This window comes from Nuphar pumila, chromosome 16, assembly GCF_984573655.1.
Source record: "Nuphar pumila chromosome 16, dmNupPumi1.hap1.1, whole genome shotgun sequence".
In the NCBI taxonomy this organism is placed as follows: Eukaryota; Viridiplantae; Streptophyta; class Magnoliopsida; order Nymphaeales; family Nymphaeaceae; genus Nuphar; species Nuphar pumila.
In genome coordinates this window covers 73,152,596-73,273,374 of record NC_143264.1, presented here as the reverse complement: position 1 = coordinate 73,273,374, position 120,779 = coordinate 73,152,596, and the positions used below count along the sequence as shown (strand labels likewise).

The 120,779-nt window shown below is 37.9% G+C and overlaps 2 protein-coding genes and 1 pseudogene across 2 annotated transcripts; 1 reads left to right on the top strand and 2 right to left on the bottom strand.

Moving 5' to 3' along the window:
* Positions 1-19,668: 19,668 nt before the first annotated feature.
* Positions 19,669-26,575, bottom strand: LOC149813567 (glycine-rich protein). The gene is made up of 3 exons (XM_089991146.1): positions 26,400-26,575; positions 24,481-24,689; positions 19,669-20,890 (listed from the first exon to the last, which is right to left on the bottom strand). The coding sequence occupies exons 1-3, from the start codon at positions 26,573-26,575 to the stop codon at positions 19,839-19,841; spliced, it is 1,437 nt and encodes a 478-aa protein (XP_089847272.1). The 3' UTR covers positions 19,669-19,838.
* Positions 26,576-44,068: 17,493 nt separating this feature from the next.
* On the top strand, positions 44,069-102,727 carry LOC149813566 (uncharacterized). Its single transcript, XM_089991979.1, has 7 exons — positions 44,069-44,451; positions 65,568-65,645; positions 65,759-65,834; positions 88,109-88,182; positions 88,309-88,379; positions 88,518-88,565; positions 102,426-102,727. Exons 1-6 carry the CDS (start codon positions 44,425-44,427, stop codon positions 88,555-88,557), a joined length of 366 nt encoding a protein of 121 aa, XP_089848105.1. The 5' UTR covers positions 44,069-44,424; the 3' UTR covers positions 88,558-88,565; positions 102,426-102,727.
* A 546-nt stretch (positions 102,728-103,273) lies between these two features.
* LOC149813565 (putative gamma-glutamylcyclotransferase At3g02910 pseudogene) lies at positions 103,274-104,271 on the bottom strand (annotated as a pseudogene).
* Between the last annotated feature and the right edge of the window lie 16,508 nt (positions 104,272-120,779).

The window sequence follows — 120,779 nt, the reverse complement described above, 5'->3', positions numbered from 1 at the left end:
CAAAGACCGATAATCCACACATGACCGTTTAGAGCCATCATGTTTCATCTGAAAAATGACCGGGGCACCAAATGGGGCTTTTGATGGACGAACAATGCCTGCGTCCAACATCTCATCTAACTGGCTGCGCAGTTCCTTCAGCTCAGCTGGCCCCATACGGTATGGAACCATAGCAGGAGGCTTCGCTCCCGGGGTCAACTCAATCTTGTGGTCGACCTCGCGTCTTGGCGGAAGACGCTTTGGCAACTCCGGTGGCATCACCCCCCGAAACTCCTCCAACAGTGGGGCTAGGGTCGGTGGCACTGCTGCTTCGACCTTCCCTTCCTCTGCGCGCACTGCCACTAAGAATGTCTGCTCCCCATGCTTGACACCCTTCTTCAGTTGCATTGCCGATAACACAGAAGACTTGTCTTTCTGCGTAAGGCACTGCACTGTGTGTGACAGGTCTGACCCCATGATCGTCAACGTGTTAAACTTTGGCAGCATCATAACATTCTGGCTTCGCAGAAACTCCATACCCAAAATCATCTTGAAATCGTCCAGGGGCACCACAGAGAAGTTGGCTTTACCGACCCAACTTCCCACTTGAATAGCCACATCCCTTGCTTCATCAAGGATGGGCTTGGCCTCAGAGTTTACCGTTTTAATGGTTCTCTGCTTTGGCCATGCTTCAAGCCCAACCGCTCTGCCTCTTCCCGCGAGACAAAGTTGTGTGTGGCCCCGGAGTCTATCATTGCTGAAGTAGACTTTCCATTCATAATAACTTCAGCGTCCATGAGTTCCTTACTGACCTGCATGTTTTTAGTTGCACAACTTCTAGCTGCATTAATCGATCGCATGACGCCCATCCTTGGTTGCATGGTCTCAGTGTCACTGCATTCAGTATCGCTGCATTCTTCCTATGCAGCATTGGCTTGCCCGTCGTCCTTTACAAGGCGCTTTGGGCATTGCCGGACGATAGGTCTATCACCACAGAACCAACATGTCACAACCGCACCCTTGTTGCTGCTGTTATGCTTTGTGTAGTTCTGTTTCTTTTCGGATTGATGGCGTGTCGACGCCTCACCTTTATCGTTGCGCTGCTCATCCTTCTTGCCTTCGTGGTCAGGCTTCTTCCCAACTTTGGTTGATGGGGTGAAAGGTTTGCGTTGAGTATCAACTAAGCGCTCAGCCGTCACATATGCATCTTCCAAAATACGGGGGTTGCTCCTTTCCACTTCAGACTGTGCCCATGGTTGAAGTCCCACAATGAGCCAGTTGAGCATGTCGTCTTCTGGCATGTTAGGTATCTCCAGCATAAGCTTCTGGAACGTTCTGACATAGTCTTGCAACGAACCAGTATATTTGAGTTCACGAACCATCCGGTAAGCCTGTCTCTGCGCATTTCTTGGCATGAAGTAGTTGCGCAACTCTACTTTGAAGTCGTCAAAGGTGTCTATCACACATTGACCCCTCTCCATGTCATTGCGCTTCCGCCTCCACCAAGCGATAGCATCACCATCAAGTAAGGCCGCTGCAGCCTTGATCCTCAGATCTTCGAGGGTCACATTTTGGATATCCAAGTAGTCTTCTACTTGGAACAAGAAGTTCTCAATGGCCTTGCTGTCGCGAGAACCATTGAATTTTGCGGGTCTAGGTACATCAATCCTTGATGGTCTCTCACCATTTCTGCCATTCAGGGTCACCGTCCGCTGCAACGTACGGTTCCTCAACTCAAGATCGGTCACTGTAGTCGTCAACGAAGTGACCTGCCCCATTAGTAAGTTCACCTGCTCTTGCAGGCTCGCCACCACATCATTCAATCCATTGAATGATTCACATGCGCGTTAAATCGCTTCATCATGCGAAGTCACATCTTTCACCAACTTGTTAACAGTTGCAGCCAACTCTTCTTGGCCCCGAGGTGAACCCATCTCCTCAGCTTCGGCAACTGCCTTGCCTCTGGTATTGCGCAAGTGTTGATAAGGCGCCACGATGTCTTGCTCATAAATCGCAGCCTGTCGGCGTGTCTGTCGACACCGACTCCGGAGTCCCTTCCCCAGCACGAGAACGGGCTCTGGTACCACTTGTCACGGGCCTATTTCCTTCAATGGGCCAGCGCGACGCGACGGTCCTTCCTTACCGCCGCAAGCCTACTCGTCAGCTTGCTTGCTGGTCGCGGAAGCTTGTAATCAGAGTGCAAGAGAGCAAAAGAGAATAGAGGGAGAGAAATTGCAATCACAAGAAGCAATCACAACGAGGGTGAACAAAAGAAAGCTCAACGCATTTAATTCATTCACAATTTTGTCCGCAGGCTATTACAGTTCAAGTATACGGGCTGCCCCTTCGGGGTATTGATTCACTTGAACCGGGCAGCTTACATCAGACTCAACAAAAGCAAAACAGACTCTAGCGCAACTGTACACTGTAAGTCGCAAGGGAACACACATAAACCATAACAAAATTCCCCTCAACAAAATTGATATTAAGATGACTCTTAACAACTCGAGACTTATACATGGCATAATTCTCCTCAAGAGTTTTCATAACTTGGGATGAACTTTCTACATATACTCTATGACACCTTGGGCCGTGGGCATGGGTTCCTTAACATGAAGAATAATGTCAAATCAATCACATGAACAAGAGAACAACCATAAACAGCCTGAAAAGGTGACTTTTCAACGGACCAATTCACTATTATAAGCAAGCTGAACTTTGGACAAAACTAAATCCCAAGTTTTGATATTGTTACCAATCAGATTCCCTAACAAATTTCTCAAAGTGCAATTGACCACCTTTGTTTGACCATCAGTTTGAGGGTGATATACAGTTAGTATACACTACTAAATTAGAGTTTGGTTTTCAACAATAACCAAAGAGACTTAAAAAAATGATCAATGCAATCAAAAGTGATAGAATGAGAAATCCCATGATAATGCACTACATTCTTAAAATAATAAGAGAGTACAAGTGAGGCATAGTAATGTGTTTACATGAGAATTGACCAACAACCAAGATATAATCAAAACTATAAGCCATATGAGGCCGCCCTGACACAAAATCCATTAAGATTTGTTCTCTAAGGATAATTTGAAATAGTTAAAGGGTATAAAGACATGCATTTTGCTTGTGCCACTTAGAAACTTGACAAACACGACCTTCGCGAACAAACCTATCAATGTTGCATCTCATTCTAGGCTAGTAATAACACTCACTCATAAGAGCATAATGTCTTGTCCTAACTTAGATGACCTGAAAGACCTATCATGATTGTACACACGATCCCCCTCTAAACAAGAAACCATTATGAATATGGAACAAAAAATCTGATGGGCACTTGCTAGAGACACACTTATCCCAAATGTCCTTAAAATAAGTCTGAAGGATATAACTCCCTACGCACTTTAAATTCTACGACTTGAACAAACATGGACAACAAAAGACTATTCTTTTTTTGGCTAAGTGTATCGGCTACTTTATTAAGAGTATTAAATTAATGTCATCTGGTGAACGTGTACTCCTATAGGTAGCTGACCCACTTAGTGTGTCTAACACTTAACTTATTTTGACTATTGAGAAAGTGTCACATGATCAATATGCAACACAAACTCTTTATAAACAAGATAATGATGCTAATATTGAAGGGTTTGTACCACTGCATAAAACTTTGGCATCCGATATCTTTTCACTAAAAAAGGCTATAGGATGCTAGTTATGATTCTGAACACCACCAATATCTATATTCAAGGCATTACACTGAACCTCAAACACTTGCAAAAAAATCAAGAAATGCTAGCATAAGAGCATGACTCATTTTGTCCTTTCAGCCACTTGGTTCCACTAGAACTTAGAACCCTTAAGACATTCTGTGATGGGTGCCGTAATAATACAAAAATATGAACCTACGATAAAAAGTGACCAATTTGTGAAAATTATGCACCTTGTCAGATTTGGCAGGGCCGACTAGTCAACTATTGCTTTGACTTTTGAAGGGTCTACTTGGATACCCTGAGATGATATAACAAAACCTAAAAAGACTATATTGGATATAAAAAAGGAATGCTACTTGGCATTCACAAAAAAACTTTCCTCTATGAAAAATCTCTAAGACATGCTTAAGATGGGAAACATGAACAAACTCACTAGGGCTATACACCAATATGTCATTAGAATAAATGACTACAATTTTTTCTAAAAAATGGCTGAAGCACCTAAGTCATAACATTTTTTAATATACTAGGTGTATTCAACATACCAAAATGCATCACTAACCACTCATATAGGCTATCTCGAGTTTTGAAAGCTTTTTTTCATGCATCTCCTTCACGAATGCGAATTTGATGGTAGCCACTCTTCAAAATCTTTGAGAAAACCTTTGAATCCGCTAGTAGATCATGCATGTCATCTAGTCGAGGAATCTTAAATCGATATTTGACAATTATTTTGTTGATCGCTCAACTATCAACACACATACAAAAACTCTCATCCTTCTTTAGAGTAAGCAATGCAAGCACTGCACATGAGCTTACACTCTTATGAATAAAACTCGTGCATGAGCTCTCCCACTTGCCATTGTGGTTCATTATTCTCAGCTAGATTCATAGGCAAATTAGGGAGACTAGACCGTGAGATCAGATCAATTGCATGTTGGATTGATCTTATAGGAGGTAACCCATCATGCAATTCATCAGGCATAATGTCCTGAAATTCAGTAATTAAGGGTATGTTTAATGGCTTGTCTAGGGTTGGACGAAATGAACAAAAAAGATGAAATAGAACATTGGTTCTATTCGATCCGTAACAACAGTTCTAAGTCCAACGTTTGTTTGGACCGTACCCAGATGCTATGTTGCAAATGTCCATTGTTTGGTGATGATGTGTAGACAACTTAGACAGTCTTAGATAATAGGTCGAATTACTTTGTTTTAGATCGTATGATCGGAACCGTCCACAATTTTACATGTTTTAACAAGTTTATTATGGTTTTTTGCCAGGATAAGGATCCAATTAAGAAATTATATCTAAAATCATGATTTTTTTCCTTTTAGACAGTCATGAAAAATGGAGGTTGCGTCAAAGAAGCATAATGGTAACAACTTTGATTTTTAAATGTAGCATTTCAAAGGAGCAACATGGTAACAACTTTGATTTTCAAATATAACATTTACAAATTCAAAAGGCACATACACACATTCCCAAAACATACATTTCCGCTAATGAACCACAGTATGGCCCTACCATCTAATGAGAAAAATTTGTTCTTCCACATACAGGACTTACAATAAATTTGAGCACAATCAATAGTCGAGTTACAGTGAAGAACATGACTAGAAAGTGCCTACACATATGAGCATTAGCAACCTTGAACGAGAGCTTTCATTTTCCACAAGACAACCCTTCCAGTTCTACTGTTTTAAAAATTTTCTTTCTCTTTTTCCTTTTCTTGGATGGGAGCTTTATTTAAGGTAGGCAAAACAAAGTAGAGGCAGAACAAGGAACAAAAGAGATACTCCACAAACAAAGCAAAAAAAAACAGAAATGAATAGCAAAAAAAAAAATCATTTCAATGGTACTATTCATTCAGAGTTTCAAGTTTCAACTCCCCCTGAGAGCTATGAAAAATATATACCTCAATGAAGTGAAAAATGACTCAACCATAAAATTTTCCTCTTGTAAGAGCCTCTATCCAGAATTTCAGGTAATGTTCAATAACTATTGAGCCCATCAATCATATTACTCATATGTACAGAGTTCACATTACAACCATCATTAACATATAACGTACAAGAATCCATCAGAATGAATGCTACAAGAATGCATAAATTACAAACCAAAATCATCAATCCAAATCAGTCACAATAGCCCCCCTCCCAACATGCATTAACTAAAGCCAAATACATACTGCAACATGAAACAAAGTGAACCCCACTTTTCCCTTCAAGCTCAATGCCAAAAAATGAATTAAAGACACCAAAAGAAGTTACAAATTTCCCAGAATTTCGCTCCTCCCATAACTCAAATCAGTAAATCCCTGCAACCTCAAAAACAATCCTGCAACAATAAACAACAGAAAAGAAATTATTCAAACTCTTGAGAACACAATTAAAAACACAAAATTTGATCAAGCTATCGAACAAAATCACAAAAACACAAACATAGGTCATAAAAATGAATCGATAACTTTCTTGTCCTCTCCCCACTTAAAACAACAAAGGGGCCACACATTGAAACTCGCAAAAGAATAAACCTTCCACTCAATCAAAAGCATGCCCAATTCACCCCCTAGAAATTTAACAACCCCACGATGAGAAATCCAATGAAGGCAAAGACCAAGAAACAAGAAGCAGAAGTAGAACCCAAGAAATCAAGAGGGGGAGTAGATGAAAAAGGGATCAGAAAACTGAAAAGAGAATTAATGGATACCATCAAACTACAAAGACACCAGGATCCACATGAAGCGTTGAGCCCCATCCACGAGTCCACGACGGGATCAAGCCCGGAGGCGCCAGGTCTCTCCTCATCGTCCTCGGTGATGAAGATAATGCTGGGGAGGACGATGGCACGGGGGGGTGTTGGGGTTGTCGAAAGAGGGGTGTGCGGCGCAACAGATGTAGGAGGAGAGAGAGAGAGAGATCGTCCTCGCTTTTTCTTCTCCCCCAAACACAAGGGAGAGAGAGAGACTCATCGACGGCCACACCACACCCGTCGATGCTTTTTTTTTAAACGTTCCCCGTCCATGTTATTTTTGTAACAAGGGGTACGTGGAACATAAATTACACTAAATAATGGACGTGGCAGGAGGGCGTTTGGTGCATCCCACGTTTGTTAAAAAATGTGTACTTTTTTGTATTTTTTGTCCTGCACAACGCGTGGGATGTGCTGTCAAACAGGTTGCACAATAGAAAGGACATTAGGAACAATGATGCAAACCTCTTTAGTCACAATGGCTATGCAAGAATTATTCTCATGAGGTATAAACTCCTTGTAAGAGAGGCCATTTAACCCAGTTTTCTTGCCTGACTTAGGAATACTAGATTCTAAAATCTCTTTTAGAGGTAGGAGTATGGTGTTCTTATCATTGATTCTAAAGAAGTAAGGCATTCTTATCACCAAGATGTAATGTCTTCTTATCAAACTGTCATGGGAGGCCTAACAGGATATGACACACACCCTTGAGGGCGATGTCACACCACACCTCATCATGGTAATGAAGTCCCATATTAAACTGGATAATATGTGCACACCTCATCTCCTTTGTTTCATTTTTTGAACCCGTAAGTGTGAGCATGCATTTCAGTCATTAACTTTAGTAAGTCTATAACCACAAAATAAACACTACAAGAAAAATATGGATTAGCGACAGACGCTATCCATCGTTAATCTATCGCTAATACGTCGCTAATGTGTTTAGTGACAAAAATCGACTGTCACATAATTCTGGTCGCTAAAATATGACAAAATTTATCTGCTGCCAATCCGTCGCTAATTAGCGATGAATAATGTCTGTCGCTAATCCATCACTAAATAAGAACTGATTTGGTTTTGCAAAAGAATGTATTTCGTCGCTAAAATTTAACGATGAATATGTATCCGTCGTTAATGTCCGTCACTAATGTCTGTCACCAATTGTGCGAGGGATTAGTGATAGATAAAATTCTATCATAAAATATCGACCGATTTAAATTGGCGATGGATAATATCCGTCGCTAATTCGTCGCAATTTTTTTTTTTTTGAAATATAAATATCAAAAAAAAAATTTTCGTTATACAATTTATATAACCTGTGTATAAAAGATAAAGTACACATAAAAAATATATATACAAAGCAGGTGAAACAAATTTAACACAAGTTATAAGTTACAGTACAATCCTTGCCAAGTTCTAATTAGTTACAAGTACGTGAAACAAATTAAACAAATGAATCTAATCCTCGCCAAGATTCAAGGCATCATCCACTTTATTGTCTCGATCTGCCCCTCCATCCATGCCTCTATCAGCTCCTCTACGCTGATTATCTTCAGCATCCTACAAGAGAACCGAAATGTTAGTATTGATAAACAAAATATAATGAAATAAATTATATGCAATGCACCTAGTGTAATACAATCAAAGTAAATGGCTGAATGACACATAGACTAGCAATAAAGTGAAGGACAATAACAAAATTCAGATACGTGTTCTAAGACTGACAAAAAAAAATCATAGTGATTAAACCATGCATATATGTATTCTATGGTTGTCAAAAAAATGTCACAGTGATTCACGCCTGCATATAATGTTTATAAGACTGTCAAATAAATGTGTTTTGTATCACAATCATGCATATATGTGTTCTAAGGCAGTAAAACAATTTCATATTGATGAAATCATGCTTTTATGTGTTCTAAGATTGTCAAAAAACTTTCATAGTGATTCAATCATGCATATATGTGTTCTAAGGCAGTAAAAAAAATTCATAGTGATTCAATCATGCATGTATGTGTTCTAAGGCAGTAAAACAATTTCATAGTGATGAAATCATGCTTTTATGTGTTCTAAGATTATCAAAAAACTTTCATATTGATTCAATCATGCATATATGTGTTACAAGGCAGTCAAAAAACTTTTAGATATGCTAATATCATGCTCATATGTGTTCTAAAGTTGTCAAAAAACTTTCATAGTGATTCAATCATGCTCATATGTGTTCTAAGGCAGTAAAAAAACTTTCATAGTTATTCAATCATGCATATATGTATTTTAAGGTTGTCAAAAAAGTTTCATATTGATTCAATCAATCATATATGTGTTATAAAGCAGTAAAAAAACTTTCATATATGCTAAAAAAATGCTCATATGTGTTCTAAAGTTGTCATAGTGATGAAAGAATGCTTGTATGCGTTCTAAGGTTGTCAAAAAACTTTCATAGTGATTCAATCATGCACATATGTGTTATAAGACAGTGGAAAAATTTTATGGTGATGAAATCATGCTTATATGTGTTCAATCATGCATATACTAGCTTGAAATCTACCAACATGAAACAAATTACATGAATCTTTATACCTGACGGGCACCGGAGCTCATGTTGAATTCAGACGAAGTTCTCCTGTCCCAAAAAAAGTTGCACAACTCATTATGGATAAGGTTGGGAATGACTTCATGTAAAAAGTCACGCATTTTGTCTTTAAGACGCTGACATACACCATCCCAAGATATAGCAGGGTCAATCGGATGGTGAGAGTTGATGTTGGCGAGAGAACTCTGAGAGCCCTGGCTGCAGGAGGCAATGACTGATGTGGTGTTCATGTTACTCCCAAACCCGAACACACGACCCTTTTTGGGTTCACCAGTTGCAGTCACCCATGTTACATGATCAAAAGGCGGATGTTGAGTGGAGTCATCGCCATATCGCTCTACCATCTGCTGCTCGTATGACTCCTACAAAGTAATGATTACAATATGAATTAATAATTAATAATTACAATGTTTATGATAATGTAATTCATATTAATTTATATATTATAATATTTATTAATACAATAAATACATATCGATGTCACTCTCGCCTTCTCTGATACAAACTCTTCCGTGCTCTTACGTTTATGTGTTTCAACAAATAATCCTTATAAGGCACAATGCCTCATTTTTCAGCTTCCTGCAAGGTTAAATGATAAAAAAATAAATAAAAAAGTATGCAGGAATACTTATAAATTTGACAATATATATTGATGAATTATCATTTTCTTCTGGTAGCTCTTAAAAGTCCTAGATCCACCTAAGTGTGGATGGACATCGAGCATCTTTGCTTAGTTTTGTGCAACCTTTATTGAGTGGTTTCAAAATTCATTGCTTGCCCACTTGTCGCATATTCTCTCTCAATAATCTCTCTTGATAGTAGAAGGGTCATGGCCCTTCAGTTGCTTTTATTGCTGCAGTCTTTATATTGTGTAGTATGTCGGCAAATCGATTGACAACCACCTTCTGCCACACTACCCTCGTGTCCTCTTCGTTCGCAGTCGCGAAGTGATGCAATCCCTACAAATACTTTCAGAAAGTTAACACACATCACTATAACAAAAAATTAAATATGAATTACATTAGTTATGATAAACGATTACATACCATGAATGAAGACAATACTTCACGTACTCTTTTCATTGAGCGACCGGTCTTGCAAAATACTGCAGTAGTGACTTCTTAATTTCTCGTACTACTTCTTGTGACTCGAACCTCGTGCTGCACATGAATTGAAACATATTAACAATCGAATGTCGATATACACTATTTATAAGATAAGTATTGGATAAGTGACAATGAAATACTTACAGTCGACTATCGATATACACTATTTAAATGAGTCATCGTGTGTCAGACTAAGAAAACCCTACATCCGACTTTGTCTCGTGACGTGTATGAATAGATAGTGTAGGTGCGCCATGTGCAGGCAAACCATCACTTATAAAAAATTGAGTTAGAAATTCACACAATGCACATTTAAATTAATCAAGTATATAATTAGTTAAATGATATACCTATCGAAGCAGCCGTGAAGATGAAGGTTGAGATTGACTACCACTGGGTGCTCGACCACTGTGACCTCCATGAACCATATTCTAACAAATAAATTTTTTATTTAGATCAGTTACACAACTCTATATCTTCATGGATACATAATCAAATAAAAAATAACTTTATGCAATACATTTAAATATTGCAATACATTCAAATCATTGCAATATATTCAAATCATTCACATCAAATCTTTACAATATATTGCAAATCATTCAAATCATTCACATCAAATATTTCAATGCATTCAAATCATTCACATCAAACATTGCAATACATTCAAATCATTTCAATACATTCAAATCATTTAAATCATTCACATCAAATATAAGGTATGTATTACAAAATGTATTTCACTAGCTTGAGTATGCTTCATCATCACTTGTTTGACTTTCATATTCTTCTTCTTCCTCATCTTCCTCTTCGCCCACTTCTTCTTCATTGGACGCCCATCCACTTAGTATATCATTTAGATCACATTCTTCCATACGTGTGTCATCAGACAATAGAGATGTGACATGCAGACCATATGTGACATCATGACCATAAGAGAAGTCATACATATCATCTGATTGATAGTAATCACCCTCTTCAAAAATCTTGTCTTCCTGTAACTGATCATACTCGAGGTATAGTTTAGACTTCACATTTCAAACCTCCCACCATTCATTTCTATCTGACTTTCTTGTATTCATATATGAAGTATAGTAAACTTGTTGAGTTTGCGATGCTAATATGAATGATTCATATGTTCCAAACCTTGATTTATGATTCACCTCCATAATGCCTAAGGCTTTGTCGACTCTTGTTGCTGTGGGATCAAACCAATGACACTTGAATAAAGTTACCATGTTATTTATGCCTAAGTAAGTCAACTCAATTATTTTTTTCATAACAAAGTAGTAGTCAAGTTTATTTTCATCGTAACTACTACCCTTGACACACACACCACTATTCATCATTGACTTGTTTACACCATAGTCTTCTGTATGAAATCGATAACCATTTACGATATATTCGTTGTAACATTGCACAACTTTGGTCAGACCATTTTGTAAATCACATATTCCTTGGTCATTAACATCACCATGACGGACCTACAAGCATAAATGACTGTAAACACGTCTAATTAAGTAACATATTATTGTTTACACATAAATATTGCATATCATCACCTTTACCAACTCTTTCAACCATGCCACAAACTTATTTTCACATTCTTTTTGTAATTCTGAATCAGTGAGATGAAAAAGTTCTTTTCGCAACTCCAGATCAAATCACCTGCACTTAACAAATAATTATATTACCGAACCATGTACGTAGAGAACTCAGTGTAACATATTATATATACTTACTCGATATAGGGTCAATCTCTGAGCAATTAAAAAGGATATAGATTTGTGTTGCATCTTGCTCTCGATCTTGCAAGAGTCTTGACCTGCAACTGCCAAAGGCATTCCCAAGTGGTTTAAATATCGATAGTTTGTCAGCTACAATAACTTGTTCTTCATCATCATGACAAGGTGGGCAAGTGTAACATGTTGAAATATGTGGCTCAAGTACATAGATGAGAAATTTGAAATCTCTTCTAAAGTGTACTCCTCACAAATTGAACCTTTTTTTTAGGTCAAACATGCATCTGTCAACAATATACATCTCGTAATAAAAAAAATTTTAAATAGCATTAGAGAGAAAAATATATATAAAAAAATTATATTTCAAATGGGTACATCCACCGATATTGCACAGGACCACCAACCCTAAGTTTATATGGCAAGTGTATGATCACATGTTTCATAACGTCGAAAAATGCTGGAGGAAATATCTTCTTTAACTGACAAATAGTAGTGACGACAGAATCCTCTGGATTCTTTACTTCAATTACTATAACTTTCGATGACATAATGTTCTAAAAAATTGACTTAACTCAGATAATACCCCCCATATAGGTTTGTCTAACATATCATGGAATGCTAGGGAATGAACTGTTGCATGATAACATGACAATCATAGCCCTTCAATCCATATAATTGTCCATCGTCTATCTTCACAACCCGAACAATGTTAGAGATGTATCTATCTGGAGATCTCAACTGTCTCAACCACTGACATACCTGCTTTACTTGATCTGGTCTAAGCACGTACCTTGCCTTTGGTTTCAGTACTTTGCCATTATACTCTTTGAGTTCTAATTCTAGTCTTTTACATATTACTTTTAAATCCATACGGGCCTTCGAATTATCCTTCATTTTTCTTTTGACATTCATTACCGTATTGAACATATTATCAAACACATTTTTCTCCAAATGCATAACATCCAAATTATGTCGTATCAATAAGGTCGACCAATATGGTAGTTTTCAAAATATAGATTTCTTTGTCCAATTGTGATCCTTCTCAAATCCAAGGAAAAACCTTGCACTACGGGCATCTGTCAGTCCATATAGAAAGTATCACAATCGTCTTAAAATATCTATGCTAGACAACCGTATAGGTGAACCTTCTATTTCAGTTGTGCCTGCTTTGAATATATTTCTTTATCGTCGGAATGGATAGTCACTGGACAAAAATTGACGGTGATAATCAAACTAACACGGCTTCCTTCCATGCATCAATTTAAAAGATTTTATATCCTTCATGCAGTACGGATATGCCAACCTCTTATGTGTGTTCGAACCAGATAACATATCATATAGAGGGAAGTCACTAATTGTTCATAGAACATTAGCCTTCATATTGAAGTTTTGTTTTTTGTGGGCATCGTACGTGAGAACACCGTCATCCAACATAATTTTCAATTCATCAATCAATGACCTTAAATATACATCAAGATTTTAGCCCAGAGACGTCGGGCCAAGGATCAATAGAGACAAGAAAAGATTTTGACGCTTCATACACAAACTTGGAGGAAGGTTGTATGGGGTGACAAATACCGGTCAACATGAGTATGAGATTAATCTACCCCAAAATGGATTAAATTCATCTGTACATAAACTGAGCCTAACATTTCTCACTTCCATTGCGAAGGTCTGATTAGTACGATCAAAGTGCTTCTAAGCTTCCGCATCAACAGGATGCGTGATCTTGTCTTCATCATGCTGAACTTTATTTACATGTCATCTCATGTGTGTAGCTGTCCTCAAAGACATATGCAATTCTTGCAATCTAGGGGTGAGAGGGAAGTAGTGAAGTAACTTGTATGACACTTCTTTTGACCTCGTACTATCATTGCCTCTTGTCCTTGGCTTGAACCGAGGATGCCCACATGACGAACATGATCTGCTATTTTCTTGATCTTTGAAATACAATATTCAGTGATTTGGATAAGCATCTATCTTTTGATACCCCATACCTAAAGCGTTGACTATAACCTTCGCACGATAGAAATTTTATGACAATTTCTCATCGTTGGGCAACATATTCTTCACAATAGAGCACAAACGATCAAAAAATGATTGACTCAAATTATACCCGGACTTTAAATTCATTAGTTAAAGAACTGCAGACAAGATAGTAAGACTCTCACAACCATTTCAAAGTGGCTCATCAGCATCTCTAAGTAAATCATAAAATCTACTAGCTATATCATTTGCTGTTTCTTCCTCTACCCCAGTTGGTACATCACTAGGACCCATAGCAGAACCCAGTTCTAGTCCTGCAACATTAAATATCAAATCTATATATATGGATTATCATGCACCACATCCACTCGTGAGTCAAAATTGTTTCAAAATTCTTAAACCCTTCCTGTATAGGTGATGTCCTACGCCATGAGGTTCTACAAATCGATTGTTCTTACACATCGTGCATGGGCACCTGATCTGACCTGTGGGATCCACTGTATTGACACTTGTCATTGCAAATTCAATAAAACTATCAACACCATCCATATATTCAAGCAATACCTTATTGTCAACTATCCTACAGTACATCCATTCATGGTTTGCAACCATTTTGTTCTATGATGGTACAAATATTATCCTAACAAGTTAAAAGAGATTTATAAGAATGCTATGATGAAGAAAATATCTAATTTATCATGCATTCATGGTGAATGTAATGATTTGATATATATATCACACACACACACATATATATATATATATGATATCATTCAATCACAAGAACTATGATGCATGCATTGATAACTTAATATTTTCATGTGCAAAATCGTTCATTTGAAGCATATTTGAAGCATTGTTAACTTATCATTCATTTTCATGTGCAAACCCATTCATAACATGATACAATTATTTGAAGCATTTTTCATGATGCAATTTCACATGAAAGGCATAATCAAATTGAAAATAACTTCATACAAGCATGTATACAGTCACATCAAACATGACAATACATTCAAATCATTCATATCAAAACAATATCAAACATGTACATGCAGCAAACATACTTCAATATCCCGCTAATTACTACCATGACTAGCATGAAATCCAAACTCCAAAAATAAGAACACTTCTATTTTCATACATTAAAATCATGTTCAACATGATCTCTGAACTCCATCAAAGCAATCCTAGATATTCACAACTAAGTGAGTATGTGAACAAACAAGTGTTGCATCCAAGAAATTAAATAACCTGTGATGCGCTTGCATCACTTACTCACCATGGGTATTTACCCGATTTGCATTGCTTTTGCCTTTGCATTTTTTTTGAGTAACAAATTCAGGTACATTTAGTTGTAAGCAACACATCCAGATGAATTTCATACTTTGTATACAATATCAAGCCTAATTGAGTTCATAAATTTCATACATGTGTAGGCAATGCGGGGCTTAGGTCACGAAGACACTGCGTTAAAATAAAGTTTATTACCCAATGACAAGGGGGGTGACACCCTCTGTTGAAAATGAGCCCGGACATGGAGACACAAATCTCTGCTGAAAGCGAGACAGGCAGGAGTGCTGCCTCTGCCGGCAGTAAGGTCAAGACAGAGAGCGAAACCCCCTGCCGAAACATTCATAAGAGGCAGAGGGTGGGACCCCCCCAAAGGGAAGCATAGGGAGGCAAATACCGAGCTCCCTGCTGGGAATCAATCACGAGGCAAGTGGGTCTCGCCCCCTACCGAGGCAAAATAGCAGAGCAGAGGGTTCCGCCCCCTGTCGAGAAAACAAACAAGGGGCAAGGACTTCTCCCATTGTCGAATTTATTGAGGACAGGGGGGGCAGAGCCACCCCCTGCCAGGGAAAACAAAAGGGCAGAGGGCTTCTCCCCCTGTCGATCATAATGAGGACAGGGGGGCGACGCCTCACTACCAGAGAAGTCAAGAGGACAGAGGGCGAAGCTCTCTGTCGGCATTCAAAAGGATAGGAGCAAAGCCCTCAGTCCTGTTGGAGAAAACAAGAGGATAGGGACAGAGCCCCCTATTCTGCCGAAGAGATCAAGGGTAAGAGAAGGGCCTGGCATAGGCGATCGAGGCCTCTGCTAGCCCCGCTGACTACAGAGGGGTGGGGAGGGCTCTGCAGAGGCTGTCAGGCCTTTGCTAGTCCTCCGGCAACCATAGGGGGAAGGGAGAGGCTTCGATAGTGGTTGGCGGCCCTATGTCGAACCTCCGACGATGCTGATTTCAAGGAGAAACAACAAGGGGTAAAGGGGGAGGGTTACATGCGGGAGGCGTTGACGATCGTCACAGGCAGGGTCGACGCGAGGTGAGCAGGCTGGGGTCATCGGCTCGCCAGAAATCGCAGAGGAGGAGCAACGAGAGAGAGAATAAGAGAGGGAATGAGAGAGGAGGTCACAACCTGGGTCCCCTTCTGCGACCACTTGAAAGCTCAGGGGGGGGAGCCGTTTCAGGAAATCCCGAAGGGGTGAGGTCAGAAGGGGCTCGCCGACTGGAAAAATGATGAGAGCGAGAGAGAGTGGAGCAGAGGTGAGAGGGGGACTGAGTCGAAGGGGGAGGTCGATGGGCGGCATGCGACGAGCGAGGGATGAAACAAAAAGAGAAAGAAATGGGCTCGCATTAGGGTTTTACGGGAGAAATTAGCGACGAAATAATTCCGTCGCTACTTGGCGATGGAGTAGCGACAAAAAATTTCTGCCACTGATCTATCACTAAGTTGCGAAGGATCTTGAGACAAAATTTTTTCGTCGCTAATTAGCGATAAAATTAGCGACGAAAGTTTTTTTCGTCGCTAATTTTGTAAATAATCTGAATTTTAGCGACAGATAGTTTTCTCTAACTAATTCGTAGCAAATTTAGGACGGATTATTTCTGTAGCAAACTTCCATCGCTAATTAATGTTATTCTTGCAGTGAAACCAGTACACATCACGATCCATAATTAACATTGCATAAATATCCCTCACAAGTGCATCACATGTGAAAAATATTGTTTTGCAACCCTTTTCAGTTAAGAGAGATTTAAAAGCAATCATGGTATGCCAAATACTCAAGCATGTCCCATCATCTTCATGACTATTCTCAATAGTCTTGTCATCATTGTAAACATCCTTGTCTACCCCTTCTCTAGATGACTCTGTATGAACCAGACTCTTTAACCCCAGGATCAATATCTAGGAAATGCACACTCTTGCTGGGACACTGAGCTGCCAATTGTCCAAGACCCTAACAATGAAAACAATGAGTCACCTCTTTTGTTGCTCGAGTCTTTGACCTAGTTTGGGTTGCAGGCAACCACAAGACGTGCTTGGGACTTTGGGTTCGCTTTAGAGGACTTACTGCTTCCCATACTAGAAGAAGATGCTCACCTGACTGGAGGGCCACCCTTAGGCCAATCAGAAACATCCCGCACATGAAGTTGCCCTTCGCTTTTTTGTTTTAACTTTTCCTTAATGGTTAAAACATGTTGTATTGCCTAATCTACATTCAAAATCGATAAACAAGCCATTCATCATAAATATTATAGTGAAGGTCAGTAATATACCTAGTGACTTACTAATATTCGGTTTCCTGATGTCGACTTCGCAGATTCATGCGATGAAATTCTACCAATGTACTTTGCCATGGACTTTAAACCCTGTCGAAGTAAGAGGCATTGCCGCTATGCCTACTGAGAGTAACTGAGTGGGGTGAACTTGGTCTCCATGGTTCAAAAATCACATCCCACATCTCTATGAGTCCATGACCTTGGCCCTCATAAACCTGATACAGATCAGTCCACCGCAGCAACGCTAGTCCTCGTAGGTGGTCACTGCAATCTCTACCAGCTAGTGAACTGGAACATGCTGAGAAGAGAAGTATACATCTATTGTTATCTTTCAAACCCACCTCCACAAAGTTGTTGCACCACGTGGGATGATGCATTTAGTATTAATGTTGCAGTGATTAGTTACACTCTATTAACATCATTCATTGAGCCTTGTGTCGGCAACCCTAAGCTCATTGACATTGTATCACTGCTATGTTGATTCATGTTCTCTTTGGGTTTCTTCGAGACAAATCTATCTTCAATCAGCCATTTTTTCTGGCATCGCGAGAAGCCATCAAGTCGTCGTTCCAAAGCCACCATTCGTGTTCAGTTTTCATCATTCATCTCATTCATTGTTTTGTTCATGGACGCTATATCATCACCTAGAAGAAGAAAAATCTTTATCAAATATGTCATGTCCATTGGCAAATCCATCTATGCATCTTTGCATTCAACATCGATCGCTTCCACGTTTTTTCTGTATTCGCTTTCTTTAGTACATATCATTTAGCATATATATATATATATATATATATATATATATATATATATATATATATATATATATATATAGAGAGAGAGAGAGAGAGAGAGAGAGAGAGAGAGAGAGAGATATGCTCACAAGTTAGGTATTAAATGGGTTTTTTAGTCTTTTTCATTTTATGTATAATTTTTGACCGTACAAATGTGATCTATGTATTTGTTTTTATAAGGTTTGAAAAATCAATGGTCTAATTTTTTTTTTTAATTTTTGAGGTTCTAAATATCATTTTTTTCATCGAAAACACATGATCCGGGTGTGGATTGCTCATAAATTGACCATGCCCAACACATTTATGGGGTCAAAACTGCCAAAAAAACACAAGGGCAGAAAAACCTATTTAACATGTATCATTTAGCACTTAACGTGTGAGCGGCTACCAATTTCTCCATAGACAGATAGATGTTCGTATGTTTATGGCATACACGACCAAATTATTACTCAAGAGGAACCAGCATAACAGAAAAAAACATAAATTTTTTTGGATAGAGAAAGCTGGGTTAGGCAGATCCTTACTAACTACACAAACCGTACCATTGGGATTCCAACTTTGCAACGTTCTAACAAGGTAACGTGCATTAACTGCTCCTGCCAAACAAACGGAGCCCCATTGGTAAAAAAACAAAAGCAGTAGATGAAAAATTTCTTTGGATATTATTTGACCGTAGAAAGACCATAATGTTTCTTGTAACTTTCTCTAAGAAAATGGTGTACACTTTATGCATCGAAAGCATGATATTGAAATGTGACGTATTGTTTCATTTATTTTCTGACATGATATGGTTTTTTATGCTTTTCAAAAAGAAACAAACATGATATTGAAGTGGAGCAAAACGTGCATGGCTTTCCACTGGACGTCCACTCAAAAAATGTAATAAAAGAGAGTTCACACCACGAGGGAAATGAAAACCTGCTCAATAGAAAACCTCCCAAACCTATCCACTAAGAAACAATTATCTGATTTTTGATGTTTTTTCAAAATTTTGATCTTACAATGTATTCAACATGATAGATTTACTAGAAATAGATACTTGGATCATGCATTTTGGATTAAAAAAATGGTATTTAGAGCCTAAAAAAATTATGAAATTTTAGGCTTTTGATTTTTAAAATCTTATAAAAACATATCCATACGTCAAAATCAATGCTCCAACAACTGAATTCCTATAAAAACAAGCACATATATTACATCTGTAAAGTTAGAATTTCGAAAAAAATACCAAAAATCAGATAAATGTTTCTTAGTGGGTAGGTTTGGGAGGTTTTTTGTTAGGTAGGTACATTCCTCCACACCATAATATCATTTATACCGAACTTCACCTTGTGTTGGGACGTTGTATAACTGGTGGTGGTCTGCCTAACCCCATCCTATAAAAAAAAAGATATGTACCAAACTTCAAATACTTTTCATGGGAAAAAGTAACATCGATCACATGGAGCCCTAAGGCTCGCATTACAACATGGTACTTTGATCAATATGATTCCCAACACAAACTTATTTAAGAAACACACAGTATCACACTTAAAAACTTATAACGCAAGCACTTTGATAATTTAAAACTAGTCAAGCTTAATTAGGCACAGATGAAGCTGACCCTTCCTAATGATGGTAGCCACCATCACCTCCATATCCTCCACCACTGCCATGGCCACCTCCAGCACCATACCCACCACCACTGTCACCACCAGCACCTGCACCATAACCGGAACCGCCACCATAACCACCACCATGTGCACCGCCAGCACCATAGCCAGCACCACCTCCTGAGCCTCCTCCACTGCCGTATCCACCTCCATGCTCTCCTCCAGCACCATAGCCTTCACCACCTCCAGACCCTCCTCCACTGCCGTATCCACCTCCATGCTCTCCTCCAGCACCATAGCCTTCACCACCTCCTGACCCTCCTCCACTGCCGTATCCACCTCCATGCTCTCCTCCAGCACCATAGCCTTCACCACCTCCTGACCCTCCTCCACTGCCGTAACCACCTCCATGCACTCCTCCAGATCCATACCCGGCTCCACTGCCGCTACCACCACCGGAGCCATACCCACCACCATGTGCACCACCAGCACCATAACCAGCACCACTACCACCACCACCACCGATTCCATAACCAACTCCATGATCTCCTCCAGCACCATAACCACCACCACCACCACTACCATACCCTACTCCATGATCCCCTCCAGCACCATACCCACTACCACCACCACCACCACTACCATACCCAACTACGTGATCCCCTCCAGCACCATACCCACTACCACCACCACCACCACTACCATACCCAACTACGTGATCCCCTCCAACACCATACCCACTACCACCACCTCCACCGCTGCCATACCCTACTCCATGATCCCCTCCTGCACCATATCCACTACCACCACCTCCACCGCTGCCATACCCTACTCCATGATCCCCTCCAGCACCATACCCACTACCACCCCCTCCACCGCTGCCATACCCTACTCCATGATCTCCGCCAACACCATATCCACCCCCGCTACCACTACCACTACCATAACCAACTCCATGGTCTCCTCCTACACCAATACCAGGGCCAACTCCATTTCCACCAGCACCACCGTGACCATAGACAGTTGCTTCCCCTAGGGTCAAGAGAGCCCTAGAGGCAGCACATGTGCCTATGGCAAGCAGAAGAAGTAAGCAAACATACTTCACTCTATGGGTAGTCATTGTGAAGAATTTGTGACTCACTTATACTCTCACTAGGATGTGAGACAAATGGGAAGGCAATAAGGGGTATTTATAGCATTTAGAGACGCGTCTTGGATCATGAGAAGTGGTTGAGAGATACATGGACGGCCGCAAAGTTTAGAGCCTCTCATTTCTTTGAGGGCCTACATATCATCGAAAGCACACGTATTGCGCTTTATGATGTATAGTGCATGATCCTAGTGTACATTCAAAGTTAATTTTATCTGATCTAATGTGGGGTCCACGTGCCTCAGCATGGTATGGAGGTGAAGAATGTCTCTCATACACGAGCCCTTTTCACACGTCAAAACGAGAACTGGGTGAAAGGATTGAGAGAAGCTCCTATATGCCTACTATGAAAAGCTAAGAGGAAAAGCACCATCGATGTGACATGATGAGGACACTTAGAATTTGTGCAACCATTCTTGATTCTAGAGAATTCTTGTGTCTATCGATTAGCACCACTAGAATAACATGAAGAAGAGAAGTGGGAACATTTTTAACTAGTATTGTTAGTTTAACTTATTCAATTGGTAAACACTTGAGAATTTTGTGAGAATATTCCAAAATTTTCGGCTATTATTTAATGATATACCATGCAAAAGGAAAACAAAAACTTGCTTGTAATTTGATTGTGGAATTCATTGACAGAATTACATAGCGTAGTTCTAATCAATTACAAAATCGTATTGGCTGTTGCTATTTACTTGAACATTCATATTAAAAAAACTGGCCCTGCTTGCTGTTTGAAGTAGTAAGCTCAATGTTTGCATTATTCGACATTTTGAGATACGCTTTTGTTCTTTTAACTATTAAAGAATGGTTATCTTTAATTAGAAAAAGAGGAAGCTTCCGTCATTTGGTATATGAGAGAGAGAGAGGTTTCACATTGTTTTTTACCTACTGTTCAAAATCGGCAGTAAGAAATGGTCGGCACAAGGCGTCTGGACCAACCACCATGACGTATTGTTGTTTTTCTGAAAACGAAGATGGAAATTTCAAGTGTGTAGGGGGGAATTAAGCGTAGAAACAAAAATAGGAATAACTTTGAAAGAAGGATCCGAGTTTTGAACCCGACGTGAATCGAACACGCAACCTTCTGATCCATCATGTAGTGTAAATTCATGTGGAAAATATATAAAAGTAATGTCTTTTTTATGACAACGCATAAGGGACTTCAATGCAGAGTTGTTTATATAATGGGTAGGTGTTAAATGATACTTGCTAAATGAGTTTTTCAGGGGTTTTTCATTTTATTTTTAAATTCTGACCGTACAGATGTGATCTATATACTTGATTTTATAGGGATCAGCTCTTGAAGTGTTCTATTCCGACACATGGGTGGGTTTTTATAAGGTTAAAAAAATCAACAGTTTAAAAACTTTGTAAATTTTGAGGCTCCGAATATCATTTTTTTCATTAAAAACACGATCCAGGTGTGAATTCCTCATAAATCTACCACACCCAACACATTTATGGGGTAGGAACTGCGAAAAAAATGCCAAAAGGGCAGAAAAATCCATTTAGCACATATCCATTCCGCACCTACCCATTTGTCTCTCTATATAGATATATAGAGGAAGAGAGAGAACTGAACGTATTAGCGATTTTCATTATGCATGATTCTGAGTGTTAAAGAAAAAGAGAGATATTGTTCATATATTCTAGAAACACAGCAGGAGTCCGAGTGTAGGTTTAGCAAGGTTGACAGACTACTTCATCGTGCACGGATTTAGCAAAGTGCATTGATAATATCTTTTCTATTAGTCAATAAAGATAACCTAGAAGAATTTCTTCTAAATTAATTGCATAATATGGATTTTTTTTAAAAAGAAAATTGCACGATATGAATTTCATTAAGCATGATCTAGACCTATACACAATGATCAATGCATGCTTGGGAACTATATATATATATATATAAAGGGCCACTAGAATATGTTAATTGGAGCATGAAATGAGATTTTCATGGGATTCTTTTTGGGAAAATGACCATACTACGCCTGAGAATAACACTATTTCACAGCATAGCGGCAACATACCGCAATATTCTCCCAATAGCTGTCCACTTGATTTTCGTTGAATATGGGTATTTTTGATGATTTTATCCTTTGGTTGAAACATAAAAAAAAGTGATTTTCGCCCTCACCCCACTTTCGCAAAACATTTTACTTGCGAACCTCCAAATAAGAGCGCAACTAAAGATTCAACTAGGGATCTAAACAATGGAAGTCAATATTTGGAGTCATGATGACGATAACACCCTTTTGGCGGTGAAATATTAATTGTTTTTGCCATCACAGAACAACGACACTATGCTTTTAAGTGATGCGAGTTTCGCCTAAAAGTAGAAAAAGCAAAACTCTGTTTTGATAGTTGATACGGAACTATAACCTGCAGAAATGCGCAACAATTTGCAAAACTCTATTATGTGCAAAAAAACACAATTGAAACTTGTGGAAGTCGTTCAAAGAATAGTGAAACTCACTTCTTTGCAGAAAAATTAAAAACTATTTGTAACATATATAGTCATAACTGAAATGTACTTGCAACATGTATAGGATGAATTGAATAGTGAAACTCAGTCTTGTGCATAAAAACTAAAATTACTAGTAACAACAATTATGAACAAATATGAAAAATGTACGCACATGCATAACAAGCACATATTTATTGAAATATTTATATTAATTAATAATTTTTTTTGATAATGAAGTGAGATGTGTCTTATGAGTCTTCGAAGTCTTATGAGGCACTATTCAATTGTCACCCAATTGCCTTAGTTGAGTTTTGACATGTGATCTTCGAAGTCAATAGTCAATGATAAATATAGCATGTGATCTTCCACCTCATTGTCACCCAATTGCCTTAGTTGAGTTTTGACATTCTTTATCATTGATTTCAATCTTTTATATTTTCTTAAAGCTTGAAAATATTTTACAATTTAAAATTTGAGAAATATCACAGGAATTAACATAATAAACACAAATATATAAACTTAACTATGATATTAACACAAAAGTATTTCAAAACTTACAGTGCTGAGTTTTATTTGTGCATTATTGTCACAAAGGTTATCATGGAAAATGACTCCAAAAGACTGACCATGTACCCTAGTTCGAACCCTTGGCCATCTAAGACTTTGATGGCTTCACCTCCATCATCCTAAGTCAGAAACTTAAAGCCTAAATATGTTGTTAAATTGTGGCCCTGTTTTCTATTATTCAAACCTTGAGTTCTAGTTGTGCATGATGTCAGTCCTAATGCAATCAGTTGACACATTCTTAGTTGCCGCACTACTCAATTGACATCCTGACACTCAACCTCCATCATATTGTGCATCCACATATGTCACCTTGCTAACTTCACGATATCTAAGACTACCTCATGATCCATGTCCTTACTTTTGTTGTATGGTCTCCAAGCAACCTATTATATACAATATATCATATGATAATTATGCAATATAAAATTTTGACAAAGAAGAAAAATATATCATGTAAATAATAATTATTACTTATGTCATCCTCACATAATCGATCCATCACACAAGCAGTTTCATACCATTCCTCTTCCAAGAACATATGCTTCTCCCACACTCCTGAACGCTTTGGGTTAGACTGTTCGTCCTTGTTAGATGCGCTCCAAAATGCACAAACGAGAAAACTGATAGACTGTGGATTGTTGTTCATGTGAGTTGATGTCAATGTGCTTCCACCTCCAAATCTGTCAATATAGTAACATTGACAAATGCCATTTTTTCATACAATTCAAACAAAACAAAACACAAATAGTTGGTGAACATACCTCTATAAAAAAAATCATGTCGTAAAGATTCTTTAGACCTTTGTGTACTGCAACAAGTGATACATAGCAAGGGCAATGACACCCCATGCATACTCTTGAACCTTGCTCAAGTTAATAAGGAGATGTAAATATCCTGCAATGACGTGGCCACCAGTCACATCTCCAAATAAGTAGAACCCAAAAAAATACTTGAGAAATGATTGAAGCTCCTTGTTTGCATATGGTCTTGGAGCTTAAACTGGTTTTTTCTTCTCATGGTATGTACATCACAACCATCTTAGCGTGATTCTCTTTTTCTTCTCATGGCACATTCTCCCAAATACTGCTTTGCCAACTTCTTCACATCCACCAGCCTACTACCAGAGACAGGTCTATCCTGACACTTTAAACCCATAATGCGTGTCATATCCTCTAAAGTCATGGTTATCTCAAAATCTGAAAATTAGAATGTGTTTGTATTTATATTCCATCTATTGTCCATTACATCTACTTTAGTATTCTTGAATCTCCATGGCTTAACCTCTAAAAACTTTATAAAGTGCATCACATTGAGTCGTGTCTTCTGAAACATGATGAGTGATATGTACTACTCATGAATCGAATGCGACTCCAACTTATCTGAAAGAACCACATTAGTTGTAAAAAATAATAGCGTTTGGCATAATTAGTTAACTAATTATATAATGAGCTACTCACTAACATGTAGTAAGTTTTGTTAAGCTTATTGTTCTTTCCTCTCCTTGAATGCATTTCAGCCTAGGTGGTTTGAGGATAGGTATTGTGACATTCTTAACATATATCTTCTCTGTGTGCAGAGACACACTCTCCTCTCTAGTATCTTCCTCTCTTATATGCACTGCTGGTGATTCATCCCCCTCGGTGATTGGTGGATCACTACTTGCATGTACCCTTTTGTATGCACCACTTGCATGTTACTATATGAACCACCATAGGTGTTTTCGTAGGTTTTGAACCGAAAGAAATTGGTACTATACACCCTCAAACAACGAATCTTTCATAGACAATTCCTTTCTCGTACACATATGATTGTAACTCTATTATTACAACTCCTTCTAAATATGACCTTACAATTTTGTTATATCACATAATTTTCAGCCACTCTCGACAAATCTTCACATTATCAAAATGCAGATTAATATAAAGAGCGCTGCCTATTGATGACCAGATTGCAGATGAAAAACACATGCTTCCTCACATTCTTTCAAACATCCATTCATTTTCTTGATCAACACGCAGACTTACAAACAAAATGCTCTATAATTTGCTTCAAGCGAAATCCACATACCACATTTCTGCAAAGCATTAACCACGTTGAGAATTTTCATGATGTGTTATAATGCAAAATGTTTATACGTATCATATAATCATATTATGTTCTTTGAGCTTCTTGGTTTGCGTTTTTCATATTCCATTCATCTTTGTCAACATGAATATCTTTATTATCATCTTCGTCTTTATCTTCACATGCATTTGACATATCATAGTGTAACACATCATCAAAACTTTGGGAGGATGAATCTCCTCTAAATGATAATTTAACATGCATATTCTATATTCTGTTTTAACGAGAATGATATTGAATGTTCATTCCAATTATATAAGGCATACCTTAAGTTTGTAGGGTCATCAACGTCACTCGTTAGTTGACTTGCATCATAACCATGTGTTTCATCTTTTGTATTGTTTATGTGGACATCTATTTCATTTGCCACATTATCCATGTAATCAACTTCATCAAGTGTTGCATTAGGATAGTGTGACTTATTATGCAGTTGCATTGACATGTGGTGTCCTTCACAATTAAGCTCCTCATCTCATGCATCCCTTCAAAGTGTGTAGCTACATGCAATTGCATACCCTCTACTTGTGCATTGTTCATCAAATGTATACTATTCTCCTTATGTGCATCACTTTCTACATAGAATGGGTCTTTATCATGAGTACCATCATCAATTTAGTTTAATCAAAGCTTATGTACTTCATTGTGCTCTTATGCACAACTTTTCTTGAAACCACGTCACTATGAACGTGCATGCCAAATTAAGTTATGTTATACTTTCACATTTTTGTTAAATTCATATTTACAAACATGTCTTTATCATGTGTAGGCATTCTCTCCAATGATGGGTCTTCATTGACAACATCATCCCTTAATTCAAATCTTATGTGTTTTTAGGATGCCTTGTTGAGCTCTCCTATCCTTGGAGTGTGCAAGCTCTCTGGGTCACTATCTCTGTGCTTCTTCAACCTATCATCTCCATCACGAGAAATCACAAGATAAACATCAATATCACTCAACATAGAAGGCACATCTCCATCATCTTGAATGCACATCAACCTTATATTACCATCAAAATCCTTTTTTCGAAATCTAAAGCGAAACCTCAGCTCTCCTTCGACTAGCCCAATTTTTTGATTCCTCAATTCAACATCATTGAAGTTGTTGCTTCTCAATAGCAAAAATCCTCATCATCAACATAGCGATAGTAAAACCTTACGCTTTCTAGATCCATCGTAACTTAATTTTTTGCAAAGTACTTGACATTAAAATCTTAAGCAATGGCTACACTTATAATACAAAACATATATTGATGCCATGTTAACTTGAATAACATGCCAAAAACAATCAATAGTATAAGACTAAATAGAAAAATACACAACCATATAGCCAATAAATAAAAAAAATATAGAATACAAATGAAAACATGACAATGTTTGACAATCTTCTACATGATTGCATTGGATAATCCATATGCACACACACAAATGGTGATGTTATTGCACTGTGAGTGTACCTGTACATCACATTCATGTGGTATGAAATTTTCAACTTCATAGTCTGCAAAGCATCAACAATGTGTATAAATGAAATAATGAATATCTATAAATTCTATAAAATAAGGTCGACAATAAAAAACATATTTATAAGAAATGATACAACCACAGAAGGCCCATTAAAATCTCATAGGAATAGGCCAAAACATTTCATGAGAAAATATAAATGCATAGCTTACAAGAAAGGCCCTTCAAAATCTCACAAAAGTAGGTTGACAACATCACACAAAAGGAGGTTGACAACAATTAGATGAAACAATGCACAAAAATTTCAAACAAGAATATAAAAAATCATCGGGTGAAAGTGCAAAAGAACAACCAAAGGCAAATAGTAGCTGAAACAGTTGATGGCATTGTCACTAAAAAAATCTACTGGAAATCTTGTTGGGAAAAGTGCGAAGGGGCTTAGTGACATGAAACCAATAGAGAGCTCTTCCATGGAAACTGGTGCATAGTCAACCAATAAGCAATTTTGCAAATTAGGCTTTTATACAAAAAAGAGTTTTGCCAAGAACATAGTTTTGTAGAAAATGAGTTTCACTTGAATTATAAAGACATGAGAGTTCTGTTGAAGGTCTAAGAGTTTCATTGGCAAAAGAGTTATGCTGAAAACTTGACTTTGATTGAGAAATTTTAACACATCAGAGAGTTTCACTATTAGCGAAAGAGACACTCATTATTTAGACTTAAAGGCAAAACTCATATCCATATAAAAGTAGAGTTTCACTTATATGTATAACCAAAACCTCTATATGGATTTTCAGCAAAAGGATGTCATCATAAGATCCAAACTTTCGCTATCTAGATACCATATGAATCTTAGTTGCACTCTTATTTGGACTTTTGCAAGAAAGGAGTTTTCTGAAAGGGTAATTAATGTGAAAGCCACTTTTTTATGTTCCAACAGAAGGGTAAAATTATAAAAAATACCCCCATATTCAGCAAAAATTGAGCGAGTGGGAATTCAAAGAATATTGCGATATCTTGCGACTATGATATGAAATAACATTATTCTCAAGAATTGTATAGTTATTTTTTATATTTTTCCTTAAATTTCACCGTATGAATTTGATCTAGATGCTTTTTTTTATAGAAATAGATTCATGGATCATCCAATTATGATACATAAGAGAATCAACAACTTAAATTTTTTATAAATATTCAAGCATCAAAAAATTATATTTTTTTTATCAAAAATACATGATCCAACAATCCATTCCTAGCAAATGAACCATGCTAAATAAATCTACATGCTTGGGTTTGTAAACAAATGTCAAAAATGCCTACTTTATACTCTGATTCACATATTTCCAATTAACATATTTTTGGTGACCCTATATATATAATTACAACATATTTGCGGGATTGGCTATGTAAGTATAATGTTACGTTGTTTTAGAATGAAACAAAAGTTAAGCTAGAGGAGACAAACGTATATTTGTATGCATAATTATATGACATGCACTACAAAGATAAGGGTCAATAGAGACAATTTTTCTCACTGCTATTGTTCTATTTGTCGCTTCTATTGGCTTATAATGGCGATAATTCTCGTCGATATGTAAAACCTGTAAATTTTGATCATTTTTAAAAATAAATAAAAGTGAATTTTCTTCAAAATAATGATGATCATGTGTTCTTATTCGAAGGCTTTGGATCCAAATGGATCTGGACCGGATCATATAGAACCTATAGTTGGATCCAATTATAGTAAATGGATTTGGATCCTGAGAGGATCCAAAACCCATTTGGAATCCAATTAGATTTCTATGGTCCAAATATTTTATATAACCCCAATCAAAATCCGAAAAAACAATTAGAGGGTGGTATAAATCCATGCTCTAACCGAAAATTCAAGACCCATTAGAAAACCACATGTATATAAATAAATTAAAGTAGTCATAATTATAACAAAAATGTGGGGTGTTGTTGTGGAGATGTTTGTTGCCTCATTGGGTGTTGACACGAGTTCAAAACCCACAACACACACACGATTTTGGTGAGAGAGCGTTACATTCCTTTTTTGACAAATGACCACACCACTCATACATATACAAATAAATTAACGAAGACTTAAATTGCAATGAAAAGAACAATAGTGTGGTGGACGAAAATTCCAAAATAAGAAACTCAACTAGGGTTTTGAGATTCAAATCTTGTTTTTTTTTGAATCATGAAAAAAGATTCCCCATTTAGCACATGTTTTCCCTATAAGTTGTAAGTAGAATTTAAAGAAGCAAATTTTGGAAATTTGCCATAGTGCAATACACGTTTTGATTGGCTCAATATCTCTCTCTTCTCTCTCATTCCCCAGAATTTTCCTCTCTTCCCTGCTACACCTCAGTCTTGCCAAGCCATCATACCTAGTGGAGTGCTGAACGAGGGAGCCACTGGAGGAAGGATTTTGAGCTTGGAACCAGCCACGTCATGCGGGAGTGTTTGGTGATTTGAATCATTGGTAGAGGTAGGGGCATTCTGTTTGTATATAGTTGCTTAGGAACGTGTAACACACGTAGGTACCAACAGTCTGGATATGTACAACAATACATATCCGTGAGACTAGAGGCATATATGGTACCAAGTGAATCACGGTTGTTCAAAACATAAGCCTTCTCATGTGATTAGTTTAAATCTATATGAACAAAATATGCAGTATTTTAGAGCATATAGCGATTATCATGTCCTCAGGTGAATTGTTTAAATTTGTATAAACAGAAAATAATTTCGCATTTTTTTGGACCATATAGAGATTTTTGTTTTGTCATGTAGTTTAATTTGAATCCGTACAAACAAAAAATACATTTGCAAATTCTGGACCATATAGTGATTGTCGTGTTATCATGTAATTTATTTCAGATCTACACAAACATAAAGTAAATGTGTATCACCAAATTATATTATGTGAATTAACATGTGTATCATCGTGTTATTATGAGATTTAGTTTAGATAAAAAATATATATATCTAGAAGATAATTAAGTATGATCGGATCACATCGTTGTTGCATATAAAATAAAACTTCATATATCATGTTACCATTGAATTACTTTAGATATGTACAAAAAAATATACATATGTGCATGATCGGATAGTATTGTTATTTAGTGCTTATATTATGGGATTAACATTTAATTTATTCTGAACTTATACAAATAGAAGACAAATAGTCATGATTGAATCACATCATGGTTTTCATTTTAAATTGGTCAAGAATATGTATCATGCTATCCTTGATCTCTTATTATTATTAGATCGGTTAAAGTATATACAAGGCTGTTATTTGTATTTCAATTTTCTTCGAAATTGATCTGTCATGAAATGAAAAAAAATACAACGTTATGCAGGGTGTAGTGTACCCAAATGAGAAGGTTGGCTGTAGCCCAGCCTGCAAAAAAATATATACATAAAGAAAAAAAAACATATATATGACCATAATATAGTTAGAATTATGATCAGACCTGTCAAAGGGTGTACATGACCTTGTGGTATTGTGCTATCAGATCTGCAAAAAAAACAAAACAAAACACACCGACAAGGCCTGATGGCGTTGCATGAGATGTGCGCTGCCATGTAATTGGCGCACAACCATCATCGGATGACTTGCTAGGTGCTGCAGACCCAAACAACACATAGGTCGTTCCAATGGGTTTTGCTGCAACCCCAGTTGGCCTTCTAAAAAAAATGGTATATCATGTAGTCCGGGTGTTTTAGACCACAATGGAAGCGATCTGTCGCAGCCCCAATTCATCGTTCAGATAGGATATTAATCAGGTGATAAACATGATTGACTGGGTGCTGCAGACCAGACAACAACTCATACTTTGTCTATGAGGTCTATAGTAGACAAAATGTAAAACAAAAAATATATATATATATATATATATATATATATATATATATATATATATATATATATATATATAATGGAGAATGCAAACGATGTAGGTTTGCTACATTGGACGAACAAACACCTAATCGGCTTAAGTTCTGGGATGATATTGGTCCAAGAATAATTACAATCTCAACTTGTCCATGTTGATATATACTTGTGACAAAACCAAAATTTAAATGATTCTCACATCATACTTCAAATGGTGTAAATTCACAAGAAGTGTTTACAGTTCGAGTATAATCTAGTGTTCAGTTAAGAGAAACTAATATCACACTAAGAAGAGAATGTTGTGTAAGTCAAATATATATAACAATGGATTTTTCATGGGCAAGCGATTTGCCAAGGTGACTTGACATGTAAAATAAGAGTATTAGGCAAACATGAACTTGTGGTTTGTGGATAATTGTCTGAGTGCTTACTCGCACCTTGACAGACCCAATTATACTTATTACCACCCGAGTGCGGGATGAAATTTTGGCATCTCTATGAGATGCTGTGAGATGAACCAAAATAATATACAAACTTATGTAAACACTCTTAACAAAAAGATTCAGGATTTTTGGGTATACTTGAAAGATGGTATATGTTATTAGATTTCTTGGGTTTTTGGTACACCTAAAAGTTGGTGTATGTTACTAGACTCGTGGTCTACATAAAGAGGTAGACGATATGAACTCTGTGGGACATTCTTGCGTTTATGAGAGTGAGGCATCTCACCCAGTCCCCAATCCTCGAAGTTAGCACCCGATCCCTACTCCCCAAAGTTAGGGGTCCGGGACTACCAATGTGTCCTAGGTGGTATGTCCAAATCTTCTTCAAAAGTTTCTAGAATGCATCATATTTATAGTTTCTGCCATTGGAGAGTACTCTCTCGGTCGTGAACTGTCTCCTTTGAGTATCCGTATGGTTTGTTACTCGAGTTACTTAATAAAATCTTAATGAACCCCCAAGTGGTCTTGGTCAGCTACGACGTTTAACCTATGCATACCCACAATGTAAGTTAATAAGACAAACCTAAATTTTTACCTTATTTATATACTGTTTGTTGTTCAAGATGGTGAATGCTCTGGTTTAGATGTTTATGAAATGTTACTATTGTTGTAGTTCGTGTAGTATATGCAAGAGTATACACTTGCATATTTGACAGTTGTATGTTTACCTGTACACATAGTACTATGCACATATATAGTTATAGAATATTTCTTACTCAGACTGGTTGTAGTCTGACACATCTATTTCTCTTGTTTTCATAGGAAGCAAATGAGGTACCCAGAGCGTATTGCGGGCATCGTCACAAGCAGAGCCATGAAATCACATATTTACAGTCTTGCAAAACTCTGGCAGATTATGAGTTATTATTATTAATTCATGTAATAAAAATTTGACTTTTAATTATTTGAAGGATATTTTCTATGGTATGAATCATCTCTTTTATACCCTGTAGCTCACCCAACCATTTGACTTAATGATTAACCAATTAATCCATTGCAAATAAAAAAAATCAAAAATTTTGAGTCAAATCTTTGGGGTGTTACAGATAAGTCACCATAAAGAAATAATCTTTGTTGACCGATAACGATGATATTTATAGGTTGTTTTCAAAGGTGACCCAACACCAGCGAGATTACTTCTTGAAACTGAAAACACTAATAGCGATGAGGTAGCCTATAATGATGAGATTGTTTTAAAGGTGAAATACCCTATAGCGGCGCGATCTTTGTATTGCCATTATAAACTACCTATAGGTTACAACATTCATGTGTCGCCGTTATAGCCTATAGCGGTGAACGTTAACTTGCCATTATAGGCTATAAACCTACAAATTAAAAATTAGCAATTAGTTTTTTTTTACATTCAAATACATCAACAAAAACTTTAAATATACTAAAATTAACAACTGATACATACATTCAACAAAAACAACATTACACTTCAAATATTCAACTTTAAATATACATCCTCAAACATTCATTTCAAACATGCATCTTCAAATTTCAATATACTTCAAACTAATGACATACACTTGAAATATACATTCAACAAAAACTTTAAATACACTTCAAAAAACAAACATGCATTTTAAATATGACTCTATAACGGTGATATAATTGTCATTGTCATAAAGTAAAACCCACCGTTATAGAGTAAAACCCTATAACAGCTTGATTCAGATCTCATCGTTGTTGATTTATAATGGTGAGATCTTCTTGCCATTAAATACATCTGCTAATGTATTTTAACACAAAATCTAATGGCCAAAAAATTTTGCCATTATAAATAGGTCTTTAATGGCAAGATGTGTACAAGAACAAGGCATTTGTGGGGACATAAATATCACCGTTATTGATCAAGCTATAACAATGACATTCATGGTTGTAGTAGTATAATAATGACGATATATTTATGTCTCTGCCATTCCTATCGATTAGTAAAGATAAAAATCTTGTCGTTATTGCTTTACCAATAGTAGTGAGTTTTGTTGTCACAGTTAAAGAGTCGCCGACCCTCATCCTTGTAATGTAGGATTATAAAGCTGACATGTGATTATATGCTCAGTTTCACTCATCTCCTATGTCATCCCCCATCTTCATATCCCTCTTAAATCTTATGATGCAAGTTGCTTTGATCAAGTTTGTCCCTATAGATGGATTCAACATAGTCAATTTAATAAGAATCAACCCTTGGATCTTATTATGTCAACAAAAAAAATATATAATTTTTTAAATGACAAAATCTTGTTTCTTGTCAATAGTTGAATTTTGACTTGCCAAAAAATCCTCGACGATTTAAATGTTGATCTTCACTAAATGAATGATATAGATAAAATTTGTGGAGTTCGATTTGATCAAAACAACTTGCATCAATGAAATCCCAAAGGGGATGAGTGGATCCAATCTGTGCGCAATCGACACTTCTTGAAGGTGGTGGATTTTGTGTGCCATGGAGAGAGAGAGGTAGCTGCTAATGACTTTTTTAGTTAACAGCTATGCTAACCAGGATTTTGAAGATTTTTTTTCATGTTTTTCTTAAATCTGACCATAAAGATGTGTTCTCCATACTTGATTTTATAGGATCAAGTCTTGGATCATCCGATTTGGGTACTCATGTAGGCTTTTATAAGGTTTAAAAAATCAACGGTCTAATTTAAATATTCATGGCTTAAAATCATGTTTTTCATAAAAAACACGATTCAAGTTTCATTTCCTAATATATCGACCATGTTGATCACATCCGTACAGTCAGGTTTAATTAATGCATGGGAAAAACCCTTCAAAAGCTCAATTAGCACGGTGGCTTGCTAGAAAAGCGGTCAGCAGTTACCACCTTATATATATATATATATATATATATATATATATATATATATATATATATATATATATATATATATATATATATATATATATATATATATATATATATATATATATATATATATATATATGAGAACTAATTGTAAACCACTATTTTCATAGATTTGTTATCCTTTTCTCTTGAATCTAAACGTATGAATGTGATCTACATGTTTAGATTTATAAGAACCCGCTCTTGAATCATCTGATTTTGATGCATAAACAGTGATTTTTTTTAAGGTTTTAAAATCAATGGCTCATAATTTTCATAAATATTCAAGCATTCACAAATAACATTTTTTCATCAAAGTACATGATCCAATGGTTGATTCCTAGCAACTTCACCATGCCAAGCACACCCACATGATTGGACTTACAAAAGTGTTTGAAAATGCCCATATTTCTAATTCTCATATTCTAGTTACTCATATATATAGTAGGGCGTAACAGAGGATGACATATGTTGTCCACTGTTAATGGACTCGTGCCCGCCGCTGATCCCGTGCACTTTTTTCCACCCAGTGCATTAGTGCCCCCTACATAACAAAAAAAATGAAATTGGACATGCCCAGAGTGGTCCACCCACGGAAGGGCATCCACTGTTACGCCCTTCTCTCTCTCTGTCTTTATATATGCAGAGAGAGTAGCCCATATCATCAAACACATAAAACATCCAATGAAAATCAGACTGTGGACCTCCCAGGTGGTATCCCATGTGGTAAGCCGGGTCCTGTGTCAAGTTCAAGTCCCAGAATCGAATCCCACTGCCGCATGAGGCGGCGTTGTTCTGGTAGGGGTCCGCCTAACCCCAGCTTGCCTTTCAAAAAAAACTTCCAGTGCCAGTAACTATTTAATAAGCCTTGACCGTAGCTAGTCTGTAGTTTTATATAGTAAACGTGATGCCACAAGGCGTTTGGTGGATGTTCACTATCGCTTTTTTAATCAATGTTCGTCAAGTAAGTACGCCAAGAATATAACGTCCACTACAAAGCCTGATTAGGATATGTCATCTTTAACAATATTACTGCTTCTAATGGGAAGCCAGCTCAACCACAGTGGTGTTGCAAGCTTGGCATGTGGGTCCTACTCACTAGTGCATCGTTCTCTTTTATATCCTTGTCAACCTATCATGCTTAGATTTGCATGTTCACAGTCACACTACCTCTAGCTGAAGATATGCTCTCCAAGTCACAATGATTTATTTCCATAACAAATTGATAAACGTGTTTCCACTACATGGTAAACATGACAATTGTTAATTTAGACTTTGAACTTTAACACAAATGTGGTGGCTGCACCAAACCCCAAAATCCATTTGATTAGTGCTCCAGTTTCATTAAACCATTTGTACTGCTGACATTTAACCAACCGGGGGTCCGCTTGTCTGGTAGGAGCAGTGAGTGCACTTCACCTTGGGTTGGGACGTTGCAAGTTAGAATCCTAATGGTATGGTTGTATAGCTGGTAGGGGTCTGCCTAACCCCAGCTTGCCTATCAAAAAGAAAAATTGTACTGCTGACATTTGCAGGCACTGACCAGAACTATGGCTACTTAACTTTCACAAGTGTAAAATATTTCAATGTAATCCAAATGGATATTGTAGAGTCCTGGATATTCCTATATGTTCTCAGGATAAGTTACATTGTAAAAGGACTCTAAACTGTGTAACTTAATATAATAAAGAAGAAAACCTCTATCATCTCATCGTCTATAGAGAGAGAGGAACCCGTGGATGTAGGTCATGTTGACCGAACCACATAAAAATTATTGTGTTATCTGTGAGTTCAGTTTTGTTCCATTGTGAGTGTCTATCATTTTTATGATATTAGAGCCAAGCTGCCTCTATAGTCATGCCAATGTGCATAGATTCCTTTGGATGGTAGTCGTGTTCCTCATGGCATTCAATTCTTCATCAACATCAACATCATCATCTGTTGTGTCTCTTAGGCCAAATTCCTCCATTCAGTGAAATGCTTTCTCTTCCTTGGTGTCTATCAAGCTTGATAGATAATTAATTATCTGGTATGAAAGTCACAAATTTAAGCCCTTTTGTTTTCCCAGGATCTGTTCAAATATGCAAATGGATCATTCCTTGTACCAAGTCAATCAATTTTGAAAGGGAACAATACAAAATCAAATCCCGAGTATTTGATATGGAAGAGAGCGGATCAATATGCTATAAGTTGGATCTGTGCCATTGTTACTGAGCTTGTGTTGGGGAAAATTATTCGGATCTCTACTACTCACGAGGTGTGAACTACTTTAGAATGGGTATATTCATCTTAATTTAGTGTTCATATCCTTCAATTAAAGAAATAACTCCGGGACTTCAAAAATGAAGATAAGAGCATGGTACAATACCTTGATTGTATAAAATTCCTTTTAGATTTTTTATGTGCCATCTATGAACCTGTCTCTAATGAGAATCTTGTTCATTACACTTTGAACGGGCTCTTGAGGGACTATGAGAGCTTTGTCACCTCAGTGACCACTCGAGATGGCCTTCCCTTATTTGTGGATATTTATGAAATGTTGATTAATAAAAAAAAAGAAGATACAAATAATAAACAACCAACCTCTACAAGGAGAAACCTCTTCTACTGTGTTTTTCTCTCAGAGAGGACGTGGTAGGAGAGGATCTTTTGGAAGAGGTTCAGAGGGTTTAGCCGATCCTCTGGAAATTTTCAAAATTTTAGTAATCCGAGTGGTTAGTTTGGTCCCACACATCCTCCTCAAAATCAGTCTAAAAATTAGAAAGAAGGATGTTATTTGCCAATTTTATGGTTGTCATAATCATATAGCTCGCACCTGTTATGACATCTCGAAAGTCTTTTCTACTATGACACTCAACAACATGCATGATTTAGCCCAGTACTCAGATACAAAAGCTTCACACCATATTAATGCTCAAGATCAAGGTATGCCAAATAAAATTGAGTATCACAGTTCTGATGGTGTGATGGTTGGAAGTGGTACTTAGCTACCTATTACTAGTATAAATAATCTTTCTTTGCATCATGAAAATAAAAGCTTTAAATTAAGGTTGTGCTTCTTGTTTCATTTATCAAGAAAAATCTCTTATCAACATCTAGATTTGTAAAAGATAATAAGTGCTTATTTTAGTTTGATGTTAATGGGTTTTATATAAAGGAACATCAAAGCAGGACTATTGTCCTAAGAAAACCGATTAAAAGAAGATTATATTCATGGCCATCTGAAGGATGTGATTAAAATGCTTTATCCTCTACAGTTTCTTTTGCTAGAATAGGTGCAAATAAGTTTCAATTTTCTGATGAAATTTGACATTGTCGCTTAAGTCATCCTAATTTTCAAGTTTTGAAAAATCTTGAAAAAATTAGATCTATTTCATTTATAAATAATAATATGGAACTATGCTCTTCCTATCCAATTAGTAAGAATCATAAATTGCCTTTTGATAAAGCTAAATATTTTGTTCAAGCTCCATTGTTGCTCATTCACGTTGACTTATAAGGCCCAACTTTTACTCTATCTCTGGAAGGTTTCAAATATTATATGTTACTTGTTGATAAGTTCTCAATTTTTTTTTTAGTAATTTGCTTTGAGCAGAAAATCAAATGCTTTTCTTTGTTTTATAAACTTCTAGAATATTGTGGGGAAATAACTTGAAAAAAAAATCAAATTTTTTCATTGTGACGGTGGGGGTGAATTTGTTAGTGATAATTTTACCAATTTTCTAAATAGTTGTGGCATTAAAAGGTGGCTCTTGTGTCTTCACACCCCTCAATAAAATGGAGTCGTTGAGAGGACACATTGACATGTCGTTGAGTCTAGTTTAGATATATTATTTTATTTCAGTCTTAGACAATTATTCTAGGTTGATGCTTTTAGAAGCACCATTTACCTTATTAACCAGTTACCCTCTGCAACCTTGGGTCAAAAATCACCCTATAAACTTTTTTTAATTGTGTCTCAGGTTATGAATGCCTTAAATTTTTTTGTTGTACCTGTTATCCATACCTTGTCCCATTTGTCAAATCCAAACTTGAACACAAGTCCAAACCTTGCATCTTTCTGGGTTATGGAACCAACTACAAAGGATACATGTGTTAGGATCCAATGGCTCAAAAAACTTTTGTTTCAAGACATGTGATTTTTAATGAGGGAAATTTTATGTATGCTAGGAGCAAAGAACTCCTCACATCAAAAGATGTTACCAATTGGATCCAGACTCAAAATTCTAAATTGTCCAGCAAGTCAGTTGAGACCATTAACCATAGGGAACCAATTAATCTCATACAAATACTCAATCCAACAAATTGTGGTCAACCATGTAATCTTTCAGATGAAGTATCCATTCCTGATGTGCTATCGCATGAATCATCCATGTTTGAAATGTCCCCATTAGAACCTATTTCAGAATCAGGAACATCTTCTCCTTCAGAACTTTCTTTAGAAGAGAGATCTAGTGAAAACATTTTGTACTCATCTTCTTTTGGATTGAATCTTATAGTAGATCTCTCTAACCACACTCCATCTAGATCTTATCATATGGTTATCTGATCCCAAGATAAAACCTTGCAACCCATACCTTTCTTTACACCCAAACACCCTATTGCTCTCCTAAGTGAAATAAAATAGGATAAAAATGAGCCCTATAATTTTGACCATGCTAATTTTAATCCTAGGTGGCGTTAGGCTACGAAAGAAGAGGTTAGAGCCCTACATTAAAATCAAACCTAGACTCTTGTTCCTCCAGAAAAGGCCACAATTTAGTTGGTTGCAAGTGAATCTACAAAATCAAAAGACATGCTGATGGAACAATTGCTAGATTCAAAGCTTGACTTGTTGCAAAAGAATATAGTCAGTAGGAAGGTGTTGATTACTTTGAAACCTTTAGTCTAATTATTAAACCTATGTCTGTGTGAATGATTTTATCTATTATTGTTAGTTTAGAATGATCAAATATATCAATTAGATGTTAAAAATGCATTTTTTCATGGCATCTGTAAGAAGAAGTTTACATGTCCCAACCACAAGGATTTGAAGATATGAGTCATCCTCACTATGTTTGTAAACTTGCTCGAGCCATCTGTGGGCTGAAACAAGCTCCCAAGACTTGGTTTGAAAGACTTTGTGTCTATTTAGACAGACTGAGCTTAAGTGAATCCAAAACAGATCCTTTCTTATTCATTTGTCACACCAATCGGCTGCACTTGTTCATCTTGGGTTATATTAATGACATTATAATTACATAAAACTCACTGGTTGCAATAAATCAAATAATGCAAAATTTTGTATCAGAATTCTCTATTAAAGATATGGGCACGTTACATTATTTTCTCAAAAGTAAAGTTGTTTCAGATTCTACAAGTGAAATGGTTTTATGTCAAAGGAAATGTATTTTGGATATTTTAATAAAAATAGGTATGACTAACTGCAAGACCGTGATTATTTCTGTCGTACCTAACGTTGTGTTATGCAAACATGATGAAATCCTATTAAAAAATGCTACTGAGTATAAAAGCATTGTTTGAGGTCTTCAATATGCCATAATTACTAGACTAGATATAGCTTATGCTATTAACAAGTGTCAATTCATGCACGAACCAAGGTAGGGCTATTGGGCTTATGTCAAATGAATTCTCAGATACTTGAAAGGAACAATAAATATAGGTCTTCAAATTAAAAAAATCCACTTCCTTACCGTTGAGTGTCTATTCTGATGTTGATGGGGTAGGTTGTCTAGACGATAGAAAGTGTACATGAGCTATCTGTCCTTTTTGGGTTCAATTTTTTTTGTCTCGAAACTCAACCAAATAGCAGACAGTTGCCAGGTCAAGTATTGAAGTTGAATATAAAGTAGTTGTTAGTGTCATTTCTGAGCTAATGTGGCTCAAACAATTGATAAGAGAACTAAACGTCCCATCTAGTGGGCCTCTGATTCTATGGTGCTACAATCTTGGTATCACCTACTTTGCAGAGATCCCCGTGTTTCATGAACCAAACATATACAAATTGACTATCATTTTGTTTAAAAAAATGTTGCAAATGGTGAAATTAAAGTTCAGTTTGTTCCAACACAAGACCAAGTTGTAAATGTTTTTACTAAACCATTGGCAGGTCCAAGCTTCAACCAGTTTAGAGACAAGCTCAATCTCATGGAGATTGGCTTGAGAGAGGGTATGTTAAGAATGATGGTTCATGTGAGACTTTCAGTCATACTCATCTAAAAGAGGTCGATCCTCATGGAAGTTGACCAAGTGAGATGCCATCTTAGGAACTGCTGTTGATCATTATCCTGATAAGTTGCAGTTGTACAAGACTCCTTAATTGGTGAAACCGTCCAAAGAGACTCCTAAACTATTTTAGTCTTATCAATGTAATCCAAATGGATATTGTACAGTCCTAAATATTCCTCTATGTTCTCAAGAGAAGTTACATTGTAAAAGGACTCTAAACTGTGTAACTCAATATAATAAGGAAGAAAACATAGAGGAATATTTTGTGGCCCGGTTCTTGGTGAGGGTTACTTCATCGTCAAAAAGCAGAAGAAAAAGAAGAAGAATAAAAAGAAAGAGCAGCACTTAGATGTTTAAAGGCAGAAGTCCAACATATCAGCAACAGGCCTAGTCATAGATAATGGAAGCTTCTAAAAATCTTGCTGAAGCTGGGTGTACTCTCTAATGGATAGGGGAACTCGAGGGTTTTGCCAACCAGAGAGGGCTGCCTAGGTGTGGTTGGTGATTGGGGGGCTTTTTCCTTGACCTACCCCAAGAAAAAAAATCAAATGAAAGCAGCTTAAATCAAAAGCACTTTTAGCTCAGGCATGCAGCATGAATGTTCAAGTGATGCAAACGTTTGTATTGCAAAGTTTTTGTGCACTTCTTCCTCAGTGTCATATCTGTGTTTTACTTAACAAGTAGCTGTATTGCCTAATTCGAATGGCTAACTTTCACCACTAAATCGCTCAATGCTAGTGATACGAATAATGTTGATTTCATTTTACAAAGATATTTTGCAAAAAAACTAGGTGAAAACCGAATTTTGAAAAAACCTGTTTTTAACAAAACTGAGTTTGAGTGTTACCCAAACGGGTCACCGAACTCCGTTTTTTGAGTTTAAATCAGGTTAACATCCAAAACCTGATTTTTAACTAGCTTTTGGGTGTCATCCAAATGCACCCCATAGTGGGAGATCCCCTACTAGATCCGAGTCTAATTATCTTCCCACCCTGATTTGGATCTGTATCAGAATTGGCAATTCTCCTGATTCTTACACTTGATTTAACAACCCCATGCCAACAATTCATATAATGAAACGTAGAGGGAGTTAACCAATTCCAGTTAAACCTCATTCCTTCTAATATTGGATCCACCTTGATGAAGCTTGACTCTGGCTCAACCTTACCCGAGTCGAATCACTGGGTCTGGAGTCATTGACCTGGCTCTTTGCATTAGAAAACAGTTAAGGGTTCCATACAGTCTTATCATCAGGTCAGGCATGTGGCAGACTCGATGTGGCCTCATTTGGATCTGACTTTGAGGTTCTGGTACCAGATCCAATTTATGTCGGACTGAACCTGGCTTAGGTATAGGGTGTCAATGGGTCGGGTATGACCCAATGCTAGCTCATACAGGATCCAGTAGGGATAAGCTTTGGTAAGAAAGAAGACCGTCTGATTAACCATCTGGGTTGGACCTGTGAGGTCTGATTTGCATACACAACCAAGTATGGTTTATGCAATTTTATAGAGCCAGGTCTTACCTATGGATGGGCATTGGGCTGGCCTGTCCCAGGTTTGAGCTCAAACCTGTTTGGAGCTTGACGTATTGGGTTGGTTCGACCAGCCCAAACCTGTTTTAAGTTGTTTTGGAATTAAGTTAATAAACTAAGTTTTATAAGATCAAAAGCAATGAATCATATTGTCCATGTCACTTGATGACGGTGGCTTTGCGTTTTGCACAATGAAGGTGACAAAACAAGGATAAAAAAGAACAAGAAACTCTAATTCTTAAGTAAATGATAACCCAACAGTCTCCATGCACTCATGTACTCAACTAATTATCTTTCTAGTTTTCATATAATTAATGCAACTAATCAAGTAAATGTCAATAATTATCAACTCAATATGCAGTCCTCCATATTACTAAATCATTTTTTTTTGAGAATAACGTGAAGTTTCATTAAGAAAAAATGAATGATAAGACATCAGCCAAGCTACAATAAATAAGAAAGACAATAGCCAAATTAAACCCAAGTAGGAATCAAGTAGGACCTGAGAAAGCAACCTGCAGACGCAGCAAAGGATCGAGCATGGGAAAACAAGATCTGATGGAGGCATCTCATATGCTAAGATAAATTTGTTAATTTTTTTTTTTTAGCTTAAGCTCTGGGGCCTCGCTTCAGCTTGATTGATCAGGCTTTTGGGCCTGAGCTTTTTTGTTGACTGAGTCACTGGGGTCCTCCTCCTCCTGTGACTTCCACCTACTTGGCTGCTCCTCAACTCCTGCTTTTCCTTGGAGTACAGCAGGTGTATCTGCTTCGCAGTCGCCCTTCGATCCAGTCTGATACATGATCTCGGGCTCCAGGGAGCAACAAACAACAAGCAATTTACCTTTGAAGATTCTAGTAAAGGTCCAACCCGTTGACACCCTACCTAGGTAGGACTAGGATTATACATGGAGTCCGGGTTTGAAATAACAAGCATGTTAAAATTCATTATCTGGACTCGGAACCAGCTACTACCCAGATTTTGTCTCTCATTGGACCTGACTAGGTAATCAGACCTACCTTAGTAGATCCAGACCTTAACAAGGGTTTGGTATTGGGTAACATGAGACCGTTGACCGGCCTAGTTGAAGAAATGCTGTTCACATTTTGGCTGGATGTACAAATGCAAGCTCATTTAGTCAGATCCATTAAAGGAAGCAACATCCGGTTAATAATCGGATTCAGATTTTTTTTAAAGTTTTCCATCTGAATCTAAATATGGATCTGATGGTTAAAAAATCGACCGATTCCCGTAGCTTCAATCGAAGCAAATTCAGTTAGATTCTGAATCGGCCGATTCTAGAATCGTTTTAAAAAATCCGACTCAGACCCGAAACCGACGCTGACAACATTTCCCTTGCGAGTTTTTTCGTATCCTGCAAAGTGCGAACGTGGGAAAAGGGAACTTGATCTTCAAAACTCAGCATGTGGCCAAGTCATTCGACAGAATCTGAGGATGAAGTCACGAGAATATGTGGCTTGTGGATAAACAAAACAGGGGAGCTGTGCCTCGATTTTCCGCAGGACCCAACTTTCTCATTTTTCCCAACATTCTTCTTCTCAGAATCTCAGGATCTCCCCTTCTAGTTCTTCCTTATCTCACCATACAAGACACATGAATGAAAATCCACTAGTGTTGTTTCTTCTCTGAGACAAACAACACCCGTTTTCTTGCTTTTCAACTCCTATGAGTCCCTTCTTCTCTCTAAGGTCTCCGAACCTGTGCTAGAAGCCTCTATCAATGAAGGATGCACCCATGAGTTTTGTGATCGAGAGGCCCTTCCTCCTCTGCAGTGAAGGAGATGGGAGATGCAGATGAGCGCCAGAAGGTAACTCCTTTCTTCTCTCTCTCTCTCTGCGGCATGAAAATTGGGTGGTCGTCTATCTTTGCATTTCTGAGAGGTTGGGATCTTACATGTGATTGGGGTTTAGCACTCTTGACGGTTTCTGGATAAATTGCGTCTATGGTTTTTGTGGGCGTTTCAAGGAGAAATTTGATGTTGGGTTTCCATGCTTCGTTCGAATTGATCATGGAGTATTGGATTTTGATGGTATTTCTATAGTTGTGGCGTATGATTTATTTTTTGTTTCTTTCACTAATTGCTGATTTGGTCTGTCGTCTTTTACCATCACTTTGTGAATTATATATACGTTAGAGATGTATGATCATCAAAGTAGGTCGAAGGGGTCGCTCCTGTTTTCAGCATTGTGAATTGGTTGATTTTGAGATGGTTAATAAACAGGCGAACGATGGGCACATTTCAAGTTTTTAGTTGGCAAGACTGAGGGTATTATGATCATTTTATGAAGTAGAATTGCTGTCACGGGCCTATTTCCTTCAATGGGCGAGCGCGGCGCGACGGTCCTTCCTCACCGCCGCAAGCCTACTCGTCAGCTCGCTTGCCGATCGCGGAAGCTTGGAATCAGAGTGCAATAGAGCAAGAGAGAATAGACGGAGAGAAATTGCAATCACAAGAAGCAATCACAACGAGGGTGAACAAAAGAAAGCTCAACGCATTTACTTCATTCACAATTTTGCCCGCAGACTATTACAGTTCAAGTATATGGGCTGCCCCTTTCGGGGTATTGATTCACCTGAACCGGACAACTTACATCAGACTCAACAAAAGCAAAATAGACTCTAAGCACAACTGTACACTGTAAGTTGCAAGGGAACATGCTCCCCCCTTCAAATCATGCGCCATCCTCGGCGCCATTTGTTTCGTGGTAAGCCCTGACTTCAGCCGGGTAGCGGCTGTTCATTCGAAATGCAGGCTCCCACGTTGGTTCCGCTGTTTCCTCCCATTGCACCAAGTATTTCTTCGCTTGTCCCAAGTAGTTGACCTTGTGGCGAAGGATCTGACTGAGGTGCTTCTCGGCCCGTTGTGTTGCTAGAGCCCTCTGCATGATGGGAGCGCGTTGTGGCACACTGCGTTCCGGGTCTCCATCATCTGGATGAAACTGCTTGAGGTTGCACACGTGGAACACCCGGTGCACCTTGAAGTCTGGGGGCAACTCCAGCTTGTATGCCAGCTTGCCCACCTTCTTTGTGATGGTGAAGGGTCCCTCATACTTTCTGAGTAGTCCGCGGTGCCGCCCGCGGAAGATGCCTGTGCGACCAGGATATAACTTCACCAACACTTGGTCCCCAACTTGGAACCCTGCGGGCCGACGATGTTTGTCCGCCCACTTCTTCATTCTCTTTGCCGCTTTGTGTAAGAATGCCTTCGCCAACTCATTTTGCTCGTGCCAGTCGCGAACAAACTGATAGGCGAATGATGACCTTCCCTTTTCTTGTGTGGCAAGAGTGTGCGGGATCAGTGGCTGCTGCCCCGTGGCTATCTCAAACGGACTATGGCTTGAAGACTCGCTCTTCTGCAGATTATAACAAAACTGTGCCACATCAAGGAGCTTCACCCAATTTTTCTGATTGATACGCTCCAGTATCTCGTTGATACGCTCTGTCTGCTCATCTGTCTGCGGATGAAAGCTTGTTGAAAACAGCAACTCAGAGCCAAGTAGCCGAAATACTTCACGCCAGAACTTGCCCGTGATGCGAGCATCGCGATCACTCACAATACTCTTTGGTATGCCCCAGTGTTTCACCACATGCTTTACGAATAGCTCTGCAGTCTTCTCTGCAAGGAACTCCTTGGAAGATGGGATGAAGATGACATACTTTGAGAAACGATCCACCACAACCAAAATAGAACTGAGGCCCTCTACCTTCGGCAGACTAACAATAAAGTCCATGGAGATGCTATCCCAAGGACGTTCTAGAATTGGTAGAGGCTCAAGGAGACCGACAGCCTTCTGGTTTGTCCCCTTATCTTGCTGGCAGATGAGGCATGTCCGCACATACCCCTCAACGTCGTCTCTCATCTGCGGCCAATAGTAGCCACGCTCAAGGAGTGCTAAGGTCTGCTCCTGGCCAGGATGACCGACCCATAGTGTATCATGACACTCCTTGAGTAGCTCTCGGCGAAGGCTTCCCCACCGTGGTACAAAGATGCGTCCCCCTTTTGTTACAAGGAGGCCATCCTGTAGCCAAAATCGCCGAGTCTTCCCTGTCTGCACCAGAGAAACAAGGTGTTGTGCGGTCGGATCCTGCTGCGTACCCTCGTGGATGCGGCTCAGCAATGCACCCTCTAAATGCACTTCAGAAGACTCCGCACGTGCAACTGCCAGTTCAGCCCTACAGCTTAGGGCATCCGCCACAACATTGGTCTTTCCAACCTTGTACTCCAAGGCAAAGTCGAACTCAGCCAAAAACATCTGCCATCGGGCTTGTTTAGGCGTCAACTTCTTCTGTGTCTGAAAATAGCTCGTGGCCACATTGTCCGTCTTGACGACGAACTCGGCACCCAAAAGGTAATGCCGCCAGGTCCTGAGGCAATACACAATGACGGTCATCTCACGTTCATGCACTGTGTAACGCCTCTCTGCATCTTTCAGCTTGCGACTCTCATATGCGATTGAATGACCATCTTGCATAATAACTCTGCCAATGACAAAGTCTGAGGCATCAGTGTGGACTTCAAAGGGTCTCGAATGATCAGGTAGTCGCAACACTGACTCCCTCACTAAGGCTTTCTTCAAGCCATCAAAGGCATCTTGGCACACTCCTGTCCAGAGCCATACCCGATTCTTCTTTAACAAATCTGTGAGGGGCGCAACAATGAGGGAATAACCTTCGATGAAATGCCGATAATAGTTTGCCAAACCGAGGAATGACCACAATTCTGGCACTTTGCTTGGCGGAACCCATTCCTGGATGGCCCTTATCTTCTGCCCATTCATACGCAGCACCACGCCCCACAACGTGGCCAAGGAAGCTGATCTCCTCCTGCCCGAAGAGACACTTCTCTCGTTTGACACAGAGGTCATTCTCCTTCAGCACCTGAAACACTGTTCGCAAGTGTCCGACATGTTCCTCCATGTTGCTGCTGTAGATCACAATATCATCCAGGTAGACTACCACAAACTTGTCTAAGTAGGGGTAGAAGATCTGGTTCATTAAAGTCGTGAACGTGGCTGGAGCATTTGTCAACCCGAATGGCATTACTAGAAATTCGTAAGCACCATAGCGGGTGACGCAAGTTATTTTCGGCTCATCACCTTCGGCAATCCTCACCTGCCAGTAACCCGATCACAGATCTAGCTTGGAAAAGATACGGGCACTGCCTAGCTGATCGAACAAGTCCGCTATAAATGACAATGAGTACTTGTTCTTCACCGTGACCTTGTTCAAAGCACGGTAATCCACACATAACCGTTTAGAGCCATCATGTTTCATCTGGAAAAGGACCGTGACACCAAATGGGGTTTTTGATGGACGAACAATGCCTGCGTCCAACATCTCGTCTAGCTGCCTGCGCAGCTCCTTCAGCTCAGCTGGCCCCATACGGTATGGAACCATTGCAGGAGGCTTTGCTCCCGGGGTCAACTCAATCCTGTGGTCGACCTCACGTCTTGGCGGAAGACGCTTTGGCAATTCCGGGGGCATCACCCCCCGAAATTCCTCCAATAGTGGGGCTAGGGTCGGCGGCACTGCTGCTTCTACCTTCCCTTCATCTGCACACACTGCAACTAAGAATGTCTGCTCCCCATGCTTGACACCCTTCTTCAGTTGCATTGCCGATAACACAGAAGACTTGTCTTTCTGCGTAAGGCACTGCACTGTGTGTGACAGGTCTGACCCCATGATCGTCAACGTGTTAAACTTTGGCAGCATCATAACATTCTGGCTTCGCAGAAACTCCATACCTAGAATCACCTTGAAATCGTCTAGGGGCACCACAGAGAAGTTGGCTTTGCCGACCCAACTCCCCACTTGAGTAGCCACATCTCTTGCTTCACCAAGGATGGGCTTGGCCTCAAAGTTTACTGTTTTGATAGTCCTCTGCTTTGGCCCAGTTTTCAAGCCCAACCGCTCTGCCTCTTCCCGCGAGACAAAGTTGTGTGTGACCCTCGAGTCTACCATTGCTGAAGTAGACTTTCCATTCATAATGACTTCTACGTACATAAGTTTCTTACTGACCTGCATGTTCTTAGCTGCACAACTTCTAGCTGCGTTAATCGATCGCATGACCCCCATCCTTGGTTGCATGGTCTCAGTGTCACTGCATTCAGTATCGCTGCATTCTTCCCGTGCAACATTGACTTGCCCATCGTCCTTTACAAGGCGCTTTGGGCACTGCCTGGCGATATGTCTATCGCCGCAGAACCAACATGTCACAACCACACCCTTGTTGCTGTTGTTATGCTTCACGAAGTTCTGTTTCTTTTCGGATTGATGGCGTGTCGACGCCTCACCTTTATCATTGCGCTGCTCATCCTTCTTGCTTCCGTGGTCAGACTTCTTCCCATCTTTGGTTGATGGGGTGAAAGGCTTGCGCTGAGTGTCAACTAAGCGCTCAGCCGCCACATATGCATCTTCCAAAATACGGGGGTTGCTCCTTTCCACTTCAGACTGTGCCCATGGCTGAAGCCCCACAATGAACCAGTTGAACATGTCGTCTTCTGGCATGTTAGGTATCTCCAGCATAAGCTTCTGGAACGTTCTGACATAGTTTTGCAACGAACCAGTGTGTTTGAGCTCACGAACCATCCGATAAGCCTGCCTCTGCGCATTTCTTGGCATGAAGTAGTTGCACAACTCTATTTTGAAGTCATCAAAAGTGTCTATCACACATTGACCCCTCTCCATGTCATTGCGCTTCCGCCTCCACCAAGCGATAGCATCCCCATCAAGTAAGGCCGCTGCAGCCTTAATCCTCAAATCTTCGAGGGTCACATTCTGAATATCCAAGTAGTCTTCTACTTGGAACAAGAAGTTCTCAATGGCCTTGCTGTCGCGAGAACCATTGAATTTTGCGGGTCTTGGCACATCAATCCTTGATGGTCTCTCACCATTTTTGCCATTTAGGGTCACCGTCCGCTGCAACGTGCGGTTCTTCAGCTGAAGCTCCCCTACTTCAGACTGCAAGTCGGCCACTGTAGTCGTCAACGAAGTGACCTGCCCCATTAATAAGGTTACCTGCTCTTGCAGACTCGCCACCACATCATTCAGTCCATTGAATGATTTACATGCGCGTGAAATCACTTCATCATGCGAAGTCACCTCTTCCACCAGCTTGTTAACAGTTGCAGCCAACTCTTCTTGGCCCCGAGGTGAACTCATCTCCTCAGCTTCAACAACTGCCTTGCCTTTGGTGTTGCGCAAGTTTTGATAAGGCGCCGCGATGTCTTGCTCACAAATCGCAGCCTGTCGGCGTGTCTGTCGACACCGACTCCGGAGTCCCTTCCCCAGCACGAGAACGAGCTCTGGTACCACTTGTCATGAGCCTATTTCCTTCAATGGGCCAGCGCGGCACGACGATCCTTCCTCACCGCCGCAAGCCTACTCGTCAGCTCGCTTGCCGATCGCGGAAGCTTGGAATCAGAGTGCAAGAGAGCAAGAGAGAATAGAGGGAGAGAAATTGCAATAACAAGAAGCAATCACAACGAGGGTGAACAAAAGAAAGCTCAACGCATTTACTTCATTCACAATTTTGCCCGCAGGCTATTACAGTTCAAGTATATGGGCTACCCCTTTGGGGTATTGATTCACCTTAACCGGGCAGCTTACATCAGACTCAACAAAAGCAAAACAGACTGTAAGCGCAACTGTACACTGTAAGTCGCAATGGAACAATTGCAACCCTATGTGTAATTGTTTCATGACATACCGCTGTTGGGAGACTAAATAACCTCTGATGCCTGCCAAACTGCCGGCATATCTCTATATATGCAAGACTAGAGTACGCCGATTGTACATTTGCTTGCTCTTGAGCGTACCTGTTTTAATGTTTTCTTCAACCAACACAACTTAAGAGGCTATCTGGAACTTGTCAACAAATACATGATTGCTAACAACTGTTTGCAACTTTGTTTAAAAGAGCTGTATGGTAATGATCGTAGGAGAAACATGTCTATGGAGATAATCTTGCTAAACAAAGTGGTGATTGGTCTGAATTTTCTTCAGTGATTCATCAAACTCATTAAGCCTCATTGTTTCTATGATCGTATGATAGGTCAGAAGGAATTTGAAACCATCTTGGTAATCAGATCAATTAGCTGCCTTGCACCAGTCATGCATCTATATCATGCCTCTTGGATATATGAAGACATAGTTTTATTTTGGATTTTCCATGAGACGAGTCAGTCTGCTAGGAAACAGAAAGAAACAGTTGAAAAGCCCGAGCTTATGATGTCTAGGTCTCAACTCTGAACTCAAGAGAAGAATTCAATGGGAGCAATTAATTTTGAGCTATCTAAGAGTAGGGCATTCTGGCTGCTAAATTTACAGAAGTTGGTGCAACAACGGATTGTTAGCTATGTCAATGTCGTAGTTGTAAACGATGTTAGATCTCCTACTATAAGAATGCACTATGCTTTTAAGTTGATGGTAGGCATTGTATTTGGAGGTGCACATATGTTTACAGATATTCACATTAAGTTCGGTCAGTGTACTGCTGCACTAGAATCTGTAAGGTTAGTTCAATCTTCTAAATCTTTTTGTGTTAAAGCTATAGTAACACCCATTTGGCTAGAAGGTAGAAATCACATGCCTTGAGTTATCTACTTCAAGTAATATATGTAAAGTACATGATAGAATGAGTAGCCGGTATGGCTCACAGATCATTATCTATGAGGCTCATATCATGAATGTATACAGACCTGCCAAACTTGAGTATTTCAAAATTGGCCAGGATACCTATGCCGATACTGCTAGCAATAGGTGTTATACACATGAAAATACAGACACACATGTGTTGTATCCCCCCATCCTTTGATTCGTTGTATTATGCTTTTTGTACCACTTGTAGTTGTACTGTACATAGTCACAGATATAGGTGATATTTTGAAAATATGGCGATACTATGGCTGTAAATTCATAAAATGATATCAAAGGCAAAACATCACAATATTTTGAAAATATAAAAAAATTATATATATCACAATATTATCTCGCTAATATCACGAATTCATGAGTTACCTTTTACTTTTTTACTTATTTTCTATATCTTAACTAAGTTTTCCTTCTTTCTTTTCTATTTATTTATTTATTTATTTTATTATGTGTATTTTATTTTCTAAACATGCTATTTTTCTTATTTAAAAAATTTTTGTATTTAAAAAAATTTTTATAAGCACCAAGTTTTTCGCAAGATTTATCAACTAAACCTATATTATTGCGAGAAATTGCCTTCCTGAGATATAGCCGAGACTCGTAATTGTGACTATGGTACTGTATAATCATACTGCATACAGGTGCCTGTACCCGTATTACTGTGACATTAACACTGACCTAGTATGCCTTGGAGATTAAGCAGGTATAGTTTTAGCTGGATCTTGATAGTATGTGAACAAATCCACCTTATTAATTATATAGGATTTTTTAAACCATGTTAATCTTGTCTGATTGAGACCATATGATGCCTTTTGGAAGCTTTGGACGAGTGTGGCATAAAATGTAGTCTAGATGTGACTGCATATAGATCTTCTTATCACAAGTTTGCATGTCCTTTTGTCAAAGTAAAATGGAGATTGTGCACATTTGAATGCAATCAGTATTCATACTCAAATCATCTTTAGTTTTGAGGCAAATAAGCCCTATAAAGAGTTAATAGGATAGTTCTTAATTGTCTATTCTGCTGTTCCACGGCTTGTGATGGAAGATAATGGACTCAGCAGGGGCCATTAAAAGGATATATATTATTTATTTTCAACTCCAGCTTGGATATTAGGTTTAGTATTTAGTTTCTTCCATCCTAATTGATGCATGTTGTCATCAATGAGTCATCTATGTTAAAGGGGATACTACTAAGGAACAAATTTTTGTAGGAATATAAACTTGAATCTCATGATGTACCTTAAGTGAAGGTCTGGATTTGAAGGTGTCAATTATACAGTAACTGCAGAGTGCAAACTATCATAAGTACTTGAATTATCAATTTATAATAGATTCCTTGAAGTATCTGTAATGTTTAGATGCTAAGTGCAGTAACCATGTAGCTACTCTTTCATTTCTAAAAGTTTTGTGGGAAAGCTAACGATTGTTAGAATATAAGTGTTATATATTATATATGTTCATATACATATATGTATATATATCTTTTGTCTGTATATATATGTCCAATATATATATATATATATATATATATATATATATATTTGTGCATGTAATATATTTTACCCTTTAGCGGTATTTTGGTCTTTTTGATATTTGTAATAGGAACAACCCAATAGGAAAACTGTTTTTTATTTATTTTATTTTTTATATTTATTTGGGGGCATGTTGGCATTTGTTATATTGTCAAGGGCATATTTGGCCTTGACAATATAACCGTTGGGGGCTCCCCAACGACTAGATTTCTAACCGTTGGGGGCTCCCCAATGGCTAAATTTCTAGCTGTTGGGAGCTCCCCACAGCTATATTGTGAGAGCTCCTCACTCCCATCTTGTGTATAGATATGGGCCTTATGCCCCTTGTTTTCTTATGCATTTTGTGTGTATTTGTTAGTGAATAAAGAATATATTTTTTATATTATGAGTGTTCCTTGAAACCCCTAAGTGGTTATTGTGCTCGTGCCCATTTTGTGGGTTTGTATTTGCCTCTTGTTTGAGGTGTGTGTGGAGACTTCTTGATTTCATTACATGGTATCAAAGCCATTGCATTTTTTATCGTGGTAAAGCTTATTCGTGAAGATGTGAGATCGTGGACTTGTGGTGCCTAAAAGAACTTTGCTTTCATTTCCTTCTCTATCTCTCTATTTTTCTCTCTCTTTCTCTTCTTGTATCTATGGAGGATGAATAAAAAGTGACACCATGCCTGTGAAACTCAGTAACACAAACTATGTGATGTGGGCATCCATAGTGAAGCATAAAATTTGAGAATAGGGTCTTTGGGGCTTGGTGGATGGATCCAAGAAAGAACCCAGGCTTATGCTTATCAAGAATAAAAACGGCAAAGAAGTTGCACTTCAAGGAGAAGAGATGAATAAAGCTATTGTCGACTATGAAAAGAGATGGAGGGAGTGGAGGATGGGTCATTCCAAAATCATGGGATGACTCATTAATAGTGTTGAAAAAAAATGTTCTAGTTTAGCAAAAGTTTGAATTTGCTAGTGATGCTTGAAAATATCTCCAAGATATATATTCCTTAAGGGATGTGGCTCATATATTTAACTTTCAAAAGAAAGAGAGGACACTAACCCAAGAAGATATGAGCATAAGAGAATACTATAATGTTTTTTCTCTCATTTGGGATGAATTAGCTCTCCTAGATCCTAAATGGCATTGTCCACTTGACATAGATATCCGTGAAAAACAAATTAACCCAAAGCACTTTTATCATTTTGTAAATGGGCTTAGACCCGAATTTGAGAGGACCAAATCAGTCTTTCTTCATAGAGGAGGTGTTCCTTCCATAGTAGAAACTCTAGAAGAATTAACTATGTAAGAAAATAGATTGAAGAAACTCTCCTCTACGAAAGATGAGGAATCAATGCTTGCTATTTCAAGACCTGAAAACCACACAAGAGCATATACGCCCCCTCACTTTGGAAGAGGACAAAATGACTATGGTAGAAACTCAAGTGACTATGAATACAAGAAAGGTGGTAAGATAATATGTCACTTTTGCAATATTGTGTGACATTAAACCATTTTTCCCAAAGAGATGAAAGGAAAGTAGCTTCCATGGGATCATCAAGCGAAATGAGTGGTATGGATGAAGGTAACTACTACTCAAAGGTCAATCTTCCTCTCTCTCTGGTGCAACCGTCTCAACATGCGTGGACCCTGGTATGAACTCTTGGATTCTTAATTTCAGTGCCTCATTCCATATGACTACTAATGAGTTCATACTATCCAAATGTCTCATTAACCCCAATGATTCCTATATTTCAACCACCGACAAAACATCTTTGAAAATCAAAAGTTTTGGTACTTTAAAAAACTTTTCTAAAATTAACCAAAAATTTTATGTCCCAAACGTTAGAGTAGTACCCAAACTTAACTTAAATCTCTTATCTGTTTCTCAAATTACCGACCATGGATGTAAGGTCACCTTTTCATCTAATGATTGCTTGGTACAAGATCTTCAATTTCAAGAACCGATTGGGCGAGGCCATAGAAGAGGAGACCTCTACTACATGGACAATTTGAAACTATCTAATCAAGTATTTGTAATTTTATGTAAAAAAATTGGCATAGGAGATTAGGGCATCCAATTATGTCAAAAATATATTTATTTCCTTTTCTTGAAAGTTGTAATGAAAAGGATTTGATTTAAGAATATTGCATTCTTGAAAAAATGAAATCCCTACCTTTCGAAATTAGCCAATTTGTGTCTAAAGAACCATTTGAGCTAATACATTCTGTTGTATGGGGATCAACACCGATTATGTTTAGAGGAGTTTCTTATTATGTAATATTTATGGATGATTATAGTAGGCACACATGGATTTATTTGAGTGTTTTAAAAAATTTCATAGTTATGTCAAAAATCAATTTAAAACCTCCATTAAAATATTTAAATCCGATTTCAGAGGAGAATTTTTATCAAATAATTTTCAAATTTTTCTTGATCAACAAGGGATCATTCATAAAAAATCTTGCCCCTACACCCCACAAAAAATGGGTTGGCCAAAAGAAAGCATCAACATATTATTGAAACTACTAGGACTCTTCTAATATCTAAAAATGTTCCTAAAAGATTTTGGGCCGAAACCGCCTTTACAGTGGTTTATTTAATTAATAGAATACCTTCCTCTATTCTTGAAAATGCTTCTCCTATTGAAATTTTTTTAAAATCTCTCTCAATTATACAAGATTGAGAATCTTTGGTTGTAAATATTTTGTTCTTTCTAACAAAAACGATAAACCTTTCGCTAAGGCCATTCCTTGTGCTATGTCACAAAGACTCGCCTAACAGGGTGCCACACTCGCATCGACGTGATGCGATGCAGGTGTGGGTGCGGCACCCGATGCGGTCAACATAACCCTGAGTGTGGTTGACCACATCGAGGGTTAAATTTGTCCAAAATAGACTCGGTCAACTCTGACCTATTTTATTTTGGACCATTAAAAACAAAATTAAGAGGGGCGGGGCAGGAGTTTAGGACACAACTCTTTCTCTCCTCCTCCCCTGACTATGATTCTTCCCGCTCTCCGACCCCTCCTCTTCCGCCGGCAACATCCACAAGGGTACCTCTCTCTCTCTCTCTTCCTTCCTCCTCTTCTCTTTCTTCTTCTTCTTCTTCCTTCTTTGCTTCCTCTTCCTTCTCCTCCCCACGTTGCCTTAAGTGCCGAACCCAGGCTTTGCTATGATAATCGATGATATGATAATTATTTTTATTTCATTAATGTTATTTGTTAACTTAAAACTATTAAAAATTATATATATATATATATATATATATATTCCCACTGTAATGAAATGGTGGTCTTCAACAAATGCACAAATAACTCACAAACAAGTGTCTATTGGAGACACTACAAGCATGACCCTTGAAAGGGTATAAAAGGAAGAACACTTAAAATAAATAATATTTTATTCATGAACAAAATGCTTAAGAAGCATAGTAATGTACATTGAAGGGGTTCACCCCTATATATACAAAAAAGTGGGAGAGAGGAGAGCTCATTTTGAGCTCTCCAAAAGAGACGTTGGATTCCAACGTCTCTTAATATAGCTGTTGGACTACAGTCCAACAACATTTAACAGCATTTATTATAGCTGTTGGACTACAGTCCAACAGCTATTTGCACAGTCAAGTTCCAACAGGAACTTGACTGGATCAAATATCTAGTTTCTATTGAACTAGATGCTAAAAAAGAAAATAAAGGAAAATAAAAAAATAAAAAAAGAAAATAATAAAAGAAAATATAATAATATTAAATAATATATATATATATATATATATATATATATATATATATATTACAGATTACATTTTTAACACTTTCCCTCAAACTTACGGTACAATGAGCGAAAGTTTGTCTAAGAGGAAGTGAAATCTGGGAGCAGCGAGAGGCTTGGTGAAGAAGTCTGCTAATTGATATTCTGATGTAACATATGGAAGATCAATGGTTCCATGTAAGTATTCCTCTCTGACATAGTGACAGTCCATCTCAATGTGTTTAGTGCGCTCATGGAATGTCCGGTTGCTTGCAATGTAGATCGCACTTTTGTTGTCACAGCACATCTTTGAAGCTTGCGTTGCTTTAGCTCCCATATCCGCTAGCAATCGTCTGAGCCAAACAACCTCCATAGTGGTAGTTGCCATGGCTCTGTATTCAGCTTCGGTGGAGGAAAAAGAGACTTTCTGCTGCTTCTTGCACCTCCACGAAATTAAGGTTTCACCTAGGAACACACAAAAACCAGTAGTTGAGTGTCTATTATTGGGATCACCTCCCCAGTCAGCATCAGTATATGCAATTAAATTTAATGAAGATGAAGCAGACAAGAAGAGTCCTCGTGAAAGAGAGGATTTTAAGTATCTAATAATACGCAAAATCGCTCCCATGTGCACGGAGGTGGGAGCATGCTGAAACTGACTGACTGTATGAACTGCATGAGTTATATCTGGCCTAGTAATGGAAAGATAAGAAAGAGCTCCAACAAGCTGTCTATAAGGAGTAGGATCATCAAGAAGTTCTCCATCATCAATTTTCATTTTAACATTGACAACTTCTGGAGTGTCTACTTTCTTATCATCTGTAATTCCAGACCTGGAAACGATATCAAGAGCAAATTTAGATTGAGATATCAAATACCCCCGAGGGGAATAAGCAACTTCAATGCCTAAAAAATATCTTAATAAACCTAAGTCAGTCATTTCAAAGTGAGTTTTAAGAAGAGATTTGATATTTGCAACTCCCTGTTTGTCGCCTCCGGTGATGATCATATCGTCCACATAGAGAAGAAGAATAATGATGCCTGCATCAGATTTCTTAACAAACAAAGCAGTGTCAGTTAAACAAGGTTGAAAACCAATATCAAGCATAACATGACTAAATCGATCATACCAGGCTTTTGGAGCCTGTTTAAGACCATAAATAGCTTTTTCTAGACGAAGAGCTTTACCCTTAGGGATACTAATACCAGGTGGGGCTTCCATGTATACTTCTTCAACGAGATTCCCATTCAGGAAAGCATTTTTGACATCTAATTGAAAGATAGGCCATGTTCTAATGGAGGCCAAGGCTATTAAAGTTCTAACAGTGGTCATACGGGCCACAGGAGCAAATGTTTCTTCATAATCGATGCCATACTCTTGGGCATATCCTTTTGCTACTAAACGGGCCTTATATCTTTCCAGGGTCCCATCACTTTTGGTTTTGACTTTGTATACCCACCTACAACCTATAGGTTTCTTACCCGGAGGAATATCTTGTATCGTCCAAGTATTGGCCTTTTCTAGTGCATCCAATTCTATTTTCATGGCTTCTATCCATTCTATATGATTTTTTGCTTGAGAATAGGATGATGGTTCAACATATGATTGTATTAATGTAATGGCGGCCCTATACGTGGGTGAAAAAGATTCATAAGACAATTTTTTCTGGAGGTTTAGAGATTCTAGACGTTCTTCTAGGTGAGACTTCAGAGTATTTTTGTAATGCACATGGAAGATTTTGCTCTCTACGTCTTGAATATTGTAGACTAACATCCCTATGGATTTGCTCTTCATTATCATCATTTTCAACAGCAATAGGACTTTGATCATTGTCAAGGTCACATCCAACATCGCATTCATTGGATTTTGAAATTGGATCAATTAAAAACGAGTATTCAGTGACATCCTTGGATTTTTCAAATTCAAAGAAGCTTTCTTTTTCCAAAAAAGATACATTTCTTGACACATATAATTTGTCATTTTGAAAATCGAAACACATGTAGCCTTTTTGATTATCAGCATATCCTAAAAAGGCACATGAGATTGCACGAGGAGAGAGTTTGTCATTTCTGTTGGTGAAAACAAAACATTTGCATCCAAAGACTCTTAATCTAGAATAATCTGGAGTTAAGTTAACAAGCTTTTCTATTGGAGTTGTATTCTTTAATGAGGAAGATGGCATCCTATTAATGAGGTAGGTGGCAGTTAGGACCGCTTCAGCCCAAAAACTTTTTGGAACTTGATTTGCAATTAGTAATGTCCTAGTAGTTTCCATAATGTGCCGATGTTTGCGTTCGGCTAGGCCATTCTGTTGTGGAGTGTGTGGACATGATCTTTGATGTGTAATACCATGTAAATTGAGATAATCTTTGAATTCGTTGGACATAAATTCTCCCCCTGAATCAGTGCGAAAAATAGAAATATCATTTTGAAACTTATTTTTAACCATTTTATGAAATATTTGGAAGTTAGCAAAGACATCAGATTTATGTTTAAGAAAATAAATCCAAGTATGTCTAGAAAAGTCATCAACAAAAATGACATAATATGTATAACCACCTTTGGAAATTACTGGTGCGGGGCCCCAAACATCCGAATGTATTAACTCAAGTGGTCGTGAGGAAACAAAAGTTCTACTAAGAAATGATAACCTTTTCATTTTGCCAAGAATGCAGTCTTTACAAGAAAAATTTTCAGAATTACAAAATTTTTCCAAACTTGGAAAATATTGAATTTTAGACATATGAGGATGGCCAAGCCTTTTGTGCCATAAATCCAATTCTAATTTCTGAATATTATAACAAAATGCATTCTTGGGTAATTCCAAAAAGTCCATGTAATAAAGTCCTCCTTCTCTATGGCCTTTCCCAATCAGCTTCCCTGACTGACGATCCTGTACCCAACAACCATGAGAAGAGGAGATATTACATTCATAATCAGATATTTGCGAGACAGATAAGAGATGCAAATTAAGTTTAGGGATATATCTAACTTCTGGGATAAAAAATCTTTTGGATTTTTGAAGATTTTTAAAACATCCTATTCCTTTTACTTCGAGAGATGTGCCATCGGCTGTAAAAACCTTTGACACACTTGAGTTATTTTTAAGACATTCAGATAGACTATTAACATTTGGGGTCATATGAAAAGAAGCACCAGAATCTAAAAGCCAAGGAAAGTTACCTGGACCGGAGAAAGATGCAACTGCCGCTCCAGTTGAGGCTTCGGTTGAGGATGATACCCCTTTGAGAAGAGGTTGAAGGATTTCCATCAGTTGAGCCATAAACACAGGTGCATCTTGATCTTTTGACTCAGATTCAACAGATGCAACTCTTTTTTCTTCTCTTCTTTTTAACTTTGGACATTGAGGCCTATAGTGCCCCGGTTCATGACAATGATGACAAATAACTTTTCTTTTATCAAAGTCGTCGTTTTGCCTTCCAAAATGAGGCGGCTTGTAAGTACGAGTATGATTCCCCGGTCTAGATACAGCTAAAACGGAGTCATCATCAACTTTTGAAGTACTTTTTCTAAGTCTGTTTTCCTCCATAGTGAGCTCTTCTATAGTATCAACAATAGAAGGAATTTTTCCACGATGTAAAAGGGCCGATTTGGTGGATTCAAACTCCGGCCTTAGACCATTCACAAATTGATAGAAATGTTCCATATCGAGTTGCTTTTGGTGAAGCTCGATGTCTTCGGCACAATGCCATTTGGGCTCAAGAAGAGCCAACTCTTCCCAAAGTTCGGACAACTCATTATAATATTCTCGAATAGTTTTATCTTTTTGAGTCATTGTCCGAACTTTATCTTGTAAATTGCATACATGTGCAATATCTTTAAGGGAATACATGTTTTTGAGGTATTCCCAAGCCTTATCGGCATGCTCAAACTTAGCTAGACTAGAGCATTTTTTAATGTCTATGCTATTGATGAGCCATGACATAATTTTTGCATGCCCTATCCTCCATTCTTTCCATTTCTTTTCATAAGTGGCTAACGCCTTACTCTTCTCTTCTTCCGTTAGAGGAACCTCTTTATCACCCTCTTTCTTGGTAAGAGATAGTTTAGGTTCCAAATCGGAACCATCCACTATACCCCATAAACCTTTTCCCCAAATGTGGTGCTTCATAATCGAAGCCCACATTACATAGTTAGTATCATTTAGCTTCATAGGAATGATGGTGATCTTATTATTGTCATCCATCTTTTACAAGGGTAAGAGAGGAATAAATAGGAGGAGAGAGAGAAAAAAATAAAAAGAAAAGAAAAAGAGTAGACAAAAGAATAAGAGGATACAAAACCATTTTTTTTTGTAGCACAAGTTCGCCTTTCTTCAAACAAATCTTCTTGAGCCAAGAACAAGGTGATGAAACACCTTTTGTAAATGTGGCACGGAAATCGAGGCGGAAGCACTTCAAGATCTAAGGATTTCGTAGCTCTGATACCATGTAATGAAATGGTGGTCTTCAACAAATGCACAAATAACTCACAAACAAGTGTCTATTGGAGACACTACAAGCATGACCCTTGAAAGGGTATAAAAGGAAGAACACTTAAAATAAATAATACTTTATTCATGAACAAAATGCTTAAGAAGCATAGTAATGTACATTGAAGGGGTTCACCCCTATATATACAAAAAAGTGGGAGAGAGGAGAGCTCATTTTGAGCTCTCCAAAAGAGACGTTGGATTCCAACGTCTCTTAATATAGCTGTTGGACTACAGTCCAACAACATTTATTATTATAGCTGTTGGACTGTAGTCCAACAACATTTATTAAAGCTGTTGGACTACAGTCCAACAGCTATTTGCACAGTCAAGTTCCAACAGGAACTTGACTGGATCAAATATCTAGTTTCTATTGAACTAGATGCTAAAAAAGAAAATAAAGAAAAATAAAAAAATAAAAAAAGAAAATAATAAAAGAAAATATAATAACATTAAATAATATATATATATATATATATATATATATATATATATATATATATATATATTACAGATTACATTTTAACACCCACAACCCCACACTCTAGTTTTTTTAAAGTGCCGCACCCGCACCCGCACCCGCACCTATGTGACATAGTCTTTGTGTTTTCTTAGGCTATTTCGAAAACAAGAAAGGATTTAGGTGTTATGATATTGAAAATGATAAGCTTTATTTTTCAAGGAATATAACTTTTATTGAAAAAGAAAATGACTTTAAAAAAATTGAGTTTAAGAAACCATGTGTGTACTCATTTTTGTTTGATCTTATGCATGAGCATGATATTATTAATGAAAATGAAAGTAATGATATTCTTGGTATTCATGAGAGTGTCAATGGTAACACTCATGATGCTCATGAAGGTGATATGCCTATTGTTGAACGTCACAATGAACTTCAAACTTATTCTCGTCGTACACAAGACCAACCACCATGTGCATTAGAGAGGTATTCCCAAAGTCAAAACATAAATTAATCTAGTGTTAGAAAATCTACGAGAATATCCCAAGCACCTAATAGGTTTGTTTCTTATGAGTCATTTGAACCCAACTATAGAGCTTGTCTTATGGTCATATACTCCTATGTTGAACTATCCTCCTATAGTGAGGCAAGAAATCATTATGAATGGATTAAAGCTATGAATAATGAATTAAAAACTTTAGAAAAAGCCAAAACTTGAGAGATTCAATCCTTACTTATAGGAAAGAAAACCATAGGGTGTAGATGGATCTATAAAATTAAAACCAGAAGTAATTGATCACTAGAAAGATAGAAAGCTAGGATAGTAGCTAAAGAGTATAATCAGAAATATATAATAGACTATAAGGAAACCTTTGCCCTAGTAGCTATGATGACCACAGTTAGAACTCTCATCACCATAGCATCTATTCGAAAACAACCTATCTTTTAAATGGATGTTAAAAATGTTTTTTTAAATGGAACCCTTAATGAAGAAGTCCATATGAAACCTCCACCTGGGTTAGGTTAGACACATGAAAAAGTTCTTCGTTTGCGAAAGGCTTTGTATGGTCTAAAACAAGTTCCTAAGGCTTGGTATAACTGATTTAACAATATGTTGGTTCAATTAGGATTTAGATCTTGTTATACTGATACTGCCTTGTTTGTTAAGTCTTCTGATGTAGGTATAGTTATGTTACTCCTGTACATGGACGATATGATTATCACAGAGGTGATAAACAGGGTGTTAATCATATCAAAGATGTTCTCAAAAGGAACTTTGATATGACAAATCTTGATTTTATTTGATTTTCTTGGAATAAAAATTGGTTATTCATCCCGAGAGTATTTTTTATCTCGGACTAAGTATGCAACCAAGATAGTTGAAGGGTCAGGTCTTACTGATGAAAAGAGAGTTGATACACCAGAGATCATCAATGCAAAAATGAAGAAAGATGATGGAGAACTTCTGAAAGATCCAATTCCATATTGTCAAATGATTGGCACCCTAACTTACCTTTCTATTACTTGTCTTGATATTGCTCATCCTATTCATACTGCTAGTTAATTTTAGCATTCTCCCACTACAGTACATATGAGTGTTGTAATGAGAATAGTTAGATATGTTAAAAATACTATCAATCATGATTTATTTTTATCATCTTCATCTCCTTTAGATGTTGTTACATATACTTTCTAATTGGGGAGTAGATGCAAATGATCGTCGCTCTAAGTGATTCCTTGATATCTTAGAGATGTAAAATACAACAAAAGGTGTCATTGTCTTCTACAGAAGCCAAATATCGTGTCATGACCACCATGACTTTTGAATTTGTGTGGTTACTAAAGCTACTAGAAGACTTGGAGTTTACTTGACTTAACCCTCAAGATTATGTTGTGATAATAAGAGTGTTGTCTATATTGCAAGCAATCATACATTTCATGAATGAATAAAACATATTGAAATGGATTGCCATTATGTCCGTGAAGAATTCCTGAAGAAGACGATCACTATACCATATGTTTCATCAGAGTATCAACTGGCGGATTTCTTCACTAAGGCATTGCCCTCCCCTAGATTCCACTTTCTCCTTGACACTCTTGGTTGTGATTCTGTGAGTTTGAAGGAGGTGTTAGAATATAAGTGTTATGTATATATATATATATTTTCATATACATATATGTGTATATATATATATATATATATATATATTTTTTTTTTTTGTGCATGTAATATATTTTACCCTTTAGGGGTATTTTGGTTTTTTTGACAATTGTAATAGGAACAGCCCAATAGGGGAACTGTTTTTTATTTCTTTTATTTTTTATATTTATTTTGGATCATGTTGGCATTTGTTATATTGTCAAGGGCATATTTGTCCTTGACAATATAACCGTTGGGGGCTCCCCAACAACTAGATTTCTAGCCGTTGGGAGCTTCGAACAGCTATATTATGGGAGCTCCTCACTCCCATCTTGTGTATAAATATGGCTCTTATGCCCCTTGTTTCCTTATGCATTTTGTGTGCATTTGTTAGTAAATAAAGATTATATTTTTTATATTGTGAGTGTTCCTTTAAGCTCCTAAGTGGCTATTGTGCTTGTGCCCCTTTCGTGGCTTTGTATTTGCCTCTTGTTTGAGGTGTGTGTGGAGACTTCTTGATCTCATTACAACAATAATATATGGAAAATGCCATTTAGAGAAAAGTTAGTACATTACTTGATTTGGATGCCATTTTTCATGAACAGATGAAAGAAACAATTTCTTGTTCCTCTGTAAGGAACTCTTCCAATAGTTTCGAACCTAATCTCTTATAGATTGCGCGTACCGTACTTTTATGTTTACGAGCTAGAGTTCTAGCACACGAAAGTCGAAGTATATACTTTATTCGACACAAACTGTGTTTTTTTGAGGATCCGCTGTGATAATGAGAGAGATTTCTACATATCCACCCGAATCGAGCAATAATATCAGAATCCGACGAATCGGCCCAGACTGATTTACTAATAGGATACCCTGATACGTTACAGAATTTCGCTTTAACCAACGATCCAATTAGAGGAAAAATTGGGACTATTGTATCAAATCTCTTAATAGCAGTATCGATCATAAATGAATTCTCTAGCATTTGACTCCTTATCACCCAAGGCATTAGTCGTACACCTGAAAGATAGCCAAGCCGTAGAAGGTATCGCTAGACAACCAGAAGCAGAGGGTAAAATACGAGGTACTTTATTGCTTAGTCTGGCTTTTATGAAAGCTTTAACAATTTACGGGCTGGTCGTGGCATTAGCACTTTTATTTGCTAATCCCTTTGTGTAATCCTAGAAACGTGAAAACGTGAAAAATACGTACTTCTTTTATTGCTTTGGCCCTGCCACTTCGCTTCTTTAAATTATATCAACTCAACACTTCACTCCTACAATCACTTCTTCCTTGATCCAATACTCCAGGAAAGTACTGATTTGAGGAATTAGTGGATCCGCTTCATCAAGGACTCTTGATTGTCATGTTTAGCTTGGACCATGTTAATCTTAATCCAAGACGAACATCAAGTTTGTCAGTTTTAAATTCAGATTTGGATACTGGTTGTGTTTCTAAATCTCTGAACCTATAGTTGGATTTGAATCCATTATATTTATAAGGGATAAACACTTTGGTTTCATAAAATCATGCATGATGCATTCAATGTGCTTACCTTTACCACAAGTTTCACGTAGCATTGATTTCTTGTAGTAACACGTGTGCTCATGGTACAGGACATGAATCCAATTTGGTTCAAGTTGTTCCAAATTCAGTCAGATAAAAATTTTCTGAATCCAAACTGATGTAATTTTTATTTCAAATTTTTTGCTACAATGTCATATATTTGATTTGGGAACGTCAGAACTTGGTCCCAATTTGACTAGCTGTAAGACTTGAGAGCATCTTTTCCTGCTCTTTATATGTGTGTAAATTGCAAGTGGAAGCATTATTCATAATTACAATATCTGATAACATAACGGTCTTACTTTTATTCTAAAAGTATGCTCTTTGTGTTTATTCAGGATCATTACAAGATTCTGGAAGTTGATTATGATGCAACTGATGAGAAAATCAGATTAAGTTACCGAAGGCTTGCTTTGGTATGTTATATATTATGTACCTATTCGGTCTCAGATGATGTCATGCTTTGATATTATTCTGATCTTTTCACTTGCATCTGGTTGATTTCATATTTTGGGTTCTCTGTGCTCAGAAGTGGCACCCTGATAAGCATAAAGGTGACAAAGATGTCACAACAAAATTCCAAGAGATAAATGAAGCTTACAGAGGTAAAAGTGTTAAGTTTAATCGATGTTTGGATTTGACGCGTCATTTATGTGTAAAGTCAAATGCTTGATGGAATTCATAGATGCAATTCTCATTTTGAGGATCCATAAATGTTCTCTAGTTGCATGTGTTATGACCCCACTAGTAGGCCTCACTCACCTTGATCTCAGCCCACAAGGAATGTGAGATCGGTGAGGATCTTGGTTTAGTACTTAGCCGATTTTCTAATGTACTTTTTGAATTTTCATTAGCCCCAAGTTGTGCCTATAAAAGCACACTTGGCGCCACTTTGAGGATCATCTTTGAAATTGGAAATTCTTCTCTCTCTCTCTCTCTCTCCCTTTTCTTCTTCTCTCCCATCTTTCGTATAGATCTTAATTGCAGACCTTAGAATTAGGTGATCTCCTCCTTAATTTCAGAGTTGATCATGTAATTCACTCCTCAGAGGTTAGAACTAGACCATCAAGCGACCAATTGGCCGGCGGCCGCTGATCGGGCCTTCTCATTTGGTGTACACTCGGTTTCACCATTGGCCAAGTTCTTCACCAGTTTTTGGTTGCGAATTGCACAATTTGGCGATCATCCACGACAATTGGACTACCAACACCTTGTTGCAGCTGGGGAACATCAAATCCCAACCAAGGTCACTGGTGATGAGATCTCGGTGAGAGGATCTCAAAAATGCAATTGACATTGTCAAAAATGGCCGAAAAATCTGATATAGCTGTCGGAGGCCAAATCTATGAAACTGATGAGAATTACGACTAGATCGATGTGGTCTAATCGTGAATTCCTCATGGATCACATCAAATACTAAAGAAAAGATAGATCAAATATTAGATCTTTGATCTACGCAATGATCTAAGTGAATTATGCTCAAATTCACAAGGATCGAGAGCGAGAACCCACCTCAAGTGCAGTAGAGCTGCCCCCGGTCAACAATTGCCAAAAAACCTCTTGCCTTAAAAAGAAGTTACAAACATTACACGGGTAGACCCAAGTCTACAAAACCGAGTGCCCACAAACCAAGGATTGAGTAGCATACTCAATCTTAAATTGAAGAGTGAAGGAAAAAAGGAGAGTGCTTCAAATGTGGGGACACATGGGAACCGAGTCACAAGTACAAGACATTGTGAATCATCCAAGTGGTAGATAGCGACTATGAGGTTGAGGCTAAGGAAGACTCACAACAGTCTAGTGAGCCGAATGATGACATTTCAGATGTGGAGTATCATGCTTTATCCAGGGTGTCTGGCTCCCATTGGATGAGGATTGAGGGTCTCCTCAATGGCCACCTAGTGAGCATGTTGATAGACACTGGGGCCACTCACAACTTTATTCGAGATGAGACCGCTTACAAGAACGGATGCAAGATTAAGGAGCATCCAATCTTTGATGTGGTTATAAGTGATGGTGCTTGCTTGAAATACATGAAAGTGTGTTATGACGCTCTTCTAAAGCTCCAAAATGTGCCCTTCCAAGTAGACCTCTACATACTTCCCATCAAGGGTGTAGAAGTGGTCTTAGGCATGAGTTAGTTAAAGGAGCTTGGAATTGCAATGAATGCAATTATTATCAAAGACACACACCCAATCTCGGTCATTGATGAGTTGCTTGATGCGCTTCATGGTGCGAGCTTCTTCACCAAGATTGATTTGAGAACCAGCTATCATCACATCCGGATGGCCGAGGAGGATATTCACAAGGCGGCATTTAGGAATCGTGATGGCTAATATGAGTTCCTAGTTATGCCTTTTGGCATCACTAATGCACCAGCTACTTTCTAACGTGCGATGAATGGCATATTCCGACCCTTGCTTTTTTATGATATTTTGGTGTATAGTAAGGGTTGTTGGGCTGAGCATCTATGTCATGTAAAGAATGTATTGAGTTCAAATGCCTTGCATGCTAAATTGTCCCATTGTAGTTTTCGATAAAAGCAAGTGATGTATCTAGGACATGTCACTGGGCATGGTGTTAAACCATATCTGGCTAAAGTAGAGTCCATGCTCAAATGGCCCAAGCCCAAGAATGTAACTAGTCTTAAGAGGGTTTTTGGGTTGAACAGGTTACTATAGGCATTTTATGCAAGGGTATGAAACGATTGCTGCCCCTCTCACAACCTTGTTGAAGAAAGACTCATTCTTGTGGACACCAAAGGTGCAAGAGGCATTTGAGACCCTCAAGCATGTGATGACACAAGCTCAGTGCTTGCTCTTCTAGATTTCACCCAAGAGTTTATTATTAAGACAAATGCTAGTGACATTGGAGTGGGTGTGATGTTGATGCAAGGCAATCACCCAATTGCCTATACGAGCAAAGCTATCCCTAAGAGACTTCATGCATTGTTGGCATATGATAGAGAGATGCTAGCCATCGTCTTGGCCATTGAGAAATGGAGGCCATATGTGCTTGAGAGGCACTTCATCGTGTTGATGGAGCAGCGAGTCACCACCACTAGCCAACAACATTGGATCATGAAGCTCCAAGCATATGACTTCACACTTGAGTACAAGAAGGGCACAAGCAAACATGTAGCCGATGCTCTCTCCCGGCTTCAAGAAGACTACAGTTTGGATGCTTTTTCTTCAATCTCATGTAATTGGGCTGGAAAGGCATGTAACACACAAAAAAGATGATAGTGAAGCACAACATATCATGTGGGACCTCATGGAGGATCCCAAAAGCCACCTCACTATGAATTGAAGGGTGATGTCCTCTACTACAAGGGGCGAGTTTATGTACTGCCCCTGTGTGATTTGATTGGAGAGCTCCTAAAAAAGCACCATGACTCCCTAGGTGTTAGGCATATGGTTATCTCTAAGACCTACCAAAGGCTTAAGAGATACTACTATTGGAAAGGGATAAAAGGTACGATAATAAAGTATTTGAGGGAGCGCCAAGTGTGTCAAGCCAACAAGTATGAAGCGTTCAAGACTCCAGGACACCTAACCCCACTCCCAATACCCACTGGGGCGTGGGGAGATATCTCCATGGACTTCATTGAGGCCCTTCCTCCCTCCAATCGCAAGGAGGTCATCTATGTGATGGTTGACCGCTTGACCAAATATGCCCATTTCATGGCACTTCTAGCAAATTACACTATCCAAAATATGGTGGAAAGCTTCCAAGATAATGTTGGCAAATTATATGGCATGCCAAAGACCATTGTATGTGATCGTGGTGCAGTGTTCCCTAGCAACTTTTGGAGAGAATATGTCAAGTTATGTGGCATGAAAATGAAGTTTAGTTTGGCAAACCACCCACAAAATGATGGGTAAACCAGGGTGGTGAACAATACCTTAGAGACATACCTACGGTGCTTTGCTAGCACTAAGCCCAAATAACAGACTATGCTTCTCTCATGGGCTGAATATTGTTACTACACAATGTTAAAATATATGTAACTATACATATATATATATATATTTGTCTATATATATGTATATATAATACCCGATAGGGGTATTATCAACTTTTTACATGGTTGTTCTAGTAAACAACTATTTCTTTTTCCTTTTCACTTTTTATTTTCTTTTCTTTTATTTTTCTTTTTCCTTTTATTTTTGTCTCAAAATCCAACCCAAAAGGGGCCCCACATAGAGTCGTTGGGGCCCCCAACGGTCACATTTGTGACTGTTGGGGGCTCCCAACGACTCTATGGGAGCCCCCTTTTGGCTCTCCTTTTGAGACCCCTTTTGGGGTGTATAAATAGGGGTGACCCTCTTTGTATTCTTTATGCTTGAGAGCTCTCTCCTTCAATAAAGTGTATTTATTTTTTAGTTTGTGCCTTTCTCATGGCTTGTTTATGTTGTCCCATAGTGGACTTGGCTATTATCTCTCGTGTATTGGACCATTGTTGGTCATTGTGAATGCTTATAGCATTCTTTATTTTTTCTGCATACTTCATTACATGGTATCAAAGCCATTCGGTTCTTAGAGGAAGAAGCGTGATATTTATTTTCACATATAGTCTCTATCCTTCACACTCTTTGGTGACATCATGAAATCCAAAATTGACCTATCCTTCAAGCTTAATGGAAAGAACTACATGATGTGGGCATCGACAATAGAGAACAACCTCAAAGGTAAGAAACTTTGGAGTTATGTTATGGGTTCTATTCCGGAACCCCAATTGAAGCTCACTAAGATGGAAGGAGGTCATGAAAAAGCTCTTGAGGGAGACGCTCGCCTCAAAGCCATTGAAGACCACCAAAAGAAAGTTGAAGATTGGGTGAGCAACCATGCCAAAATCCTTGTTTGGTTCATGAACAATGTCGAACTCAAGGTATGTGCTAATATAGTTAAATTTCGTCGAGCCAATTAGGCTTGGTTCTTTATGAAGGGTATGTATACTCAAAGAGACCTTGCAAGAGCATATTTTTTGCAAAAAAAATTAGAACCACCAAAGAAGGTGATTCAAGCATACAAGATTACTATATTGCATTAAATCTTCTATGGGATGAGTTGGCTCTTTTAGAGCCAAAATGGGTAGCTATGGAGGATATTGAACTAAGGCAAAAATAAATGGAACAAGATCGATTATTCTAATTTTTGCTTGGGCTACGTCTCAAATTTGAACAAGTGAGGTCATCACTCCATAGATCTATTTTTCCACCAATAGAAGACGCTATTGCTGAAATCACATAAGAGGAAACTAGGCTTGGCATGAGTAAGAACATTGATAAAGTGCTTGTCGTATCCAAACTCGGTAATAATGTCAAAACCTATAAACCACCCCATTTTGGAAAACATAGAAACAATAGTGGAGGAAGAAAGATGATTATATGTCATTATTGCTATGAGTCGGGTTACATTAAACCCACTTGCCCAAAGCTAAATGGAACATTCAAGCCTAAGGTGACATCCCTTGAAGAATCTACCACCAAAGAAGAAGATGGCAAGAATGGCGACCTCAAAGAAACACTTGGTCAAATATCTATGGCTCTACAACAAATTCTCAAAGCTACTTCCTCCACATTGCGGCCATTGTGTCTACATCATCACCCGGTACGTATTCTTGGATTTTAGACTCCGGAGCATCCTTTCATATGACCCTACATGAAAATGCATTAACCGATGTATGCACCAATTCAAAAAGTTCATGTGTTTCTACGGCCGATGGAACTTTTTTAAAAATCACAAGTATTGGAACACTTAACTCTAAAAACTCTCAAAACCTTTTTGTTCCAAAAATAAGAGTAGTTCTAAAGTTAAATTTGAATCTTTTTTCGGTTTCCCAAATTGCCGACCATGTATGTGAAATATCTTTTTCATCTAATGGTTGCTTTGCGTACGGAAGCGGATTGGGCAAGGCCATAGGAAGGGGGACCTCTACTATATGGATCATGTAAACCTTCCTACAAACTCTTTTTGTACTTATGTCCAAGATAAAAACATTGAAACTTGGCATAAAAGACTTGGATATTCAAGTTATTCAAAAATGTATCTTTTTTCATTCGGAAACAAATTTTATAAAGAAAACGACATTAATTGCAAAAGATTGCATTTTTGGAAAAATGAAGTTTATTCCATTTTCAACTAGAATTTTTCTTTCCACAAGACCTTTTGAATTGGTGCACTCGGATGTTTGGAGTCCATCTCCAGTCATGTCTAACTATGTCACTTTTATTGATGACTTTACTCGTTATGTTTGGATTTATTTCCTCGATCATAAATCAGAAGTATTTTTCTTCTTTAAAGACTTTCATATAAAAACACAAAATTAATTTCAAAGTAATATATCCATTCTTAGATCCGATTCCGGTGGAGAATACTTGTCCAACGAATTTCAAAATTATTTAAAACAAAATAGAATTTGCCATCAAAGATCATGCCCTAGAACTCCACAACAAAATGGACTAGCGAAAAGAAAACATAGACATATTATAGAAACCGCTTGAACATTGCTTATTTATAAAAATATTTGAAATTTTTTTGGGCCAAAGCCGTTGGAACTTCAACATACTTAATCAATCAAATGCCTTCTTCTAAATTAAAGGATGTTTCTCCTTGTGAAAAACTTTTTAAATTTTCCCCCGACTTCAATCGCCTTCGCATCTTTGGTTGTAACTTGTAAATGCTTTGTTCTCTCACATAAGAGAGATAAGTTGTCTCCAAAGGCAATTGAATGTGGTTTGCTAGGTTATGGGAAAAATAAAAAGGTTATAAGTGTTTTGATTTCAAAAATAACAAACTATATGTTTCAAAAGACGTGACTTTTTTGGAAGATGAAAATGGTTTTGAAAAGCTAGATAAACCAAATGAAATTGACTACATGTTCTTACATGATCTTATAGATGATATTTGTTATGATTCTATGAATCATCTTGAAAGTATAGATGATACTTGTGAAGTATCCAATATTGAAATATCACCACATAATGGTGATACTAATAATGAAAATATTCATGTTTATACTCGAAGAGAACAAGAAAGGCCTATTAGTGCCTTGGAGAAATTTTTTCAACTTACCAAATCCTTGGAAGAAACCCCCGTTAGGCAGCCTTCTAGAGAATCCATTCCACCCAATAGGTTTGTGTCATATGAGTCTCTTGCACCAAATTATCGGGCATGCCTAATAGTCTTATACTCATATTATGAACTCACTCATTATAATCAAGCCAAAACTCTACCTCATTGGATTGAAGCAATGAAGATAGAATTAGATGCTCTAAAAAAGGTTAATACTTGAGAAATAGTCAAGCTTCCTCCAAATAAAAAACCTATTGGATGCCGTTGGGTCTTTAAGGTTAAAACCAAAGGCGATGGGTCCTTGGAAAGATGTAAAGTCAGATTAGTAGCTAAGGGATATTCACAAAAATATGAAATTGACTACGAGGAAACATTTGCCCTTGTAGCTAGAATGACAAGTGTTAGAACCTTAATAGCTGTTGCATCAACCAAAAAATGGCCTATATATCAACTCGATGTGAAAAATGCATTCCTAAATGAAAATCTAAATGAAGAAGTATATGTGGATCCACCGCCCGGAGTTAATATTGGACAAGGTTAAACTCTTAAACTTTTAAAAGCTTTATATAGTCTTAAACAAACTTTCAAGGCTTGGTATGATCGTTTTAGTGATATCATGATTAAATTAGGATTTCGTTCATGTTATATTGACACTGCTTTGTCAAAAGCGTAAGTAATAGTATTGCTATCTTATTACTTTATGTTGATGACATGATTATCATAGGAAATGATTAAATTAGTATTATTAATGTTAAAAATATGTTAAAAGATAGTTTTGACATGTCTGATTTAGGTTTCCTTAGATATTTTCTCGGCATTGAAGTTGCATATTCTCCCCGAGGATATATACTGTCACAAATGTAACTTGCTGCGAATATATGTACTAAATCTGGAATTTCAGATGATAAAAAGGTAGAGACTCCAGAAGTAATTAACGCAAAATTAAGGTTGAAGGATGGGATTCTTCTAGAAGATCCCACACCCTACAGACAACTCATTGGATCTCTCACATATCTGACTATCACTAGACCAGACATCGTTCATGCTGTTCAATATGCTAGACAATTTCAGCATGCTCCTACAATTGTGCACATGAGTGTCGTGCTCCGGGTCGTTCGATACATCAAAAACACCATAACTAAAGGGTTATTTCTATCCTCATCTTCTTCTTTGGATTTACTTGCTTATACTGATGCAGATTGGGGAGGTAACTCTAATGATAGAATCTCAACTATTGGCTTTTGTGTCTTTTTAGGAGATTCCTTAATTGCTTGGAGACACAAGAAGCAACAGAAAGTCTCGCTATCCTCTACTGAAGCTGAATACTGGGCTATGACAACTATTACTATGGAACTTGTTTGGCTTCAAAGTCTTCTCAAAGATATGAGAGTTAACATTACAGGTGCTTCAAAGCTATGTTGTGACAACAAAAGTGCCATTTATATTGCCAGTAATCACACCTTTCATGAGCACACCAAACATATAGAGATGGACTGCCACTATGTTCGTGATGAGTACCTACGAGAAACAGTTACTCTGCCATATGTCACATCAGAATATCAGTTAGCGGATTTTTTCACTAAAACTTTTCTTGCTCCTCGCTTTACATTTCTTCTTGGCAAACTTTCAATCATCTCCCCATAAAGTTTGAGGAGGGGTGTTAATATATATATATATATATGTGTATATATATATATATATATAATACCCGATAGGGGTATTATTAACTTTTCACATAGTTGTTTTAATAAACAACTATTTCTTTTTATTTTTGTGTCTCAAAATCCAACCCAAAAGGGGCCCCATATAGAGTCGTTGGGGCCCCCAACGGTCACATTTGTGACCGTTGGGGGCTCCCAACGACTCTGTGGGAGCCCCCTTTTGGCTCTCCTTTTGAGACCCCTTTTGGGGTGTATAAATAGGGGTGACCCCCTTTGTATTCTTTATGCTTGAGAGCTCTCTCCTTCAATAAAGTGTATTTATTTTTTAGTTTGTGCCTTTCTCAAGGCTTGTTTATGTTGTCCCATAGTGGACTTGGCTATTATCTCTCTTGTGTATTGGACCATTGTTGGTCATTGTGAATGCTTATAGCATTCTTTATTTTTTCACATACTTCATTACACACAAGTCATCACCCCACCATCGACATGAGTCTATTCGAAGCATTGTATGGTTACCACCGCCCAATCATGTGTTGTATGAGCATGGGAGTGCTCAACTTTTGGAAGTTGATCAACAATTCAAGACACGTGATGAATGCTAGATTTTCACCCGCACCTGTATTGGGAAAGAAGAGAGAGAGAGAGAGAAACGGAGAAGAGAGTGCAATGGGGTTCTGCGGCTATCACGATTTCTGAATAGAAATTGTGACCTAACACTGTGTATTTATAATTTACATTAAAGAAGTATTGGACCGGGTCTGGTGTATCCAGACCCGAATAAAAAGAAATGTTACACTCAGACTGTACATAAGCATTACATGGATTAGATCGGATCCAGATTGGATCCTAATGACACTTTCCACCTTTTTGACCCCCCTCAAGTGACCATGAACAACTTGCCTTTAAGCATCCAAAAATGATCCTTTGTTAACCCTTTGGTGAATATGTCTGCAACTTGTCTTTCAGTACTGACGAACTCAGACTCAATCTCTTTTTCTTCAATCTTGTCTCACAAAGTGTTGGTCGATCTCAATGTGCTTAGCACGACTCTGATGGACTGGATTGAATGACATGTTGATAGCACTTTGATTGTCACATAGTAGGATACAGTGAAAGATCTTTTCTCCTACTTCAGTTAGTAGATGCCTGATCCATGTGGCTTCGGCAGTAGCAACAACCATGGATCTGTACTCAGCCTCAGTGCTTGATCTAGCAATAACTTTTTGCTTTCTACTGCTCCAAGAGACTAAATTTCTTCCAATGAAGACACAATATCCTGATGTAGATCTTTGTTAATCAGGATCTCCTGCCTAGTCTGCATCACAATATATAATAAGTGTGAAAATATCTCAAAAATGAGATAAAGTGTGCGATAAGCACAACACCACCAATGTGCACAAATGCACAAGAACACTTAGAACAAATGTACACAAAGGTACAATAAAGAAACTCAAATGCACAAAGGCATACAAAATATAAAGAATTTTATTGAGAAGAATGGAGAACAAAAGCTCCAAGAAGTGCATTTTACAAAGGGGGAACTCCCCTATTTATAATAGGAAAAGGAGCCTTGGAGGGGCTCCACTAGCTGTTGGCGCCCCTCCAACGGTTAGAATTCTAACCGTTGGAGAGGCTCAACAACTAGTGTTGAGCCCTCCAAGTTGACTTTGAGTCAACAAACAAAAAAGACAAAAAAATGAAAAGAAAAAAAGAAAAGGAAGAAAAGTAAAAAATACAAAAAGAATTACAACATATTCATAATTATGAATATGCGCAAAAGAGAAATGACTAAAATACCCTTGCGGGTTTTACAAGAAAAAAGAAACATATATATTTACATATATATATATATATAAAGATAGATACATATACATATATACATGATGTATATATGTATATGTTGTTAAAATATGTTGATCCTTAAATGTACATATATATATTTATATATATAAAGATACGTATACATATATATATATATATATATGTATACATATCTCTATTTATATATATAAAAATATATATATTTTATCTTCCTAAAATACCCTCAAGGGTATTCTTGTAAATTAGCATTTTACGCATATTCCAATTGGAATATGCATTGTAATTTTTGTTTTATTTTTATTTTTTGTTTTTTATATTTTTGGATTTCGTACCACATTGTGGGCCTCCCAAAAGTGACGTTGGGAGCCCCCAACGGTCACAAATGTGACCGTTGGGGGCTCTCCAACGTCCCCTTTGGGAGCCCCCAAGGTGGTCCATTTTCATGCTTATAAATAGGGGATTTCCCCTTTGTATTTTGTATTCTTGAGAGAGCTTATGCTCCATTGTAATGGGGTTTTTACCCCTTCTCCATTATTCTTCAATGATATGCAACTTATGACTTTATGTCATATTTTTCCCTTTTTATGGGTTTTATGTGTTAGCACATTATGTGCTTATGTTGTTTCCCTTTAATGGGTATATTTGCACTCCATGTGCATAAGTATGGGTTCATTATTGAACCCAATGTATTCCAACTCACTTTTTAACATAGTATCAGAGCAAGGTCACGATGGGGTTGTCCTTTGGTGCAACGGAAAGTGTGTCGCTCAAGAAATGGTGAAGTATTCATTGCTCTTCCTTTTTGCTTTGAAGTTATTCGGTATGTATCCCTTTTCTTAAAATATTATGCATTTGAAAATATGTTTCTTGCATATAGTTTGTTCGTTTAATGGTTATGATAGTTGAATTATGTCTTTTCACATTTCGTGTGCTCGTATATTTTAAAATTATCTCCCTCAAATTTGGTGAACTCGTTTGTTGTTCAAATATATAATTTGTGTTTATCGAACTACTCATCGCATATAATAGCAATTTATGTTTTTTTTAAAAAAAAATTACCTTCAATTATGTGAGATTTATAATTCTTACATAACTATCTCATGATTGACCTATAAGTTAATTTTTAAAATTATATGATTTCTTGCTAAAGTAATGATCTTTGCTTAAAATTTCTTAACTCTCATATGAACCCTAATTTGATTTGAGTTCCTCTTTTTGATTATGAATTTTAGTGCATTTTTTGAAAAATTTGATATAATCCTTATATGAAAATCTCTCACATCTAAAAATCCTTGTTGAATCCTAAAGTAGTTCTTGTTAATGATAACTTATAAGAACTCCTAAAAGTTTTTCAATGTTTCTTTTTTTAAAAAAAAAAAAATTGTTTATGATAAACCATTAGGAAAGATTTTTTAAAAGGAATTTCTCACACTACATAGAGTGCATAGTTCATCTTTTGCATCCTTTTGGTATAAATGATTTCATTTTTCATCTTTATAAACTTGTTGGTTTGTATTTTTCATAAGGTTTCGAAACCTCTTAATAATATCTTTTAAAAATGCCTACATTGACCATAAATATGGTTTTCTTTGTCCTAAATTGCAATTGTTAAAGTTTGAGAATTTCAAGCATTGCTCTTTTTATAAAGTGCATACTTGCTCACTTTTGTGTATTTTTGTGTTTTGTGCACATTTGTTTCTCAAATATTTGCGCTTGTATGCATTCCCTCTTTTTTTATGAAATATATGGCTTAGTGCATGTTTGTTTACACCTTGGTGTGTATTTGTTCAAGTATTGTATGAGTGCCTTCGTGCACATCTTTTATAAAGCCTTTTGTGCTCACATGTGTATTGTCTCTTCGTAGACATTTTTGCATTATGGAGCCTTTATGCACATTTATTTTTGTGAAAAATATAATGAATTTAGATATTGAGTCCTTTTTTAAATCATTGTAAGTGCTTTTAGCACTTTGAATGTTTCCGCATATCTCATCACAATCAAAGGTTTTTGTATGGGATTTAATCCCAAATTTATAAATTTTCAAGTGTTTTAAATATTCATTCCTTAAGTATTGTGTTAAAGCCTTCTTTGTGAACCATCACGGTTCTTATGATTTCTTTGTTTAAAAGCTTGATTGTCTTGATGAATTCTTTATGTTGTGTTTATTGCTTAATAAGTCCTTTTTGGCATAAATGACTTGTTTGTAGATTAAGCATAATTTGTGTTTATGCAAAATTGTTGTTATAAAGCACATTATTGATTATTGGACCTTTTGATTCAATTTTTTAATCGGTCCTCTTTTCTTTGAAAAATGATTCCTTAAGTGTTTATTGCCTTTTTGTGGCATTTATATTTGTCCATCACATGTTATTTAATGCATCTTTTATTTGGCCTTATTATTGTTATATTAGAGATGTTTGTTGAGGTGAGTTATGGGCACCTCGTGTTATATCATTTTAGTTTGTCCACCTTCCATATTATAGATGGTTGTTGAGGTGAGTTATGGGCACCTTGGGACTCTAAAATGATTTGTTGTATGATCTCTAATTATGAGTGTGTCACTCATTTTTTCTCTTGTGGCCATTGATATTATGGATGCTTCTATGTAAATGTGATGGACATATGGTGTTTTAAAACCTTAAATGTTTTAAGGTATATTAAAAATCAAGGGTTTTGGGATTATTGCCCAACCTTTTCTTGTTTATGAATCTTATGAGTGCATTTACACATTTATGATTTTGTGTTCTTGTGATTTTGCACAAGTATTCTAAGTGTTCTTGGTGTGTGTATGTTCACACATTTGTTCTCAAGAATTTTATTTTATCGGTTGTAGTATCTTGTTGAAGATACGTTTTACTTGCATTTATTCCAAAATGTTATTATGAGTATTCTTTTTTAAAAGGGAATATTGTTTCACTCGAGGTTTATTTTCATTACAAGTTTATTGCCTCAAAAGTCTTTTCCTTTTATGCCCATTATCTAAGTGTCATCGTATATAGACAAGAATTTTATTACACCTTAGTGTGTTTTTAGCCCTTTGTTGGCTTTTTTGCTCTCTTGGTCTAGTAGCTGAACACATTTGACTTGAGTGTTTTTATATGTAGATAAGGCACGTTGATTCATACCATGGTGTGTGATTTTTAGCCTATGTTGGCGTTTGTGTTCTTGTTCTAGTCACTTAGATGTATGCCCATGGTTGGCTTATTTCACTCATTTCAAGTGCCATTTTATGTAGACAAGATATGCATTGTGTTTTTTGCCCATGGTTGGCTTATTACTCTTGTTCTAGTAGCTGAACATATTTTGTTTTAAGTGTATTTTTTACGTAGACAAGATATACTTTTTAGTCCATGTTGGCATGTATTCTCTTGTTCTTGTCGTAGATGCACTTATTTCAAGTATTATTATATGTAGACAAGAGGTTCTTTTACACACCTTTGTGTGTGTCTTTGGCCTTTAATGGCTTTATGTTCTTGATCTAGTAGCTTATACACTTGATTTATGGGTTTTGGAGGACTAATGAGGAAGATGTTTGTAATGGATAAACTTTTGTTGAAATTTGCAAAATTTCATTCATGACTTGTGTTTTTCAAGCAAATCATATTTTTTGATATGCATATCAAGTTGATTTCTTAGCATTTAATCTATATATTAAGTGCTTATGGTTTTTGCCACCCTTATATGCAAAATGTGTATTAAGTATGTCTTTCATAAATGATTTTAAAACCTTGTGAACTCTTGGGTTTATTTTGCCTAAAGTATGCTTGGAGACTTTGTTTCTCTTGTTTGGCACTTCATTACATGTTTGAAGCATGTTTATTAAAGAGTTCTTTGAGTATTAATTCATTTCATGATAAGTATATGCATATGCTCTTTATGGCCTTTTTGGGCCCTCATTCAATAATGTTTATGTATATCATGCCTCTTCGTAGACTTATTGTGGTGTCCCTTAGTGGACCATTTTGTTATTCCCCATTATGGGGTTATATTTGTCCAACGTTGGACCTTATGAATGCATTATGCATTCTTGCAATTTATTTCTGCATAATTTGCTTCCGCTCATTTTGTTTTAAACATGATATATGATTTTGAAACTCTAGTGTCATTTTTGCATAATTTGCATCTCTTCTAACCTGTGCTAGTTAGAAATGTTTCATTTGAATAAAAGTACAAAGATTTGTTTTACTTGTTTCTTTGTTTTTATTTCACAGGATCTTGGAGATAGGACAAAGAGAAGTACCTTGGATAGTTCGGGAAATTTAAAGACAATAGGAGGAAGGCCTTTTCAAGTTCCATTGCATCCTTGCCGGAGCCTCTTGGAGTCTTGTCCTTTGTTCAATCTTTTCGTTTCCCCGCAAAGATTGAGGGGGGGTGTTAAAATATGTTGATCCTTAAATGTACATATATATATATATATTTATATATATATATATATATAAAGATACGTATACATATATATATGTATACATATCTCTATTTATATATATAAAAATATATATATTTTATCTTCCTAAAATACCCTCAAGGGTATTCTTGTAAATTAGCATTTTACGCATATTCCAATTGGAATATGCATTGTAATTTTTGTTTTATTTTTATTTTTTGTTTTTTATATTTTTGGATTTCGTACCACATTGGGGGCCTCCCAAAAGTGACGTTGGGAGCCCCCAACGGTCACAAATGTGACCGTTGGGGGCTCTCCAACGTCCCCTTTGGGAGCCCTTAAGGTGGTCCCTTTTCATGCTTATAAATAAGGGATTTCCCCTTTGTATTTTGTATTCTTGAGAGAGCTTATGCTCCATTGTAATGGGGTTTTTACCCCTTCTCCATTATTCTTCAATGATATGCAACTTATGACTTTATGTCATATTTTTCCCTTTTTATGGGTTTTATGTGTTAGCACATTATATGCTTATGTTGTTTCCCTTTAATGGGTATATTTGCACTCCATGTGCATAAGTATGAGTTCATTATTGAACCCAATGTATTCCAACTCACTTTCTAACATATGTATCTCTCTTTATATATATATGTAAATATTTACATAAAGAGAGATACATTTTAACAATAAGTTCATGCTCATCCTTGCCATATGACTGTGGTGAATATATCAATTCATCCCCAATAGTCCCTTTCAGATATCTAAGGATCCTCTTGACCGCTTCCATATGTCCAGTACGTGGTGTATGCATAAATTGAGACACTTGATTGACTGAATAAACAATATCAGGTCTAGTGAATGCGAGGTACTGTAACATTCCTATTATGCTTTGATACCTGGTGGGGGCATCACATAGATCTCCATCATGAGCGCTAAGTTTTTGATGAAGCACACTCGGAGTTTCTAGAGGTTTACAGTCTTTCATGCCTGCCTTGCTGAGGACACCTACGGTGTACTTGTGCTGAGTGAGTGTCAACCCATGAGCCTGATTATCAACTTCTACACCAAGAAAATAACACAGGACTCCAAGATCTTTCATTTTGAACCTCTGACCTAGTAAGCTTTTTACTTCTTGGACATGGGCTTCAGAGTTTCCTGTGATGATAATGTCATCAACATAAATTAATAACAGAGTGGTCACAGTCTGACTTCTAAAAATAAATAATGAGTGGTCCAGTATGGAACGTGAAAATCCATGTTTCTGAATTTCTAGCGAGAAGCTATCAAACCAAGAGCGAGATGCTTGCTTCAGACTATAGATAGCTCTTTTTAGCCTGCACACATGGGTTTTACAACTTAGTTCTTGATATCCAGGAGGTTGTTCCATGTAGACTTCCTCCTTCAAATCCCCATGCAGGAATGCATTTTTCACATCAAGCTGACTCAACTTCCATCCATGTTCAATAGCCAAAGAAATAATAATTCGAATTGTTCCCATTCTCACAACCGGACTAAAAGTCTCATCATAGTCTTGCCCTGCTTCTTGGGTGAATCCTTTCACCACAAGCCTTGCCTTATATTGTTCAATGGTTCCATCTGGCTTGTACTTTATTTTGTAGACCCATTTACATTCGACACCATTTCTGTCAGGTGGTCTGGGAACAACTTCCCAGGTTCCACATTCATGCAAGGCCTGCATTTCATCATTCATGGCTTCTACCCATTTGGTAGAAGTGGCTGCCTAATAATACATAATGGGCTCGTCCTCCTTATTGAGAGTAGTTAAAAAGAGTTGAAGATCTAAGGAGAAGTTGTTATAGCTAACCCACCTGTAAATAGGTTGTCGTATGACGTTTGATTTTCTGACCTCAAGAGTATGAGAGGAAGTAGGATCGATGACTGAGGCATGATCTAAATGCCTTGATGTTGTCAGTCTCTGTCTAGAATAGAAGATGCCTTTATATCTGCTTGGTACTTCCTCCGCATTCTGTGATCCCGACGTATCAGTGTTCTCAAACATCTCTTCTTCTTGCTGCACACAATCAGATGAACATGCTTCGTTGGAGCCAACAAAAAGTTCTGAACTCAGCCAAGGATAGTAAACTTCAGTTGAGTTGGGAAATATATTCGTTGCTTCAGCTCCGTGATCAAAATTTTGTTCATCAAAGACAACATTTCTTGAGATTCTGATGCATTTGTTGGTGGGATCATAACACCTATATCCTTTGTAGTCATCTGCATATCCCACAAATTTACACTTCTGGGCCTTGTCCTGAAACTTGTTTATCAGGGATTGATCAATAGACACATAACAAACACATCCAAAAACACGCAGATCATGATAACTAGGGTGAGCTCCAAAAAGACGGTGATAAGTAGACTTATTTTCCAGAACAACCATAGGCAGTCTATTTATCACATGTACGACATATTGGAAAGCTTCTGTCCATAGGTTGATGGGAAGATTACTGTCATGAAGCATACTCATAGCACTTTCAACAATATGCCTATGTTTTCGTTCAACAATCCCATTTTGTTGAGGGGTGTGTGGACATGATGCCCTTCTTCCTATTCCGTTATTTTTGAGGAAATAAATAAAATCACGGGATGAGCATTCCCCACCTCCATCACATTGAAAAAATTTAATGGACTCAGAAAATTGATTTTTGACTAAGAAAATTTTGAAACAAAGAGAAAACTTCCGACTTAGTTTTTATGAAAAGTATCCAAGTGTATCGAGAATAATTATCAACAAAGATTAGATAGTATCTGCTCCCAGATCCAAAGACAATTGGGGCGGGTCTCCATACATCAATACATCAGAACAAATTATCTCAAAAGGTTTTGAAGCTCTCTTATTAATGGAATGAAAATGCAATACATGACTCTTGCATGAAAGACAACTGATACACTTGTGACTGCTCTCATCCCCATTGAGACTTTCTTTTGGAATGAGATTATTAGAGACAAGTTTCTCAATAAAATGACTCCCACAATGTCCTAATCGACTATGCCATAAGAATGACTTATTACGTTCAGAAATACTAAAAACATTAGCAGAAGAGGATGAACATGACTCTAATGAAGACTTCGAATCAAGATGAATAGGGCAGACAACATGACATGAAGCTTCTTCAAAAACATACATATTGCCTAGTCTCTTTCCTTCAACGAATGTTTCCCTCGTGCGTAGGTCCTTGACCTACACAGAGAAGGGAGTGAATTCAACTAAAGCATTATTATCATCAATAAGCTTGGAAACAGAGACAATATTTTTCTTGATGTCAGGAGCATGAAGAACATCAAAAAGGATAAAAGTGAAATATGACATGGGAATGACAATTTTTCCAACATGAGAAACAGGATGGTGGGATCCATGTCCAGTGGGAATTTTACTTTTTCCAAAATAAGGAGTAGGGTTAGAAAGTTTACCTGCATCGCCTGTCACATGAGTCGTTGTTTCTGAGTCTACAAACCAAGTGCCTTCATCACTCTGCTTCAATTTCAACTCTGACAAGGCAGATATCAGAAGATCTTTAATCTCTCCACTGTCTCTGGTATGGGTGAACTTTCTTTTGGTTTTTGCCTGTGGACCCATTCCTTTATTCTTTGGATTATGCCAACAATTCGCCTTGATATGCTCCTTTTTGTTACGAAGGAAGCAAGTGGGGATGGATCTTTGTCCCTATGCATGAGCTAACATATTGGGAGTGGGAAGCCGATCAGGCCCCCCTTGTCCACTTCGCTCTTGTCCTCCTCGTCATCGTCCTCTACCATAAGTCACTCCTGTGGCAAAAACTTCTTGGGAATTTGTGTGAATATGGGTTTCTTTAGAGAAACCCTTTAGAGTCATTTCATACTGGATCAATTTGGCTCGTAGCTCATCAAAGGTAGGAAGAGCAAGAAGGCACAACAGTGAAGTGACTATCATATTGTAGTCAAATCCCAATCCACTCAGAGTTTGTTGCACCATGTCATTGTCACTTACTGCATATCCTATAATTGCAAGCTGATCTGTGATAATCTTTATCTTGTTCAAATATTCCATGATGGTCATGGAATCTTTTCTTAGCAACTGAAATTCCCTTTTTAGAAAAACCATCCTCGTTTGTGAAACCTGCGAATACGTCTGAACAAGTCACTCCTAGAGTTGTAGTGTTGTACAATTGTCAGGAATGGAAACAAGGACCTCTTGACACATGGTTGAGGTGATGTATGCAACAACTGATTGATCTTTCCTTTCCCAATTGAGAAATTCTACATTTTTGACATACACGATCGAACTCGCCCCTTTATCATCTTTCTCTTTTCTCGGGACAAATTCTGGTGAGACTGGAGTGGTTCCATCTAGGTGTCCTAAGAGACCTTGACTCCTTATAAAAGAAATAATTTGTCTGTTCCAAATCAAGAAATTTGAGGTATTCAACTTTTCATAAACAAGTTGGTTGAGAAAACTTGAAGAAAGATTTGTTTGAAGGGATGAAGGATCCATTGAGAATGAAAATCAACAAGAGTATCCACGAAGTGCTTAGCCCTCCTCCTCTTGTTTTTTTTGATGAGGAACAGAGAATCACAGGCTGTCAAATTCAGAGAATGAAGGGACTGAACCTTTTTCTATACACTCCAAAAAAACTGAGATTGACGTGCACGTTAAGTGTATTTTTTTTTGGACAAGTATAGAAATGAATAATCAAGAAATAAATTGCACAACATAACAGTAAGGAATCACGAGAAACAATTTAATATTCGAATATGCAAAGGGAGATTTGGAGAAGATTGGGCAAATGAAAGATCAAGTAAATAGAAAAATGGGTGTTTCACGTGAATCGATTCACATGAAATACTGTCAGCCCTTTTTTTATATATCCACAGTCTGGGTTCACGTGAATGGGATTCACGTAAAGCACAAATCCACTAGAATGTAAAACCCACGCAAGATGTGGGTACACAAGAGATTTCAAAAAGAAGGTACGATTGAGAAAGGAAGAAAAGGAATCAAGAAGAATAAAAGAGTAGAAGGAGAGGGACGAAAACCTCAAATTTCTGATCTTTGCTCCTGCTGGAATCGCCTTCAGCTTTTAGATGGATCTACGCTCTGATACCATGTTAGATTTTCACCCGTACCTGTATTGAGAAAGAAGAGAGAGAGAGAAACATAGAAGAGAGTGCAATGGGGTTCTGCGGCTGTCGTGACCTAACACTGTGTATTTATAATTTACATTACAAAAGTATTGGACCGGGTCTGCTGTATCCAGACCCGAATAAAAAGAAATGTTACATGGCTCGGGTCCTAATGTACTCAGACTATACATAAGCATTACATGGATCAGATCAGATCCTAATGACACTTTTCCACCTTTTTCAATGAGATCCTCCAATTACTCGACTAATATGGCCAAAGCACAAGCTCGTATGAAGCAATTCTATGATAGAGGCCGCTTGGACCATGAGTTCAATATTGGCGATTGGGTTTGGCTTAAACAACTCTCAAGGGCTTTGAGTCAAAAGTCACTTCATGGGCTAAATGATCACAATCAATCCAAGCTACTTCCAAAGTATTTTTTCCCCTGCAAGATTGAAGGAAAGATTGGTCGAGCCACTTATAGACGTAGTGTCCCTCTCGGGGCAAGAATACACTCGGTTTTTCATGTGTCGACGCTTAAACCATACATGGGAGAGCCTCCACAAGAGGTTGAGAGTCTTGAGGTACCACTCGAGGATGAGGAGCAAACTAAGCCCAACTGGATCCTAAAGACACGAAGAAGGCGCCTACATGACAAGCTTGTCAAGAAGTACCTAGTAAAATGGGACACCAATTGAGAGATCACCACTTCATGGGTATTTGAGAATGAACTTAAGGAAAGGATCCCGGACTTCATACCTTGAGGCCAAGGTATAGCTGAGCGTAGTGGTTTGTTACAACCCCACTAGTAGGCCTCTCATCTTGAGCTCAACCCACGAGGAATGTGAGCTCAGTGAGGATCTTGGTTTAATACTTAGCCCATTTTCCATTGTACTTTTTGAAATTTCATTTTGGTGGGTGCATGGGGTCTATGGGTTTGGCTTTTTGAATTTTGGGATCTACTTGCTTGTAGGCCCAAGTTGTGCCTTTAAAAGCACACTTGGCGCAACTTTGAGGATCATCTTGGAAATTGGAAATTGCTCTCTCTCTCTCCCTTCTCTCTTCTCTTCTTCCTTCTCTTCTCTCCCTTCTTTCTCATATATCTTAATTGCAGACCTTAGAATTAGGTGATCTCCTCCTCAATTTCAGAGTTGATCATCTAATTCACTCCTTAGAGGTTAGATATAGACCATCGGACGACCAATTGTCTGGTGGCCTTGGCTGATCAGGCCTTCTCATTTGGTGTACACTTTCAGCATTGGCCGAGTTCTTCACCATTTCCCGATGGTGAATTGTACAATTCCAGCGATCATCCATGGTAATTGGACTACCAACACTTTGCTGCAGCTGAGGAGCATAAGATCTCAGCTAAGGTCGGCCGATTAAGAGGCTTTCCAGCAAGTGTCGACCGGCGGGAGCTCTACCACACTTGAGGTGGGTTCTCGTTCTTGATCCTTGTGAATTTGGGCATAATTTACTTGGATCATTGCGTAGATCAGAGATCAAATACTTGATCACTCTTTTTATTGGTATTTATTGTGATCTTTGTGGAATTCACAGTTAGATCACACTCGTAATTCTCATCAGTTTCATAGATTCGGCCGTTGCCAACTATATCAGATTTTTTGGCCACTTCCAGTTCCGCCAATTGCATTTGTGAGATCCTCTCATCGAGATCTTATCATCAGTGGCCTTGTTTCAGAGATCGACTACACTTCTATTTTTCCGAATTCCCACACATGCTCACGCATAACTGCCACCTCCATTGGCGTTTTCCGGCCGATCGCCGGAGATTCCATCGACGCTAATCTCAGTTTTGCCGGCACACTTGGGGTTGCGTGTTGATTGGTCAAGGGACTATCAAAGGAATTCTCTTTGGTGAGGCTAGTGCCAGCAGCCTTCTGGGCATGCGCACAACAGACCCTGTCGCAGTTGCGGTAGTAGTCGATCCACGTCTTCCTTTTCTGGTGACTCTGCCCACTATCCCTCGATGCTCTCTTCATTTTTGCCGGCACAAGGGCTCTTTTGAGTTGATTGGGCCCCACACCGCTGGATGATTTCGCCAGGGTTGATTACCTCGCCGGGTGGTTAGTATCGGCAGTGACTCCCCCATGCTGCGCACAGCCGCAGCCCACAAGCTACAGCTATGCCGATGTGCGCTGCTACGAGCACTCATTCACCGAGTGCACACGGCACTCAGTCACCGTAGCTCAGCGGTAACACACAAGGGCACTGTGGCCACAGTGACAACTACTGCAACCACAGTAGCTGTCGTAGCAGCAGCCAAAGCACTGCAGCCGCAACACACTATGTGCACGCACAGCAGGGGCCAAAGAACCTCTCCCAGCTTGCGATAGTCTTGGGAGGCCATCTTTGGAGTGCTGTAACTCTCTCATCTTGAGGAGTTTCTTGGCGCTTCTTGGGGCGTTGGAAAGCTGGTGGAGAGGACCTTGTAGAGGGGTGATTTATGTTTATAATTGACTGTAGCCAGGGTTGCATCCCCGAGGAAGTAAGCTTGCTTTCTAGCATTTTGGCTAGCCTCACCTTGCATTTTGGCCTTGTATTTGTGTTTGGAGTTTGTGTAGGTCATTTTTGTAATCCTGGACTTTTTTCCGGTTGAACCTAGAGCTCCTAGGAGTGAGGTTCGTTCTAGGGAGGTCATAAGGAAATAGGTGTCTAAGTCCTACGAGCAAGAGAAGGATCGAGCTGCGCAAGCTATGGTGCACTCGAGCCAACCAAGTGGAGTCCCACCACATGCACGACCTGTTACTATTTACCTGTGTTATTAGCTCAATTTTCCTTGATCTGTTCTTGCAGTTTTAAGTGATCCAGCTAAACGCTTAGATTATGACCTCGCTGGGAACTATGACATTGAAAGATACACACTACTTGTATGAGGCTTACCTGATCTTGACATTTGAAATTAGCGGTTTATCTGTTTATTTTTTTTCTTAAGTATCCAATGACTTTCACACTCGGTAGCTAATTCCAAGGATGCTCTGTCGTTTCTGTTGCAGGAGTACCTCAGTCGATTTAAGGGGATGATACTAACTTGCAATGGCCTTGGTATTGGTGATGCTTCAATATGGTATTTGCTCAACATTTCTAATGATTTTTCTAGTGTATAGTTTCTGCTGCATTTAATACAGGGTAACAAATACCTACCTGGAAGAGGGTGCCTGTTCTTGTATATTATGTTCACATGCAATGTATCTGACTTTTTCAGGGCACAACAGCTGAGGGAAAAGGGAGAGTTTGTTGATTAATGAGTCAGGTATGCAGTTCCTTTCCCCTCCTGCTTGACAGCATATCTCTATGTTTATATTGTTGTAGAAATCTGTCCTTTGATGGCTTCATAAGTTTGATACATTTTCTCTGGATAGCTCTTCATGTTGTGTAAAATATAAATCATAGCTAGGGCCTTTTATTTGGTTGAAACATGTCTCTCCTACATTGTAAGCAATTTCTAATAGGCAGACCCCAAGGGATTGCCCACATTATCACGAAATGGTGCAGATTTCAATGCATTCCATGATGATCTCCAAGACTCAAATCATTATACATTTAAACAACAAACATAAGAATTAGAAGACACATGTCAAAATGTAAAATAATTTTATTTATAATGGACATTAAAAGAAATACAAAATAAAATTACATTCAAGCCTCACTACAATGCATTCAAAGAAAATAGTACACAACCCTAATACTACCCATCAGTCTCTCACCTTACAAAGGCACACACCATCCCATATTTATAGAGAAAGGTAGCGAAGAGGAGAGAAGAAGTGAAAAAGAGGGAAAGACTACATGTGGGAGAGAGCTCCCAACGGCTAGAATTTTAGCCGTTGGGAGTTAGTCAAACTAGTTTGACTAGCTCCCAACAGTTAGAGTTCTAGCCGTATATATATTATTATATTATATATATATATACTATTACAAATATTACATTAATCTTAACACCCCCCTCAAAATTACAAAGAAGAAACCCATTACACAAGATGTCTTCATAGTCTTCAAGTTTTTCCATTTGGCGCCTCTTCAAGGGGTGCTTAATCATATGCTCTATTACATAAAGGATCTTGAATATCATCAATCCTTGATACTCTCGAAATGTTTTTAGAATCATTCATCTCGCCATTATTTGAAGAACCTGTAAAAAGAGTAAAAACAAGAGCAATCTAACAAGAAATAAGTATACTTATATATATATTATGGAGAGAAACTCCACCTGTGTATAACTGTTTAGTTATACATCGTCGGTCCCAAGCCCGGATAAAGGAGGAGGGATAGACATAAGATAGATCCTAGAATTAAGTGGTGGGCACTGAAAGGAGCTAAACAATGAATGTTTGTAGAGCAGGTAGTTAAGGAAGCTGATTGGTGTCTCGAGGATGATTCAGAATCAATGTGAAGTAAGCGGGTGACATGAGAAAGGTGGCTAAGGAGGTATTGGGTGAGTCTAAAGGCGGTGCACCACTAGGTAAGGATACATCATGGTGGAACAAAAATGTCAAATTAGCTATTAAGGTTAAAAGAGAGTGTTATAGAAATCTAAGTAAGAGTCGTGATAATGAGAATTTGGAGAAGTATATGATAGCAAAGAAGGAAGCTAAAAAAATAGTTCGAAACGCGAGAGATAAAATATATAAGGAGGTTTATGACAAGTTGGATACCAAAGAGGGCGAGAAAGATATTTATAGGCTTGCAAAGATGAGAGATAGGAAATCGAGGGATCTGGGTATGGTTAGATGTATTAAAGATGAAACGCAAAGGGTTTTAGTCAAAGATGAGGAGATTAAGGAGAGATGAAAAGATTATTTTGATAAGCTATTTAATGAAAGTCGTGCTCATGATCTTGGAGACTTCTCCATTCCTTTTCATGAGATAAATCGTGACTTCATGCGCAATATTCAAAAGAAAGAAATTGTATAGGCTTTGAAGAAAATGAAATCAAGAAGGGCAGTTGGCCCAGATGGTATACCTATCGAGGCTTGGAAATGCTTGAGAGAGAAAGGTTTAGAATGATTGACAAATCTTTTTAATAAGATTTGGCGGACAAATAAGATGCCTAATGAGTGGAGGAAGAGTACTTTGGTGCCTCTATATAAGAATAAGGGTGATATACAAGATTACACAAACTATCGTGGTATAAAACTCATGAGTCATACTATGAAACTTTGGGAGAGGGTGATTGAGTCTAGGTTGAGGAAGGTTGTCATGATATCGGAGAATCAATTTGGTTTTATGCCTGGAAGATCAACTATGGAAGCTATACATCTTTTTAGACAACTTACTAAGAGATATAGAGAGAGGAACAAAGATTTGCATATGGTTTTTATTGATTTGGAGAAGGCATATGATAGAGTACCTAGGGACGTTCTCTGGTGGACAATGATGAAGAAAGGTGTTTCTCTCAAGTATGTATAAAGGAGTAGTAACCAATGTCTACACTTGTGGAGGGGTGACAATCAATTTTCCTATAACGGTTGGGTTACATCAAGGATCTGCTTTAAGCCCTTTCCTATTTGCTATAGTGATGGATGAGCTTACGAGATCAATTCAAGAAAATGTGCCGTGGTGTATATTGTTTGCTGATGATATTGTTTTGATTGATGAGTCTAGAGCTGGGGTTAATGCTAAGTTAGAATTATGGAGACAGACATTGGAAGCAAGAGGTTTTAAGTTGAGTAAGAGTAAGACAGAATATATGGAATGTCGGTTTAGTAAGCAACGAAGTAGTGATGGGAGTATAGTGAAGCTTGGTGAGCAAGAAATACCAGTGGATGATTGTTTCAAATATTTGGGATCTATCATTCAAAAGTATGGAGAAATTGATGGAGATGTAAATCATAGGATAAAGGTTGGGTGAATGAAATGAAAAAGTGCAACTGAAGTGTTGTGCGATCGTAGAATGCCATTGCGGTTGAAGGAAAAGTTTTATAGGACGACTATTAGGCCCGCTTTACTATATGGTACGGAATGTTGGGCTGTCAAGAGACATCATATTCAAAAAATGAGTGTAGCTGAGATGTGTATGCTTAGATGGATGTGTGGAAATACAATAACAGATAAGATTCAGAACGAGGAGATACGTAAGAAGGTAGGCGTTGCACCCATTGAAAATAAGATGAGAGAGAATCGTTTACGGTGGTTTGAACATATTCGGCGAAGGTCTAATGATGCTCCAGTTAGAAGGATGGAGAAATGAGAAAATATATTAGTTAAAAGAGGTCGGGGTAGGCCTAGGAAGACTTGGATGGAGATGATAGGAAAGGATATGAATGCTTTGAACCTCACCGAGGACATGGCATTGGATAGAAATGATTGGAGGAGAAGGATTCATGTGGAAGACCCAGAATGATTTTTTTTTTTGGTTCATATCGCCGACCCCAATTATTTTGGGATGAAAGCGTAGTAGTTTTTGTTGTTTGTTGTATATATTATGGAGAGAGTATAGCCAAGCACGCAAACATAGGATACGTCCAAAATAAGTCAATTTTAACATTTTTCTAAATCATTTAAAGTAAGAATTTTGAGCAGTCATTAACTATAAACATGAGTCATTGATGAACTCAACCATGATAGAATAATACTAAGAGAGATGCAAACAATGAAAATCATGCAAATATATATTTATCCCCAAAAACATATTAATGTATAACAATCATAAATTTTCATCATTATTAATACTATGAAGGAATAACTCAATAACAAATCATCTTTATACAACGAAAGATATAAATAAGTATGGATCAATTAGAAACAATATTTAAACTAACAACTAATACATATATTAATGAACCCTGTCATAATTTAGAACTAATAAAGAAGTCACATATGGACAAATAATAAATAAATAAACTTTCAATAACACATGCTTAAAAATAAGCAAAAATAAAGGAATCCCAATGAGAATTCACACAAATACAATAGAAGTACTTAAGCACTCAAGAACAATCAAATGCACACAGTAGCCACTATATGCATACACATACGAGATTTTACTAATGAAATGCTTAAAAAAATATGTAATAAAATATGCAAAATTTACAAAAAAACAAAGTGCAAAAGCACATACTAGTTTAAGCATTGACAACATAAAGATACGAAGGCACAATACAAGCACAAAAGTGCATAAGTACAAGTCCACTATGGGACAATATAAAGAGCCAATAGAGAAACATAAGAAAAAAAGAATATCTATTTATTAATTAAATATATGCTTGAAAAAAAAAAACATAACCTTATGCAAATTATGCAAGACAATTAATCATGAGATAACTATATACAATGCAAAATGCATGAAAATATTTTAACAACCATTTCTCATAAAAGAGTAAATGAGTTTTAGACAAATTACGAATAGATTTTAAAAAATCTCATACATCATAATGAATGAATTTTGCAAATTAAAACATTTTTTTAACCACCACAAGCAATCATCTCTTATGCCTCCAAACCTCAAATAAAGTGTATCAACGACTAGAACAAATGCATAATCATCATGCCACTAAAGGGCCAAAGATACACACAAAGGTGTGTATAAACATCTCTTGTCTACATATAATGACACTTAAAAACAAGTGTATCAATGACTAGAACAAGAGCATAATGCCAACGAAGGGATAAAATCACACATAAAGTTGAATAAACATCTCTTGTTTACATATAATGACACTAAAAAAACAACTGTATCAGCGACTAAATCAAGAGTATAATATCAATAATGAGCTAAAATTGCACACGAAGGTGTAAATAAACATCTCTTGTCTAGATATAATGACACTAAAAAATCAAGTGTATTAACGACTAAATCAAGAGTATAATCTCAATGCCAACAAAGGGCTAAAAAGACACACGAAGGTATGAACAAACATCTCTTGTTTACATATAATGACACTTAGATAAGAGGCATAAAAAGGAGAAGACACTCGAGGTAAGAAGGCTTGTAATGAAAACACACTAATGCCATCAATAAGAATATCAATTTTAACAATCTTTTGAAATACCATGATTTCAAAAATAGATAGCCATCACAGATAAACAAAGTTATAAGCATTCATAATAACAATGGTCATACAACAAATAAGGAAAACACCACACTCAGATCTAGAGATCAAACAACTATCAGTTAGAGAAAAACCAACAATCTAAACTGACATAAAACGATGTGCACACAACTTACCTCAACAAACATCTCTGAATCAACAAAGGCATATATGGATTCAGAGGCCAATCAACTATCAATCAGATCCAAGATTAGTGTCAAGACAACACATAAACTTTGATAATTGCAGATTGATAAGATGACATGAGGTGCACACACAACTCACCTTAACGGGTAACCTTGACCCAACAACAAGGCCAAGAGAAATGATGCATCTTATAAAATTTTGTGATGGATAAATCAAGTTGCCATAAAAAAGCAATACATACATAATTCAATTTCCAAATAGGTGAGTTCATATCAAATATTCAATTTGAAAAGATAATTTTCAAATAAAATCCAAAAAAGTTAAGTAAAAACCTTAGCATAAAAATTAGTGCAATCATATGCACAACAATATGTTAATAGATGCAATTATATGCAATACAAGATATCTCATGATAATTTTTACAATCTTGAATAACCAAATAATGAGTCATGCCCAATATAAGCACTCTTCATAGAGGTGGTGGAATTATGAAGTTTGAGAATCCTTCAAAAGATCATAAATCCACCAATGAAAACTAAGTGCACTAAGCACATCTCATACAAAAGAGTAATAAATCTCATTAAAGAGACAAGAACACATATAACTAAGAAGTTGAAGCTAAATCATAAGTCTATTATAAAGCAATTGAAGACAATCAAATGGAAATTCCCAAAGAGCTATATAGATCCACATATATATATATATAATCACACTAAACAAAAGATTTTTCTCATAATATAACATTTTTTAATAAGCATGATGTAAAATATCAATGCGCAAGAGAGAAATCACAAAAGATAAACACATTTTTTTATACGATAATAAGTCATGCTTATGCCTTTCAATAATTAAGGTATATACCCAAAAGAAAATCTTAATCCAACACGTGTCATTTGAAAATATTCTTTACTTAATACAAAAATATTGTTCAAATATATATGAAATAACATATTAAAAAAGGCCTCATTTAAAAATAAATCATGATAAAAGATTATGCTTGATCAAATCATAATATATTAAAAAATTTCAAAGATAGTTCATACATATGTCAAGAAATATAAATTTTAGTATTTTTCAAAACACATAAAATTATAAAAAGCCACATATTCAACTTGAGTGGATAACTATAAAGGTGTTCTCTAAGGAACACACTGACAATACCTACAAAGGGAACAAAAAAGAGGTGTTCTAAAAAAACACAATCACAAATTCCACAAGAGGATACACAATAAGGCACAATATAATTTTTTTTTTTATCAAATGAAATGAGTGTGTAAAAGCATATGCAAAATATAGTTTTTCACTATACATATCCATAATCTAAGACATCAAAACACCACAATTTTTACATACTTCACAAAAATATTTATTGTTAATATAACTTCTTTTTAAAACTTACCATACATGTAAAAAAACAAGAAGCCAAAGATATATACCAGAATGCGAAATCTTTGAATCCATTTCATTTATTAGTACGAATCCTTTTCAAGACCGATGTCTCGCTCTAATACCATGTCACAAAATGGTGTGGATTCCAATGCATTTCATGATGATCTCCAAGACTCAAAACATTATACATTTAAACAACAAACTTAAGAATTAAAAGACACATATCAAAATGTAAATAAATAATTTTATTCATAATGGATATTAAAAGAAATACAAAATAAAATTTCATTCAAGTCTCACTACAATGCACTCAAAGAAAATAATACAACCCTAATACTACTCATCACTCTCTCACCTTACAACGGCACACACCCTCTCATATTTATAGAGAAAAGTAGAGAAGAGAAGGAGAAAAGAAGTGAAAAAGAAGGAAATACCACACATGGGAGAGAGCTCCCAATGGCTAGAATTCTAGCCGTTGGGAGTTAGTCAAACTAGTTTGACTAGCTCCCAATGGCTAGAGTTCTAGCCGTTGGGAGCAAGTCAAAGCTAGTTTGACTTGACTCCCATATATATATATATATTACATTAATCTTAACCAAGGTTGACAAACTAGGAAGCGAAAGCGGGAAACGGTGCGGGAAGCAGAAACGAGAAGCAAGGCATTTTAAAATTTATAGGTAGCGGGAAATCAATTTGAAAGCGAAATATGAAAAAAAATAAACAATATGGTAATTGAATAGAAATTGAACAATTAACAAATAAAAACTAAAATAAAATTGATCATTCTTATATTTTATGATTTTTCAGTAAAAGAGTTAAATTTTTGTTAAAATCTAAGTCACACAGACTCGGCTAAAAGGTCAATGCACCCACGTCAACATGCCCCGACCCGGGTGCAACTTTAGACACGGGGTGGACACGGTCAACTAAGTGTTAGACTCCATCAACACACTGGGGCCGAGTCCATCCATATTTTGGACTCGGTCAACTTTGATCGAGTTTTTTTTGTCCATTTCTAAAAATTAATTTGGACTCGGGTCGGGTTCGGATCCGGACCCAACCCGGATCCAAGACAGTATTGGGATCGGGGCCCGACCCTTAAGAGGCTACGTAGGGGGAGGAGAATACCCCCCCCCCCCCCCCCCCTTTTTTTAAAGAAGTCGAGGGTTAGGGTCCTCTCCCATTCGAGCTCCGGCAGGCCACCGATGACCATCGCCGTCGGCGACCCTCTGCCACCGCACCTCGACCCTCCCTTCTCTCCCATTTCCTGGCCACCCGACGCTGACAACCCTTGACGCTCCTTTCTCCCTCCCGCTCGTCGTATTTCGGCAGCCGAGGCCAACACCCCCTGTGCGCCATCTCCCAATGTCGGCGACACCCCTTTTTTCGGCCACTTCTCAGGTAATATCTCTCTCTCTCTTTCTCGTTGTCTTCTTCTTCTTCTTCTCCCTGTTTGTGAAGAGGAGGGGGCTGAGCCCCTCTCCGATGCCCCATTTTTGCAGGGGAGGGGCTGAGCCCCTCCCTGTTGCCCTGTTTCTATAAGGGAGGGACCAAGCCCCTCCCTGCCTCCTTGTTCCTTCTGTACGCAGAGGAGGGTTGATCCCTCCCCTCTTCGTCCTCTCCTTCATTGCCGGCAGGCAGGGCCTGTCGGCCCTCCTTATTGCAGGACAGGCAAGGGCTCAACCCCCCCTTTCCTGCACCCATTGCTCGCAGAGGAGGGGCTCGGCCCCTCCCTCGCCTCTTATTTCGCAGAGGAGGGGCTCAACCCCTCCTCGTATTAGTTTGCTCCGATAGGCGAGGCAGGGCCCAGCCTGTCAGCCGAGCCCCTCTTTCCCCCGCCTTCTTTTGTGCCGAAAGGCAGGGCCTACCAGTCCTCCCGTTCGGGGCGGCAGGGGCCCCTGCCGCCTTGAACCTATTCGGCAAGGGGCTTTGCCTTCCCTTGCTGCTCATTTGCCCAGCATGGCAGGGGCAATGCCCTTGCCACACATGGGTCTTCGGCAGGGGCGATGCCCTTTACCGATTGGGGTTTTTCAGTAGGGGCGATGCCCTGCCCTTGAGCACCCTTAGGTACCTCTTCTCCCTGTCACATGCAGGCAGGGCAAGGCCCTGCCTCCCTACATCTCATCCGGTAGGGGCTTCGTCCCTGCCGCTCAGTTTTTTCAGCATTGGCAGGAGCGACACCCCTGCTAGGCGCTCTCTCTCCTGTAACGCAGGCAGGCGCAAAGGGCCCCTGTCCCTTCCTACTTTTTCGATTTTTCCTTTTTGCATACTAATGTGTTGCAGTTTTTCAGCAGGGGGCTCCATTATTTTTTGTCAGGCACATAGTGAGAGGGGTGAAGTTCCTGTTACTATTTTTTTGAAGTGTTTATTAACTTTATTTACATATTTTGGTGCGTACTGCATACGATTTTGTGTTCAGTTTTCAGTTTCACTTTTCTTTTCAATTTTCAGATATAATGGTGAGTTCTAGTGGCAGTGTCAATACAGTTGATTTAAGTTCTAACTCTGAATTAGAAGTTTCTCAAACACTTTGGAGGCTTGTGACAAAAGGGATAAAAACTAGTGGTGGTGGTGGAAATGTGCAGTTTCTTTGTAATCTATGTAAGACTGCTTTCACGGGTTCTTATACGCGTGCAAAAGCACATCTTTTGCATATTCGTGGTCTAGGAATTAGGCCATGTTCTAGGGTTGACAAAGACTTGTTAAAGCAATTAAAGAACAAGAGGAAGCTGAAAAAAAGAAAATTGTAAAGATGAGAAGCGATTCGATTAATCTGCCTTTTGCTATTGCCAGTGATGAATAAAAAGAGCTTTTAAAGAAAAGAAAGATGGAAGACAATAAAACAATACAAACGTAATTCAAAAACAGGGCAAGAGAAGAAATTGATAAAAAGATTGGTCGATTCTTTTATTTAAGCTTAATTCCTTTTAATGTAGCTAGAAGTCTATACTAGAAAGATATGATTACATCTTTGACTAATTGTAATTTGAGTGGTTATGTGTCTCCTAGTTTAGAAAAACTAAGAACTATCATTCTTGTAGAGGAAAAAAATAGAATTGAAGACTTGTTAAAGACCTAAAAATTTGCATGGAAACGACATGGAGTGTCTATTGTTTCTGATGGGTGGACTGATATACAAAGGCGACCACTGATAAACTTCATTGCTTACTCACTTAATGAGCCAATCTTTTTGAAGACTGTTGATACATCTGAAGAGTATAAAGATGCTAAATATTTAAAGAGATTATTTGTCGAAGTGATAAAAGAAGTGGGTGAAGAAAGTGTGATGCAAATCATTACTGACAACGCTCCAATTTGCAGTCGTGCATGAATGAATTTGGCAAGTGAAGATACACATTCACATATTTTTTGGACTCCTTATGCAACATAGTTTAAATTTGACACTTAAGAGTATATGCAATCCATCAAAAGATGATGCACATGTACGTGAAATGTGTTTATGGATTTAGGAAATAGAGCATGATGTTCGAAATATTAAAATTTTTGTTGTAAACCATCATCATACCCTTTATATATTTAATAGGCATTCTGATCTCAAGTTACTAAAAGTTGTTGAAACTAGTTTTGCTTCTCTCATTGTTATGATGAAAAGAATTAAGGAACTCAAGAATGCATTGATGATGATGGTGACCGATCAAGATTGAGATTTTTATCGTACTGAAGATGATGTTAAGGCTCAAGCTATCAAAAAATGCATTTGTGATGATTTTTGGTGCGATAAAATTACATATTTTATTGAATTTACAGTGCCTATTTGGGAAATGTTGAGAGAAATTGATAGAGATGTACCCATGCTTCATAGAATTTATGAAATGTGGGACAATATAATTGAAAAAGTTTGAAGTATCATTTTCAAACATGTGAAGAAAGATGTTGCACTTGATGATTCAGAATTTTACAATCATGTACATTCAGTTTTAATGAGAAGATGAGATAAAAGCAATACACATTTGCATTGCATGACACACTCTCTCAATCCAAAATATTATGCAAAAAGATGATTGGCAGAAGGTTTTTGTCGTGTTTCTCTAAATGAAGATTTTGAGATATCAAGGAATAGAATGATATGTTTGGGAAGACTTTTTAATGATCCTCACATGTTTAAGGTTGTAAATAGTGAGTTTGAAAACTTTTCTACTGGAAGATTTGATTATTTAGCAGCACTTATGGCAAGGGATGAGGAAGATCCCCTTAATTGGTGGGCAACGTATGGATCAGAGACACCAAATCTGCAACGTCTTGCAATGGAGTTGTTATCCCAACCTGCTACATCATCGTGTTGTGAAAGAAATTGAAGTACATATGCTCAAATTCACAACATTAAAAGAAACAAACTCACTAGTAAAAGAGCAGAGGATTTAGTTTATGTTCACTCTAATCTACAATTAATTTCTCGCCGCACTAAAGATGAATATAGGTATTTTTTTTTGTATTCAAAGTTCGTATATAAATATTTGTATTCAAAGTTTGAAGTTAGATACTAAGTTAGTCATATTTTGATGCAGTTGTGGACCATCCAAGTATTGAGATGTAAATCCAGAAGATTTTGACTTGGAGGGAGAACATCATACTATCAATATGAACTACCTCGATCCTATTCTTCCCTCTAATTCAGAGGGATGAGGCAGATTTATGATAAGTTTTGTTGTTATCACACTCACAAGCTTCTTTATGTGTTATATTTTGGTAAGTTTGTGTTACTTCAATAGAACTATTTTTTTATTTTTGCTTTAAAATTTACAATCTTATTATTGTTATATATATATATATATAGCTGTGTCCCCGTGTCCAAAATGTTTGAAATTGCTCCGCACCCGTGTCGTACCCGCACCCATGTGACATAGGTTAAAATCTAACAATGATGGTTACCAATTTAGAGAAAGTACATGGGAAGTGAGTGGAAGTGAGGAAAAACATGAAAAAAGTATATAAAAAGCATAGATCATGTGGGAAGCATAGAAGAAGTGGGGGAATCGAGATTCCCATCGTGCTTTTGAAGCGAGGAGTATCGCACTTCCGAAGCGAGCTTCCCACCTACCTAAGAAGCTTCCGTTAACTCTGAAGTTAACACACATGCCCTGAGGCTTGTGGATAGGCAGCTTCCCTCTATCCCAGGTTTGAGCCCCCATGTGGGCACCTGGGTCAGATGGATACGGGGATACAACCATTTTTATGAAGTTTCCAATATGACTAGTATATACGGGGACATGATACACAGGAAAAAATGGAGTGCCCGTGTGACATAGGTGGGCGCCCCCTTCCCCAGGCAAAGACCAGCCCCCTGGTTGGGGGGAGGGTGTGTGCGCATGAAGTTTTACGCTGCTGAGACAACGACCGTTGATGCGGTAGGCTACGACGAGTGCAACCAGGTCTCCGATCCCAGGTGTGGTTTTTTCGTGTAAAAAAAATCCTGATAGAGATATTACAGATCCATGTAAAGCATGCATGATTTGTAAGTAGTGGTTATGACGAAGTTTAAGGTGGTTAAACTGGTACATGACTTCATCAACTTTAAAGGATGCCTAATTGTGCTGCTAACTTGTCACTTGTTTCTCTTTAATAAGAAGTCACTTATTCTTATGGGTGTGTTGTATTTTTTATTGAATATCCTGTACCGCTAATTCACATGCTGCCTTACCTGATCCCCATTAAAAGCACTCTATTGTTATTAAAAGGTTTCCCCTTAAGCCATGTGATTGATTTTAGGGTACCCTTTCTCTCTTCTGGCTTAGAAAATATTTATGTTTTAGAATGATGATACCAAGACTGATCTTTTAACTCCCTTTTATTATACCTTGTTGGGGTGACAATGGTTGATGCCCTAACCCTGTTTGACCTAGCACACAAATTGTACTGTTGGGTCTGGGATCAGAAAAAGAGCTTGTTTCATATTCTAATCATTATATTATCAAGTTCTGTCAAATCTAACTTGTATCAGGGGTTGAGTGCGATAGCTGGATGGTTAGGAGCCTGTTTCATTACCGAAGGGTCTCAGGGTTCCATATTTTACAGATGTAGCTTGACTCAAGCCACATCGAGATGTGGATCCTTTCTCTTGCATGATCTAATTCAGATCTAACTATGCAAAGTGGGTTTTATGTTGGATTTTCGTTATGTCAGAACTGGAATTTTATATATGAAAAATAAAAATGGAATACCTCAGATCAGATTGGATTTGACTCAAATCCAATATTGGATTTACCAGGCAAAGTTCTTGATCTGAAATTGGTAGGTCCTATAGGTCCCAAAAGAGATCGTAGTTTTTGGTCTGTACATGGAAATACAAATTGTTGATCTGTTTGTGTGTATCGGTTTTGGAGCCCTTTGAATAAACTTTCATCCAAATAACAGGGTTTAACGAAATAGTGTTTAGGGGCTGGTTACCAGTAACCAACATGAACAAATAAAAATGACCTACGAACAATTTATTTACTCAGTCACCCAATTAAGTTATATATGCGTGAGTCACATTATTCGTATTTTCCTAATGCAGCTTTTCCTCACCAAGTTATTATGGGATCCAAATGAGTGGGAACCTAATTAACCACTAATTTCAAGTCAAGGCATAGATTAACCATCTTAAACGTCATCATAAGTATTTTCTAGCCATAAATATGGTTTTGTCTTTTGAAGGATTACCAAAATGACACATCCAGAAAACCAACGGATCCTCTTCTTGATTTTGATCTGTCTTTGAGCTTCAAACCTGTTACCAGGATTTGGTTGCGGGGTCTGATCAATTTCAATGATATATTCCTTTGGTAATAGTAGAGTGAATGTGGGAATGAAATATGAAATGTGTTATTCCTTTAGAAGATAAATCCATTTTAGAGCGTGCTTTTTTCTTTTTATTCTGCTGTGCAATTATCTGGAGTTTAAGATTGTATTTGCAGCAGGAATATATCTAGATCCTCAGTACGAATTCACTTACTAATGATAGGCTTCTAGCAAATCTGGATTGGCACCTAAAACGAATCTGAATTGACATGACTACCATGTAATAACAGCTGGATGTGTGGTAGTCTGGTTGGTGTAGATTGAAAAATCTATTGATATTTATCACTGTGGTGGTCGCTCATATGGCCATTGGGGTGGGTGTGAGAGTGTTGAGATAAAGACGCTGGATCGAGCCCTGCTGGGGCGCACAGGTGTGTCCATAGCTTTCACCGGTGCGCCACATAAGGCAGGGTGGTTTGGGTCTGTGACAATAATTCTCACAAGCCCATTTTCTCACATCATTGCTAATGTGAGAAAATGTGATTCATTCTCTCACATTTTGCGAGTCAGAGTCACAGGGTCGTGCTCGTGACATCAATTCTCATGAGAATCTTGCAAAGGGCCAAGTTAACAGACCTTTAGTAGTGAGGATTTCCAGCTAATAGTTTTTCTTTATTATTGTGTGCAGTTGATTCATGTTCTGATGGCGTTGTGCAGTCAGATTCTAATATGCTGTTCCTTGTTATGTTCTCATTACGTTTAAGCCACCCTGGTTTAATTGGTGCTCAAACTCTTTCTTGTTTCAGCATCTTCCAATCCTTGTGCAGTTCAGTGCCATTTGAACCATGTGAGCATACACTGCCTCAAGGTGGACGAAGCAGCAGTGATATGAATTCCATTCAATGAGAGCAAACCTGATCCAGAATTTTTCATGGAGAAGAGGGGCATCTTTAGTTTATCACTGTGTTTTAGTGTTTGTTTTACCATATGCGAGTGGGAATATGATGTTATGTGGGGAAATGCTTACAACTTTTTTTTATTGCGAGATTTAAGATGCATAGGTTGTTTACTTAATAATAGCTACAATATTGACATCGTTATTTGTGAATAATGGTACTTGAATTGTGAGGTTGTTGGATCTCTTTTAACATCAGCGGTCAAGATGGCAGCGATCAACACACATGAATGCACGCTCATAGGGTTGTTAAGCAAGCCGAATGAACCGAGCAGAGGGTGTTCAAACTAGGCTTGTTGCTTGTGTGGAGCCAAGCAAGGTTGAGGTTATGAAGAGCCAAGCTAAACTTAAACGGCCTCTTTTACAAAAATAATTGTTTCAAACTTGTAAGCAATAAGATTTGAACCCTAAACTTGTTTGCAAGCCAAACACTTCAACCATCTATGGGAAATATATGTAAAATATATTTATTATTAATTAAGAGTATATGCTAGCCGAGCTGAGCCAAACATTGGTTCGTGTTAGGTTTGCCGGGCTTATTTCACGAGCTCGAACAAGGTCTTTACGAGCCCACGGCTCATGTCATTTTCCAGCCATTCACCTCTCTCTCTTAGTCACTGGTCTATACGACAAAGCTCCAAATCGACTAAGAGACGTAGCAGAACATAAAATCGCGATTTTTCAAGGACGCTTTTAACGTGCACAAAGAAAAGTAATTTTCTTGTATTTCCAAAAAACGTCGCAATATTTGTCGCTATGAGTTACACCAGTTCCGATACCAGTTCGACTCGGTTTCATCAGAAAATCCCGATACGATCACTGCCAACCAAGAAACTAGGAACGGCAAGGAAAAAGGAGCTCTGAACGAGAAAGACATAGAGCGCAACCGGAATCGTGGTGATTTCAATCGGAAAGAAAAGGGGGAAAAGAGAGGCCCCAGACAAACAGGACCCAGAGACGAACAAGATCGTGATAACATGATTTTGTGAAAAACGGAAAACAGGACCTAGGGACGACCAATAAAGCCGATCAGGCGTGCTCCCCCGATATGAACACGTCGATCTGCTGGAGGAAGGTGAGGCTCTGCGGGCGGTCGGCCCTCCGGACGTAGCCCTGTGTCTCCTCCGCCGAGTAGACGCTCAGCCCCTTCATCCCCTTCCTCCGCCACAGCCGCTCGCCGTAGCTGCTGTGCGCGAAGTACGCCTCCGCCTTAACTTCCTCCCTGCCCTCCTCCTCCTCCTCCTCCGGCCGGATAACCACCGGCAGGCGGACGTAATGGTCCCTGGAGGTGCCCTCGAGCTCGTCCATGTGACGGATTCCGGCCGCCGAGACGGCGTAGACCTCGCCGCGAACGCGATCGCCCTTGCCGCGGAGGTCCAGCATGAAGGGGACCTGGTAGGGCCCGCACACCAGCGGGTACCTCTCGGCGGTGCGGTAGGGCCCCACGAACTCGGCCTCCCCTCGCCGGATGAGCTCCTGCACCAGCCGGTGGTTCGAGAACCCTCGCTTCAGCGTTCCATACGTGAAGATCAGCCGGCGGTCGCCCAGCGGTGCGATCGGAACCCCCATTCTTTCCCTTCTTCCTCCTCCCCTTCTTCTTCTTTCTGTTGATCGGAAGGGGCGAAGGGAGTCGGAATTCCGACTTCCTTTCTCCTTTCTCCTTTCTCCTTCTTCCTTTCTTTTTTTCCTTTTCTCTTCTTCTTGGTCTTGTTGGAGTTTGGTTTGGGGCTGCAACCCTGTATAAATTGAGGGGGAGGGGTTGGGGGTTGTGATCGTTAGTGGACGGGGTTTGGCGGGCAGTCTGCCCGTGTAGAACGGGCAGCGGGGCAGGCTCCACGTGGTGATGGGGTCTTCTTTTTGTGTAAAAAAGACAAAAAATTCGGTGAGGTATGAGTATGACACGTCATCGGTGCTGAGGTCAGGGGAGCCGATGATTGCCGGGACCTCAATTGTTCGGGTTGGGTTCGGATTTGGTGTTACTCTTACTCTTACCAAATCAGATGTATTTGTACCCGGGTATGGGATCATGCGGGTTCAGGTTTGAATCTTTGATATGAGGATAGCCTCATAGGATCCTGATCCAATTTTCTTTGGGATTCAAAAGAATTCCCTCTCTTTGTCTTTGAATGCTTGGCCCTGGAAATCGGATCTCATCATATTTGGATTCTAGAGTTTGAACCACATCTGGATGTTTAAGTAGTTCGATATTGGAGGAGGTGTCCGGTTCCATTTGATGAGCGATTGTTAGTCGGATATGTGGCCAAAACCGATATTTTCCAGTAAAACAAAGCAGGCCCAAAAAGGTGGTTGGGGAGGAACCTGGGAATGCAGGCACCGGTTTTGGACCTCAGTCTCTCTCGCTAGTGGTTGGAATGGGCAACGGGCCAGGCCGGCCCGGTGCATATTCTAGATGGATCCACCGGACCATCAACGGGATGCTGCCTGGTCAAACCTAGCCTGCGAAAAATATCAGGGACCTAAGCCTGGTCTGGTCACCCAACCAACCTCAACGCAGGAGCAACGGACCCTACCGGGAGGATGCCGGGTTGGATTCTCAGCCCCAGGGTTACAGGCTCTTAGGTCCATCGAATCAGCCCAATCCGATCCAACTTAGAATCATGAAACCTCACTTATTATTTTTTATTAGATAGAAGAAATGAAAAGGTTTACCGCTTGCAGGTCAAAAGCAAAAACATAATGTGGTGGACATTGAGGGACTGTTTGGCTGCTTGTTCAAGATTAGACAGAATAATCAGACAGAACAGACAGACCACATGCTCTGTCTAGAACAGGAACAACTGTATTTGTCCAGTGTTTGCTTCGATTGGACAAACACGTGTTCATTTTGACCTGCATTTGATTTGCACTGTGTGGACAGTTTGAACACATGAAAAATGGGTCGGATAACTTTATTTCAGATGGTATGACCTGTTTTCCCCCCCACCATTTCAATGTTTTTGAACATGTTTGGATTAGATTTTAACTCCAAATATGGATATCAGATTGGATCCAAATACCAAAAACATTTTAAAATTTGGATAAATTGAGAAAAAATGGAATTGATATTTTTTTGATATTCCAATACTTTAATGCGTATCATATCAGATCTAACTACGAAGGTAAAAAAATAGATTTTAGCCTCGGATATGGATCTCAAGCTGGGTTTGAATACCAAAAAGTGTTTAAATTTTAGGTAATTTGAGAAAAATTGAAGATTATATTTTTTGATATACAAATGCAAAAGCCATAAATAAACCATAAACCTTAAACTTCAAAAAAAATAAATCATAAATTATTTCATAAATAAAAAAAGATCATGCAAAAACCCTAAATCAATTATATTCCATTCAAAACAATGAAACCCTAATTTTGTCCCTAACCTTAATTCAGCCCAAAATGCATGTCATTCACAACAATCAAACCCTAAAATACACAAAATCTTTCAAAACCCCAATGTTAACCCTAAAATTGTTCCAAATCCGGCCACCTTGGGCCAGTCTCAGAGAGAGAAAGAGAGAGAGAGAGAGAGAGAGAGAGAGAGAGAGTCGCATGTTGTAGGGACTCACGCAGGTGGGTGAGGATTGGAGAAGGGGACGTGTTTGGAACGTTTTGACGTGTGGAACAGAAGCGCTTGGCTGTACATGCATCCTGCACGTGCCCAGAGTCCCAGCGCAATCAGACACCCTTTCAGAGGACGTTTGATTGTGAGGACAGAACTTGTAGAACAGTACACATTTTTCGATCAATATGACTTTGAGTAAGCAGTTGGCAGTATATGCTTTTTAGAGGGGTTGGAGTAGGGATGGCAGTGGGGCGGGGCGGGGCGGGGGACAAGGTTTCCACCCCCGCCCCGCCTCAAAATTTTATCCTCCACCCCCGCCCCGCCTCCGCGGCGGGGATGGATTTTATCCTCCACCCCCGCCTTCATCCCCGTTTCATGTCCTCCACCCCCGCCCCGTCCCCGTCCCCGTCCCCGCCCCGTCCCCGTCCCCGCCCCGCCCCCGCCCCGTCCCCGTCCCGACCCCGCCCCCGTCCCCGACCCCGCGGGATGAGCGTGCTCGTCACCGGCGCCGCTGGCTTTGTCGGCACCCACGTCTCGCTCGCCCTCCGGAAGCGCGGTGACGGTGTCGTCGGCCTCGACAACTTCAACGACTACTACGACCCCTCGCTCAAGAAGGCCCGCCGTCGAATCCTCGGCGACCACGGCGTCTTCGTCATCACCGGCGACATCAACGACGCCCGGCTCCTGGCCAAGCTCTTCGACCTCGTCGCCTTCACCCACGTGATGCACCTCGCCGCCCAGGCCGGAGTCCGGTACGCTATCGAGAACCCGGCGTCCTACGTGCACAGTAACGTCGCCCGGCTCCAGGGTTAGGAAATTAGGGAAGGGAGTTAGGGTTAGTAAACAGTTCATCTGAGTTGGGGGCGGGGATGGGGCGGGGCCGGGACGGGGATGGGCCGGGGGCGGGGCGGGGATGGGCCGGGGCGGGGCCGGGGCGGGGCCGGGGCGGGGATGGGGCGGGGCGGGGCGGGGCGGGGGAACGTGCCAGTCCATCCCCGCCTCCACCCCCGGACGGGGATGGATTTTAACCTTCATCCCCGCCTCCATCCCCGTTTCATACCCTTCATCCCCGGTCCAAACGGGGCGAGGCGGGGCGGGGCCCCGCTTTCCCCCGGTCCACTGCCATCCCTAGGTTGGAGGCTGAGTCAGTTGGCCTATTATAAATTTATAATGTTCATAATCAGCAATGACAAAAGTTGCATGCCTGCTGAATATGCAAACCATTTTTTTATTAGATTCCAAGACTAGAAAACGGTGGAAAAGGACCCCGGTTCACAATTCACAAATGTAACATATATATATATTTTTAATTTATAATCCGAAGAAACCTGCTCTTGCAGGCTAGGACCCCTGCCTGCCCCTGGGGCGACGCCTATGAGAATTGAACCTTGACTGCCCGTCTAGCAGCCAAGCCCCACCCCACTACGCACAAATGTAGCATATTCATGTTGGTTTTCTGCACTCATCATGCCTACGTGTCTATGTCACAAATATAGCCGATATTTTTGAAACATGGCAGTTTTATCAAAATATTTTCAAAAGTCAATGTAATGCAGAAAAAACAGGATATCTCAAAATAATATTTATTTTGAAAATATCAGGCTTCTAACCCAACATTTAATGAGATAAAAATAACTTTTGAAATCTTTAATATGAATTTTTTGAAATATGTCAATATTTTTTCAAGATCGAGACTTGTGGCATTGCATCACATTAAGCACAGTTTGCCATTTTAAATTGGTCCGCAAATGGATCGGATATGGTTGGATATTCGGTCCAACTTCAACATGTTATTTTTGGATTTGGATCCTTTAAGTAAGATCCAAATTGATTTCAGACCGGATTTGGATATGTTCAATTGGATTACTTTCAGGTTCGGGTCAGATTTGGTTTGGTATTTTAAGTCAGATCCAAATCAAAATTTGGTGCAGTGCAATTTTTACATGTAATAGCTTGGTTTTCTTCTATTTTTTCCAGATCTAATATTACCACTTCAATTTCTGATTTGGATTCACCCTCACCGTATCAAATCTGATTCAAATTCAGATCCAGATTCAAATATATTGTTTGTATTTCAGTTTCGGATTCGGTTCTGGTAGGATCCAGTCTGAATCCCACCCATTTGCACCCCTAATTGTAAACCATCTAATATGAGACTAAGTTTTTTTCGCTACTGATAATCTTTAAAAAATGTAGAATGACTGAGAATTATATAGCCCCAAGGGTTGGCGCCTGCATTTTGACGTAGGGCCATTAATAATACTGAAAAAAAATATCGAAGAAAAAGCGTTTACGTTGGATCATGCGTCAAAGATTGCTGCCTAAACATTAAAATGTGGTAACTCCCTATCAAATCTAAAAGTCAAGTCGATGTGATGTAGACAACCTGGAACCAGATCCGGTCTGTATAAACTTGAATCCGGATCTGAATATGTCCATATCTGAATCCTGATGTGAACAATACCTGACGAGGTAGAGTTGAATATGGATCCAAATTAATTATTGATTCAGACACTACAAGAAAAACTCTAATTAGCAACGGAAATTCGCCAAAGATTTTTTTTGTCACAAATTTGCGACAGATTAGCTAGAGAAAACTATCCGTCGCTAACATTCAAATTATTTGCAGAATTAGTGATGGAAATAATTTCATCGCGAATCCATCGCTAATTAGCGATGGATTCGTGATGAAAAAATTCTGTCTCAAACTCCGTCGAAACTTAGCGACGGATCAACGACAAAAATTTTTCGTCGCTACTTGATGACAAAATTTTTTTCGTTGTTAATCCGTCACTAATTTCTCCTGTAAAACCCTAATGCGAGCCCAATTTTTTTCCTTTTTGTTTCATCCCTCGCCCGCCGCCCGTCGACCTCCCCCTTCGACTCAGTCCCCTTCTCACCTCCGCTCCCCTCTCTTTTGCTCTCATCATTTTTTTGGCCGGTGAGCCCCGTCCGGCAACCCTCTTTCAACCCCACCCTACCTCCCTCTCCCGACTCCAGTCTGTCGACACCAACACCGGCTCCTTTCAGGTAACCCCCGACTCCCCTCTCTCTTTCCTTTTTTGCCTGCCGGCGAGCCTCTTTCTTTCCCTCCGTTTCTTTTTTCGCCAAGGAGGGGTCGAGCCCCCTCCTTGTCTCTCGGTCTTACGGGATACGAAGGAGGGGCTCAGCCTCCTCTCTATTCTTTTTTCGCCAGGGAGGGGCCAAGCCTCCTCCCTGTCTCCCTGTCTCCCTGTCTTACGAGATGCGAGGGAGTGGCTCGGCCCCCTCCCTGTTCTATTTTCGTCAGGGAGGGGCCGAGCCCCCTCCCTGTCTCCCTGTCATACTGGATGCGAGGGAGGGGGCCTGTTCTTTTTTCGCTAGGGAGGGGCCGAGCCCCCTCCCTGTCTCTTTGTCTTACGGGATGCGAGGGGGGGCCTCAGCCTCCTCCCTGTTCTTTTTTCGCCAGGGAGGGGAGAGCCCCCTCCCTGTCTCCCTATGTTACAGGATGCGAGGGAGGGGCTCGACCCCCTCCCAATTCTGTTTTTGCCAAGGAGGGACCGAGCCCCCTCCCTATCTGTCTGTCTTACGGTCTCTCTCTTGCCAGTAGATTATTTTGTATATTTATACTTTGCAGGTAGGTAGCTGAGCTAATTGCTTGATGCTTAGTGCTAAGCATCACATGCGGTTAAAAATGCAATGCAAAAAGAAATAAGAAAAAAATGCAAAGGCAAAAACAATGCAAATCGGGTAAATACTCGTAGTGAGTAAGTGACGCAAGCGCATCACATGTTATTTAATTTCTTGGATGTAACACTTTTTTTGTTCACACACTCACTTAGTTGTGGATATCTAGGACTGCTTTGATGGAGTTCGAAGATCATGCTGAGCATGGTTTTAATGTATGAAAATAGAAGTGTTCTTATTTTTGAAGTTCAGATTCTATGCTAGTCATGGTAGTAGTTAGCGGGATATTGGAGTGTGTTTGCTGCAGATACATGTTTAACATTGTTTTGATATGAATGATTTGAATGTATTGCAATGTTTGATATGACTGTATCCATGCTTGCATTAAGTTATTTTCAATTTGATTATATCTTCTATGTAAAATTGTATCATAAAAACATAATTCAAGTGAATGTATCGTGTTATGAATGAGTTTGCATATGAAAATGAATGATAAGTTATCAATGTTTCAAACATGCTTCAAATGAATGGTTTTGCACATAAAAATATTAAGTTATCGATGCATGCATCATAGTTCTTGTGATTGAATGACATCATATATATATATATATATATATACGTGTGTTTGTGATATATATATCAAATCATTACATCCACCATGAATGCATGATAAATTAGATATTTTCTTCATCATAGCATTCTTATGATTTTCTTTTAACTGGTTAGGATAATATCTGTAACATCATAAGACATTGATGCGATATGAATGATTTAAATGTATTGCCATGTTTGATGTGATTGTATCCATACTTGCATGAAGTTATTTTTAATTTTATTATGTATTCATGAAATTGTATATCATGTAACTGATCTAAATAATATTTTTATTTGTTAAAATATAGTTCGTGGAGGCAACAATGGTCATCTTTATAGGATTCCAGCTCAGTGATAGTCAGTCTCAGCCTTCGTCTTCATGTAATGCTTCGATAGATATATCATTTAAATAATTGTTTACTTGATTAGTTTAAATGTGCATTATGTGAATTTCTAACTCATTGTTCTGTAGATGATGTTTCGCCTACACATGACCCACCTACACCAGCTAATCATACACATCATGAGACAACGTCGAATGTAGGGTCTTCTTAGTCTGACACACGACAACTCATTCAAATAGTGTATATCGATAGTCGATCGTAAGTATTTCATTGTCACTTGTCCAATACTTATCTTATAAATAGTGTATATCGACAGTCGATTGTTAATGTGTATCAATTCATGTACAACGCGAGGTTCGAGTTACATGAAGTAATACTAGAAATTGGGAAGTCACTACTTCAACATCTTTCAGGACCAGTCGTTCAATGAAAAGAGTACCCGAAGGAGGTGTTGGATAAATTATTGCCATCATTCATAGTATGCAATCATTTATCATAACTAATGTGTTTCATATTGAATTTTTTGTTATAGTCATGTGTGCTAACTTTATGAAAGTATTTGTAGGCTTGGCATCGCTTCACGACTGCGAATGAGGAGAAGGATGCAAGGGTAGTGTGGCAGAAGTTGACTACCAATCGATTTGCCGATATGCTGCACAATATGAAGACTACAACAATAAAAGTAATTGGTGGGATAGATGATCCACTGCAGCGGAAGGGTCATGACCCTTCTACTATTAGGAGAGACTATTGGGAGGGAATGTGTGATAAGTGAGCGAGCAATGAATTTTGAAATCGCTCAGCAAAGACTGCACAAAACTGAGCAAAGATGCCCGATACCCATCTACACACAGGTGAATCTAAGACTTTTAGGAGCTACCAGAAGAAAATGGTAACTCATTAATATATATTTTCAAATTTATAAGTATTGTTGCATACTTTTTAATTGATTTTTTTATCATTTAACCTCACAGAAAGCAAAAAAAGGAGGCATTGTGCCTTACTAAGATGTGCTTGTTGAAACACATAAACGTAAGAGCACAGGAGAGTTCGTATCAGAGAAGGTGAGAGCGACAACAGTATGTATTTATTGTATTAATAAATATTATAATAGACAAGTTACCATGAATATTGTAATTCCTAATTATTAATCCATACTATAATCATTACTTTGTAGGAGTCATACAAGCAGCAGATGGTAGAGCGATATAACGATGACTCTATTCAGCATCTGCCTTTTGATTCTACAACATGAGTGACTGCAACTGGTGAACCAAAAAAGGATCGTGTGTTCGGATTTGGGAGTAACATGAACACCATACCAGTCATTGCCTCCTACAGACAGAGCTCTCAGAGTTCTTCTGCCAGCATCAACTCCCACCGTCCGATTGACCCTGCTATGTCTTGAGATAATGTTTGTCAGTGTCTTGAGGACAAAATGCATGACTTTTTACATGAAGTCATTCTCAACCTTTTCCATAATGAGTTGTGTAACTTTTTTCAGGACAAGAAAACTTCGTCTGTATTCAACATGAGCTCTGGTGCCCATTAGAAAGATTCATGTAATTTGTTTCACGTCGTTAGATTTCAAGCTAGTATATGCATGATTGAATACATATATGCATGATTGAATCACTATGATTTTTTTTGACACCTTTAGAACATATAAATGATTGAATCACTATATAATTTTTATGACACCCTTATAACACATATACGCATGATTGAATCACTATGAAAGTTTTTTGACAACCTTACAACATATATAAGCATGATTTTATCACTATAAAATTTTTTTACTGCCTTATAACACATATATGCATGATTGAATCACTATGAAAGTTTTTTGACAACCTTAGAACACATACAAGCATTCTTTCATCACTATGACAACCTTAGAACACATATGAGCATGATATTAGCATATATGAAAGTTTTTTGACTGCCTTATAACACATACATGCATGATTGAATCAATATGAAAGTTTTTTGACAACCTTAGAACATATATATGCATGATTTAATCACTATGAAAGTTTTTTTACTGCCTTAAAACACATATATGCATGATTGAATCATTATGAAAGTTTTTTTATAACCTTAGAACACATATAATCATGATATTAGCATATATGAAAGTTTTTTGACTGACTTATAACACATATATGCATGATTGAATCACTATGAAAGTTTTTTGACAACCTTAGAAGACATATAAGTATGATTTCATCATTATGAAATTGTTTTACTGCCTTATAACACATATATGCATGATTGAATCACTATAACATTTTTTGATTGCCTCAGAACACATATATGCATGATTGAATCACTATGATTTTTTTTTTGACAACCTTAGAACACATATAAGCATGATTTCATCACTATAAAAGTTTTTTTACAACCTTAGAACACATATATGCATGATTGTGATATATAACACATTTATTTGACAGCCTTATAAACCATATATGCATGTGTGAATCACTGTAATATTTTTTTACAACCTTAGAACACATATCTGCATGATTGAATCACTATGAAATTTTTTTGTCAGTCTTAGAACACATATCTGAATTCTATTAATGTTCTTCACTTTATTGCTAGTCTATGTGTCATTCAGCCATTTACTTTGATTGCATTAGATTAGGTGCATTGCATATAATTTATTTCATTATATTTTGTTTATCAATACTAACATTTCTGTTCTCTTGTAGGATGATGGAGATGATCAACGTAGATGACCTGATGGAGGCATGAATAGAGGGGCAGATCGAGAAAATGAAGATGATGATGCCCCGAATCTTGGCGAGTATTAACTTCATGTGTTTAATTTGTTTCATGTACTTGTAACTAATTAGAACTTGGCAACGACTGTACTGGGTTGTTAAATTTGTTTCACTTATAACTTGTGTTAAATTTGTTTCACTTGCTTTGTATATGTATTTTTTATGTGTACTTTATTTTTTATACACAGGTTATATAAATTGTATAACAAAATTTTTTTTCGATATTCATATTTCAAAAAAAAAATTTATTATTTTTTTAAAAATTTGTGACAAATTAGCGATGGATATTATCCGTCGCCAATTTAAATCAGCCGGTGTTTTGCGACGAAATTTAATCTGTCGCTAATCTCTCATTAAATTGGCGACAAATACGTATTTATCGTTAAAGTTTTGCGACAGATTATATTCCATCACAAAACTAAATCAGTCCTTATTTAGCGACAAATTAGCGATGGCTATGATCCGTCGTTAATTAGCAATGAAATAGCGACATATTAGTTTTGTCACTTTTTAGCGACTAGAATTATGCAACGGACCCTTTATGTCACTAATCCGTCGCTAAACATGTTAGCGATGGATAACGTCCATCGCTAATCCACATTTTTTTTGTAGTGAGATACAAATCTGAATCCTAAAGGTACAACCACGTAAGTCCAATTCTAATTTGATTACACATTTAAATCTTATTTTAAGATTGTTATCCAAGAAAAAAATTTCACATTCAGATCAAATGTATGACCAAATTTGATCACAGAGCAGTCCAAACACTATAGTCACCAGTCTGGCTGTCTAAAAACTGGGTTTTTGATGTTCGGGCCATCGGGTCAACCCGGACCAGCCAATTTAGGATAAGTCTAGATATATTGGACTTTGACATTTTGGATCATTAGCTATTTAATTTTACATGTCATCTAGTTGCAATATTTTGATGATTTATTGGCTCGCATGGTTTCTTATGGTGGCAATGAGTAAGCATTTTGCTTGTATAAGTTTAAAATCACCCAATTATTGGTTGGTGGGTTTGGATTAAAGTAATGATAAAAGTTGCAATTCCATAAATGTGAAATTTTTATTAGATTCTGGGCTACAAAATGGTGGAAAAGAGATCCTGATTTGTGCAGTGTATTCTACTGTTGGTTTTCAAAAGCCCACACTACAATCATCATCATGAATACTAAATTCCAATGCAAATGGAGCACGTCATTCAAGAATATATTTTATTAGCAAGTGGCATTCTTTAAGAAATCAAGTAAGAGAATGGGTAAGATTCTACCCACAATCAGTGGATTCATTACTAGGTGGCCTCATGAACCTAGTATATAGTATATTCAATATTGATATTGGATCAATGAAAAAGACATTGGTGATATATATACGGAGAGAGAGAGACTGAAATTGGTAGTTTTTTTTCTGTCTTTTCTCGCAGTTAGGTTTTTATAAGATCTCAAGGATCTACCATTTTTAAAAATATTCAATGTTTAAAAAATTATATTTTTATCAAAAAAACATAATCCAAGTGTCATTTCTTAGCAAATCAAACATGCCAAACACATCTACAAGGTTAGATTTGCAAAAACCATCTCGAAAACCCTTATTCTAAGGTAGTAGGCTGACGGTAAGACTCAAAAGTGGTAAGGCAGCTATCACTTTTCTTTTATATATATATATATATATATATATATATATATATATATATATATATATATATATATATATATATATATATCACATCTATGGTGTTAGATATGAGAAGAAAAATACTAAAAACTACTAGTTTTGAAGGAGCCTAACAAGACCTAATGAGAAAAGGGAGCCTAAAGAGTGCATTATTATATATATGATAATATTAGGTATGGGTCCTAACCGCTACCCAAGGTAGAAAATTCAGAAACTATGGGTAGATTAGAAGAGTAATGATAAGGTGACACATAATAGAACATGAAAATCAAGCCAGTGTTCCTGCTGCACATGTGCAAAGGGGATGTTTTATAAATGCAAGAAAAAATAAGGGGGATTGAAAAAAAAACAAAGAAACTCGTATCTACATTGAACGATTAATCCTAAAAAGAGTAATCTTTCTCAAAGAAACAATCTACCTCTTTGGTATGTAATTAAGGTCCAATCCAAGGCATAATCACAAATATGAATAAATTGAAATTATCATGTTTTTGTTATGATACATTCAAAAAATCAGAATCTCAATAAATTTGCAGTATTTTTAAAATATCACGCTGTTATGACAATATTATCACACTATTAAGACCTTTTTTATTTCTTGTTTTTTATGTTTATGCATTTCTATATTTTTGAATTTTAGATGTTACATATGCATTTTTATTCAAAAAAGCAAGATTTTCCTCTCCCCATACCGAGGTTTTTGATATTGGTCAAAGTGAATTGTTTGGGTATGGAGTTGGATATATAGAGGTTGGACCTAACTAAACAGGCATGCCCCATGTTCATCCCACTTCCCAATTAGCCATTGAGCTGTGGTCAGCTTGTAACACCGTGACAGTGAACGGCCTTGAAGCTGCGTCTAGCGTTGATTTCAGACAATTAGACGCGGTCACAACCACAGCTAATTGTCTTGGCAGAAAATGGACATTTAGCGGCGGGCTAATTATCTTTGTTTCGCAAAAAAAAATTCATCGCCACAACCGAATTTTTTTTGTCCGATGACACAAAACAAGCTGAGGATAGGGTTGGGAAATGAGATGAGTTGCTCGTGGTTGGCTTGTAAAGAGCTCATTCAAACTAGTAAAATGATCTCTACAAGCCAAAAATGAATAACAGGTGTTCGGCTGGTACGAGCTCTTTTAGCAGTAGTAAATATATCTTAGATATATTTTATATCACCTAATGTAGTACAAAATGAATAGTCAGTGTTTAGCTTTCAAGTAATAGGTTGGGAGTTCAAAGCCTATTGCTTCCAACATTGAAACATTATATCTTTTATGTAATCAAGTAAGCTTGAACTTGGTCAACCGATCCACGGTTCAACTCCTATTCCATCCAGCTTTGAAACAATGTATTTTTTCTAGAAATGAGCCAGCTCAACTCCGCACAAAAAAGAGCTGAACTTGAACACCTCATGTTCAGTTCGTTGAGCTCGTTTACCAGCAGTATTTGGGAGATATCCTTGTGGGATTCAAACCCGAGATCCCTTGGTTATGATAGTGTGATATGACTGTCCAGCTATCTCATTGGACTCCAAAGTTCACGTTAGGCATTTATTCAACTAAAAAAAAAGATATAACCTAGAGAACCATTTTTCTTTGATTTTTTTTTCATTCTTCTACTGAAACCAATAACCTTTCAGTAAATGATTTGAAAATTTGCAATTTTGTTCATTTAAAGCAGCAACCCTTGATTTTATGTTGCAAAAGAAAAAACAATGTGGCTCAGATTTGTCAGGTGGTTTGTGTATCTACGATGATCGATGTTTTATTTTTTTGATGCTTTCTATCGATGATTCATCAAGGATTTTAGCAAAATCTCGAGACCGTTATGTAACTTGCTTTCTAAAGATCAGTCATTTTGTTTTGACGATGCCTGTTTGAAGGCATTCTTATCTCTAAAGGAGACCCTGACCATATCTCCTATTCTCCGATCTTTCGATTGGTAAATGCCCTTCGAAATCATGTGTGACGCATTTGATTACGCGGTTGGAGCCTTTCTTGGTCAAAAGATTGAATAGAGATTTCATGTTATTTATTACGCTAGTAAGACCCTTTTCGAGGCTCAAATGAATTACACTACTACGGAGAAAGAACTGCTAGCTGTAGTGTTTGCATTAGAAAAATTTTATTCTTATTTGTTGGGCTCCAAGGTTATCGTTTACTTGGATCATGTTGTCCTGCGGTATTTGAGCTATGTTCAGACCACATGATTAGAATGTGTATTCTTGAGGAGGAGGTCAAATCCGTTCTAGCTTTTTGTCATTCCTTGGTCTGTGGATTCCACTTTTCTAGTCGGAAGACCGCTGCAAAGGTCCTTCAATTTGGATTTTTGTGGTCAACACTGCATCGAGATTCACATGAGTTTTGCAAGAGATGTTTACGTTGTCAGCAAACAAGAAGTATTTTCAAGCGTGATATGATGTCCCTGCTCCCCATTCTTGTAGTTGAGATTTTTGATGTTTGGGGCATCAATTTTATGGATCCCTTTCCACCCTTGTTTGATAATGTTTACATCTTGATGGCGGTAGACTATGTGTCCAAGTGGGTTGAGGTCGTGGCCACCCAAACCAATGATCACAAAGAGATGCTCAGATTCATCAAGCACAATATCTTTAGTAGGTTTGGCGTTCTGAGAGCCATTATTAGTGATGGAGGAAAGCACTTCAAGAATGTGCATGTTGCTTCCTTACTTAGAAAGTATTCAGTACACCATCGGATTGCTACGACATACCATCTGCAAACTAGTAGCCAGGTCGAGGTCTCCAATAGAAAGATTAAACGGATTCTTGAAAAGACAATCAGACCAAACCAAAAGGATTGATTACAGTGCTTGAATGATGCATTGTGGCATACAAGAGTGCTTTCAAGACTTTGATTAGCATGTTCCCTTACCGATTGGTTTTTGGGAATCCATGTCATCTCCCTGTTGAATTGGAACATAGGGCTTATTGGGTAATCAAGAAATTTAATTTTGACATGGCCCAAGCTGGCGCAGAGCGGAAGTTGCAGTTGAGTGAACTTGAGGAGTTGTGAAACTATGCATATGAGAACGCCAAAATCTATAAGGCTCAAACTAAGCTTTTTCATGATAAGCATATTTTGAGGAAACAGTTTGAGCCTAGTCAGAGGGTTTGGCTTTTCAATTCGCGACTCAACTATTTTCAGGTAACCTAAAGTCAAGATGGGATGGCCCGTTCATAGTCTAGGAGGTATTCTCGTATGGTGTTGTTGATATTTTGGACCCACAGATGAGCAAGAACTTCAAGGTCAATGGGCAACGACTGAAGCCCAAAATTTTAGATGTTGTTACTAGGCAGGACATCGAGGTCATTGACCTTATGGATGTGTGAGGGAGTGCACAATGTATGTATGTTGTACCATTAGCATTTCGCTTTGGTTATTTTGTAGTTGTTTGCATATTTCTTTCTTTTTGGTTCATGTACGTGGAATATATCATGTACAAATTACATTTTATTTTTGTGAGTTGTTATGAGTTGCAGGTTGAAATCTTTTCAATAGCCGGAACAGAGCAACAACATGTGAGATTCTACATCGCTGATTAAGTGACATTTATCCCATCCTTGTGTATCTTTTGTTTCTTAGTGTGCATTCATTCAGTTGCATCTAAGCATGTGGGAGTGCCACTTAGGACAGTGTCATTCAAGCATGGGGAAGGGTATAGTTTACACACCCAAATTTTTTTTATCCATGTATCTGCACTGATAAAAACTCATAAAAATTAAGCTTTTAAGGAATGAATTTTAATCTTATATGAATGCTTTACATAATCCAACATTTTAGAGATTTTTTAAGCCCCACGAACAAATTGTTTCTGACACTAATCTAAAAAATATGGTCATTGATGTGGATTTCAAAGAAATGATGGTAAATGCATGTTAGAGTTTATTTTGAATCACAAGCATGAATATGCACAACTTTATTTTTAAAAAACTAAGCAAATAAATAATATCAGAAATAAGAGCTCAAAAGTGAAAATGAGCATATGTTTAGTTATTTGATCACTTCGTATTCCCTAGTAGTTGGGCTCAGACACAAGTTGAAGTGTTTGATTTTCATGTCAAAAAGGATAATAAAGGAAATCACTTCTTTGTCTAAGTCAATATCCATGACCCATTTGGTTCAAGCAAGTAGAGCTCGAGGGGTGTTTACACCTGGTACCCTAAAGCCATCTAGTTTGGGAGTCATAAGCCCTAAAGCCTGTTACATAGACTTTATAGAGAGCCTAAGAGATGTTGGCATTGCACATGATAAGAAAAAAGATATACATAAAACTATAAAAATAGAAGGTCTAGTGACCCGAACAATTAAGTCTGATAGATACTTTGTATCTAGTGCCCTAAGGTCATTTGGTCTAAGAGTCATTGACTCAAAGCTCATTACATGGGTCACAAAAACCTAAAAATTTGATATAGTGTTCAACTGAAACAAAGAAAAAATACAATAAATTAGAAAAATTTAAAAAGAAAGAGCATAAAGTCAAAGTTGATGCTTAGAAATAATTATAAAAACCTGTGCAGAAAACATATAAGTGAGGATAAATAAGCAATGGGATATGTATATTTGATTTTTTGAGAATAAAACGTAAATGATTACAATATTTGAAAAAATAAAAAAAAAGCATTTATTCTATGGTGGCATGAAAAGACTCTAAACATGTTGTGAAAGTGTAATGGCATGAAATATTTGGTTAGACAAACTTCTTATCTGCCTAATGTTTCTTAAATTTTAATCTTGATGTATACATGACAGAGATGTTTGTGGGTAGCATCACTGCAAACCCTCATGAAACTTACTCATCCACTGGGGTAACACAGGGGTTTAAAGGGCTTGTTTTGTATGCTAAATACAACTGTGATTCTTACGAAGTGAGTTAGGTTTGATTTGTATGTTTTGTTTTTGTAAAGAGCTAGTTTGCCCGAGGACTAGCAAACAATAAGCATGGGGAAATTTGATCATGCATAATTTTTATGCATATTATAGTAATTTCATGTGCATTATAATATGTAAAACAAGGCTAAAATACCCATGTTTTATCGAGTTTTTGCATGACACTTTGTATTTTTTAAAAAGAAAAAATTGTCCAAAGTGAATACACTTGAATGGTTTTCGAAAATTTAATGTTTTGTTTTAACAACTTTCTTGAAAATATTTTTTTGAAAATAGGTGTCTTTTAGAATTTAATAAAAATTAGTAGACTTTTTAGAAAACTGTCTAACCCTAGGCTTAATTATAAATAGTGGTCATTTAGAGAGAGGCTGGTGTCTTCCTCTAGGAATTCATGCCAACCCTCTATTCTCCTCCCTCTCCCTTTCCTTTTCTCTCTCCCTCTTGGTTCTGAGTCAGTTCCCTCTCTTCTTTTCTCCTTTCTTCCCCCTTATTCTTCTTACTTTCTTTTCCCATCACTCGCCAACGACTTTTCCCATTCATCAGAGTGCGCGTGCAAGCTTGGAGAAAGGCTATCTCGTCTTCTCAATCCCTTCGTCGGAAGCGACCATTAAGTATGCTTCTTCTCCCCCATTTCTTTATTTGTTTTGCATTTAGTTTAAATTT

Coding starts and splice junctions, on each gene's coding strand:
- LOC149813567 (XM_089991146.1), bottom strand. CDS start 26,575: ATGTCAATGCAACTGCATAATAAGTCACACTATCCTAATGCAACACTT. Junction 24,690..26,399: donor GATGACCCTACAAACTTAAG/GTATGCCTTATA, acceptor CTATATTGACAG/ATTTGGAGGTGGAAGCACAT. Junction 20,891..24,480: donor ATTATGTGAGGATGACATAA/GTAATAATTATT, acceptor TGCTTGCCATAG/GCACATGTGCTGCCTCTAGG.
- LOC149813566 (XM_089991979.1), top strand. CDS start 44,425: ATGGGAGATGCAGATGAGCGCCAGAAG. Junction 44,452..65,567: donor ATGCAGATGAGCGCCAGAAG/GTAACTCCTTTC, acceptor GTGTTTATTCAG/GATCATTACAAGATTCTGGA. Junction 65,835..88,108: donor GATAAATGAAGCTTACAGAG/GTAAAAGTGTTA, acceptor CTGTTCTTGCAG/TTTTAAGTGATCCAGCTAAA.